Here is a 144179-nt window from a genome sequence, read left to right on the forward strand (position 1 = left end):
TCGTTTTGTAAAATCTTGCACTCTTCCGCCCTTTCTGATAACCTCTTGAGGAACTCTGAAGAAACGTTTATCCTTTTCATGATTTGAACGATTCGTACAGTTCAAAACAACGCAAGCATAGGGCATTTTTTGTTCGAGAAAGGCTAAATGGTGCCTAGTACCCATTGAGAAGAGAGTTAGCTTGACCACCACATATATTTAATGGACGGGAAGTGAGCCGGATGTGACGTCAATAAAATCCAAGCAATAGCGGGTAGCATTTGCTTGACTGACAGCGTCAAAAGCTAATTAAATTTGGGGTGGCACACAGGGGGGCAATCTAGAAGCTACGCCACTATAGGGTGGAAGTCCTCGAGGTGGCTGACCTCGAGGAACATTCTCCTAAAGCTTCGGCAGATGGCTCAGCTGATCTGTGGACAATAGATAGTGATCATGTGGGTTGTTGTGGGCAGGGAGTGATGTGGAACATCACAACATGCCAGAGGTCAACCTCATACGTTCTTAGAATAATTGGTACATCCATGTCTCAGCTATAGTCAAAATAAAGATGACAAAACAAAAATTACCGGTATTTTTACTCAGCCCACTGAGGGTTAAAAGGGTGAACCATCAATGATATGCAAGTTCCAAGGATGACCATAGTCGTAAACCAAGTCATAAATGCTAAAAATGACGAGCAGATGTTGAGCATATCAAATTATACAGTACGATTTCTGAGGATTTAGATGAGTGCAAAGACTGACAGTATAAGAAATGGGGCAACCACAAACAAAGAAGAATTGGGAATTCTTCCATCAGGTGCTTTGCTACAGGTGGGAATCAAAACCCAGTGTGTCCTACAGTCCCACATTCATAAACACTTGGATGGGGCAACCCCGAGAATACCCTTCCAACTTTCTCACTACGTTTACAGAAGTTGAAGTCTGACTAAAGTTCATAAACTTGGGTTTGGCTCAGGGACTAAAAGGAACCACAAACAAGAAGAGAGCAGACGTTTGGTTGCATAGTGCTGCACATACAGTACATGGCACCGAGACAAAGAAGCTTCTGTGAGTGAATATCAGGATCTAAATCTACATTTTACATACAGACAACAACATTCACATGGACCTGCAATGCATTCACGGCCAGTGGTTGGCGATGTACCATTGTAAAGAAACACTACATCAAGGCTCTCCTTCTGCCCGTCCTCAACCCAAATGATAATGAACATAGCACAACAGCCTCAATAGCACATATAACGTGATTAAGATTTGACATATGGAAGTAATGTGGCCACAGTAAATGTCGGCTTTGTGGTCCTCTATTGTTGTTTTGTACATTTAAACAGGCACATGTTGTCCATTTTCACAACTGGCATTTTTTGACATCTACAACCATATGTTTTTTAAAACTTCCACTTAAGGAGCTGTTTTTAAATGTGCCTCAGACTTGAAAATATAATTGTTGTGCAACAGCAACTGCCAAAATAACACAATTTCTATTGTACTGAGCGATGTAAACAGCCACCGAGTCCAAATAAATCATACAAGTACATTTCTGTGTCTTAGTTTCCCATCCATCCATCCATTTTCTACCGCTTTTTCCCTTCGGGGTCGCGGGGGGGCTGGAGCCTATCTCAGCTACAATCGGGCCAATTTTCAAAATCATTGAAAAATTGTTTAGCAACAGACCGGACAAATTTATAAATAAAAGTGGAACACTTGAGGACAACCAATACAGATACAGAACGAACATCCTAACATCGGTGGCATTAATAGAAATAACGGACCAATGCAATAGATAGTAAACAGGGTTCAGCAGCAACGTTTATGGATCCAAAAAAAGCATTTGACACAATTAATCATAATATCTTAATTAACAAATTAGAATGTTATGGCAACAGAGGGTTGGCTTTAAACTGGATAAGAAGCTTCTTAACCAACAGGAAGCTATATGTGAAGTTAGGCAAACACACATCAACAGCTCTAAATATAAGATAAGTTAGTATCATTGGCAAATGACATAACCTCATTCTGTTCAAGAGAGAACACACAGAAGCTAATACAAATAATAACAGAAGAAATTGATAAATTAAAGGGATAATTTGAGAAAAAACAGACTATCCTTCAATCTAAGTAAAACTAAAATAATGCTATTCGGCAACAGTAGGAAAGAAAGTCAAACACAAATTCAAATAGACGGAAGTATAAAAATATACAATATATAGGTGGCAAGAAAGACGTCAATATCGAATAAAGCTAAGTAAAGCGAGTCTTACCATATCAAAGTTTGTGTGTAAAAATATGGGGAAAAAACTACAAAAGTCAATTTCATTCACTAACCGCATTACAAAAAAGGTCAGTTAGAATAATACACAATGTAATGCAAATTTAAACCTTTAATTTATCAAATCAAAAATATTGAATTCAATGATTTAGTGCATTTGCAAACAGCTAAAATGATGTACAAAGCTAACTAAATCCTGCTACCCAAAAATATATAACAAATCTTCTCAAGAAGAGGAGAAATATAACCTGAGGGAAAAAATAAACCTAAAACATTTGTATGCCCGTACAACACTTAAAACATTTAGTATATCAATATGTGAAATGTAATTATGGAATAGATTAAGCAACGAAGTTAGAGTACTAATATGATCCAGTTTAAAGGGGCCCTATTATGCAAAACAATGATGGTATTTGGGAAGTCCTGAAAATTTTAAACCAAATCATAGAGGCATTGCAGATATTTATAAAACAATCTTGCCTCCTTCATGCTTGCGCCTCAGCTGTTTGTAATTTGCACAACCTGTGACGTTTTTCAGACTGTGACGTCTGTGGGTATTTACATACGTGGTAGAAAATGTACCCGAATCGCCATTTTAAGTTTATGTGAAGTGAATTTATATAGCACTTTTCTCTAGAGACTCAAAGTGCTTTACATAGTGAAACCCATTATCTTAAACCAGTGTGCCACCCACACTGGTTTAAATGTAACTTAGATATTGGGTTTCACTATGTGTGTATGTTATGTGTGTGTGTTTGTGTTTGGTATCTGTGTCCGTGCGTACGTATGTGATAATGGAGGATATGGGTCACTCTGTAAAGCACTTTGCGTTGCATTTCTTTTATGTATGAAAAGCGCTTTAAGAATAAAGATTTATTGATTGATTGATTACTTTGAACTTTTATGATTCGTGGCAGTATGCCTTCAACTGTGAGGAAGTCGCTCCGAGGTGACACAAATCAAAAACCTTCGCAAAAAGGTGGATTTTCCAAAAAACTACTTTTAATGACGGGCTCCCTGCTTACTATTTATGGCAATGGAGGAGACGGTGAGCCCGCTTGCTATATCATCTGGAATGTTGTGTTGTGGTGAACGTCACTCAAAACAGGTCAGAAAAAAAAAAACTAACTACAAAACATGGCTGCTGGGACGGGAACAAAGGTTTGCTTGTTCACTCATTATTTCGCAAGTGAAATACACAACTTATAAAACTATTTATTCATGATAATTGTACTGATTACAGTTTGTATGTATGTGTGTATGTATTTGTTTAATGTGCATTCAGATCAGGGGATAACTTTGTGGCTTGTGAAGCCCTTTGAGGCACTTGTGATTAAGGGTTAAATAAATAAATTGTGAATGATTGATTGATTGTTTATTTAGTTTTTGTTACAAACTGAGGAAAGCAAGTGAACAAAAAATGTATGGAAAAGGAGAGGAATTAAATGAGCTCTGCTTCTTCCTACACCTTTTCAGACATGACAAACTGTACACTTGTGGTGTACCATAGTGTAACTGAATGTATGTTCGAAAAAAAAACTAATAACATAGCTATAATTATACTAAAGGCAGCAATATACATTACTTGCTTTAAAACATGAGCTTGGCAATTGGCTGACATCACATCCAAACATGGAATGCATGGAATGTAAGCATAGCTTCTCTTGGAAACTTCCCAACATTTATCTTGTTGACATTAATTATATATGTTCTTTACACTGCCTACAGGCTCATATTGGATCTTACTAGTGCGCTTAGTGTCCTATACAGAATGCCATTTCAAATTCAGAATGAGTCTGAGAGTATACCAAACAGAAAAAGCGGGTCTTTCCAAAAGTACCAGCAACCTGAAACACAAAATAAACAAAAAGTGGTTGACTATTAGTTCTACGCCCACAGTGAGAAAGTTGTGAGATGCTGAGAAGATACCTTATAATAATGACAGGGACCAATAATGAAGGTGTTGAGCTCAACTCTACAGGCCCAAATTTAACAGGAACAATGCTATCCTGAAGGCAACCGTTTTAGTGCGACACACACTGACCAAAGGTAACCTTTGACCTCTTTCATCCATCCATCCATTTTCTACCGCTTGTCCCTTTTGGGGTCGCGGGGGTGCTGGAGCCTATCCCAGCTGCACATGGACAAGTCGCCACCTCATCGCAGGGCCAACACAGATAGACAGACAACATTCATGAGTCTTTAAAGGCGAACTGTACTTGATTTTGGAATTTTGCCTATAATTCACAATCCCTATGTTTTTATTAGGCCTGTCAATGTTAATGTATGTCCATCCATCCATTTTCTACCGCTTGTCCCGTTCGGGGTTGCGGGGGGAGCCTATCTCAGCTGCATTCGGGCGGAAGGTAGGTAACACCCTGGACAAGTCGCCACCTCATCGCAGGGCCAACACAGATAGACAGACAACATTCATGGGTCTTTAAAGGCTTGATTTTGGAATTTTGCCTATCATTCAATGTTAATGCGTTTACGCATGTGATTATTAAAAACAAATTATCGTGTTACCATAAATTAATGAAGATTAATCACAGTGTTTGTTTTAAACGCCGGAGGGTGGCCGCATTGCATAGGCAGAAATCAGGCAACACGCGAGTGTGAAGATAGTTAGAGCAATGTGCTCTGCGCCCTTCAAAAGAAACTCTGATGGAACTTTAAATAAAACTTAGTCAGTATTGCAGAAACAAGCTTTCTTGTCGTCGGCGCACACTTGACATTTCTCACGCATATATTTCCCCATCCACTACTCTATATATATTTTTTTTTTTTTCATGATAATAAACTTTGGCCCTTGCGGCTTGCCGTGACTGACTGAGCTGACCAATCTCATCAGTCTTTTCAGCCTGAATATAACCAACCATGAAAGGCACCACGCAAAACAAACCAATCAGAAGCACAGTAAGGCGGGTCTTGCCTGAGTGTTAGCCAGCTCTTTGTTGCGGAGAGGACCTCAACGGCGGTGGCGGCGCCTGTCAGTGCTATGATCCGTGAGCGTATCAACTAGAATCTTTTAGTTGTAAGGCGTGGGTTCCCTCCGGGTACTCCGGCTTCCTCCCACCTCCAAAGACATGCACCTGGGGATAGGTTGATTGGCAACACTAAATTGGCCCTAGTGTGTGGATGTGAGTGTGAATGTTGTCTGTCTATCTGTGTTGGCCCTGCGATGAGGTGGCGACTTGTCCAGGGTGTACCCCGCCTTCCGCCCGATTGTAGCTGAGATAGGCTCCAGCGCCCCCCGCGACCCCAAAAGGGAATAAGCGGTAGAAAATGGATGGATGGATGGCATATTCTGATTTATGACTTGATTGAGATGGAAGGGTATAGGGGCGTGATATAATAAAGTACAACTAAATTGCCAAAAAAAAGAAAAAGAAAAGATTAAGAGTTTTGGATGGATATTTGGAGATTTATAAAAAAAAATCTAACTGATAATATACCAATTCCTAGCATACCGCAGTAAATCGATGTACGACATCCCAGATGTGAATATGCAATCATTAAATAATCTAAGTTTATAGCATTATCAGATAGAAACATATATTGATGAAAAGTATTCATAATATGTAAAAATATATCTGATGCGTTCGAAAATGTGTTGGCCTATTTTAACGTTGATTCGTACCTTTAGACTGATGTCCTCACATCCAGCGTCTTTCACTTACTTACTTTTCATAATGTCTTTATCTCTATTATATACCCTACACTGTATGAATCCAGAAAATAAAATGCATCTAAAACCATACATAATAAAGCAAGAGCTTCAGCAGTTATTTCACAAAAAAACATAGTTTTGAATAAAATAATTATTGACAAGTTATCAGCTTTTACGGTGGAATTAATAGCAATTTACATGGAAATAAAGTAAATAAAGTTGTGTGCTCAGACTGTAGCAACGCATTTAATCAGCATAAAACAATATAGCTTCAGAATCAAGACAGAATTTAATAGATGAAATAGTTACGAAAATCTTTAGAATAAATCAAGCTGGAAGTGTGGTAAATGTGTGATAAAGTCAATAAAAAAATGGCAGGAAAATTGGAATAAGAAAGAAAAGGTAAGCACTGAGCAGTACTACAAAGTCCGGAGGAGTGTATGAGTAATAAGACAAGGGAATAGAACCAGCCAAGAGGAATATATCATTACTAGACTGAGGTTATGACATAAATATCTAAATAGCTCTTTGTAATTAATAGGGGAACATCACACAGAGCTGTGTGATTATTGTAATCAAATAGAAAATGTAGAGCATATATCAATACTTGCGGTGGAAATCTTTGGGCACCTCATGATTTGATTAGGAATACAATTCTGGAGCTAGGATTCTATTAAAAATCAATTATTGATGCATTTTTAATTTGTGTATATTGATGCAGTTTTACATTTCTTTTCGTTTCACTAAATAAGCATTCATCACTTGCAACTTTTAAAAACAGTGCATTCTTAATAAGAAACAGTTTAATTAATTGCCATTGCATTTATTAAATTACTGGAAATGTCTGCAAAGCTGGAAAATAAGTGCCCTAAAATGAAGGAGTTGGTCGGATCTCTTGGTGAGGTGGCTTGCTGCAGTCAGCCAAATTTAAAACTGTCTGCATTACTTTATTTACAGTAAATAAATAATCGATTGTTGATGTTTACCAATCAATTTTAGAATAGCCCATGTCCGAATTGCAATGCATCTAAAAATATATTATTTCTCCCACCTATGATTAATACATCCATCCATCCATTTTCTACTGCTTGTCCCTTTTGGGGTCACGGGGGGTGCTGGAAGCTATCTCAGCTGCATTCGGGTGGTAGGCGGAGTACACCCTGGACAAGTCGCCACCTCATCACAGGGCCAACACAGACAGACAGACAACATTCACACACTAGGTCCAAATTAGTGTTGCCAATCAACTTATCCCCAGATGCATGTCTTTGGAGGTGGGAGAAAGCCGTAGTACCCGGAAGGAATCCATGGCACACAGTCACGGGGAGAACATGCAAACTCCACACAGAAGGACCCCGAACCCGGGGATCAAACCCAGGACCTTTGTATTGTGAGGCACATGCACTAACCACTGTACAACCGTGCTGCCCAGGGTTAATACAGTGTAGGATATATAATAGAGATAGGGAAATAATGAAAAATAAGTTAGTGAAAGACGCTGGATGTGAGGACATCAGTCTAAAGGTACATATCGATGTAAAAATAGGCCGAATTGATGTTAACAAAGGCCAACAAATTTTCCAACGCATCATGACGCTAAAGTCGTACTCTTGTCATTTTCTGAAACTTGGCAGTCCTGAACGTGAGGATGTTGTCGCTAGCATGAATGCTACATGCACAGCAAACAGAGTACAACAAACTGTGCTGGCTGAGTTTATCTGTGTTTACTACAAATAAATGAATGGACAGCCATCGCACGTAGGACATTAACATCTGTGAAGACCAACTGCTGCAAAATGTCCTTAATGTCCCCAACTAACATTGTACAAACTAGTGATAGTTTGTACAAAAAAGAGATCAGTGCTGTCATCCAAAAATGTAAATAAGCTTGTTTGTGTAACTGAGGGTTTGTAATTCGATGAAGCCCAACAGAAAAGACCAACCATATTGAGGGAATTCAAGAGGCATGTTCTTTATTGACAACCGTCACTTCGCTCATCAACACACTGGCTTCTCATTAAGGCACCTTCTCTCACACACACACTCACACACATGCACACACACACACTTCCGGCTTCACAATAACAGCTCAACATGTCGTATTCGGTCCAACATTGCCAACAAAATGAAAAATGGCATAGATTTTTATAAATAACTAGTTAAACTAAGGAAGAGTGAATGCAAAATGATGCACTATGTAAAGTTGTTTATGGGTGTCTTTATTACATTATCTATTCATAAACTGTAGATCTGTATCTATTTTGCTATATTATTTCAAAATGTGCACTTAATTCTTACTATACTTACTGTCACCAAGTTTTGAGCAAATTAATGATTGCAGTTCACTAAAACATTTAAAAAACAATCCTGTATGACATTTTGACTACAAAATATTGGGGTATTTTTTTAAGTCCATTTTATTTAGCAAGCAAACAATTACCTTTGATTAATCACAATTCAAGAATGCGATTAATCAGATTTTTTTTTTTTTTTTTAAATCAACCACTTGACAGCCCTAGTTTTTAGACATTCGTAAAATATTGCAAGTACGAGGTGGCTAACAATGCAGCTAACGGGAGTGCACTATTCTGCCCATAGAGCCCTCTAAAAACATTCAAAAACCGGCAGCAATACTCCATGTACACCTTGTGACCTAAATATTAATCAAGTATTAGCAATATTGTTATTATAAGCGTTAACACAGACACACTATTTTTAGTGGCGCCAAGATCACAGAAAGCTAACTAGCTGCTATATGGACCTGATGAGCCGGTGAGTTGCTGCATTGCCTTTGAGTTGGTAAAAGTTCATTTTTGATTATAAATCATACTTCTCACCCGGATAGTAGAAGGTCGTGGCTATTAACCGAGAAGTTGGTAACATTCAACTTATACTTATAGATGTCGGGAAGGACACGAGAAGACGCCCGTTTGTGACCTTATTTTAATTCTTCGTGAGAATTATGATTAATTCTTCATCTAAACGGGAATATATAAACATTCCATCAGTCTTCATCCTAGTGGGAGCAGACATTGCACAGTAAGTGATTGTTTTTTATGTTCATAGTTTGTATATCTTGTTTTGCACTTAGCAATACTGCTACATGATGCTTAATGTTTCACTCAAGCTGGATCTGCTTATCACTAAGCTTCTAAAACTCGTAGCTCATCCTCTTTATATACAAGCTAAAAAATATAAGGTTTTACGCCATCATTTGTCCCAAAGTAGTCTCTTTTGTCTCTCATGAAGTCTGCCATGATTAGTAGTGTTGTTGTTGAAGGGGAAAGCGAACATTGTGATGCATCTGTGAAAATGTAATGCCTAACATTGTTCTCTGATTGAGTAATTCCACACTAGAAAACAATACAAGTATGTGTGATACTTGCTGTTATCATATCGGATCACTATTGGTATTGACCAATACTCAAGGCTCCAATATTGGTGTCGTATCCATCCATCCATCCATTTTCTACCGCTTGTCCCTTTTGGGGTCGCGGGGGGTCGCTGGAGCCTATCTCAGCTGCATTCGGGCGGTCGTATCAAAGGCGAAAAATTGTATCAGGATACATAGCATATTTATTGCCAGGTTAGTCTTTGTGAGAACTCTCGACCTTGTGGGCAATCTGACCGTGGCAGCACCAGTATGAAGACAAATATGAGTCAGAATGAGAAGTTATATACTCTGTGTCGTATTATACATTTTATAAATGCTCTATGAAGCAGTGAATAATCCCCATCAAAGCATTCCTCACATTTCCCACACAGCAAAGTTTTTTTTTGGTTTTTTTTACATCTTTTACAAGACCACAGCCTGTCGGTCTAGACAATCTGGCAGCGTAGGCCACCAACTCACAAGGTGGTGGCAAACACACAATTTAACAGCAATACAATGAGGACACAAGTGCAGTAGAGCCGCCCAATCCTAACTATGAAAAATGTGTATCCTCTCAACAGGATGATTTTTACCTCCACATCAAGCGCACCTAAAATAAAAGTAATTTATCTTCCTTCCTTCCATTCTGCATCCATCGTATTTTTGTGGACAACCTCAGCCAAACAGTGGTAGTCTGCAGCCGCAGGACTGGGCAAAAAGCGAGAGCTATTGGCTTGGCACAGTCTTTTCGACTTGATAGAGCCTTTTATAGCTGCTTGTGCTGACCACTGCTGGGTGTGCAACCTTAAAACTACACACATGCCAGTTATAAAAAATGCCAATTGACTTTCCAGAGCCTTTTTTCAATACACCAGTAGAGATTGTTGATGAAATGAAGTTTATTCATTTTGCTTTGTTATTTCACACCTCTACGTACGTGTACAGTATACCAATACATTTATCTGCATGTTACTGAGAAAGTTGAAAAACTCCCTTAGAATGTGCTGTAGGGATAAGATTGTTCTTTATTTAATGAACAAAGGGCTCAGTCGACTTCATTACAGGGCTACTAGATGACATGAAAGCAATCGCTTATGTTTGCAAACTACAGCATTTGTTTGCACATTAAATACACACATTGCTGTCATTTAAAAAGGTGGCCATTCAGATATTTGGAACATTCCATCCAAGGGCTTACATGTGTGTTGCAGCATTTTGTTTACTTTGAGATATGTCAAAATGGGACTTGCTTAAAGGGGAACTGCACTTTTTTGGGAATTGTTCCTATCATTTACAATCATATGTAAGACAGGCACACATATGGTTTTCTTTTTTATGCACTATAACTCGTTAATAAACGCTAGCAAAAGTTAGCTTATAATGGAGCCAAAGGGAGTCGCTCTTTTCGGCCTTTTATGTGCTCTAAAAACATCCAAAAGTCTCCATCATTGTTTTATAAACAGTACACTCTGTAAGTATATATGCAATGTAGTAACAGGCACGTATTTTGATAATTTTAAGCCTACGGCGGAATATAATTTCACGTTTTCTAGTGTGGAATGTATGATCAAGTGGAATTACTCAATCAGAGAACAATGTTAGGCATTAACAGGCATGTGATTTGACCACAATGAAAAAGACTGAAAAAATTTCCGGAGGTCTGGGGGACGAAGCGACGCCCCCCGAAGCTCCTGGTTTTTCACCAATTTAACATGCTAAAATTAACAAAGACAGCACCATTCGAAGAAAACATTTTAGTGTTTAAAGACATGAAAACATCATTAATAGAACATACCTTGCTTCAAGTTGTTTCATATGTTTTTGGCGTTTCGCATGTACTTCCAAAGCCTTGAAACCTCGTGATCCATAGTCAATATTATCATGACACCACGTGCACAAAACCTTTCCGGGACGATCGATTTTCCGAATAAAATCACCGAACAAAGTCGTAACTTCCTTTTTCCCAACAGTATCAGTGATTTCCCTTTCCATCCAGAGCCATCAAAACTTATTTTTGACATGTTTATCAATTTCTTTTACTCGTAAAGCGTCCTTTCTCTCGAGAACCGACATCGTTTACATATGGAAAATGGCGGTAATAACCATTATGAATGATGACGTTCTTAACGTCATCATTCATAACAGATGTCCTGATTGGTCACAAGGAACATATCGACCAATCAACTACGGCGTAATATAAACTACGTCTCGAATCTTGATTTAGGGTCGGGAAAAAAAACGGAAAAACGGGAGATAATTATTTTTTTCCCCCCGAGATTAAAAAAGACGGAATTCCGACTTTAGACGGAAAAATCACATGCCTGATTAAAAACACTAACATATTTATTAACTGTCTGCAATGAACTTATGCTGTCTTTAAGTTGATGTGGGGTGGTAATGTTTTTTTGGCGACACCGAGTGGCCACAATAATTCAGTTAAGTTCATGACGCAGTAAGTTGAATGATGCCGACATGTTTGTTAGTGGATACTTTCTAATACACTTCTGCCTTGGAAACTTTGTATGTTTAAGTAATATGCCATCCATCCATCCATCCATCCATCCATCGTCTTCCGGTTATCTAATCTCAGGTCACGGGGCAGCAGCCCAAGCAGAGATGCCCAGATATCCCTCTTTCCAGTCATTTTGTTCAGCTCCTCCCAGGGGATTCCGAGACATTCCCAGGCCAGCCTGGAGACATAGTCTCCCCATCGTGTCTTTGGACTTCCCCGTCAATGTGACCTAAACACCTCCCCAGGGAAGTGTCCAGGGGGGCATCTTGGCTAGATGCCCAAACCACCTCATATGGCTCCTCTCGATGTGGAGGAGCAGCGACTTTACTTTGAGCTCCTCCCAATTGACAGAGCTTCTTACCTTACCTCAAAGGGAGAGCCCCGCCACCCAACGGAGGAAAATCATTCCGGCTGCTTGTACCCGTGATTTTGTCCTTTCAGGCATGACCCAAAGCTCATGAACATAGGTGAGGATTGAGAGCTTTGCATTCCGGCTTAGCTCCTTCTTCACCACAATGGATCGATACAGTGTACGCATCACTGCAGACGCCGCACCAATCCGCCTGTCAATCTCACAATCCACTCTTCCCTCACTCGTGAACAAGACTCAGAAGTAATTGAACGCCTCAACTTGGGGAAAGATCTCCTCCTCAACCTGGAGATGACACTCCACCCTTTTCTGGGCGAGAACCATGGACTTGGACTTGGAGGTGCTGATTCTTATACCAGTCGCTTCACACTCAGTGTTGATGATCCTGACCAGATGAAGCCATCAGGACCACATCACCTTCAAAAATCAGAGACCTAATCCTGCAGCCACCAAACTGGATCCCCTTACCGCCCTGACAGCGCCTACAAAGTCCAACCCTCACTGAAAACAGGTCAGACTTTCTGCTGGCAATGCGGACCAAGCTCTGACACTGATGATACAGGGATCGAACCGCCACAATCAGATACTCCGATACCCAATACTCTCTGAGCACTCCCCACAGGACTTCCCAAGGGACATGATCCAATGCCTTCTTCAAGTCCACAAAGCACATGTAGACTGGTTGGGCAAACTCCCATGCACCCTCAAGGACCCTGCCGAGAGTATAGAGCTGGTCCACAGTTCCACAACCAGGATGAGAACCACACTGCTCCTCCTGAATCCGAGGTTCGACTATCCGGCATAGCCTCCTCTCCAGTGCACCTGAATAGACCTGGATAGACATTACCGGGAAGGCTGAGGAGTATGATCCCACGACAGTTGGAACAGACCCTCCGGTTCCCTTTCTTAAAGAGAGGAACCACCACCCCGGTCTGACAATCCAGAGGCACCGCCCTCACTGTCCACGCAATGTTGCGGAGTCTTGTCAACCAAGACAGCCCCACAGCATTTAAAGCCCTAAGAAACTCTGGGCGGATCTCATTCACCCCTGGGACCTTGCCACCAAGAAGCTTTTTAACTACCTTGGCAACCTCAGCCCCAGAAATAGAAGAGCCCACCACAGATTTCCCAGGCACTGCTTCCTCATAGGAAGACATGACATTGAAGAGGTCTTCGAAGTATTCCCTTCACCCGATCTACAACATCCTGAATCGAAGTCAGCAGTACACCATCCCCACCAGTGACCGTGCACTACTTCCCCCTCCTGAGGCGACAGATGATGGTCCAGAATCTTTTCGAAGTCGATTTCCATGGCTTCCCCGGACTCATCCATATCTGAGTTTTTGTCTCTGTGACCGCCGAAGCCGCACACCGCTTTGCCTGTCGGTACCTGTCCGCTGCCTCCGCAGTCCCATGAGCCAAAATTACTCTTTCTTCAGCTTGACGGCATCCCTCACCGCCGGTGTCCACCAGCAGGTTCTGCAATTACTGCCACGACAGGCACCAACCAACTTGCGGCCACAGCTCCGATCGGCCGCCTCGACAATCAAGGTATGAAGCATGGTCCACTCAGACTCAATGTCCAGCCCCTCCCTCGAGACATGTTCAAATTTCTTTTGGGGTGAGAATTGAAACTCTCTCTGACGGGAGACTCTGCCAGACACTCCCAGCAGACTCTCACAATGCGTTTGGTCCTGCCAGGTCTGACCAGCATCCTCACCTACCAGCGGAGCCAACTCACCATCCGTAGAAAGCTCCGCCCCTCTCTTCACCCGAGTGTCCAAAACATGAGACCACAAATCCGATGACACAAAGTTGATCATCGAACTGTGGCCTCGGGTGTCCTGGTGCCAAGTGCACATATGGACCCCCCTATGTTTGAACATGGTGTTTGTTATGGACAATGTGTGACGAGCACAAAAGTCCAATAACAAAATACCATTCAAGTTCAGATCCGGGCGGCTGTTCTTCCCAATCACCTGACGGAGTACTCTCCAGCATTCCCTCGAGGGAATCCAAAAATGCTGCTGTTCGGTGCATAAGCACTAACAGTCAGGACTGGTCCCCCACCCGTAGGAGGGGGGAAGCTACCCTCTCGTCTACTGGGTTAAACTCCAACGTACTGGCTTTGAGCCGGGGGGGAACAAGAATTGGAACCCTAGCCCGTCGCCTCTCGTTACATGCAACGCCAGAGTGGAAGAGAGTCCAGCCTCTCCTGAGAGGACTGGTTCCATAGCCCTTGCTGTGCGTCAAAGTGAGTGAGACTATATCTAGCCTGAACTTCTCCACCTCAACCTCACGCACCAGCTCAGGCTTCTTCCCCCCCAGCGAAGTGATGTTCCATGTTCCAAGAGCTAGCTTCTGTAGGATTGGACCGCCAAGGGCCCTGCCTCCGGCTGCCCTTACATAGTTTGCAATAGTATTGCAAACTATGTAAAACGGTATAGGCAATGTGTTAAGAAACATTTAACATCCATCCATCCATCCATTTTCTACCGCTTATTCCCTTTGGGGTCGCGGGGGGCGCTGGAGCCTATCTCAATTACAATCGGGCGGAAGGCGGGGTACACCCTGGACAAGTCGCCACCTCATCGCAGGGCCAACACAGATAGACAGACAACATTCACACTCACATCCACACACTAGGGCCAATTTAGTGTTGCCAATCAACATTTCTAACTTAACTACAAGTGGAAGAATAAGATTAAAACCATTTTAAAACACTCGGTGAGGTTTTTTTTTGACATTCTTACTTGTCAAGTGTAAAAAGAAGTTAACACATGAAAAGGTATAAACTCAGTCATCCTTACCTTTGAAAACGTTTGATAAGTCTTGCATGACATTACAAATGACAAGATATGCTTACCAGTTAAAAATGCAGTACTTTTCTAAAAGCCTAAGTCTCAGTTTTGTGTTACAATATAACAGAGGTGTGGACTCGAGTCACATGACTTGGACTCGAGTCAGACTCGAGTCATGAATTTGATGACTTTAGACTCGACTTGACAAAATGTAAAAAGACTTGCAACTCGACTTAGACTTTAACATCAATGACTTGTGACTTCACTTGGACTTGAGCCTTTTGAATTGACATGACTTGACATGACTTGCTACTTTCCCCAAAACCCAAAGATGAAAAAGTTATTCGGGAGCGCTCCGTATTTTTCATTGTGTACTTGTCTATCAGCGTTGCGTGTGTCAGCTGGTGTGGTCTCAGTACAACAGCCAATCAAATTAGATCTACTTTGTTTTCATCACACAGCATTCATCCAATCAAATTGCAGGACAACCAACGAAGAAGACATGTCCAAACCACACGCCAGTGAACAAAAAATGATACCTAAAATAATTTTGTTTGGGTATAAAAATTACGAGGTGGTCAACACAAAACGGTTTGCAGTATGCAACACATGCGGTTCCAAAATTACTGATGGAGAGGCAACAACTTCCAACTTCGTCCGGCATTTGAAGTTGCACAAAGAACGGTAAGTTTTGAATGTAAGATAACGTTTATTGGCTAAGTAACGTGACTTTTATTTGCTGTGTAGTTAAATCAGTGAGGCTGTAAACTCACTGCTAACGTTATAACGTTATTGCAAACACGGGAATCTGTTGCAGTTCACTACCTTATTCATACTTTTTGTTCAGTGATTTTTTTTAAGCAGGGTTACGTTAGTCAATATATCACACTTAACGTTAGACGGTGGTCAGCAGCACCGCGTATTTTAGCCACCTAAAAAAAGACAAAAATAGTAAAATAAAGGTCAGTTAAAATGTATACTATATTATGAATATGTGTACCGTTTTAGCTAGCTTTCTGACATACTGTTGGTTGTTTACCTCAGTGGTCCCCAACCACCGGGCCGCAGCCCGGTACTGGTCCGTGGATCGATTGGTATCGGGCCGCACAAGAATTTTTTTTTTTTCTTTTCTTTTTTTAATTAAATCAACATAAAAAACACAAGATACACTCACAAGTAGTGCACCAACCCAAAACAACTCTCTCCCCCCTTTTGTTCTGGGCATTGAACATGAAGACTCTTCCTTCACTGTTCCGAGTGGCCATGAGAGTCTTGGCAGTGCCTGCCTCCAGTGCTCCAGTGGAGCGAGTTTTCAGCCATGGTGGCATCATACTACGCCCCCATCGTGCACAAATGACTGACAGACTCTTGGCTAATTTGGTCTTTTGCAAATGCAATGCAGCATAGGGCCCTGACATATAAAAAGTACAACTTTTTTGTTATGTTCACGTATATGTCATGTTTTTTCAATGTTAACACTTTTGTACAAATAAGTACATTTGCACTTTATTTTTCAATGTGTTTGTTCTGTAAAGGAATGAGTTAATGTTTAAAATGACTGGTTAATAGTGCTATTATAAAGTGCAATGTCAGCACAATTTTCTTTCCTGCAATTTAAAATGCACTTGTTTTAATAAATAAATACAGCGTTTGAAAAGCATACACAATCTGTGTTAATATATTAGTCTGTGGTTAAAAGGACTTGAAAGGACTCGAAACTCAAAATGCAGGACTTAGGACTTGACTTGAGACTTTCCAGTCTTGACTTTGGACTTGACTCGGGGCTTGCCTGTCTTGACTCGGGACTTGACTCGGACTTGAGGGCAAAGACTTGAGACTTACTTGTGACTTGCAAAACAATGACTTGGTCCCACCTCTGCAATATAATACTTATCTGCAAACTTGCAACATTTCAACACATCGTAAACTTTTACGTTTGTATATTTCAGTTTGGCCCGAATCCTCCTTGTTCCATTTATTTTTCAAAAGAAAAAAAAACACAGGTCAATAAAAAACAAGACACATTTGGTTTAGGTCAATCTCACGTCTTAAAGTGGAACTGCACTTTTTTGGGGAATTTTGCCTATCGTTCACAATCATCATCAGAGACAAGAACACACGTTTTTTTTTTATTAGGATTTTAAAGATGATAAAAAACGCTTGGAAGATGCAGCTAATGGGAGTCACCGTTGTAGCCTTCAAAGCCTCTAAAACAACTTCAAAACCCTTCATCAAAGTTTTCTATACACACTGCAAGTCTATATATAATGTAGTAACAGAATATATAACATACAACATACATAACTGTATGTAATATGTTTAATATTTACTGTATTTTGATCATTTCCGGGACTGATTTCTTCCGCGCATTGATTTCCGTTTCCATAGCAACGCACGTCTGACAACGTTTGTTCCTACTTACGAATACAAAACGCTCGTGTGTGTTGTAATCAAGGCAAACTTGGTAACAAACAACAAAGACGACTATTTTTGGACAAATGAGAATTCCCCACCCTTATCTTTTTGAACCTGAATTAACAGAGGATGAACTACTGCTTCTAGAAGCCAGCACGAAGGAAGAGTGAGACTTTTGAGTAGGCGGAAGCTGAGAGAGTGAGGTGAATGTCACTTGAAGCTGCAAATGTGGAATTTGGAGACAAGCTATTTTGACATGAATGGTGTGTTTACCCCAAATAAACCAGAAAAACGTAAAAAAAAGCAAAAAAAGCTGGACCAAACAGGCAACTGCCCATCGAGTGAGTCACTTTAATATCGATAATGATAAACGCAGCACGTCATGCGTGTTATTACAACAACAGTACATACGCTGTCTGGCTAGCTGTGTACAAACAAAACATGAAATGTGGGCTAATACTTTACAGATGCAGTAACAGAATTGTTCATGTTTTTCAGTCAGTACAGATTAGTGTATTATCGCATTGTGTTGTGCATTACAAAACTCAAACGTGTTTCGTGCTAACGCAGAAGCTAGCTTATCTCTTGCCGTAGTTAGCTTTTACAGCTAATACCAAAGCACGCAATGTGTTACTATGATAGAAAAATACTTCCTCAGTCTTCACTCATACAATAACAATGTTGCTACAGTTTGGTTATCATGCAGGTTACGGGACGCAACCTGCATGATACCGCAATTGGTGACAGTTTCTGAATTCATTTTCAAAGTGATTCAGAGGTAGAATTGATTGCTCCCATACGAGTCGATTTTTACATGTTAGAATGCAAAAAAAAACAAAAAACCTTTTGTCTTCTTGTCTCTCATAATGATTGTGAACGACAGGCAAAATGTTTTAAAAAGTGCAGTTCCCTTTTAAGAGTGAATAATTGTGTAGACCTTTTAGAAATGTGTGTAATGTGATAACATAGCCTTTTTTAGCCTTCAGCTGCAAAGCTGTTCCTCCATGATCATATTCATCAAGTTGGCCAAAAATCTTCCCTCTTTTAAGAGTGTAATATATCACATACTGATGCATATTTGAGATTTCCCTTATAATTGATGGGGAACTGACTGTAATTCTGCCAACCCTGCAATGCTGGGGCTTTCCCTTCTGCTTCTGAAGGGTTTCATGCGTAATTATTGGACCGTCATCTTTTCCAACCGAGCACTCATCATAGTGAGCCCCATCTTCTAATAAACATGCTCATCTTGAGCTGTTATCATTACACGGTTTTACAAGTGGAAATGCTCTTCCAAATTCAGAATATTAGTGTGCAGTGTGCCTATGTCCACATTTCATTTCGCAACAGACTCATCCAGGCATCCCTTAAATGTGTGTTATTTTAAGCACAAGCTTGATTTTATTTTGTTTTTCTAAGCAGGGGAGGAGGAGTACAGTGATGAATACAAACAGACCTGACGAATGCACTTTTGCCCCCTCAGCCACATCTATTATTGATGTCTGTCAAGCATTTACTTCACGTTGTTAGTGCACTTATGCAATAAGAAATATATATATACTGCATTTTATGTTGGTATTTTACTTGTTCATGCATTTTGTTGATTCTATTATGTTTTCAGTTAAAATGTGATAAAATGGGCATATGCAAGGAGCATTTGCTTCTATTTATACACTGTTACCTTGGGTCAAAAGGAGGTATGTTTAGTCGTAAAGCTTCAAACATTTATAGGAAACATCTACCCACTCACAGACAGTCTGCATGTATGTTTGTGTGAGAGAAATTGGCACACTCCGAACTGGCTAGCTTTTTTTTAATAGTTTGTTTTCACTCCAGCAAGAAGAATAAAACAACTCCCAGACAAATGACGTGTGGCTTTCCTACGCACACGCACAAACACGCAAACACCCAAACATATGACAGATGTTCCAAAATACCACAACAACTACACACAGATGCCTCATGTGAGATCTTAATTGCCTCATATTTATAGGAGCTGAGCGCCAACATGCTACGCCAAGTGTTTTCTCAAGGACCGGACTGGGGGAAAGCAAAGAAAAGGTGGCTTGTAACTGAGCCGAGGGGGTGTTTTCTCATATGAAGTTGAGCAACAACATGGATATTTTTCACAGTTTAGGAAAATGAGGACGTACAAATGTACCAGAAACATGATGTGAGGTGTGTGAGCCTGAATAAATGGAGGGGATTAGTCTTTTTTCCAATAATTACAGTGCATTACAGCCTCATGTCATACTTATTCGACGACATAAAAGTCAGGTAGTCACTGCAGTATGACATTTTGTAGTCACAAACGCACAACCATGAATTTTGATAATGTACAAAAAAAATGACAACCAGTTCTATGCGCGGAGTAATACTTTGTCGCGGTCGCTGCACTGAGGAAGGACGTCACTTATATTCTTCGTACTGTAGTTTACTTTTTAAATTGAAACTTAAAGCAGGCTCTTCTGGGTGCAGTGTGCCAAAGTAAAGGAACGTGAAAAGTCAACTGAAAAACCCTCAGTGGACATAAACATTGGCTGCATGCCCAATCCAAGCCTCTTTAACGCCGCAAGCATCAAGGATAAGGATGGGATCTTTGAACATAGGAAGGACTGGAGTCCTTCATGTGTTTTGTACACAGCGTGAGGAACATAGATTTTAATTTAGGTGTAATTTAGGTATAAGTTCCAACTTACAATAAAGCTCCACATACATCGCGTGAGTAGGAACGGAACTGGTGGGTAGCCTGAGGACCACCTGTATAGGGACTACTCTTCAAATATACATGGTGTAATTAAAAGGTGGGACAGTAGTGTGAAGTTTAACACAGAAGACTCGATTCCCTCTTCCTGTTGTGTTAAAAGTGTTGGGATCGGCTACGTCGTGTTAGGACTCCAAAGCGGAAATGAAACAGTTTCCAAAAATTTACAATATTTAATAAGAAAAAAGGCACTCACAAGGAGTGGAAAAAATAACAAAAGACGCACTCAAAAGGAGTGGAGAACACAAAATGCACTCAGAAGGAGTAGGGCAATACAATGCACTCAGAAGGAGTAGAGAAATACACTGCACAACTATACTAGGACAAAGCCAATGGAAAGGTAGGTGTGAGTCAAACCAAGATGGGGAATGATGATCACAGCCTCAGGTAAGCGCTAAGCGAGAGAAAACATCCTTGGTGGTGAGTGAAGCAACGAAAATTAACTGGCAAAAATTGGACTGGCTGGGGAGCTTGGGTAGGCCAGTCCACAAATTGGCTGCAGGTGTGCTAGCGTGGCTTCACCCCAGAACCCATGTGCTGCAACAGAGAGCATAAAGGGGGCAGCAGAGCAGCCAAACACATAACAAAAAGTAGGGCTGTCAAAGTCAACGCGATGTTAACAAGTTACCAAAATGTTCTTTGAACACAATTTTTTTTACGTATATCCGTCCTTTGTGAACCTTGAAGCATACCGTAGTGTGGGAAAACATAATTGCATTTTCAGTTGATGTCAAGACTGGCATATTAGACCTAATGGCAAAGACTACTTCCTGGCTAAAGCAACACACAGAATACACTACGGTTGTACGGTATACCGATACTAGTATAGTACCGCGATACTAATGAATCATGTACCAAAAAGTATCGAAATACATTTTGGTACTGGTACCAAAATATTGGTATCGGGACAAAACTAGTATACACTATTATAAAATCTTGAAATTGCAACACAAAGTATACTATATAAAACAGTACAGCACACTACTGTACGGTATCAATTCCCAGGTACTAAGAATTGGTATGCAATTAAATGTGAAAGGTACCCACCCTTAAAATAAGTGTCTACAGCTTTAACCATGTGACCCAATAGTATTGTGGAGGAGGAGGGGATGCTAACATTTCGTCCAAGAACTTTGCTTACACGATTAGACATTCAGCTGAGCTAAAGACAAGAAGATGTTACACATTTTTTCGTAATGTGCTTTATGTAACTAAGGTGTTGCTGTAGCTTGTTTACTTCAGATGCAGTCAGGAGTCATTTGTTTAACCTATGTTATACTAGTGGTGTTCCTCAAGGTTCCATTTTAGGTCCTCTCTTTTTCATTATTCGGGCTACTCAACTGGTGGCACGCAAGTTCCAAATTGTGAGAGACTCACATTTTTGCATCAGTTCTTTGAAAACAGCTTCTGTAACTCCGACAAAATAAATAAACCAAAATCAAATGTCCACTGCGGTGGACGCCGGGTCTCCGTAATATACAAAATAGACTAATAGTGAAGGGAGAAGTTCGTAGCTTTCTGGAAATGTGGCCCCTAAAACAATGTAGTTGAAAATCAATCAATCAATCATCAATTAAACTTTATTTATATAGCCCTAAATCACGAGTGTCTCAAAGGGCTGCACAAGCCACAACGACATCCTCGGCTCAGATCCCACATCAGGGCAAGGAAAAACTCAACCCAATGGGCTACAATGAGAAACCTTGGAGGGGACGGCATATTACAGCATCTGTAAACCCCTGCTCTACACTATAATTATAAGCCATTACGCCTCTGATGCGACAATTTTTCAGCATCTCTGTGTACAAGAGGCTGTAGTGTATAATGTGTATGCAGTCACATGTGATTGCAAACTTTTGCAACAATTGCACTGACAAACATTAAAATATATAAAAACATGTCTTCATTCAGATCGACTGTGATAAAAAAGTGTCCACCCCCACTGTGGGATTGCGTATCATGCACCCACCCTGTTTGTTGACATACCTGCACACACACTCTCTCTCTCCCCCTCCCTCACTCTCTGTGAAGTCTCTCCCTCTCTCTTTCGCCCCAAGAGCATGTACACGCTCGCTGTCGTCTCACTCCTTCAGCTGCTGCAGCACAGATTGCACCAGCAGTGTCGGACTCCATGGCGATGCCTCGCACGTAACGTCAACTTGTAGTTCCTGCTTGGCCTTTTCCTTGTCCATCATGCGAAGAGATCGTCTCCTCTTGGCCGCATCACTCACCGTCATCTTCTCCGCTGACATCTACTTCATCCTCCTGCCAAAGCTACGGAGCACCGGAGAAGGATCGGGACGCTCGTGTTCATGTCAGCCCAGCAACTTCAGTCAGCTCTCGGACTGGACTTTGACTCCGCTCCAGGATATTACTCTTTCACAACCGGACAATGGCGGGTCCAAACTTGACAGGTTGTTTGCGCATCCTTTGTATAACATCCAGACTCCTGCGCTGGGACCTGAGGAGAGTCTGCTGCAGGTGGAGCAGCTGATGGACTACTACAGGAAGAAGGTGTCTCGCTGGGAAAGGTGAGCTTTTATCCTACAAAACAACTTAAGATGTCTGCCAGGACAGTGCAGTTTGTGGTGTTTTTAATAAATCTCACTGCAATCATGAGACCAGAAGGACAGATAGATGCTACAGATGTGGTGTGTTCAGCATAATATAGCGTAACAGGGTGTAGCAAACATGTAGCAATATAGGCCTGGAGTTCTTAACCTTTTTGACCTCGGGTCCCAACTTTTGCATTAGAGCGGGGCCTAGGGCCAACTCAAATATTAACATGAAATAAGTCATTTTACTCTTGATTTTAATCATATTCAGTAATTAATTTGATCTAACCTACTTACTGTTTAACAGGATACATCTTGTCAAATGGTATGAAAGCATGTGTTACTCAAAAATATTATTATCAAAGCTTAGGTCAGGCTGATTACAATAATAAATATACTGCAAAAGAAAAAAATGATTCTTAAAATAAACTGTTGATCAAATTAAAGTGCAAATGAAAAGTGTATTACAACTGAGTACCACTGTGGTCCAAACAGACAACAGCTGAAAAACAGATATTTTTTAAGGCCCCGGCCCTATGGTTAAGAAACACTGATGGAGGCGATCAACAAAAGTATGGCTACCCAGTAGAGAGAATTTTGGGGTGACGATTCGATTCAGAATGGATTTTCTATTCAAACCGATTCTCAATACCTCCTGACGCATGACGTATGTATATGTGCAGCGACTAAGCATGCTGATGGCCTAAAAAAAGTTTAATTTAAAACAAATATAAATATCTATATATTTAAATTTGATCTTTGAAAATTATAAATCGATTTAGAATCGGAATAAAAGAGAATCGCGATTTGGATGTGTATTGATTTTTTTGAGCACCCCTACTACCCAGCCTGCTCACTTCCTTCCATATGTGCACTGCTTTTATAATCACTTCTGTACGCACCTTTACACCTATGCTCACGTGACCTTTACCACACACGCGTGCACACACACGCACACACACACACACACACACACACACACGCATACTCACACAGTAATGATAGGCATACTAAACGATTAATGATGGTTGATTGATCACATTGTGAGTGCACTTCCCAGCTGTAACAAGCAGAAGTTGATTCGGTCTCAACTAGTTCGCGGTCTTAAGAAGAATAACATCAATAACAAGAATCTGTTTATTTCCCTTTTAGTATCAAAGCTTTTAACTGTTTGAAACATACAGGTAAAAGCCAGTAAATTAGAATGTTTTGAAAAACTTGATTTATTTCAGTAATTGCATTCAAAAGGTGTAACTTGTACATTATATTTATTCATTGCACACAGACTGATGCATTCAAATGTTTATTTCATTTAATTTTGATGATTTGAAGTGGCAACAAATGAAAATCCAAAATTCCGTGTGTCACAAAATTAGAATATTACTTAAGGCTAATACAAAAAAGGGATTTTTAGAAATGTTGGCCAACTGAAAAGTATGAAAATGAAAAATATGAGCATGTGCAATACTCAATACTTGGTTGGAGCTCCTTTTGCCTCAATTACTGCGTTAATGCGGCGTGGCATGGAGTCGATGAGTTTCTGGCACTGCTTAGGTGTTATGAGAGCCCAGGTTGCTCTGATAGTGGCCTTCAACTCTTCTGCGTTTTTGGGTCTGGCATTCTGCATCTTCCTTTTCACAATACCCCACAGATTTTCTATGGGGCTAAGGTCAGGGGAGTTGGCGGGCCAATTTAGAACAGAAATACCATGGTCCGTAAACCAGGCACGGGTAGATTTTGCACTGTGTGCAGGCGCCAAGTCCTGTTGGAACTTGAAATCTCCATCTCCATAGAGCAGGTCAGCAGCAGGAAGCATGAAGTGCTCTAAAACTTGCTGGTAGACGGCTGCGTTGACCCTGGATCTCAGGAAACAGAGTGGACCGACACCAGCAGATGACATGGCACCCTAAACCATCACCCAACCATGCAAATTTTGCATTTCCTTTGGAAATCGAGGTCCCAGAGTCTGGAGGAAGACAGGAGAGGCACAGGATCCACGTTGCCTGAAGTCTAGTGTAAAGTTTCCACCATCAGTGATGGTTTGGGGTGCCATGTCATCTGCTGGTGTCGGTCCACTCTGTTTCCTGAGATCCAGGGTCAACGCAGCTGTCTACCAGCAAGTTTTAGAGCACTTCATGCTTCCTGCTGCTGACCTGCTCTATGGAGATGGAGATTTCAAGTTCCAACAGGACTTGGCGCCTGCACACAGCGCAAAATCTACCCGTGCCTGGTTTACGGACCATGGTATTTCTGTTCTAAATTGGCCCGCCAACTCCCCTGACCTTAGCCCCATAGAAAATCTGTGGGGTATTGTGAAAAGGAAGATGCAGAATGCCAGACCCAAAAACGCAGAAGAGTTGAAGGCCACTATCAGAGCAACCTGGGCTCTCATAACACCTGAGCAGTGCCAGAAACTCATCGACTCCATGCCACGCCGCATTAACGCAGTAATTGAGGCAAAAGGAGCTCCAACCAAGTATTGAGTATTGTACATGCTCATATTTGTCATTTTCATACTTTTCAGTTGGCCAATATTTCTAAAAATCCCTTTTTTGTATTAGCCTTAAGTAATATTCTAATTTTGTGACACACGGAATTTTGGATTTTCATTTGTTGCCACTTCAAATCATCAAAATTAAATGAAATAAACATTTGAATGCATCAGTCTGTGTGCAATGAATAAATATAATGTACAAGTTACACCTTTTGAATGCAATTACTGAAATAAATCAAGTTTTTCAAAATATTCTAATTTACTGGCTTTTACCTGTATAATATATCTTTTACCTTCATTTACCCTGGTAAAGGTAAATGAAAGTGAGATTAAAGTGAGATTAAAAATCTCTTTGAAGGGACACAAGCCAAGCCAGACATTCATACACCAGTGGAGGTATTACTGGGAGAAAGGTGGGTGAGGTGTCTTGCCCAAGGACACAACAGGTGTGACAAGGATGGCGGCAGCTGGATTTGTACCAGAAACCCTCAAGTTTCTGGATGAACACTCTACTATTTAAGCCACGCTGTCCCACGTATATACAATACAAGAAAAGAATAAGCGGTAGAAAATGGATGGATGGATGGATGAAAAAAAAATCTATTTATTTATTTATTTAAAGAATAAAATATCTTTTTTTTAAAGTAATTTTTTATTTATTTTATCCATCGTTAGAGAGAAAATGTGGTATACAGTAGTACCTTAACTTACATGCTTAACTCAATGTCTACCATTGGAATTAATTCAAATCAATTAAATTGGTGCTTTACCCCCACCCCCCATCCCCAAAATCGCACAATTTTAACATGTAACATGCCTTTAGAAAATAACAAAACTAGCTTTTAGACCAGGGGTCCCCAAACTTTTTGACTCGGGGGCTGCATTGGGTTAAAAAAATTTGGCCGGGGGCCGGGCTGTATATATATATATATATATATATATATATATATATATATATATATATATATATATATATATATAAATACATATATATATATATATATATATATATATATATATATATATATATATATATATATGTATATATACATATATACATTGTCTTTATAATCCGTTTTGTCATTTAACATCAATTAACATTGATGTTCATCAACATTTAACATTGTCACGTTATCGATGGGAAAATTCATTTTTAGACAGTATGATTGGCCTGAGCGGCTAGGAGACACCGAGAGTAACAAGCGGTAGAAAATGGATTAGAAAGGAAAGATTAAAATTTAAAAAATTAAAAAAATTTAATTAAAAGAAGAAAAAAAAAATTCTTACTTGGGACTTCCCGTGGGCCGGATTTTGGATGCGGATCCAGCCCGCGGGCCGTAGTTTGGGGACCCCTGTTTTAGACAATACAAAAATTGTATTAAAAAAAATACAATAGAATGTAGTACTAACAACTACAACATATTTAACATGGAACTGCACTTCTTTTTTTTTGTATTTTGCCTATCGTTCTCCATAATTATGAAAGACATGATGACAGATGGATTTTTTTTCAATACATTCTTACAGCGGAGAGCCTCTATTTTGCCCATCATATCCAATAAATAAGCATTCAAAAAACGCCAACAATACTCCATTTACATTCCGTGATTTGAATATTAACCAAGTATTAGTGATATTGCTATTATAAGCTCTAACGCAGACAAACTATTTATAGCGGCGCCGTGATCACTAACGTGTGTCCCTATGTGTACGTCATCGAGTGGTCTGCTGTTTCCTCGCTTCCTTGCTCCCTGTAAATTAATCCGAGATCATAAATCATGCATCTCATCTGGACAGAAGAAGTCTGAGTGGGTATTCCGTCAAGTTGGTACACCTTGACAGCCATTTAGGGCCGAAAATGGCCAGAACGACACAAAAAAAGATTGGTCCCCCGTGCCCCCCACCCATTTCATTGTGAGGATTATGAGACATTCTTCATCTAAAATGGGAATATATGAACATCCCAGCAGTTGGCATCCTACTGACAGCAGACATTGTACAGTAAGTGATATTTTATTATGTTTGTTGCCTCACATTAAGTCTGCAGTGAGTGATAATCAGTGATGAAAAGAAAGCAAACGTCGTGATGCGTTTTCTAAATCAATGCACCGCATATGCTTAAAAAGAGCAAAATAAGTAAATGTTAAATGTTATTATAAATGTGCATGTTACTACATTACATACTGTATATTAGGGCTGCAACTAACAACTGATTTGTTAATCGATTAATCTGTCTATTATTACTTCGATTAGTCGATTAATAATCGGATAAAAGAGACAAACTACATTTCTATCCATTCCAGTATTTTATTGGAAAAAAACGGCATACTGGCACCATACTTATTTTGATTATTGTTTCTCAGCTGTTTGTAAATGTTGCAGTTTATAAATAAAGGTTTATAAAAAAAATAATTAAAATTTTTAAAAAAAAGTAGCCTCCGCGCATGCGCATAGCATAGATCCAACGAATCGATGACTAAATTAATCGCCAACTATTTTGATAGTCGATTTTAATCGATTTAATCGATTAGTTGTTGCAGCCCTACTGTATATACTTACATCATGTATATAAAACCTCAATGGAGGTGTCAATATGTTTTTTTAAGGGCTTTTTAGGCGGAATTGCTCCCATAAGCTCCATTGTAATAGCATTTATTTTAATATTTACAAAGCAAAAAAATAATAATAATAACATCCATCTTTCATAATGATTGTAGAGGATAGACAAAATTCTAAATAAAAAAGTGCAGTTCCCCTTTAAGACGTAACGTAATAATAATGTACATCATTTTCCTTCCAGCTACTTCACAGTCCAACACAACATAAGCAGCTTTTCCATATTTTCATAATAAACATTATTGCCTGGCATTAGACTCAATCTGCTTCAGTATGGTGCAGACTAGCAGTGATACGCTGCAACTGCTTCGCCAAATTGGCAACACGCTGTCTTGTTTTCAATGAATATCATTCACTTTTTCTCAGCACTGTCTTTCACACTCACTTCCTTCCTTCCCATGGTTGGAAAACAAGGTAATGTCGATCTCAAGCTACAAGCCAGTGCTAGCGAGTGAGACCAGATGTTTTGGGCAGCTCCTACTGGGTTCACTGTGGCATTTGCTACGCCAACTAACGGCGGGGATGCTTGGAAATGTGATTTTTAGCTTGCAACTTAAAGCATAACAATAAGCTGATAAACAGCTGCGATGAGGTGGCGACTTGTCCAGGGTGTACACCGCCTTCCGCCCGATTGTAGCTGAGATAGGCTCCAGCGCCCCCCGCGACCCCAAAGGGAATAAGCGGTAGAACATGGATGGATGATAAACAGCTCTTATCTCAAAACACTCTGAAGTTGGGGCACTCTTAAGTTGAGGTACCACTGTAGATGTTTATACCCAATGTGTGCCTGCTGCTTGGAGGTTTTGGCTGACTGAAATGAACTACCACACCTGTCACACATGTTTCTGTGAAAAAGAACATGTTTGGCCCAATCACCTCACCCTAAAAGCACGTATAAAAGGGCCTGGCTGTGGTCAAAGGGCAGAGTCACTGATTTTTATGACTGTTCAACTAACCGCACACACGCACACAAACACAAATCCCTTGAAAATAAATACTATTTTGCATCATAACAAATGCACACCCACTAGTGGTAAAATCACCCAGACAATCACAAGTGTTTGCTTTGGGGAAAAGTGATTAAGGCGACATTCAGAGAAAAATGCGTCACTGGAGTCCACACCACAAACATGTTATTCTGAGATTCCACGTCTGACACACTTAAAGTAAACTGTTTTTTTGTTTGTATGTTTTTTTAACACCCTGAACTTCCCCATCTGTTAAGACACAAAGCGGTCTTGGCTTGTGATACTGTCTGGTCTACTCTTTCAGAACGATAGAGACATTTTTGGGCTCTTGGGGTGGAAAAGGAGGAGAATTATGAGCACTTTTATGGCTATTTCCTACGCTTCTGCTGCCATTTAAAACAACAATATGTAGTTACTTTGTTTTAAAATAGGAGACCGACAATCAGTTTGAAGCTGTGCTGGAGAATTTGTCTCTGTGAGTGCCATAGTGACCCCAGACAACTTATTTTAGTGGATAGTATTGGTGCACAAGCCAGGACATGTATAACAACATGCTAGCACGGGGGTGGCTGCTAATGCTATTCAGAAATGTGTGCAGCTAGGGATAGGTAGCAAATTCGGTACCTTTGTTGCACGTGACGTCACATCCAACTGCAAACTTGGCATGGCTCAAACACTTGTCTGGGGGTCAATCACTCGGAGCGAACTTAGCCAGACTACCTTTAAGTATTTTTTAATTCAAAAGGCGCTCAAAAGTACAGTAAGGCACCGCTTTTCAAAATTTGCTAGCTTGATGCTAATTTACATTGAATTAGGCATAGCCATGCTAAAGATTAGCATTAACAATTTTACATGGCGATTTCAACACCACCAAACATGCATGCTAGAATCAAACAGCTGGTGTGTAACAAACACAATACTTACTGTAAGTATTGTGTTTGTACCAGAAACTCTCAAGTTTCTGGTACAAACACAATACTTACAGTTTAAACACTTTGAATGGCTCAACAAAAGAAAATACTTGATCATTTAACTTAATAGCAAAGACTACTTCCTGGCTAAGGCAACACACCAAAGTCTACACACTACTGCCATCTAACATCTTGGTATTGCAACTGCATGCAAAGTCTACTATACAGAGAAGTTCAGTACAGTAAATGAGTAACAGAAGTGTAAGAAAACCAGATAACTGGACAGCACAGCTCAGTGTTAAATGTGAAATACAAAAGAAAAAAAGATTTGTTTTTAAACAATTAACATTAATTAACATATTTGAACACAGACTAAGGTACCCAGAACTGATAGCGCATCGATTCATATGTAAAAGGTACCCACTCATCGCTATGTGCAGTCTGCAGTATCTGCAACCCTGTTTGCATGCACTGACAGAAACTAGTGTTTATTTTCAATGGTTTTGTGTTATCTTGTGTGTATGCAGCGAGTTGAAAAGTCGTAAAGTCAGTGACTCTGCCCCTTGACCACAGCCAGGCCCTTCACATGCACTTTCAGGGTGAGATGATTGGGACAAACATGTTCCTTTTCCACAGTGACACACAAGGTAGTGCATTGAAATCAGCCAAAACCTCCAAGCAGCTGCCACACATGGGGCATAAACAATTTTAGCCTGTGGCTGTAGGCAACCTTCAGATGTAGTTTTGTGCAACTTCACAAGATTGCAATAGCTGTATTTGAAGTTTCACGAGTGATCAGCATCCAACTTTATCTAACGTACTTTCTGGGCTATAGAGTGCACTGGTATTTAAGCCACACCCACCACATTTTAGAAAATGTTTTATATTTTTCCATATATTAGCCGTACCGGACCAAACGCCACAGATATATACCAGTACAATTTTTTTTTTTTATTTACATACGTTAATTGTTTCCAAACGGTGCCTGTCACACGGCAGTAAACAGCTGATCAAACAAAACAAAAGTCATCGTCATGGACCCACTAGTTGTGGAAGCTAGCTCTCTAATCAGCTAAACAGACTAAATAACTCCACAGTGACGTTTTGGTGGATTTACGAAACTTAAACAATACAAAAAGAATGCCATTCTAAGTTAATAATACTAGCACAGACTCTTGTAAACGTGTTAGCATATTCATAATGCTAATGACCCCAGGTTGATTATATTATGAAAGCACATACAAATATCCAATCCAATCCAATCCACTTTATTTATATAGCACATTTAAACAACAAAATGTTTCCAAAGTGCTGCACAACAATATTAAAAACAATATTCAAATATTATCCATAGCTCCACCAATGACTGAATAAAAAGAAAAAGTAAATACATATAAAACCAATATAAAATAAATATGATTAAAAACAATTTTAAAGGGTAAAACCAATTAAAACAGTAAATAGAAATCAAAATTTTAAAAACACAGAGGACAACAGAGGACCACACAACTCACGTAGTGTTAAAAGCCAGAGAATAAAAGTGGGTCTTAAGACGAGACTTAAAACACTCCACTGTGGGAGCAGTTCGAACATGGAGGGGCAGAGTGTTCCAGAGCTTAGGGCCGACCACAGAGATGGCCCTGTCTCCCCTGGTTGTAAGTCTGGTCTTGGGCACCACGAGCTGGAGCTGGCTCTCGGACCTCAGAGCACGCGCAGGATTGTAAATTTGGATGAGGTCCGAGATATACTGAGGTGCCAGTCCATGTAAAGCTTTAAAAACAAACAGCAAGGTTTTAAAATCAATTCTAAGATGAACAGGGAGCCAGTGCAAAGTCTCAAGAATTGGGGTTATATAGTCTGCATATGCATGAAAACACTTCTACAGATATCACACAGGACGGTTTAGTTAGATTGAATGGTTTTATTATATTGTAAAACTGACAAACGTTGCTTGGAGTGATGAATGAAGAATCATTTGGAGCAGAAATGCTACGGACAATTGTACTTCCGGTTCAAGGCACAAAACAGGAAGTACATTTTCAACCTACAGCACCGGCAGTGGGCGAACTTGTCCAAGAAATGGCGCCATAGCAGAAACATTACCACACCTTTTCAGTGTCTCTGTCTGTGTTGAAAACTATTTGTTGAAGCGAAGAAAATTCCATAAATTAGCCGCACCGTTATTACATGTGTAACACCGTTAGGGTTGAAAGCCTAGCAAATAAAGTAGCGGCTTATAGTTCGAAAAATATGGCACCTCTACATTAGGGATGTAACTTTATCAAAATCTCACAGTACGATACTATCATGATATTAAGCCCACGGTACAATATTATTGTGGCACATGTAAAAAAAAAAAAAAAACTTAAATATGTTATAGTGTGTCAAATTAAGTGGCAAGAATGTTTAGGATAAACCGTAATTGAACACAAACATAATGCTTAAATGTTCTTATCATATTATTACTACAAACAAGTATATAGAAATATACTTTTAAATAGACTGTGTCTTTAAAGTGACAATATAAACATCCAGTGTAACAAATGTAAAACAATAATATTCACGTTTGTGTCTTTTAACTTTTGACTTCAGGGCAACAGTGTCCTCTGTAGTGGACATCTTAAATCACGTTGGAAAACGCCGATTCTCAGAAAAGTTAGCTGATAATTTAATGTTTTATAATGTAAACACCTCACAAACTGATGTTTGGCCTCGCTGGCATCTAATATATTTGTCGGGTGATGTTCTATCAAGTAGCTTCTCATATTATTTGTGCCACGTAACAAAACTTTTTTTGTCTGCGCCGGCGCATTTCCTACTTAAAACATAAATAACAGATCCATTTAAACCAAGCGTTGATTCAATATTCTTGACAAAAAGGTGGGTTAAAACATCACAACTTCTGACCGGCTTTATGTGTCGTCCTGGCAACGCTCCAAACAAAGGCAGCGGCTTTGTCTTACAGTACACAGATCTTAGAGGTTGCGTTTTCACCAGGGGTTGTTTGTCTGTCTGTTAGCAACATAACTCAAAAAGTTATGGATAGAGTTTGATGAAAAAAACAATCCTTTCTCCCTCCTTTACGACTTCGCACACTCGCGCTACGCAGGGAATTTTTGGAGATGTAGTTTACTTCCAGGCCCGCCAATTTAAATGTGCCAGAAAAAAACTACACTGACCAAGTTTTAGATACCGTGACACGTCACTGCATTATTGTGATGATTTTGATACCGAAATACCGTTGTCTTTAAAACACCGTTACACCCCTACACTTCATGCCATTTTAACTGTTCAAGTACTGTTGTTTGCGATGAATCCTGCTGTGTTGTGCTATATACTTGTTAATAAGACAGCTCCATTTCTCTTCCCACTTTCTCACGCAATCCGAATCATAGTCAAAGTTGTTGTATGTAATGAGTTTTCCTATTTCTGAAATAACAGCTAATGTTGAAAATAAGCCATCTAACATTGCTGTGTTCACTCCTCAGACACATGAAGTTATACAATGAAGCGGCGTTTGCCTCCAACATCACCGTAATGGAGCATGAAGTGGCCTTTGACCCTGACGCCAGCTGGATCAAGTTCCACCTGGGAATAAGTCGCTATGCTCTCTACTCCCGCCAGGACCCCGCTATTACACAGCTGCTCTGGGACATGCGAGACATGACCGTGGTCAACGCAGGTAACGGATGGATGGACTAAATCCAATTTATCATCCCCAGCATTATTGTAGCTATTCTTGTGATGAATTATTCATTTCGTACATCATCCTCTTACAGATTACACCCAGGATGGCAAGTCTTTAAAAGGAGCATGTGACTGCAGCCAAGGTAAGGTCAGTTCACTTTTAAATTTGATGTAAGCTTATGCAAAACACACGACTCAAGGATGAGGGGGGGAGATTCATATTTATTGCAGTGTTCATTTCAATGACATCTTAGTTATATTCAACAACTTATTTTCCCCTGACTAAAATAAGACTTTTACTAATTAAAACAAAGGCACGTTGACTAAGACAATGATGAAATTAACTGACATTTTAGTCTGCGAATAAAAAACGATATTCAGAAATGCTATCCAATCATATTCGATTTCTCCTTGTAAAATGGGCTGGACAAGATGGGAATATAACCAATCACTGCTATCAAGTTTGCACATGTTTTAGTACACTCAAATCTTTAGTAAATCAGGCCCTTAGTGTACACTTGGGAGAAAGAGAAGAAGACTTAAAGGGGAGCTGAATTTTTTTTTTTTTTTTTTGGGCTATCGCTCGCAATCATTATGAGAGACAAGACGACGGATGTATATTTTTTTTTAATGCATTCCAACTTGTAAATAAACATAAATAAATGTCCGCTTATAACGAAGTCAGTGGGAGGTCCTCCATTCCGCCCATAAAATCCCTTTAAAAATACATCCAAAAATGTATATTTCGTGACTTGAATGTTAGCATTATTGTTATTATAAGCGTTAATGCAGACAAACTATTTTTAGTGGCGCCGTGATCAGAGGGAGCAAACAACTTGTGCTGCTGTATTGACATCAGTGGCTGCTCATGCCTCGGACTCCCAGCTGGATAGTAGAAGGATGAAGACGAGCTGGTCAACTTTGGCATTCAATTTAGACCCAGCAATGTCTAGAAAGAAACTCAGGAGACGCTAGGTCTACGCTTGGTTCCACTCCCATTTTTTTTCATGAGGATTATGAGTCATTCTTCACCTAAATGGGAATATATGAACATCCTCGCAGTTGGCAACCTAAGGACAGCTGACATTGTACAGTAAATTATGTTGTATTATGCTTGTTGACTCTCATGAAGTCTGCATGTTGTCGAAAAAAATGATCAAAATACCTAAACTTAAAATGTTATTATAAATGTGCCTGTTACTACATTACATATATACTTACATCATGTATATAAAACCTTAATGAAGGTGTTTGGATGTTTTTAAGGGCTTTATAGGTGGAATAGAGCGACTACCATAGGCTCCATTGTAAGCGGACTTTGGCTAACATTTATTCAATATTTAGAGTGCATTAAAAAAAAGAAAAACATACGCGTTCCTGTCTTACATAAGGATTGTGAATAATAGAAAACATTTAAAAAAATAAGTGCAGTTCCTCTTTAAGTTAACTAAATTTACAGTAATTTTAGTTTACTAATATCTTGTAAAATTGAGTCAACTAGAACTAGACTAAAAATAAATTAGATGACTATAATATGACTAAAACTTTTTTTTTTTCATCAAAAGACTATGACTAAAAACAGCTGTCAAAATTAACTCGGATTTATTGGTACTCGAGTGCAACGAAAGGGGGCCTCGCCCAGGGCGCCACTTTTTTCATGTAATGTTAGTATTTTTTTATTAGTTAATGGGAAGTGTGCATAATATTTTTCACACGGAAGCGATGGGTGCGATCCTTAATCTGACACCACCGGACATACAATAAAAAACACAACAGCTAAAAACAATCAAATAACAGCTTTTAAAACATATTTATATATTCACAAAGGAAACAGTACGCGACAAAGCAGCAAAAGCAACACACACCACGCATCACAATCCCTGTTATTCAAAAGGAGACTTATACAACTGTACATTAATAAAATGATTATGCTGGAAAGTATACGTTATAAAGTGCCTGTGTAAAGAGGTATATAATTCACAAAAATACCCAAGATACAATGCATAAATTACAAAATTACACATACATTAAAATTATTTCAGAAGACACCACAATACACAGCTACGATGTAGTGTATGGTATATACAGGTAAAAGCCAGCAAATTTGAATATTTTGAAAAACTTGATTTATTTCAGTAATTGCATTCAAAAGGTGTAACTTGTACATTATATTTATTCATTGCACACAGACTGATGCATTCAAATGTTTATTTCATTTAATTTTGATGATTTGAAGTGGCAACAAATGAAAATCCAAAATTCCGTGTGTCACAAAATTAGAATATTACTTAAGGCTAATACAAAAAAGAGATTTTTAGAAATGTTGGCCAACTGAAAAGTATGAAAATGAAAAATATGAGCATGTACAATACTCAATACTTGGTTGGAGCTCCTTTTGCCTCAATTACTGCGTTAATGCGGCGTGGCATGGAGTCGATGAGTTTCTGGCACTGCTCAGGTGTTATGAGAGCCCAGGTTGCTCTGATAGTGGCCTTCAACTCTTCTGCGTTTTTGGGTCTGGCATTCTGCATCTTCCTTTTCACAATACCCCACAGATTTTCTATGGGGCTAAGGTCAGGGGAGTTGGCGGGCCAATTTAGAACAGAAATACCATGGTCCGTAAACCAGGCACGGGTAGATTTTGCGCTGTGTGCAGGCGCCAAGTCCTGTTGGAACTTGAAATCTCCATCTCCATAGAGCAGGTCAGCAGCAGGAAGCATGAAGAACTCTAAAACTTGCTGGTAGACGGCTGCGTTGACCCTGGATCTCAGGAAACAGAGTGGACCGACACCAGCAGATGACATGGCACCCCAAACCATCACCAAACCATGCAAAGTTTGCATTTCCTTTGGAAATCGAGGTCCCAGAGTCTGGAGGAAGACAGGATCCACGTTGCCTGAAGTCTAGTGTAAAGTTTCCACCATCAGTGATGGTTTGGGGTGCCATGTCATCTGCTGGTGTCGGTCCACTCTGTTTCCTGAGATCCAGGGTCAACGCAGCCGTCTACCAGCAAGTTTTAGAGCACTTCATGCTTCCTGCTGCTGACCTGCTCTATGGAGATGGAGATTTCAAGTTCCAACAGGACTTGGCGCCTGCACACAGCGCAAAATCTACCCGTGCCTGGTTTACGGACCATGGTATTTCTGTTCTAAATTGGCCCGCCAACTCCCCTGACCTTAGCCCCATAGAAAATCTGTGGGGTATTGTGAAAAGGAAGATGCAGAATGCCAGACCCAAAAACGCAGAAGAGTTGAAGGCCACTATCAGAGCAACCTGGGCTCTCATAACACCTGAGCAGTGCCAGAAACTCATCGACTCCATGCCACGCCGCATTAACGCAGTAATTGAGGCAAAAGGAGCTCCAACCAAGTATTGAGTATTGTACATGCTCATATTTTTCATTTTCATACTTTTCAGTTGGCCAACATTTCTAAAAATCCCTTTTTTGTATTAGCCTTAAGTAATATACTAATTTTGTGACACACGGAATTTTGGATTTTCATTTGTTGCCACTTCAAATCATCAAAATTAAATGAAATAAACATTTGAATGCATCAGTCTGTGTGCAATGAATAAATATAATGTACAAGTTACACCTTTTGAATGCAATTACTGAAATAAATTAAGTTTTTCAAAATATTCTAATTTACTGGCTTTTACCTGTATAAAGCCTGCTCAAAACCTTTATTCTACACAGTGACTAAATGAATGCATAAGTTTAAAGTTTAGTTTAATCAAAGAGCACTGAAGCTAGAACCGCCACTGCCGGTTAATTATTAATACAAAGTCAAGGCAGAATAGAAGACACTGTAATAAGTGGACACAACGGCCAACTACTCCATGTTGTCACAAATATCCTACAGCTCTAACGCTTGTGTATTCTGTTTGATGACTAATAAGGTTTTTAAAAGCAGCATAATGCAATGGAACATTTCATTTTGTCTTTGATGCAGTGGTGAAGCCCAGTGGACACCATCTGAAACTAGCTCTAAAAATGCAGAACTTTGCCAAGGCCATGTTCAAGCCAATGAGGTGAGCTCACACCTATAGAGCCCACTTTACTACCTCATTTAACACCCTACTTAATGAGTTGTATGTGTGTGTCAGACAGCAGAGGGAGGACGAGACTCCAGAAGACGTCTTCTATTTTGTCGATGTCCAGAGACACAACGCGGAGATTGCTGCCTTTCACCTGGACAGGTGAAGTTCCCCCCTTTCACATCACTATCAGTCACCATATTTGGTTTGAACAAACTACTTTACAATTACACTACAGTCGTACCTCAACTTAAGACTCTTGGTTAATTGTCCTACTCTAAGTTACGAGCATCGCCGCCATTAGTTGGCGTAGAAAATGTCACCGACCCAAACATCTGGTCTTCCTCACCAGCATTAGCTTATAGCTAGAGATGCACATAACTTTGTTTGCCAACAATGGGAAAGGAAGGAAGTGAGTGTGAAGGATAGTTGCTGAGATAAAGAAGAGGATGATATTCATTGAATTAAAAAAATAAATCATCAAATACGCGTGTCGCCAACTGGGCAAAGTAATTGAAGCGCATCACTGCTAGCCTGCATCATACTGAAGCAGAGTGAGGGGTGTCAAACTCATTTTAGATCGGGGGCCACAAGGAGAAAAATCTACTCCCAAGTGGGCCGGACTGGTAAAATCCTGGCACGATAACTTAAAAATAAAGACAACTTCAGATCTTTGTTTAAAAATAGAACAAGCACATTCTGAGAATGTACAAATCATAATGTTGTTGGGGTTTTTATTTACACTTACATGTTGCGGTTAATAGTATTCTATCTTTATTTGTCGTTATTTATATTTTCTGAATAAATCATGTGATAATGTTCATCAGTCAACTCATTGGTGTTAATTTTCAACCTATCAAGATAAATTACAGTATGTTATTTATGTAGTTTGATCATTTTCCTCGACTGATGTACTAACATCATGTGGTTTATTTTGTACATATGTAGCATCATCTACAAAGATACAAAGAATTGCTATTGTGACATCCTGTAGACACATTTAGAACAGCTGTTTCTTTCATTCAAAAATTTCAGGTCAATTTTTATATTTGGCGAACTCCTCCCGCGGGCCGGATAAAACCTGTTGGCGGCCCTAATCCGGCCCTCGGTCCATATGTTTGACAGCCCTGGTCTAACGCCAGCCAAGTTTGTTAAAAATATATATAAACGGCAGACATTTATCCATGAAAATATGGAAACCTGCTGATGCTGTTTTTGATGGAGAAGAAGATGCTGTCCACTCTCCAAGGTAAATACTGTACACCAGGGTTCCCCAAACTACGGCCCGCAGGCCGGATACGGCCCAACAGCGTCCAAAATCCGGCCTGCGGGAAGTCCCAAGTTAAAAAAAAAATAAGATTATTTTTCTAAGTCTGTCCTTTTTAATCAATTTTCTAGGGCTTGTTACTCTTGAAGTCTCCTAGCCGTTTAGGCAAATCATATTGTCTAAACATGCATATTCCCATCGATAATGCTGTACACCAATTGCATTACCGTATTTTTCGGAGTATAAATCGCACCGGAGTATAAATCGCACCTGCCGAAAATGCATACTAAAGAAGGAAAAAAAACCAATATGCAACTTTCATAAACTATGAAAAAAACTGCGACTTAATAGTCCGAAAAATACGGTACTTCAAAAAACTAAAGTTAAAAATTAAAGTACCAATGATTGTCACACACACTAGGTGTGGTGAGATTATCCTCTGCATTTGACCCATCACCCTCACCCCCTGGGAGGTGAGGGGAGCAGTGAGCAGCAGAGGTGGCCGCGCCCGGGAATCATTTTGGTGATTTAACCCCCAAATGCAACCCTTGATGCATTTTTTGGGGGGCCAAACACCAATTACCGTATTTTCCGCACTATAAGGCGCATCTAAAAACCACAAATTTTCTCAAAAGCTGACAGTGCGCCTTATAACCCGGTGCGCTTTATATATGGATAAATATTAAGATTCATTTTCATAAAGTTTAGGTCTCGCAACTACGGTAAACAGCCGCCATCTTTTTTCCCCGTAGAAGAAGCGCGCGGTGCATGCTGGGATATGTGACGTTTCATTTCCATTTGTGTGTTTATGTAAAGACCCCAAAATGGCTCCTATTAAGTGTGTTGTCTGTCTAATTATAAATAATGCAGACGAGGCGTGTTAACTGAGTTCTCAACGTTTACTCGCAGCGTGCTAACTGCCAGCATACAACGCTTCTCAGGGCTACCGCGCATGCTCGTAACTATCGTTGCATGCTGGGTAGTGTAGTTGTTATATTTGCTAGCTCATAACAGCACATTGAGAGACACGCTTACGCGCTTAATTCAATACTCGCCGTCATTCCGGGTGGATTGACAAAAGACCTCCAGCCGCTAGATATTGGTGTCAACAGGGCATTCGAAGCTAGACTGCTAACTGCGTGGGAACAATGGATGACAGAAGGCGAACACACCTTCACTAAGACGAGGAGGCAGCGCCAGACGACGCCAACATCTGCCAGTGGATCGTAAATTTGCCCAACTTTTCACTTCGGACACCGAAGACGAAGGATTTACGAATGAAGAATAACTTCAGAAAGTGAGCGCTATGTTTATTTTGTGTGTTGTGACATTAACGTTCGAGCAACATTATGTTGCTATTGCTCTGCACTATTTTGAATTTTACTATGTTTGTGATTGCACATTTGCGTACATTTTGGGAGTGAACAGAGTTGTTAGAACGCTGGTTTTTAATATATTATTAAAGTTTGACTGACCTATCTGACTGTTTTTTTGACATTCCCTTTAGCGCAGCGTAGGCGCGGCTTATAGTCCGGGGCGGCTTATTGGTGGACAAAGTTATGAAATATGCCATTCATTGAAGGTGCGGCTAATAATCCGGTGCGCCTTGTAGTGCGGAAAATACGGTAAATTGATTTAAACTCATTTCAATGGGAGACGTTTATTTGCGACACACATTTTTTGAGTTAAGAACGTGTGTCACGTAACCAATCAAGCATGTAAACTTGGAAATGTCTGTACTTTTACGTTATTACAATCACTATTAAATTAACTAACGACGGCATTCACTGTGGAACGGATCGTGCTCCTTTGCAGATGCCATGGTAGAATATAGAATGATAGAATTTCCCAGCTGAGTAAGCAAGCATATTATAAGTCATGTGGTGTACTGGACAGTATCATTAAAGCATGATTGTGTAAAATCACCCAATCTCCACTAGACAACGAAGACATAGCACAAACGTTGACTGTTCATGGCTATAATTTCACCCAGACTGTTATTAGTGTATGCTGCCTCTTTCCCCACAACCCTTTTTTTTCTTCCATTTATTGCATTTCTGTTTTGCCTGAGGCCTTTCTCATTACTGCTCAATAATCTCTTTCATACTTTCAGCTTCACACTCCAATTGTTTAATCAATGGCTAAAATGTGGCCTGTGGGCAGCGAAGAGATCTTTATATGGATACAAATGCAATGCAATGTGATTTGCTTTCACACTGAAGTTACTGTGCAAAAAAAAAAAAGATTTTAATTATGAAAAGTAGCATCACAGTTTCTACACAGATGCAGCTCACAACCACTAGGGGGCGTACTTGCATGATCTCTATGAATTTGCTGTTGCCCTAGCCTTCATTTCTTTGGTTAGAAATTTCTCAGCAGTTTTTACTTACTGATAAAATAAAATTAACACAAAAAAAAAAGAAGATAAACGATAGCACTTAATTAAAGTGTAGATGGATGGATGTGTGTGTTTACCTGGGTAACATTGTGACTCCCTTTTTGTCTTTTAGGATTCTCGACTTCCGCAGAGTTCCACCGGTGGCTGGCAGGTGGTTGAACCTCACCGGAGAAGTGCTCCAAATGACCCGAAATGACGAACTACGAGCGGTTTTCTTCACCTCACCCGGTAAAGGGACTTCGTTTAAAAGAGGATTAGGCCGCTACAACGCCATTATACATGCTTATTGTTCATTTTTAGTTTGTATTACCGACGCTCTCTCTCTTCTTCACCTTTGCTGGGTTGTTCAGTTGTGAATTAGCACCATCTGGTGGACAAAACATAGTAATACAGTTGTGGTACTCTGAATAGATGGGATGATAGAAACATGGATTTATATTTATGAATTAATTAATATTTTAATCATGTGAGAACAATTAAGGCTTAAATGAACAATTGCCTGTTTCGATTATGATGGATCATTCAGTGGTAAATTAGCGTCACCTTGTAGTCAAATACAGAAATGCATCTGTATCACTTGGACAGACATTATCTCTTATACTTTACTATAATTATGACTTATGTGATGCAAAAAAATATCCTTTGTAAAAAAAAAAAAAAAGATAACTGCGAAATATTTTACAATTTTAAATTTCTTAGTGTGTTTTGGTTATAATGTGTTTGTTATAATGAACAGGGGGAAAAAAATAATGAACAGGAAAAAAATATATACAATGCAAAAAAGTTACACTTTGCAAAAAAAGATTTTTACATTATTTCAATGCATTTTTGTTGGCAGAAAGTATGTATGATGACAGGAAAAACAGCAACATTATTATGCAAAGAACATTTTAAAAAGGTTAAAAAAGATAGGTACAAGATAATTATTTTTTTGTTTACATTATATTAATGTGTTTTGGTTGGCAGAAAAATGTTACAATATACAGAACAAAATTATAAAACTCAAAAAATATATACTTAATAAAAAAGATAGATAGTTTCTACATTATTTTAATGCATTTTTGTTGGCAGAAAACATGTACGATGACAGGAAAAACTGCAATATTATTATGCAAAAAACATTTTAAAAAGGTTAAAGAAGATAAGTACGAGATAATTATTTATTTATTTTTACATTATATTAATGCGTTTTGGTTAGCAGAAAAATGTTATAATACACAGAAAAAATTATAAACTCAAAGAAAATATACTTAACAAAAAAGACGGATAGTTTTTACATTATTTTAATGCATTTTTGTTGGCAGAAAACATGTATGATGACAGGAAAAACAGAAACATATGCAAAAACAAACAAAAAACATCTTAAAAAGGTTAAAAAAGATAGGTACCAGATAATTGTTTTTTTACATTATATTATTGTGTTTTGGTTGGCAGAAAAATGTTATAAAACGCCAAAAAATGTATACTTAAAAAATATTTAATGCATTTTTGTTGGCAGAAAAAATTTACAAAATGACAAACATTTATTATCCATCCATTTTCTACCGCTTGTCTCTTTCAGGGTAGCGGGGGGGTGCTGGAGCCTATCTCAGCTGCATTCTTATTATCCAAAAATGATTTTAAAAAGTAAACAAAATATAGGTGCAATATGATTTAATTTTTTACTTTATAGTAATGCATTTTGGTTGGCAGAAAGTATGTATGATGACAGGAAAAACAGCAACATTATTATGCAAAGAACATTTTAAAAAGGTTAAAAAAGATAGGTACAAGATAATAATTTTTTTGTTTGCATTATATTAATGTGTTTTGGTTGGCAGAAAAATGTTACAATATACAGAACAAAATTATAAAACTCAAAAAATATATACTTAATAAAAAAGATAGATAGTTTCTACATTATTTTAATGCATTTTTGTTGGCAGAAAACATGTACGATGACAGGAAAAACTGCAATATTATTATGCAAAAAACATTTTAAAAAGGTTAAAGAAGATAAGTACGAGATAATTATTTATTTATTTTTACATTATATTAATGCGTTTTGGTTAGCAGAAAAATGTTATAATACACAGAAAAAATTATAAACTCAAAGAAAATATACTTAACAAAAAAGACGGATAGTTTTTACATTATTTTAATGCATTTTTGTTGGCAGAAAACATGTATGATGACAGGAAAAACAGAAACATATGCAAAAAAAAAAAAAAAAAAACATCTTAAAAAGGTTAAAAAAGATAGGTACCAGATAATTGTTTTTTTACATTATATTATTGTGTTTTGGTTGGCAGAAAAATGTTATAAAACGCCAAAAAATGTATACTTAAAAAATATTTAATGCATTTTTGTTGGCAGAAAAAATTTACAAAATGACAAACATTTATTATCCATCCATTTTCTATCAATCAATCAATCAATCAATCTTTATTTATATAGCCCTAAATCACAAGTGTCTCAAAGGGCTGCACAAGCCACAACGACATCCTCGGTACAAAGCCCACATACGGGCAAGGAAAAACTCACCCCAGTGGGACGTCGATGTGAATGACTATGAGAAACCTTGGAGAGGACCGCATATGTGGGTAACCCCCCCCCTCTAGGGGAGACCGAAAGCAATGGATGTCGAGTGGGTCTGACATAATATTGTGAGAGTCCAGTCCATAGTGGATCCAACATACGGTAATAGTAAGAGTCCAGTCCATAGTGGGGCCAGCAGGACACCATCCCGAACGGAGACGGGTCAGCAGCGCAGAGATGTTCCCAGCCGATGCACAGGCGAGCGGTCCACCCCGAGTCCCGACTCTGGACAGCCAGCACTTCATCCATGGCCACCGGACCTGTGCCCCCCCCTCAAGGAAAAGGGGAGCAGAGGAGAAAAGAAAAGAAACGGCAGATCAACTGGTCTAACAGGGGGGCTATTTAAAGGCTAGAGTATACAAATGAGTTTTAAGACATTTTCTACCGCTTGTCTCTTTCAGGGTAGCGGGGGGGGGGGGGTGCTGGAGCCTATCTCAGCTGCATTCTTATTATGCAAAAATGATTTTAAAAAGTAAACAAAATATAGGTGCAATATGATTTAATTTTTTACTTTATAGTAATGCATTTTGGTTGGCAGAAAACATGTTATAATACACAGAAATAAGGTATACTTTGCAAAAAAATAAAGACACATTTTTTTTTTTACATTATTTTAATGCGTTTTTGTTAGCAGAAAAAAATGTAATATGATCACCAAAAAACAAACATTTTACTGTGCAAAAAAAATATTTTAAAAGTAAAGTAAGTAAAAGATAATTAAAATGTTGACACTACATAAATACAGAGTATTTAAATAATACATTAACATTGTTTGATAGTGTTATTGTTGAATGATTAATGCATGTGCAAATTTGCTAAGGATACACATCTTTAAATATTTCTAAATAAGAAACTAAATAATCTTTTTTTTCTCTCTCCAAACAGCAAACAACACATGTTTTTTTGCCAAATGCCTGTACATGTGTAAGACGGAATATGCAGTATGCGGAACCCCCGACCTGCTGGAGGGCTCCCTGTCTGCCTACCTGCCAGGCCTCAGCATCGCCCCCCGCATCTCCATCCCCAACCCCTGGATACGCTCCTACTCCTTCACCAGGCAGGAAGAGTAAGACTCATCATAAAACATCATGATAGGTACACAAATCTTGCATATTTATTGGTGTTGGTCTTAAAGATGGGAGGTGAATCCGCTCTACTGTGACACCATAAAGAAGCTTTACCCTTACAACTCAGGCAACCGCCTCCTCAACATCATCGACATGTCCATCTTTGACTTCCTGATGGGTAATAATTATCAACCCCACATTCTCACTGCGTTGGTTCAACACGTCTTTGTCATGCAGGCAACATGGACCGGCACCACTATGAGATCTTCACCAAATTTGGCGACGAAGGTTTTCTTCTCCACTTGGACAATGCCAGAGGGTGAGAAAGCGGAACACAATATGCTCCAAAATGCTCTAATGATCATACGTTTATGTGATGGTAGATTTGGGAAGCACAGCCAAGATGAGATCTCTATCCTGGCTCCACTGTCTCAGTGCTGCATGTAAGTATGATGCCACGGTGCAGGGACATCTTCATTTTCATGCATTAAGACAGACGTGTCAAACATATGACCCGAGGGCCCGCGAACAGGTTTTATCCGGCCCGCGGGATGAGTTTTTGAATAAGAAAAACAGCTGTTCTAAATGTGTCCACTGGATGTCGCAATAGCAATTCTTTGTATCTTTGTAGATGATGCTACATATGTACAAAATAAACCACATGATGTTGGTACATCAGTCGAGGAAAATGATCAAACTACATAAATAACATCCTGTAATTTGATTTTGATATACTTTTTTTCATCTTGATAGATTGAAAATGAACACCAATGAGTTGACTAAAGAACATTATCACATAATTTATTCAGAAAATATAAATAACGACAAATAAAGTATATATACTAGAGATGCGCGGATAGGCAATTATTTCATCCGCAACCGCGTCAGAAAGTCGTCAACCATCCGCCATCCACCCGATGTAACGTTTGAGCAGAACTGCACCCGCCCACCATCCGCCCGTTGTTATATATCTAATATTAATAAAACATTTAAAAAAAAGGGTGAAAACTACGCGAATTGCACCTTGTGCAGACAAGATTTTTCGATCGGACACGGAGGAATTAGCGATGTAAAAGACCACGTTGGGACAAAAAAACAAGTCTAATGCCGTTGCTAGCGATACAAGTGGAAAACTTTCAACGTTTTTCGTCGCCCAAACAGATTCTTTGGATGTGATAAATGCCGAAGTTTTATTTACGGAGGCAATAATTGAGCATGGACTTCCAATCGCACTGGCTGATCACATGGGACAGTTAATAATGTAATGCAACCTTTAAAAATCATTACGCGGTGATCGCGATCCCAAAAATAAACTTTTCTTGCATGATAATGTCCAGAAAAATTCGCTTTATATTACTATAGAGTCCTTTTAACGAATGAGTTTGATGGTTTATCACAAACCTTAAATGAAAGAAGTCCTTTGTTCTCCTGCACCATGCATGCGCAAGCCTGTCGGCTGTATTTCACAGCACGACATACTGTAAAAAGTGTTTATACTATTTATACTTTCAATTAACAAATTGAAGTCTTGTGAAAGGTTGACAGGATAACTGGCATTAACTGTCAAAATAATTTCAAACTATTGAAGTTAGCGTACAGAATAAACATGTCAATCAACCCAAAAGATTTTTGCTGTAATATTTTTGTTTTGAAAAGTCACTGTGACTGATAGAAAAGTGATGGTTTTAGCAACATTTTAACCTGTCTGAATGCTAATAGTCATTTTGCGTCGGGGGGCGAAGCCCTGAACCCTCCACCAGGACTTTGTCCTGGACCTACCGGGGCCTGCGGCCCTTGGACCCTGGCTACTAGGTTTTTCTGATTTAAAAGTTGGCAGGTATGGTGAGGTTATAAAGCTTTTGCCTGTTAAAGAAAGGAGACTGATCCAATGCACAGACATTCGCGTGCCACGCTGTCACGACCCAGACGCACACCAGTGCGCAATCATATGGGAGCCGCGCTGAGCGCACCTCCAAGCGCGTCTCGCTGCCGGCGACGGCCAGATATGGGCCCACGCTCCAGCGCCATCCATTTTCAGGGCTAGTTGATTCGGCAGGTGGGTTGTTACACACTCCTTAGCGGGTTCCAACTTCCATGGCCACCGTCCTGCTCTCTATATCAACCAGGGTGAGCCCCACCCCTTTCATGAGCGCACTACGCGCGGAGTGACCCCTGTTACGCGCCCCCGGCAACAGGGGTGGCAAGCAGGTAAGCTGCGCGGGCGGAGCGCGCGGAGTGACCCATGTTACGAGCCCCCGGCCACGGGGGTGGCGGGCAGGTAAGCTGCTTACCTGCTGCGCGTGACGCCGGCCGCGGCGAAAGCGGACGAGGCGGGGTGTCGGTGCGGTGGGCGCGGTAGTGACCCTGGACGTGCGTCGGGCCCTTCTCGCGGATCGCCTCAGCTACGGCTCCCGGTGGGGCCCTCTCGGGGGAAGGGGCCTCGGTCCCGGACCCCGGCGAGGCGTCCCTTCTCCGCTCCGTAAAAGTGTCCATCTCTTTTCTTTTTTTTTCTTCTGTTGTGGCATATGCAGCAGGTGCCTGCTCGTTTTTCGTATGTGGTTAACAACATTTAACTATGTATATATATTTCCGAATTGGTTTAACTGCCACCCGCAAAAAAAAAAAATAAAAAAAAAATTAATCCGCCCGACCCGACCCGCGAGCGGATAAAATCTTAGTTTTTTTAATTTCATCCGCCCGATCCGCGGATAATCCGCGGACTCCGCGGTTGTGTCCGCAAACCGCGCATCTCTAATGTATACTATTAACCACAACAGGTAATTGTAAAAAAAACAAAAAAAAAACAACAACAACATTATGATTTGTACAATTTCAGAATGTGCTTGTTCTATTTTTAAACAAAAAGAAAACAATCTGAAGTTGTCTTTATTTTTAAGTCATCGTGCCGTGATTTTACCAGTCCGGCCCACTCGGGAGTAGATTTGTCTCCATGTGGCGCCCCGTCTAAAATTAGTTTGACACCCCTGCATTATACAATGTAAACACCATATGGAAGGAAAACATTCGACAATCACTCATTAATTCAACTTGCGCAACCTTTGAGCATCTGTGTGAGTGAAAGGAAGAAAAACTCTGAAACACGTGGGGAGAAAGCTTTTGGCAACACCTTTTGGTTTTCATGTATACACACTGTGAAAATTGACCAAGATGTCATAGCATGTAACTGTTATTACACAGTGAAATACGGATATTTAGATTTACTGTAACATTGCAACAAAATGAGTGTAAAAATGACGATGGCCTTATATTTCAGTGTTTAAATGCTATTTCACAGTAAAATACTGATATTAAGTTAGGGTAACATTGCAACAAAATGACTGTAAAAATTATGATACCCTTGTATTTCAGTGTTTAACCGTTCATTCACAGTAAAATACTGATATTAAGTTACGGTAACATTGCAACAAAATGACTGTAAAAATTATGGTACCCTTATATTTCAGCGTTTAAATGCTATTTCAGAGTAAAATACTGATATTAAGTTACAGTAACATTGCAATAAAATGACTATAAAAATTACAATGCTCTTTTAATCAGTGTTTATCTGCTATTTCACAGTAAAATACTGATATTAAGTTACGGTAACATTGCAACAAAATGACTATAAAAATTACAATGCTCTTTTAATCAGTGTTTATCTGCTATTTCACAGTAAAATACTAATATTAACTTATGGTAACATTGCAACAAAATGACTGTAAAAATTATGATACCTTTATATTTCAGTGTTTAACCATTTTTTCACAGTAAAATACTGATATTAAGTTACGGTAACATTGCAACAAATTACTGTAAAAATTATGATACTCTTATATTTCAGTGTTTAACCGTTCTTTCACAGTAAAATACTGATATTAAGTTACGGTAACATTGCAATAAAATGACTATAAAAATTACAATGCTCTTTTATTTCAGTGTTTAACTGCTATTTCACAGTAAAATACTGATATTAAGTTACGGTATCATTGCAACAAAATGACTGTAAAAATTATGATACCCTTATATTTCAGTGTTTAACTGTTCTTTCACAGTAAAATACTGATATTAAGTTACAGTAACATTGCAACAAAATGACTGTAAAAATTATGATACCCTTATATTTCAGTGTTTATCTGCTATTTCACAGTAAAATACTGATATTAAGTTACGGTAACATTGCAACAAATTACTGTAAAAATTATGATACCCTTATATTTCAGTGTTTAACCGTTCTTTCACAGTAAAATACTGATATTAAGTTACGGTAACATTGCAACAAAATGACTGTAAAAATTATGGTACCCTTATATTTCAGCGTTTAAATGCTATTTCAGAATAAAATACTGATATTAAGTTACAGTAACATTGCAATAAAATGACTATAAAAATTACAATGCTCTTTTAATCAGTGTTTATCTGCTATTTCACAGTAAAATACTGATATTAAGTTACGGTAACATTGCAACAAAATGACTATAAAAATTACAATGCTGTTTTATTTCAGTGTTTAACTGCTATTTCACAGTAAAATACTGATATTAACTTATGGTAACATTGCAACAAAATGACTGTAAAAATTATGATACCTTTATATTTCAGTGTTTAACCATTTTTTCACAGTAAAATACTGATATTAAGTTACGGTAACATTGCAACAAATTACTGTAAAAATTATGATACCCTTATATTTCAGTGTTTAACCGTTCTTTCACAGTAAAATACTGATATTAAGTTACGGTAACATTGCAATAAAATGACTATAAAAATTACAATGCTCTTTTATTTCAGTGTTTAACTGCTATTTCACAGTAAAATACTGATATTAAGTTACGGTATCATTGCAACAAAATGACTGTAAAAATTATGATACCCTTATATTTCAGTGTTTAACCGTTCTTTCACAGTAAAATACTGATATTAAGTTACAGTAACATTGCAACAAAATGACTGTAAAAATTATGATACCCTTATATTTCAGTGTTTATCTGCTATTTCACAGTAAAATACTGATATTAAGTTACGGTAACATTGCAACAAATTACTGTAAAAATTATGATACCCTTATATTTCAGTGTTTAACCGTTCTTTCACAGTAAAATACTGATATTAAGTTACGGTAACATTGCAACAAAATGACTGTAAAAATTATGGTACCCTTATATTTCAGCGTTTAAATGCTATTTCAGAATAAAATACTGATATTAAGTTACAGTAACATTGCAATAAAATGACTATAAAAATTACAATGCTCTTTTAATCAGTGTTTATCTGCTATTTCACAGTAAAATACTGATATTAAGTTACGGTAACATTGCAACAAAATGACTATAAAAATTACAATGCTGTTTTATTTCAGTGTTTAACTGCTATTTCACAGTAAAATACTGATATTAACTTATGGTAACATTGCAACAAAATGACTGTAAAAATTATGATACCTTTATATTTCAGTGTTTAACCATTTTTTCACAGTAAAATACTGATATTAAGTTACGGTAACATTGCAACAAATTACTGTAAAAATTATGATACCCTTATATTTCAGTGTTTAACCGTTCTTTCACAGTAAAATACTGATATTAAGTTACGGTAACATTGCAATAAAATGACTATAAAAATTACAATGCTCTTTTATTTCAGTGTTTAACTGCTATTTCACAGTAAAATACTGATATTAAGTTACGGTATCATTGCAACAAAATGACTGTAAAAATTATGATACCCTTATATTTCAGTGTTTAACCGTTCTTTCACAGTAAAATACTGATATTAAGTTACAGTAACATTGCAACAAAATGACTGTAAAAATTATGGTACCTTTATATTTCAGTGTTTAACTGCTATTTCACAGTAAAATACTGATATTAAATTACAGTAACATTGCAACAAAATGACTGTAAAAAATTATGATACCCTTATATTTCAGTGTTTAAACGTTCTTTCAAAGTAAAATACTGATATTAAGTTACGGTAACATTGCAATAAAATGACTATAAAAATTACAATGCTCTTTTATTTCAGTGTTTAACTGCTATTTCACAGTAAAATACTGATATTAAGTTACGGTAACATTGCAACAAAATGACTGTAAAAATTATGATACCCTTATATTTCAGTGTTAAACCGTTCTTTCACAGTAAAATACTGATATTAAGTTACGGTAACATTGCAACAAAATGACTGTAAAAATTCTGATACCTTTATATTTCAGTGTTTAACCGTTTTTTCACAGCAAAATACTGATATTAAGTTATGGTAACATTGCAATAAAATGACTATAAAAATTACAATGCTCTTTTATTTCAGTGTTTAACTGCTATTTCACAGTAAAATACTGATATTAACTTACGGTAACATTGCAACAAAATGACTGTAAAAATTATGGTACCTTTATATTTCAGTGTTTAACCGTTCTTTCACAGTGAAATACTGATATTAAGTTACGGTAACATTGCAATAAAATGACTATAAAAATTACAATGCTCTTTTATTTCAGTGTTTAACTGCTATTTCACAGTAAAATACTGATATTAAGTTACGGTAACATTGCAACAAATTACTGTAAAAATTATGATACCCTTATATTTCAGTGTTTAACTGCTATTTCACAGTAAAATACTGATATTAAGTTACGGTAACATTGCAACAAAATGACTGTAAAAATTATGATACCCTTATATTTCAGTGTTTAACCGTTCTTTCACAGTAAAATACTGATATTAAGTTACGGTAACATTGCAATAAAATGACTGTAAAAATTATGATACCCTTATATTTCAGTGTTTAACCGTTCTTTCACAGTAAAATACTGATATTAAGTTACGGTAACATTGCAATAAAATGACTATAAAAATTACAATGCTCTTTTATTTCAGTGTTTAACTGCTATTTCACAGTAAAATACTGATATTAAGTTACGGTATCATTGCAACAAAATGACTGTAAAAATTATGATACCCTTATATTTCAGTATTTAACCGTTCTTTCACAGTAAAATACTGATATTAAGTTACAGTAACATTGCAACAAAATGACTGTAAAAATTATGATACCCTTATACTTCAGTGTTTAACCGTTATTTCACAGTAAAATACTGATATTAAGTCACGGTAACATTGCAACAAATTACTGTAAAAAATGTTGATACCCTAGGGACGGCGTGGCGCAGTGGGAGAGTGGCCGTGCGCAACCCGAGGGTCCCTGGTTCAATCCCCACCTAGTACCAACCTCGTCATGTCCGTTGTGTCCTGAGCAAGACACTTCACCCTTGCTCCTGATGGGTGCTGGTTAGCGCCTTGCATGGCAGCTCCCTCCATCAGTGTGTGAATGTGTGTGTGAATGGGTAAATGTGGAAGTAGTGTCAAAAGCGCTTTGAGTACCTTGAAGGTAGAAAAGCGCTATACAAGTACAACCCATTTATTTATTTATTTATATTTCAGTGTTTAACCGTTCTTTCACAGTAAAATACTGATATTAAGTTACGGTAACATTGCAACAAAATGACTGTAAAAATTATGGTACCCTTATATTTCAGCGTTTAAATGCTATTTCAGAGTAAAATACTGATATTAAGTTACAGTAACATTGCAATAAAATGACTATAAAAATTACAATGCTCTTTTAATCAGTGTTTATCTGCTATTTCACAGTAAAATACTGATATTAAGTTACGGTAACATTGCAACAAAATGACTGTAAAAATTATGATACCCTTATATTTCAGTGTTTAACCGTTCTTTCACAGTAAAATACTGATATTAAGTTACGGTAACATTGCAATAAAATGACTATAAAAATTACAATGCTCTTTTATTTCAGTGTTTAACTGCTATTTCACAGTAAAATACTGATATTAAGTTACGGTATCATTGCAACAAAATGACTGTAAAAATTATGATACCCTTATATTTCAGTGTTTAACCGTTCTTTCACAGTAAAATACTGATATTAAGCTACAGTAACATTGCAACAAAATGACTGTAAAAATTATGGTACCTTTATATTTCAGTGTTTAAATGCTATTTCACAGTAAAATACTGATATTAAATTACAGTAACATTGCAACAAAATGACTGTAAAAAATTATGATACCCTTATATTTCAGTGTTAAACCGTTCTTTCACAGTAAAATACTGATATTAAGTTATGGTAACATTGCAATAAAATGACTATAAAAATTACAATGCTCTTTTATTTCAGTGTTTAACTGCTATTTCACAGTAAAATACTGATATTAACTTACGGTAACATTGCAACAAAATGACTGTAAAAATTATGATACCCTTATATTTCAGTGTTTAACCGTTCTTTCACAGTAAAATACTGATATTAAGTTACAGTAACATTGCAACAAAATGACTGTAAAAATTATGGTACCCTTATATTTCAGTGTTTAAATGCTATTTCACAGTAAAATACTGATATTAAATTACAGTAACATTGCAACAAAATGACTGTAAAAAATTATGATACCCTTATATTTCAGTGTTTAACCGTTCTTTCAAAGTAAAATACTGATATTAAGTTACGGTAACATTGCAACAAAATGACTGTAAAAATTATGATACCCTTATATTTCAGTGTTTAACCGTTCTTTCACAGTAAAATACTGATATTAAGTTACGGTAACATTGCAATAAAATGACTATAAAAATTACAATGCTCTTTTATTTCAGTGTTTAACTGCTATTTCACAGTAAAATACTGATATTAAGTTACGGTAACATTGCAACAAAATGACTGTAAAAATTATGATACCCTTATATTTCAGTGTTAAACCGTTCTTTCACAGTAAAATACTGATATTAAGTTACGGTAACATTGCAACAAAATGACTGTAAAAATTCTGATACCTTTATATTTCAGTGTTTAACCGTTTTTTCACAGCAAAATACTGATATTAAGTTATGGTAACATTGCAATAAAATGACTATAAAAATTACAATGCTCTTTTATTTCAGTGTTTAACTGCTATTTCACAGTAAAATACTGATATTAACTTACGGTAACATTGCAACAAAATGACTGTAAAAATTATGGTACCTTTATATTTCAGTGTTTAACCGTTCTTTCACAGTAAAATACTGATATTAAGTTACGGTAACATTGCAACAAATTACTGTAAAAATTATGATACCCTTATATTTCAGTGTTTAACTGCTATTTCACAGTAAAATACTGATATTAAGTTACGGTAACATTGCAACAAATTACTGTAAAAATTATGATACCCTTATATTTCAGTGTTTAACTGCTATTTCACAGTAAAATACTGATATTAAGTTACGGTAACTGCAACAAAATGACTGTAAAAATTATGATACCCTTATATTTCAGTGTTTAACCGTTATTTCACAGTAAAATACTGATATTAAGTCCCGGTAACATTGCAACAAATTACTGTAAAAAATTTTGATACCCTTATATTTCAGTGTTTAACCGTTCTTTCAAAGTACTGATATTAAGTTACGGTAACATTGCAATAAAATGACTATAAAAATTACAATGCTCTTATATTTCAAAATACTGATATTAAATTACAGTAACATTGCAACAAAATGACTGTAAAAAATTATGATACCCTTATATTTCAGTGTTTAACCGTTCTTTCAAAGTAAAATACTGATATTAAGTTACGGTAACATTACAACAAAATGACTGTAAAAATTATGATACCCTTATATTTCAGTGTTTAACCGTTCTTTCACAGTAAAATACTGATATTAAGTTACGGTAACATTGCAATAAAATGACTATAAAAATTACAATGCTCTTTTATTTCAGTGTTTAACTGCTATTTCACAGTAAAATACTGATATTAACTTACGGTAACATTGCAACAAAATGACTGTAAAAATTATGATACCCTTATATTTCAGTGTTTAACCGTTCTTTCACAGTAAAATACTGATATTAAGTTATGGTAACATTGCAATAAAATGACTATAAAAATTACAATGCTCTTTTATTTCAGTGTTTAACTGCTATTTCACAGTACCGTAAAATACTGATATTAAGTTACGGTAACATTGCAACAAAATGACTGTAAAAATTATGATACCCTTATATTTCAGTGTTTAACCGTTCTTTCACAGTAAAATACTGATATTAAGTTACGGTAACATTGCAATAAAATGACTGTAAAAATTATGATACCCTTATATTTCAGTGTTTAACCATTCTTTCACAGTGAAATACTGATATTAAGTTACGGTAACATTGCAATAAAATGACTATAAAAATTACAATGCTCTTTTATTTCAGTGTTTAACTGCTATTTCACAGTAAAATACTGATATTAAGTTACGGTAACATTGCAACAAATTACTGTAAAAATTATGATACCCTTATATTTCAGTGTTTAACTGCTATTTCACAGTAAAATACTGATATTAAGTTACGGTAACTGCAACAAAATGACTGTAAAAATTATGATACCCTTATATTTCAGTGTTTAACCGTTATTTCACAGTAAAATACTGATATTAAGTCACGGTAACATTGCAACAAATTACTGTAAAAAATTTTGATACCCTTATATTTCAGTGTTTAACCGTTCTTTCAAAGTAAAATACTGATATTAAGTTACGGTAACATTGCAATAAAATGACTATAAAAATTACAATGCTCTTATATTTCAGTGTTTAACTGCTATTTCACAGTAAAATACTGATATTAAGTTACGGTAACATTGCAACAAAATGACTGTAAAAATTATGATACCCTTATATTTCAGTGTTTAAATGCTATTTCACAGTAAAATACTGATATTAAGTTACGGTAACATTGCAACAAAATGACTGTAAAAATTATGATACCCTTATATTTCAGTGTTTAACCGTTATTTCACAGTAAAATACTGATATTAAGTCACGGTAACATTGCAACAAATTACTGTAAAAAATTTTGATACCCTTATATTTCAGTGTTTAACCGTTCTTTCAAAGTAAAATACTGATATTAAGTTACGGTAACATTGCAATAAAATGACTATAAAAATTACAATGCTCTTATATTTCAGTGTTTAACTGCTATTTCACAGTAAAATACTGATATTAAGTTACGGTAACATTGCAACAAAATGACTGTAAAAATTATGATACCCTTATATTTCAGTGTTTAAATGCTATTTCACAGTAAAATACTGATATTAAGTTACGGTAACATTGCAACAAAATGACTGTAAAAATTATGATACCCTTATATTTCAGTATTTAACCGTTCTTTCACAGTAAAATACTGATATTAAGTTACGGTAACATTGCAATAAAATGACTATAAAAATTACAATGCTCTTATATTTCAGTGTTTAACTGTTATTTCACAGTAAAATACTGATATTAAGTTACGGTAACATTGCAACAAAATGACTGTAAAAATTATGATACCTTTATATTTCAGTGTTTAACTGATATTTCACAGTAAAATACTGATATTAAGTTACGGTAACATTGCAACAAAATGACTGTAAAAATTGCGATGCCCTTATAATTCAGTGTTTAACTGTTATTTCATGGTAGAATACCGAAATCAAAATTTACTGCAACATTGTAAAAAAATATGATACCCTTATATTTCAATGTTTAACTGTTATTTCACAGTAAAATACAATTTACTGTAACATTACAAAAAATGACTGTAGAAATTGCATTACCCTTATATTTCACAGCAATTAACTCCTATTTCACAGAAAAATGTTGTAATTAATAAGGCCCGTAGTTTACTGTAAATGTACAATGAAAATGTTTACAGTCTTTTTTCTTGGAGGACAAAATATTGTGTAATATTCGGGTCATTACGAGATACCATGCAAGTATGCGTCGTGGCTGTGAGTAGAATAGAGCTTTCATCATAGCTTTAAGAACCAATTGTTCAGTTATAACCTACAAAATAAAACCTCAAACATCCAACTTTGCACCCTTTCATCTTACACCCCGCCACTTTCCTGCCACAGGATAAAGCGTTCCACTCTATTGAGGCTCCAGCTGCTGGCCCAGGCACATTTCCGGCTGAGTGACGTGATGAGGGAGTCTCTGCAAAAAGACCCTTTGCAGCCCATCCTAGCCGAAGCACACCTGTCAGCCCTGGACCGCAGGTTACACAAGCTCCTGAAGGTGGTCCAGCGCTGCGTCCGAAGGCTGGGCAAAGACCAAGTCATCACCAATGACTTTAAACCTCGTGCCGAGGCTCTGAGCAAAAAGAGCAGGTAGCAGAGCGTGAAAGTCACTCTGCTTCTTTTAAGACTTCATGATGAAGTGCAGTCGTTTCGATTTTAATGGAACAAGCCATGGATAGGCTTTGACTCTCATAATATATGGGGAATAATAATGTGGAAGGACTCTGTAATTGGAGATCCATAGAGATAAAGCTCGAGAAGGTCAATGCTAGTCCACAAATATCTATAGATTGATTAATAACTGGTTGACTAACATACTCTGTGAGACAGTGGTGCACTGGATGGGCGTTTTTGCTTGTGAACATTTGAACATAGATCATTTTTGTTCGAAGGCGTTTTGAAGTCCCAAGTGGTTTGTGTGTCTGAACTGTGGCGGTCATAGTTTTTGCAGCAAAAGGTTTTTTTTAACTTGATAAATAGAATACCGTATTTTACAGACTATAAGGCGCACTTAAAATACTTTCATTTTCTCAAAAATCGAAAGTGCGGCTTATAACCCGGTGCGCCTAATGTATGGAATAATCCTGGCTGTGCTTACCGACCTCGAAGCTACACTATATTGCCAAAAGTATTTGGCCACCTGCTTTGACTTACATATGAACTCGAAGTGCCATCCCATTCCTAACCCATAGGGTTCATGATGTCGGTCCACCTTTTGCAGCTATTACAGCTGCAACTCTTCTGGGAAGGCTGTCCACAAGGTTGCGGAGTGTGTTTATAGGGATTTTCTCTGTCCAGGCCAGTCAAGTTCATCCACACCAGACTCTGTCATCCATGTCTTTATGGACCTTGCTTGTTGGAAGAGGAAGGGGCCCGCTCCAAACTGTTCCCACAAGGTTGGGAGCATGGAATTGTCCAAAATGTTTTGGTATCCTGGAGCATTCAAAGTTCCTTTCACTGGAACTAAGGGGCCAAGCCCAACTCCTAAAAAACAACCCCACACCATAATTCCTCCTCCACCAAATTTCACACTCGGCACAATGCAGTCCGAAATGTAGCGTTCTCCTGGCAACCTCCAAACCCAGACTCGTCCATCAGATTGCCAGATGGAAAAGCGTGATTCATCACTCCAGAGAACTGCTCTAGAGTCCAGTGGCGAAGTGCTTTACACCACTGCATCCCGCACTTTGCATTGGACCATGGAAACCCATTCCATGAAGCTCTCTGCGCACAGTACGTGGGCTAATTGGAAGGTCACATGAAGTTTGAAGCTCTGTAGCAACTGACTGTGCAGAAAGTCTTTGCAGTATGCGCTTCAGCATCCGCTGACCCCTCTGTCAGTTTACATGGCCTACCACTTGGTGGCTGAGTTGCTGTTGTTCCCAAACTCTTCCATTTTCTTATAATAAAGCCGACAGTTGAGTTTGGAATATTTAGGAGCGAGGAAATTTCACGAGTGGATTTGTTGCACATCCTATGACAGTTCCACGCTGGAAATCACTGAGCTCCTGAGCGCGGCCCATTCTTTCACAAATGTTTGCAGAAACAGTCTCCATGCCTAAGTGCTTGATTTTGTACACCTGTGGCCGGGCCAAGTGATTAGGACACCTGATTCTCATTATTTGGATGGGTGGCCAAACACTTTTGGCAATATAGTGTATTTTATTTGGTACAAGGTGTAATGATCAGTGTGACAAGTAGATGGCAGTCACACATAAGCGATACGTATTGACTGCAAGATGACGCCAGTAAAAACCACCAAACTTTAAATGTTCCTTTGAGAATATAGAACATTACACACGGCGGTCAAAAAACTGTCAACATGTTTTAGTACGACTTTGGTAAGCTATGAAGCGCCGCTTGATGGATTGACTAGTAGATGTACTCGTAGTACGTCTGACTAGTCGTCAACATACGAGTATTATTATGGTGTGTGTATAAGGAAAAATGGCACCTATTAGCAGACATATTACCTGGCGTTTTGTTTCGCAATATTGGGAAAAACCTACTTTTCTTATTTTCTGGAACCTGCTGATGTGTATTGGGATCTGCATAAGTCCTGAAAATTTGCACGCGTCCGCCATTGTAGTTCGTGCCGATGCCTTAGTCGATAAGCTTCTTCCTTTTCTCTATCTTCTTGTTATGTGGCATTCATCCTCCGCTGTTGCCGTTTCTAATATAAAGTCATGTACAGTTCTAACTTATATCTGTCAGTAGACTCGCTATGGAAGTGCTAAAAACTACCGGTGTAGTGGGTTTACATTATTCACCCACGGAACTTTAGTTATTAGAGAATTCCGGTCAGACGGTTTTTCACGGGACACATTTCCGGCGTTGTTGTTGCGACTAGTGAGTCACGGATGAGGAGCTGCTGCTCCGTTATTGATTTAAGTAAAGTCTGAATGTCATCAAAACAGTTAGCTCCAACTTTTGACACTTCAAATACTTTAGTGAATAGAATTCCAATTTGAGCACTGTCTCCATCTAAAAGCCGATGTTGGTAACTAATGGGATATACACCACTCACCCGATTTAAAAATTATTTTTATAGTGTAAACTGACATCTGGAACAATCTATACCAAAAAAGGATAAGCATTATTACGACACCATTATAAATGCTTATCGTTCCCTTTTATTTATTTTACTGATTGTCCGCCTATTCTTTGCCTTTGCTGGATTGTTCAGTTCAGAATTACCACCTTCTACTGGACAGAATATAGTAATACAGTTGTACTGAGGATTTATTTTATGAATTCATTAATCTATTAACTGAGAAAAATTACGGTTTAAATGTTGTTTTGTTAAAGGCCTGTTTTGATTATGATGCATTAAGCAGCGGGGAAGCTCATCAATACATCTGTATTACTTGGACTGACAGACACTAGCTCTTATTACTAGTAATTCAAAATTGTATAATGCAAAAAATATATACATTGTAAAATAAAAAAAATAAGTACAATAGACTTTTCTTCTTTTTTTTTTTTTACATTATATGACTACGTTTTGGTTGGCAGAAATATTTGAAAACAGACAAAACGTGTTTGTAAAAAAAAGTAAGTACAGGATTTGTTTTGTTTTTATATTATGCCAATGTGTTTTGGTTGGAATAAATATTTCATAATAAACAAAAAATAAATATAATGCAAAAAATTATACTTTGTAAAAAAAAAAAAAAAAAAAAAAAAAAAAAAGGTAAGTACAACATTTTTTGTTTTTATGTGATATCAATGTGTTTTGGTTTGCAGAATATTTTATAGTGAACAAACAATTAGAGTGCAAAAAAGTATAATTTGTCAAAAAAAAAAAAAAAAAAAAGTTCAATACAAGACATTTGTTTTTATATTATATCAATATGTTTTGGATGGCAGAAAATTTTTAAAATACACAAATTATACAGTGCAAAAAATTATACTTCATAAAAAAGATCAGATATTTTTATATTGTGTTTGGATTGAAATAAATATTTCATAATGGACAAAAACTATACAATGCAAAACAGTTACTTTTGTTGAAAAAAAAAAGGCATGTACAAGATATTCTTTGTTTTTATAGTTTATCAATGTGTTTTGGAGGGCAGAATAATGTTATGATGAACAAATATGGTGCAAAAAAACATACTTCATAAAAATATAAGATATGTTTTATATTATATTATTGTGTTTTGGTTGACAAATATTTTATAATGAACAAAAAAGTATATAATGCACAAAAAAAAGTATACTCTGTAAAAAAAAAAAGGCAAGTACAAGATTTATTTTATTTAATAGTGTTTTGGTTGACATAAATACTTTATAATGAATAGACAAATATATAATGCAAAAAAATATACTTAGAATAAAAATACAAGTACAAGATATTTTAAAATATGAATGCATTGTTATATTGTTTTATAATGAACAGGACAAAAAATCTAGGATGCAAAAAATCTGTAAAAAAAAATTAAGAACAATATAATTATTTTTTTGTGCATTATATGAATGTGTTTTGGTTGGCAGAAATAATTTATAATTAATAGTAAAAAAAAAAAAAAAAAGATTATACTTTATAAAAAAGATAAGTAAAAGATATTTTTAATTTTGACATTGTTTTTGGTTGGAAGAAAGGTTCCTTATATAATAGACAAATCAAATGTATCCACCATGTGGTTAAAGTACAAATTATACACACCCACACACATTTATAAATAAAAAAGAACACTCACAACAACTCTTTTTACTTTTTTATTGCTTAAACTGCCATCTGGAACAATCTATACCAAAAAAGAATAAACATATTTGCACATATAGAAGGTCAAACTGAATACAGGGTTAAGTATAGAAAAAGAATGGTCCTCTGATCACCTTGCAGTTCAGCGCACTGCAGGCCCAAAAACCAACCCGCTTGAAGGTCGGGAACCGGCAGGAGTGACTGACAACTACTGTAAGCCCAGGGAAGGTCAGCTAAGGCAAACCGGGACGATTGCAGCGTGGCTAAAACATTTAAAACCGATGCTGATGTTGCAGCTATTTACATTAGTCTGACGTACACCTTTGTCTCTATCAAATGGATGTTTCCTGTGGAGTGAGTTGAACAGGAAGTGACAAAATCCACAAGGATCGCCTGAAGGGGAGGGCAACATGTGAAGATAATCAGCTAAAGAAAACAATCATGTCCAACCAAGATGACAACGCTGCAATCCGAATAAACTCTAACCTTTTCAGAAACAGCACTGATTGGAAACAGACAGACAATGAAGTGGGAGCGACGGTTGATAGGCCATCTAAATAGTCATGGGGTCATAAATCAAATTTCCACGCTTCTGCACAAAGCTGCAGGGGGCCAGTTGCACAGTATTTTGTACACACACTGCTGATCATTGTATTGTGGATGTCAAACAACATCATGCTTAAAAAATTGAAATAAAAAAAGCGCAGAGAAAAATCACAAGCTGATCCAGTTGGCAAAAAAGCTAAATTTTAAATAAATATCCGCACCAGCAACATGTCTGATGTCCTGAAATATGTTTCTATACATTTTATCTACTTGGGAAGGGGAGAGGGGGAGGTTGGAACCCATTTTTACACAATACAATTACATACTGCTGTGTCAATCAATCAACAAGAAGCATTTATTTACTTTGTGGCACTGGACACCTAAAATAGAATTTATGGAAAAATAAGTGTTTACAAAAGACAGAGTTTTTAAAGATCACCATCACGCCAAACCATAAGTTTAATCATAATAATCATTGCGCTGATGATCATTAACTAGATTACAAACCAGAGCATAAGAGTGACCAAGTTATTTGGTGTGTACTAAAAAAAAACCAATACTGAAATACACAATACTTTTGAGTTTGTTTCCCCCACTTTTTTTTTGAAGATATTTCTCCTCAAGGCAGTTCTTGTAGAGTTGTTCTATTGATTAGGACAAAAAGAGTTAAAAAAAAAAAAAAAAAAAAAAAAAAAAAAAGACTTCCTGTTTTAGGCGCCAAATAATAGGTAACATTTTCCACCTTGTTATAAACATTTGGCACCAGCCTGCGAGCTGCACACTAAAACCCGACTTTTTGAAATCCTCAATCTGGCTATCATCTCGTCCTACCGACCACAAGTTTCAACATTTGGTCTTCTACGGTCACGCCTGCTGTGTGTGTCTGTGATGGGACGGGCGGAACAAATTAGTCATGTGAGGTTTTTGATTGTCCTGTCTTTTGAGAGCCCACATCGAACATCCTAGCCATCTTTGCTCTGCGTTGCTTCGAACAAAGCGGGACCAGCAGCTATATGACATAGGGAGCGGGATGCAACTGTGCCTACACGGTAACGTTACAGCAGCTGGTACAAGCGCTGGTGAACGGCTAAAAAGTCACCCTGGCGTGACAGGTGGTAACCATGAAAGAAAAGAGGGGTGAGAAGTGGGGGGCAAGGGGGAGGGCTAGGGGAGGAAGACAGTGGCGGAAAGCAAATTGCATTTGGTGGATCCTGGGTCTAAAAGGAGCAGAGAGGAAGGAAGGATTGGGGGGGGGGGGAATAGGGCGGCGGAGGCGAGCGAGCACCTTCAGACCGACAGCGAGACGAAGCTGTTGTACTGTTGGATGTTGCGTTTGAGGATGTCTGAACATGGCCCCAGGACGCGCTCGAAGCGAGGCCGGTCCAGCTTGACGCACTTCAGGGGCCCGCGGGCGACCACGGTGGCGGCACGCGGGCGGTTCATCAGCAGAGCGATCTCACCTGTACGACAAACAAAAACACATATGCAACTTTAAAAAACTTTTTTTTTTTTTAACAAGATTTTTGGATTCGTCACAGTAACCACGTTTACTTGACCGGGGAAACCAGGTAACTTTTCTTTAAAATAAAGTAACAAGTTCAGATAAATTGCAGGATGCTGAACAATGTGCAGCATACTGGGATTCTGTCTTAACCGACTTTGTTCGGATTCTAGGAACCACCATCAGTATGGTTTCCTGAGAACGCAGAGCATTACTTTTCAGCTGATGTCTGCTGGTATGACAATGAAGGTCCTTGAATACTGTTGCTAGCTTGTATGCATGTATGTGTAAAGAACAAAGAGCCATGTTTGGTCAATTATGTTGAATAGGGATCTTTCTGTGTGGAGTTTGCTTGTTGTCCCGTGACTGCGTGGGCTTCCTCCCACCTCCAAAGACATGCACCTGGGGATAGGTTGATTGGCAACACTAAATTGGCCCTAGTGTGTGAATGTGAGTGTGAATGTTGTCCATCTGTGTTGGCCCTGCAATGAAGTGGCGACTTGTCCAGGGTGTACCCCGCCTTCCGCCCAAATGCAGCTGAGATAGGCTCCAGCACCCCTCGCGATCCCAAAAGGGACAAGCGGTAGAAAATGGATGGAGACACCTTAACCCTCACTATGAGGCAGTACATCTATGTTATTACTACCATAGTGACCTGAATATAGGACACTGTTTTCCCCCTAAAGTAGTGATTCTCACTATGCGTACACATTAGAGATGCGCGGTTTGCGGACACAACCGCGGAGTCCGCGGATTATCCGCGGATCGGGCGGATGAAATTTAAAAAAATAAGATTTTATCCGCTCGCGGGTCGGGTCGGGCGGATTAATTAGATATTTTTTTTATTTTTATTTTTTTTTTTTTTTTTGCGGGTGGCAGTTAAACCAATTGGGAAATATATATACATAGTTAAATGTTGTTACCCACATACGAAAAACGAGCAGGCACCTGCTGCATATGCCACAACAGAAGAAAAAAAAAAAAAGAGATGGACACTTTTACGGAGCGGAGAAGGCCCCCGACGCCTCGCCGGGGTCCGGGACCGAGGCCCCTTCCCCCGAGAGGGCCCCACCGGGAGCCGTAGCTGAGGCGATCCGCGAGAAGGGCCTGACGCACGTCCAGGGTCACTACCGCGCCCACCGCACCGACACCCCGCCTCGTCCGCTTTCGACGCGGCCGGCGTCACGCGCAGCAGGTAAGCAGCTTACCTGCCCGCCACCCCCGTGGCCGGGGGCTCGTAACATGGGTCACTCCGCGCGCTCCGCCCGCGCAGCTTACCTGCTTGCCACCCCTGTTGCCGGGGGCGCGTAAAAGGGGTCACTCCGCGCTCAGTGCGCTCACGAAAGGGGTGGGGCTCACCCTGGTTGATATAGAGAGCAGGACAGTGGCCATGGAATTTCATTTAAGGTTTGTGATAAACCATCAAACTCATTCGTTAAAAGGACTCTATAGTAATATAAAGCGAATTTTTCTGGACATTATCATGCAAGAAAAGTTTATTTTTGGGATCGCGATCACCGCGTAATGATTTTTAAAGGTTGCATTACATTATTAACTGTCCCATGTGATCAGCCAGTGCAATTGGAAGTCCATGCTCAATTATTGCCTCCGTAAATAAAACTTCGGCATTTATCACATCCAAAGAATCTGTTTGGGCGACGAAAAACGTTGAAAGTTTTCCACTTGTATCGCTAGCAACGGCATTAGACTTGTGTTTTTTTGTCCCAACGTGGTCTTTTACATCGCTAATTCCTCCGTGTCCGATCGAAAAATCTTGTCTGCACAAGGTGCAATTCGCGTAGTTTTCACCCTTTTTTTTATTTTTATTAATATTAGATATATAACAACGGGCGGATGGCGGGCGGATGCAGTTCTGATCAAACGTTACATCGGGTGGATGGCGGATGGTTGACGACTTTCTGACGCGGTTGCGGATGAGATAAATTGCCTATCCGCGCATCTCTAGTACACATCTAGTGGTAAGCCAAAGATTTGTTTCATAATTTAAGTACAGTGTTTTATTCTCCTGTATTCAAACTTCTGTTCAAACTGTGTGCCGTGTTGCAGTGGCAAAACAATAAATACTTGTTAAAACATACGCTGTTATGATCCGCTGCCCGGATCATATTTTTTGTTTACGTTTTCAAGATACTTGTGTTTTTTGTTAGTTTTGGACTCCTTGAGTGCCTGTTTTGTACACCTGAGTTTGTTGCCATGGCTGCTTATTATTTTCACCTGCCGCGTTTGTTCCCGACGTGCACCTGATTGTCATCACTGACATTATTATTTAAGCCTGCCTTTCCTGTCATTCTGTCTTGCTTCGTAGTTTGTTTTCACACAACTGATGACGACTTTTGTTTCCTTGCTCTGAACCTGCTATCTTCCACGCTAGACTCCTTTTTACCTTCTAGCTCCCACGCTAGCTCCTTTAGTTTTTGCCTTCCGTGCTATGAGCACGTTTTTGTTTATGCCAGTATAATTTATTCCGTAAATAAATCATTTATTTTACCTTCACGCTGTGTCCGAAGTCCGTTGCATCCTGGGAGAACGAAACCCCGCATCACCATGCGCCCCGGTCGTCACAGTACGAAGCAAGCAAAAAGTTCTCTCGCATCGGGCCTGACGGAGGTGGATGAAGAAGGTGCGTGGATGGTCCTCCGAGCGATGGAGGCAGAGACGCTTCGCTGCAATCCAGATGAGGAGATGATATGGGGACCTGGAGCTGTACTGGTCCCGATCTACTCCATCTGGCCCGGGGAGGTCCGCTCTCAGCCCGCTCGCACGCGTCAGCGAAGGCGGAAGTCGCACAAGACGGCTTCAGCTCGCGACATAGACGCGCCATCCCCGCAATTCTTCCCTCCGGAACACAGCCAAGCAGCCCAGGATTCCCCTCCGCCGATGTTTGGTAATCCCATCACTCACTTTGCCAAACAGATCACCGATTGGGCTGTCAGTCAGCTGGAGACCCGCGCGGATGACGTCATCCCGTCCACTGGAGATGACGTCATAGACGAAGACATTTTTTTAAATTCAGTCAACTCTTTCTGTCTGCCGCCTCCAAATTACTTTAATTCAACAATTAAGCATTATCAGGACATTTTTTTTTAAATATAGGTCTAGTCAGTCCCAGTCACATTCTGGTTTTCAAGCTCCGCCCCCAATTACTTTGGCCCCAACCCCTATGGCTCAAGCTCCACCCACTCCTCTGTTTTGTCCCTCCTGGTCGTCCTTACAGTCCACTATTGAAGAGCAGAATAGACAATTTGGACAATCAAAAGGGGAGGAGCCTACCCACCTCCTCACCTCCTCCCTCCCACCCCTAAAGACTGTTCCAGACTGCACAAGACGCGTCTGGGATCCGTTTCTTGAGGGGGGGGCTAGTACTGGGTGCTTTGCTAGTGGGCGGGCACAGCTGCGCCCAGCCAAGCCCAAACCTCCATGCCGGCCTCCGCCACCAGACCTTCGGCATGCTAAGCCGCAACCCCCGGCCAGGCCACCTCCGCCAAAGTCACGCCCAGCACCTGCTCCAAGGCTGGTTCCCGCACCAGCACCGACTCCAAGTCTGGTTCCCGCACCAACACCGACTCCAAGTCTGGTTCCCACACCAGCACCGACTCCAAGTCTGGTTCTCACACCAGCACCGACTCCAAGTCTGGTTCCCACACCAGCACCGACTCCAAGTCTGGTTCCCACACCAGCACCGACTCCAAGTCTGGTTCCCACACCAGCACCGACTCCAAGTCTGGTTCCCACACCAGCACCGACTCCAAGTCTGGTTCCCACACCAGCACCGACTCCAAGTCTGGTTCCCACACCAGCACCGACTCCAAGTCTGGTTCCCACACCAGCACCGACTCAAAGTCTGGTTTCCGCACCAGCACCTGTTTCCACGGCAACGACAACGACAGCCCGGACGCCTGCCACTCTGATGCCACCATCAACCCTGGTGGTCCTGCAAACGTCATCCTCTCCACCTCCTGCTCCAGCGCTGCAAAGCACACGAGAGCCCGCAGAGACCGACCCAGTAAAAAGGGCATTGCACCAACAGGCCAAACAACTTGGACAACAAGAGGAACAGTTTGGCGTTCTTGGGGCTTGCATCAACGCCATAGCGGAACGCCAAGACGCCCGCCTTGGTGCTTTGGAGAGACAGCTGGGAAGTATACTCTCCGCGCTGCAGGTGATAATTCCCCCTACGGCCAACCCAGCAGTCCAGCTGAGATATCCACCACCCACAGAGACTCCGTTGCCTGATTCGCCTCTGGCTCCGCCCACGCCGACAAACGAGCCGCCTGCTCCGCCTCTGGTTCCGCCCACGCCGACAGACGAGCCGCCTGCTCCGCCTCTGGCTCCGCCCACGGCGACGACGCCTCCTGCTTCCACGGCGACGACGCCTCCTGCTTCCACGGCGACGACGACTCCTCCTGCTTCCACGGCGACGTCGACTCCTCCTGCTTCCACGGCGACGTCTGCTCTCTCCTCGTCTCCGGTGGACCTTTCCAGGGCGCCGCCACCTTCCTCGCCCTCATCGTTGTCTCAGCGACCTCGAGTGGTCTGGCTGCGCAAGCGGCGCTCTCGGAGGTTAGTGTGTGGACGCCAGTGGCGCAAACAGCAGCGACACCCGAGACGTAGTCGTAGAACTCTCCGGCTGCTGAACTTCTGGCGCCACTCACGCCCACCTTCTCGGAGGCCACGAATGTGGCCTTTCCGTGGTCGCCCGCCTTGCCTCCGGCAGCGGCGTTCCATTCGCCGCCGCCACCTGACTCGTCCCCGGTGGATTCGGGGACACGTGGCCTGGCGACCCTCCGCCAAAGCCTCCCTCCACCCTCCCTTGACTCTTGAACTTTGTTATAGTTGGGGGGGGTTTTAGTTTTTCCAGGGGACATCTGGAATCTGTCCCTAAAGGGGGGGGGGTACTGTTATGATCCGCTGCCCGGATCATATTTTTTGTTTACGTTTTCAAGATACTTGTGTTTTTTGTTAGTTTTGGACTCGAGTGCCTGTTTTGTACACCTGAGTTTGTTGCCATGGCTGCTTATTATTTTCACCTGCCGCGTTTGTTCCCGACGTGCACCTGTTTGTCATCACTGACATTATTATTTAAGCCTGCCTTTCCTGTCATTCTGTCTTGCTTCGTAGTTTGTTTTCACACAACTGATGACGACTTTTGTTTCCTTGCTCTGAACCTGCTATCTTCCACGCTAGACTCCTTTTTATCTTCTAGCTCCCACGCTAGCTCCTTTAGTTTTTGCCTTCCGTGCTATGAGCACGTTTTTGTTTATGCCAGTATAATTTATTCCGTAAATAAATCATTTATTTTACCTTCACGCTGTGTCTGAAGTCCGTTGCATCCTGGGAGAACGAAACCCCGCATCACCATGCGCCCCGGTCGTCACATACGCCTTGTTTTTATTGAATACTTAGGTCTACTACGCTACTGTTTTTTATTGTGTGGGACGGTGTGGCGCGGTTGGGAGAGTGGCCGTGCCAGCAACCTGAGGGTTCCTGGTTTGATCCCCAGCTTCTACCAACCTAGTCACGTCTGTTGTGTCCTTGAGCAAGACACTTCACCCTTGCTCCTGATGGGTCGTGGTTAGCGCCTTGCATGACAGCTCCCACCATCAGTGTGAATGTGTGTGAATATGTGTGTGTGTAAAGGTGTGTGTGAATGGGTGAATGTGGAAATAGTGTCAAAGCGCTTTGAGTACCTTGAAGGTAGAAAAGCGCTATACAAGTATTACCCATTTACCATTTACCATTATTGTTGGTCACCTTAGTGTCAAAGCGCTTTGAGTACCTTGAAGGTAGAAAAGCGCTATACAAGTATTACCCATTTACCATTTACCATTATTGTTGGTCATCAAGGTGGTACTTGGAGAGCCAAGTGTTTTTTCAGGTGGTACTTGGGTTTGAAAACGACTGCCCTCGAGAATTATACACGAAAACCAACCACACAACTTTTTGCCTAGTGGCCTAGTGGTTAGAGTGTCCGCCCTGAGATCGGTAGGTTGTGAGTTCAAATCCCGGCCGAGTCATACCAAAGACTATAAAAATGGGACCCATTACCTCCCTGCTTGGGACTCAGCATCAAGGGTTGGAATTGGGGGTTAAATCACCAAAAATGATTCCCGGGCGCGGCCACCGCTGCTGCCCACTGCTCCCCTCACCTCCCAGGGGGTGATCAAGGGTGATGGGTCAAATGCAGAGAATAATCTCGCCACACCTAGTGTGTGTGTGACAATCATTGGTACTTTAACTTTAACTTTAACTTAGCTTTTCTTTCTGTCACTCAGACACACCAACACCTGCCACCCTTAGTAAGCACCTTTTTGGCATCCGATCCTGATCCGATTCTTTGGCTTCCTTTTTGGCATCCGATCCTGATCCGATTCTTTGGCTTCCGATCGGATCGGATTTCGAGTCCCGACTTTGACAATACCAAATAGAACTGTTTTATAGCAAGTAACTAAAGTAAACAAGGTTATCTTCTTAAATTTAGAATTTGTTAGTATTGTTGTAAATCAGTTGATGTACTGAATCTGTGCTATTTTTTTTCTACAAAATAAAGTGGTTAGTACACAATAGATGACTAAACAAAAGCAAAAACTACTATTGGCTCCAATTTAAATGATTTGGGTTTTGCCCTCAATGCTTTCCTGTATCCAGAGCCTTAACTCCCTGAATTCGTAAACAATAACAAAAACGACCAAAAAAAGGATTTTGTATTAAGAAAAAGAAAAAAAAAAACACTGTAATTACTTTAATATCGTTTATACATCCATCCATCCATCCACCTTCTTCCGCTTATCCGAGGTCGGGTCGCGGGGGCAGCAGCCTAAGCAGGGAAGCCCAGACTTTCCTCTCCCCAGCTACTTTGCCCAGCTCTTCCCGGGGGATCCCGAGGCGTTCCCAGGCCAGCCGGGAGAGATAGTCTTCCCAACGTGTCCTGGGTCTTCCCCGTGGCCTCCTACCGGTTGGACGTGCCCTAAACACCTCCCTAGGGAGGCGTTCGGGTGGCATCCTGACCAGGTGCCCGAACCACCTCATCTGGCTCCTCTCGATGTGGAGGAGCAGCGGCTTTACTTTGAACTCCCCCCGGATGACAGAGCTTCTCACCCTATCTCTAAGGGAGAGCCCCACCACCCGGCGGAGGAAACTAATTTCGGCCGCTTGTACCCGTGATCTTGTCCTTTCAGTCATAACCCAAAGCTCATGACCATAGGTGAGGATGGGAACGTAGATCGACCGGTAAATTGAGAGCTTTGCCTTCCGGCTCAGCTCCTTCTTCACCACAACGGATCGATACAGCGTCCGCATTACTGAAGACGCCGCACCGATCCGCCTGTCGATCTCACGATCCACTCTTCCCTCACTCGTGAACAAGACTCCGAGGTACTTGAACTCCTCCACTTGGGGCAGGGTCTCCTCTCCAACCCGAAGATGGCATTCCACCCTTTTCCGGGCGAGAACCATGGACTCGGACTTGGAGGTGCTGATTCTCATCCCAGTCGCTTCACACTCGGCTGCGAACCGATCCAGTGAGGGCTGAAGATCCTGGCCGGGTGAAGCCATCAGGATCACATCATCTGCAAAAAGCAGAGACCCAATCCTGCAGCCACCAAACCGGATCCCCTCAACACCTTGACTGCGCCTAGAAATTCTGTCCATAAAAGTTATAAACAGAATCGGTGACAAAGGGCAGCCTTGGCGAGTCCAACCCTCACTGGAAACGTGTCCGACTTACTGCCGGCAATGCGGACCAAGCTCTGACACTGATCGTACAGGGAGCGGACCGCCACAATCAGACAGTCCGTTACCCCATACTCTCTGAGCACTCTCCACAGGACTTCCCGAGGGACACGGTCGAATGCCTTCTCCAAGTCCACAAAGCACATGCATACTGGTTGGGCAAACTCCCATGCACCCTCAAGGACCCTGCCGAGAGTATAGAGCTGGTCCACAGTTCCACGACCAGGACGAAAACCACACTGTTCTTCCTGAATCCGAGGTTCGACTATCCGGCGTAGCCTCCTCTCCTGTACACCTGAATATACCTTACCGGGAAGGCTGAGGAGTGTGATCCCAAGACTCAATTACTTTAATGTCGTTTATATACTGATACTAAATTAGGTGTCGATAGTATCAACATCTGAATTGATCACCCCTCTGGTTAGCTTCTTATGTTTTGCTCGGTGTCTGTGAGTGTGTGTCTGTGTGTGTAGCTTCATGCTTAGAAAAACATTTTCCCCTAGTCCTCCAATGATAACAGTATTTGGAAGAAACTTTTTTTCCGCCATGGTGGTGAGGATTAGTATCTTAGTGGCTTTACACTGTGAATAGACGACACGCTCTCAAATTCAAGCCAGTGTTCTGGCAAGACACGCGCACCCTCCTAGAATCCATACAACTCCTGCATGTGTGTAACAAGGAATATGGAAATGTAATCGTGTCTCCTTGAGCGTGGATCCCTTTTGAAGGAATCTTTCACATGAATAGAATCTTTAGCATGTAAACACTGGGACAAAGCTGTGGTAAAGATTGTCTGGGCTCAGCCGCTCATCAGCCGATCAGTTTAAAAAGGCAAATATCAGCCCCATTATAATATAATTTATATATGAGGACTGTCCTTATTATAAAATATTCATAACACCTAAAAATGTAATCTAAAATAATTGTCTTTACAGTGAAATAAATATATAATTTATGTTGATATAATAACAGTTGAAAAATAGGTTTAAAAAATGGAGAATGCAAGACACCGGGTAGCATCTGATTAAATAAACAAAATAGAAAGATTATAGTATTGATTTACCAAAGTAGTCAGATGGTCCTAATCTCCCCACTTCAACAAATTCTTCGTTCTCTGAGCGACGCTGCAACACTGCAGCAGACCCCTAAAACACACAAATACACATGTTTCAATTGAATATGACACTAAGCACATGCCTTGGTGTGAATAATCTTTTGTGTGTGGTCCTCCTGTGCATTAAAAAAGAAGGATAGGAATCATGCATTCACCTCTAGGATGATGAAGAACTCATCTCCAGGCTCCCCCTGCACAACAATCTTCTGTCCGTCCTCAAACTGGACGGGCTCCAGGGCGTCGGCGACGGTCAGGCGCTCCCACTTGTCGAGAGACTCTGAGGGAAGGCAGGCACGACAGAACATATTTAACCTGCAACTTGTTTTGAGAGATATTTTTATTATTCTTGGAAAAAAAAAATTCTTTCAGATCTCAGCATCAAACACATTAAGTGAGACTTTGTTGCAATTAATTAACCAAATAAAAATAAACTGAGGATAACACAACCCACCCAAAATGGACACTTTCCTGAGGAATTCCTCGTACATCTTCCTCTTTCTCAAAGTGCTTCCCTACAAAACAATCAAAAAAGCATAGTTCTGTTAAAAGGTCCCTCATTATGCAAAACAGACTTTGAAATGATGTTATAACAGTAACATGTGTCTGTAGAGTCTGTGTATTATCACCAAATGTCATCATCCACTTTTGAGAAGAGACCATTTAATTTTTTTCAGTTTCAGCTTTTCTAAGCATCTTTCCGAATGGACATACCACCTTTAACACACCTTTCCCTAAATGAGCATGTCTCGTGCATTCGCATACCACTTCACGGATTACAGCTTTGGAAAAGAAAAAAAAAAAGTAAACTTTGCGACACATCTTAAAATTTGTTCTGGAGCGCTGATAACCATCCGTCAGTCAGTTACAGCTATAACTGTAAGTTTGGTCATTTATTTTTAGTATTTTAGCAAGTAGGCTAACCTAGCATGTTGCTGTTAAAATGTGAGTGTAATTTTAGCCCTGTAGCTCACATAGCTAGGCTAGCGTTTATGTCCTCCTGTCCAACTCCTTAATGTTACGTTGCTGTATGTGATATATGGCATCTATGTTGGTGCACAGTAGCGTTTCTCAGAGCCACACAGTCTGTTGGACAAACGACTCATTAGCATTAAAGCTACCACAAAATGGCGTTTCTGGCACTTTGAAAAATAACATAGTATGGGACAATTAACATTCAATGGCACCAGCTGCTATCGTCTCCTCACCATGAGTATTCTCCTGTAGCTGTCTCTGTCGATGCCCCACAGCTTGACGTTGGTCTTGGCTCGGACAGTCGCGGCCCTCGGGGTGCCGTAGATCAGTGCCAGCTCGCCGAAGCTGCCGCCTTCACCGATGCTTGTCACCCATTCGTTGTTCACGTAGACCTGTCAGATGGTGGAGGACGCATGGAGGATTATGGGAGGCCTACACCCAAACTAACACCTTTCTCTTAATTCTTCAGGTCACTTTTCGTACTCACATCCATCTCCCCTTGGTCGATAACATAAAAATTGTCCCCCTCGTCACCTGCAAGTTAACAATAAAAATGAACAATGCACACATTTAAGGGGAACTGCACTTTTTATGAAATTTTGTCTATCGTTCACAATCATTATGAGAGACAAGACAGAAGTTGTTGTTTTTTTCTTCTTCCGCTTTCTAACATAAACATCGTCTCGTCTTTGGTGGCTAGCAATGCAGTGAATCAATTCTACCTCTAAATCACTTTAAAAATGCATTCAAAAACCGTCACCGATACTTCATTTATGCTCCGTAACCTGTATAATAACCAAGCTGTGTCGACATTGTTATTGTATGAGCGAACACTGAGAAAACTCCTTTTCTAGCGTAGTAACACATCGGCATGCTACTGTTTTAGCCGTAGAAGCTAACTATGGCAAGAGATAAGCTAGTTTCTACGTCATCGCGTAACGCGTTACAGTTTGTAATGCACAACACTGCGATAGGACACTAACCTGTACTGACTGAAAAACATGAACAATCATATTACAGTATCTGTAAAGTATTAGCCCACATTTCATGTTTTATTTGTAAACAGCTAACCAGACAGCATATGCTGTGTTGTTGTGATACACGCATGATGTGCTGCATGTATCATGATCAATATAAAGTGTGACTCACTCGATGGACAGTTGTCTGTTTGGTTCAGCCGGCGAGAGACGTTTTTTACGATTAATTATGGGTAAGTACACCATTGATGTCAAAGTAGATTGGCTTCAAGCTCCAAATTTTGCTGCTTTGATTCACTTTTCACCTTATTGGCTAATGGCTTCTATCTCCAACATCTCACTTTTCCATTGTGCTCGCTTCTAGAAGCATTATTTCATCCTCCGTATATTCAGCTTAAAAAAAATAAGGTTGTGAATCCTCATTTGTCCAAAATTAATTGTCTTCGTTGTTTGTTACCAAATCTGCCATGATTAGAACACACAAGCGTTTTGTATCCAGAAGTAGGAACACACATTGTCGGACATGCGTTGCTATGGAAACCGAAATCAATGTGCCGAAGAATTAGTTCCGGCATTTATTAAAATGATCAAAATACGGTAAATATTGTACATGTTACATATTGTTATGAACCTGTCTGTTACTACAGCATATATAGTCTTGCATTGTGTATAGAAAACGGAGGGTTTTGAAGTTGTTTAAGAGGGCTTTGAAGGCTACAAATGTGACTCCCATTAGCCACATCTTTCAAGCCTTTTTTAATCATCTTTCACCCCCCCGAAAAAAGATGTGCGTGTTCTTGTTTCTCGTAATGATTGTGAACGATAGGCAAAATTCCAAAAAATAATGCAGTTCCCCCGTTAAGACATATGCATTCATTACATTTTTCATAGAGGAAGAGTTAAGGCAACCCTACCCTGCAAAATAACGGTTTCTCCGGCTATGTAGGTGACTGAAAACATGGCATCAAATATGTCACTGTGGGAAAAAAAATGTGAGTGTCAAATACTATTTATCAAAGCTTTATAACACAAATAAAGTTAAAGTCAGAAACCTCCTCTCATTGTCATCCAGGTGGGAGAAGAGAACGTTCTTTTCAATAGCTTTGGCTAAAGCTGCCATTGTCTTGTAGTCCTTCGGAATGACCTGAAAGAAACACCACAAAGAATAAAGCAACCATTTCAATCACACGGATGTCAAAAGCAAAGATGTCAGTGTGTCGACTACCTTTCTGACATAGGAGGCTGCGTCCTCCTCTGTGTAAACCTCAGCACTGAAAGCTCCCCTCCGCCTGCGACCCTTCACCACAGGGTTCATGGGCGGAGACACCTCCTCATCACGGGAGTCTGAGCGCGAACTGCTGGCTTTCTGCTGGTTCTGAATCTGCTTGGCCTCCTCCTGGTGAGGGAGGACAAATGCACAAGTCAAGCTTCATGAAGGAATTAGGGATCAACCGATTATTGAAATTGATATATGGCATTTTAACGTATATGAATATTGGCCTTCTTGCAACGATATCGGACGATTTTTATAAATGTAAATATAAATGTATTTTGAGCACACTAAAAGTGTTTGCTTGTTTACTATTATCCATATTAAAACTCAATAAATAGTGCTGTTACTGAGTTCGATCCCCGGGCTCTGGGTCTTTCTGTGTGGAGTTTGCATGTTCTCCCCGTGACTGCGTGGGTTCCCTCTGGGTATTCCGGTTTCCTCCCACCTCCAAAGACATGCACCTGGGGATAGGCTGACTGGCAACACTAAAAATTGGCCCTAGTGTGTGAATGTGAGTGTGAATATTGTCTGTCTATCTGTGTTGGCCCTGCGATGAAGTGGCGACTTGTCCAGGGTGAACCCTGCCTACTGCCCGAATGCAGCTGAGATAGGCTCCAGCACCCTCCGCGACCCCAAAAGGGACAAGCAGTAGAAAAGAGATGGATGGATGGAATTAGTGCTGTCTGCAGACGGATGCTTTCTCTCACAACCCCACTCTTTCGCTCTCTCGACCTCACCCTTCTGCGCATTCAACTTTTTTTTCTGCTCTGCGCTCGCACAAGTTTAGACACACAGAGTTATACTTGTGTCAAAAAGACCAGACCAGAGAACTAGACAAATGTACTCTGATTGGCTGGTTTGTCTCTAATGAGATCGCACTGAAAAACTATTTTCAACATGGCGACGCTGTCTGTATGGAACGGAAAGAGAGACTTTAAATCGTAAGTATGGCTTTATTTATTCATCCATCCATATTCTACTGCTTTTTCCTTTCGGATTTAAAACATATAAAAGCAGAAATGTAAACCTGGGGTGACAGTAGTGATATTAATATGTGATAAAATACGAGACCTCGACTATCAGAATGTCGAGTGACCTCCGTGCTTTTGGATCCTTTTTGCCCCGAAAGAGACACTCGCATTCGGCCATTGCAGACAGCTTCGTGCCTGGAGCTTTTTTCAACGTTTAGAAGTAAAAGCCTTAAATCTTTTTCTTTTGATTTTTATATATAAATAGCTTGATGTATGTCTTATTACGTATATGCCTTAATAATGTGTGACTAATAGTTGAGTGATCTTTTTGAACTAGGTTAACAATTTAAATCATATTAGTTGTTCGTAGACGCTACGTATATTTTTATTTCACAGGAAAATGTTAACATTTATGTATTTAAACCACAGTTATTGTGAGCTTGTGTTTAGGACAATCAAGGAGGAAATTAACTCAAGACAATTTACAGGACAACACAGCAACAAAAAAATGGATGGAACGTGCAGGTTTGGCTGATCATCTGAAAAAAAAAATTCCAATATAAATAAACAAAGTGCTGAGACTACTGCTCTTGTGGTACATTTCTTGCATTAATTGCAAGTATTCCAAAGTAGGGGAATATATTCAGTTATTGTAAATATTAAGTGGAATTTCATTTGTAAGTACAGCTGAAAGTACAAACTTTTACAACAGGATTAAAAAAAATCAACTTCTATATTGTAGAGCCATATTTAAAACTACTTAAAACTAACAGTCTGGTCTTTTGCAGAATACATTTATATTCCCTATTATTTTAGAACATCCACGCATCCATTTTTTACTGTTCGTCCCTCTTGGGGTCGCGGGGGTGGCTGGAGCCTATCCCAGCTGCATTCGGGCAGAAGGCTCGGTTCACTCTGGGCAAGTCGCCACCTCATCACAGGGGCAACACAGACTACATTCACATTCACACACTAGGGCCAATGTTGGTTGTTTAAACAATATCTGAGTAGTACTGTGTGATGTTACTGTACAGATTCCAACAAGAAAGACCAACAAGACTTCGCTGTTTGGAACATCATCTGGATTGTCTTCATTTTGAGGGTACACATATGTCCAACTACCTCAAGTGAGTTTGCTTAGCTGATTGTTATCTAAAAACAAACTAATCAAGCAATCATATATTTATCCATAATCTACCTCAATAACTATTTGCTTTATTATGAGAATCATGGTGCCTCGATCCAGTTGATAAAAATGAATTAATGCATAAATAATACAAAATGTAATGCATAACATGTAAATATCCTAAAAGCCTCTTATTGCTATCAGTAAGAGTAATCTTAGTGCTCTGTACAATTTAGGTTACAGTATTAAAGTAGCCCACTATGTTTAAGAAATGAAATAATTCTCTCTCAGCAGGATGTAAATCCATCGACCGCAACACACATACACCAGATCAATTAAAACAATTTTTCCTTCATAATTTAATATTTTGTTAGGTTTCTTTCTCTGCTTTTCTTCACTTTGTGGACCTGACCGGAAGCCGGTGAACATGTGACACAACCAGGAAGTGTTGCGATTTGCGAAAGCTAGTCCGTCCCAAATAAAAGTGCTCCAGCTGCGATTGGAGGACTCTCTCCATGACCCACACTCCCTCAACTGCATGGACTGGGTCCTTGGAAAGATGCATTCCCCGAATTGGTACACGACAATTGACTCCATCAGGCGCGAACTAATGCTTCCGGGATAACATAACAAGCGATCTCATTGGAGGCCAAATAGCCAATCAGAGTGCATTTGTCCAGTTCTCTGATGGGTTGCCTTATTGACACAAATATAACACTGTGTGTCTAAACTTGTGCGAGCGCAGAGCTGAAATCCGAGCGAGTGCAGAAAAAAAAGTTGAATGCACAGAAGGGTAAGGTTGAGAGAGCGGAAGAGGGGGGGCGCCAGAGAGCACATCCGTCTGACTGCAGACAGCACTAATTATTAAGTGTAAATATGTATAATAGCAAACAAGAAAACACTTTTTCTTGTGCACAAAATACGTTTATATCCACACAAAAAAATGTTTCGCGTGAGTTTAATTTTTTTTCTAAAGTTAATATCTGTGCTTGTAAAACAAATTTTTCTGTCCTCAAATTCTGCCTTTGCGACCTCAACATTAAGACACAAATAGAATGCCTTATATACGATAGCAGAATTTAGTATTTTTTTTAAAATTGTGATAAGTATAGAGTAAGTTAGTAATAGTGAGCAGTGCTTCTTTCAGCTAACTGTGTTGCCGTGCTCAGACAGACACCCTCCACCCCAGCTCCCCTTCGCACACACCCTCCCTCTCTTTCTGTCCTTGAGTGCTGATCGGCACACACAATTTCCATGTTTTGCTGGGAATTCCAGTTTTTGTCCTTCTTTCCTGGCGGTGCTTTTTCCTTCTTTCAACCGTTTTGTGTGTTTTCACGACTGCGTCGATCGCAGAACGAGCTATCGCAGCGTGCATGGGTTCATTAAAGACCGCAGCAAGTTTTTATGTTCTGTGATTTAATCAAATAATACAACACAGATGGATGGACATGAAGATGACAGAAAATATAAACAATCCACCCTTTGCGTGAATTGACAAATGAGTGACATATATAATATGTGAAGAAGAGAAGGCAGCAACACATTTCTGACACGAAGAAAGAAATTGTCAGCCAGCTTGAAAAACGTCTTACTTTTAAGGTACATGAAGGATCCCAGAATTAGTTTTATTAAATGCTTGCCATATTTAGAAATCATATATTTCATATCAATCATAACATTTAGTAAAAAATTTATGTAAATTGTGTTATAAATTGAGAACAGGAAGTAAACACATGTTTTAGTAATTGCTATGAAGTAAAAAAAAGGTAGGATAAAATACGCTTTGCTTCTTCCTACTCCTTTTCGGACATGTTGCAAATAGAAATGAAAATATGTGATGCATCATATACATGTTCGAAATAAACTTCAACCTACCAACCAATATTTCAGACTTTCTTACGAGGAAACCTTACAAAGTATTAAAATCCATAAACTGCTATGAAATTGATTGGCTTGCAAATTGTACAAAAATTTACAAAAATCCCATATTTTTTTTTACCATTTTCAGAAGACTCGCCATATTTTGAAATGCAGATGTTGATGCTCCTCTTAGACACACGTAATAGAGGTGTTTGTGGTATCCCCTGTTGTTTTTTGGTGCTAAATTACCACAACATTGGCACCGCATAAAACATTATGTTGCTACTCGACCAAAGTTTTCTAAAAAAAAAAAATAAGGTTGATTGGAAACACTAAATTGGCCCTAGTGTGTGGATGTGAGTGTGAATGTTGTCTGTCTATCTGTGTTGGCCCTGCGATGAGGTGGCGACTTGTCCAGGGTGTACCCCGCCTTCCGCCCGATTGTAGCTGAGATAGGCTCCAGCGCCCCCCGCGACCCCAAAAGGGAATAAGCGGTAGAAAATGGATGGATGGATGGAATGTTAAAAAACAACAACTTACTCTACAATTTTGTTTTGGTGTCAGTGAAGGTAAAAATAAAAAAAATGTGACAGTGACAATAGTACTATAGAGTATAGTGATGTAGTTCTAGCATAGTGATGATAGCTATGTCTGTTCTGACAGCTCAGTACAAATATACATAATACAATAATTAACAAGTGTATCTTTTTATGTACTTAATTTTAGAGTGGTATATTTAAGTTTTTACATGACAGTTAAAAATGTTTTTTTGTTTGTTTTTTAATAGCAAAAGTTTACTTCTGATGAAGAATATTATTTCTAAATGTGAATATTAAGTTGAACACATTGGTACCCCAAAACATATTTTCTTGGAATTTACAAGTTTTATGTTTATTTGTCCTAGTTGTCTTGCTATGCAATTGCCATGTACACTTGCAGTGGGTATTTATTTTTTTAAACATTCACTAGAATAACGTCTATCTGTGTTGGCCCTGCGATGAGGTGGCGACTTGTCCGGGGTGTACCCCGCCTTCCGCCCGATTTTGGCTGAGATAGGCTCCAGCACCCCCCGCAACCCCAAAGGGAATAAGCGGTAGAAAATGGATGGATGGATGGAATAATGCCTGCAATGTATCTGTTTTGCAAAGGACCAATGAGGATTTCCCTCTTTTCTGACTTACAAATGTTGTCACAATGTTGGTTACTTGTTTTACACTATGCCAAAGTGTCAAATCATAAGATTCATGCATTTGGGCGTGAGTTTGCACAAAGTTTTGGATGCCTGAGGCTGTGAACGCTTCTTCTTAACAGTGGGCCATTTGTGAAGTCACAGACTGACAGACGGACTTATCTGCAAGCCTCCTCCCCTTCTGCATAGATGAGACTGTTGCCTGCAGTCTCCTGTCAGTCCATCTCATTTCATAACCTCCCGCCTGCTCTGATGTCTCAAAAATAAATACTTTGTTAGTCCACGACATTTTACAAGGCACTGTTTTGTCAACATGGCCCAGTATAAAATCGGATTAGTCGCTAAATTCTGGCAAAGACGCTATGCTATCAAAGTACCAGTAGAATGGGAAAAAGAAGTTGCCTCTATATTAAAACCATTATCATATATATATATATATATATATATATATATATATATATATATATGATTTATAACACCAAAAGACATAAATATGATCAAAATAGTATCACTGTGATTCCAGAGTAATTTTGAGAGATAATGAGCAAGCCAGTCAATCACGTGATCGTGACGTAGATGTGGGAACCACATATTACTTCCCCATCAATTACAATGCTAGTTATGCAGACTTTGTGAGAGCAACAATGATTACTTTGGGAAAAATTGAGATCCAGAACCTTACATATTTTTGCTTCAAATTAGGAGGATGAGCTACAAGTTTTAGAATCCGTGTGCAAAACAGATCCAGCTTTGGTGAAACACTATAGCAACATGTAGCAGTATTGTCAAGTCCTAAACACAAATACAAACTACAAACATAATAAAACGATCACTTACTGTAAAAGAAATTCTGCTCTCACTGCAATTGAGGACTGATGGGATGTTCATATCTTCCCTTTTAGATGAAGATTTAATCATAATCCAAGGGTTAAAAGGAAAAGTTGCTGGCTGCAGAAACCGTCTTTGGTTGTAAAAATTGGTATAAATTGAATGTCACAGATGAACAACTTCTAGATTCATGGCTAATTTTTTAGAATCTACAATAACTTTTAAGAGCCAGGACGCGATGCAGGAGCAGCAGCATAAGCTAGTTACCTCCCTGTTATCATAGTGCTGCTAAAAAATTGTTTGTTTGCATTAGCGCTTATAAAAACAATATCGCCAATATTTGGTTAATATTCAGGTCACAATATGTAAATAGAGTATTGTTGGCGGTTTTGGAATGGTTATTTAGAGGGCTTTGTGGGCCGAATAGAGAGCCCTCATTGACTCAACTGTTAGCAGATTTCATCTATTTATTTACAACTTAGAATGCATAAAAGAAGAAAAACATCTGTATTTATTAGAAGTGGTAATCTTTGGCCACCTCACGATTCGATTACGATTACAATTCAGGAGCTACGATTCGACTAAAAATTGATGCATCTTTAATTCAGGTGTATTGATGCAGTTTTACATTTATTTTTGTTTCACTTGCAACTTTTAAAAATCGTGCATTTGTAATAAGAAAGTTAAATTAATTCCCATTACATTTATTAAATTATTAGAAATGTGTCCAAAACTAGAACATGTGCCCTATATTAAAAGTAGCTGGTTGAATCTCTCTGTGAGGTGGCTCGCTGCAGTCAGCCACATTTTAGAACGGTCTGCATAACTTTATTTACAATAAATACATCGATTATTGACGTTTACAAATCGATTTAAAAATCGTCCATGTCCGAATTACAATGCATCTAAAAATCTATTATTTCCCCCACATCTCTTTCTATTTTCTGAATGTTTCAGTATGACTGATCTGCTGATATGGTCAGAGTGCAAAAGCGTTCTGATCGTGATGTCATCCCACCCAGAATCCACGGAAATTGCCGAAGACATTTGGAGAGGAATATTCCAAATGGCTGTCTGAATTTGTGGCATTTTGTGATGTTTATACAGTATTGTCACATACTTTGCAGATTGGAAATACAATTGGATATAGTTTAATGGATACAATGAAAAAACAATTAAACAAAAAAAAGTCATCTTGTTTTTTTCTATTCTACTGGTACAATAATACCAACGAGAGGATGTATGATAAAGTATTATTTTCATCTACCGGTAATCGTGGAATGCGCACAATTTCATTTCATTCATTTTGTTTATTTATTTATTTCAGGCAATGACATAAAAAAGTACAAAGTTGACAACACATAATAATATAAATTAATATAGTGTAAAAGGTAGTAATGTATCGTATGTAATGCATGATTGTCCAGTTATGCCTGAAAGGGACTGGGAAGAAGATAATTTATTTAATCCCACCCCCAGTTCTCCATTCAGTGGTTATTCACATGAGTTTCACTCTTACTTTGTTCAAGGATTATAATACAGATGTTGTATCATAGTGGCATTACCACAGGTAACAATAATTATTACACTGTAACAATAATTTGTATCAACAATGTAGGAATAATGAATATACCAACAATAGTAATAGACAACATAGCAATAATGGTAAGAGACAACATAGCAATAATGGTAGGAAACATTGAGCACATGTTAACACTTTGAAACAGTACAGCAGCAGGTCAAATTAAAGACCCTCATCTCTATATTTGAACCAGACCCCATGTTTGTACAATAGTTTAAATTGATTAATAGTTTGGCGTTGCTTGTGCTCTAAGTCCAGTTTGTTCCATAGTTTTACTCCGCATACAGACACACAAAAACGTTTACGAGTGGTTTGAGCTCTCGGCAATAAAAAATATCCAAAGCCTCTCAGGTTATGAGCCTGCACTCGTCTTATAAAAATACGTTGTAGATTGGGCGGCAATAATTTGTTAAATGCTTTATATAAGATTATTAATGTATTATATTTAACAAGGTCATCAAATCTGAGCAACTTTGATTTATAAACAGATTATGAGTATGTTCTAAATAACCAACGTTGTGAATGATCCGCAATAACACCGATGTGCAACATGCAGTGAGATAAATTCTGGTAAATTCAGCTTTTGATACAGCACAAAGTGTACCCAATGTTTTGACCGATTAATCGATATATGGTACTGTTTATGAAGTTTATTTTAGATTGTCTGGAAAAAAAATAAATGTGGTAATGTTTGTCTTCAAGATATATATTTCAGGGATGTGAGCACCCTTTGAGAAAAAATAGGGGATGGCTACAATGCAAACCCAGAAAAAACATTTTGAAAATCCAGACTACATTTCCTGCAATACCTTTAGATGTATTCTCATCTACCAACCTCTTTTGGCTGTCTTTTTGACACATACATGTCCCATGTAATGTACCACATAATTTTTTTGTGTTTTTTAGTATACAATTTACTAAACATAATTATCATTGCCAATGTAAAGTAAAAGTCTATTGCATGCATGCAAAAAACTCAAAAAAGCGTTTCCTATTTGGTAACTATATCCTGTAGCCACAAACTCTTGGGTAACATACTTCCGGTGTTGTGTCTTTTGTTGACAATCCATCACGTCAAAAATATAGCTTCTTACTGGCTACTAATAAATACTCTAGAACAGGGGTGTCAAACTAATTTTAGCTCAGGGGGCGCATGGAGGAAAATCTACTCCCACTCAGGCCGGACTGATAAAATCAGGGCATTAAAACCTTAAAAATATAAGACAATTTCAGATTGGTTTTTTTGTCTTACTTTGGCCAAAAATAAAACAAGCATATACTGAAAATGTACATATTACAAATAATCCTCTTGGCAAAACACTGAAAATTCTATGGAAAAAATTGGTGCAGTTTCAAAAACACCATGAAGAACTTAGACTTTGTCTCAGTGTTTTACAAAGCCATTAAACTTTAAGCACGCCCTGTTCATGTTTGCAGTTCATTACAAAAGTTCCGAAAAGCAATCAAGTGTTTCCTCAAACCGCCGCATTGGTGAATTCCGCATACTTCCACAACACATTTATCATCATTCAAATATTACAATTATAATATAAACAAAACAGTTATCAAAATGACACCATAGCCGAAATCAAGGTAACATAACTACAAACTTAACTACTGGTAATGTGAACATGGTAGATTTAAGTTTGAAATAAAATAGAACCAACCCGACCAATGTAGAAACACTAAGGGTGTAACGGTACACAAAAATTTTGGTTCGGTACGTAACTCGGTTTAGAGGTCACGGTTCGGTTCATTTTCGGTGCAGTAAGAAAAAATCAAAATATACATTTTCTGGTTATTTATTTACCAAAATTTGTAAACAATGGCTTTTAATAACAATAACATACATATACACACAGGGTCGATTGCCTTGGTAAATGCAGTCAACGTATATAAAATAAAAACTAAATAAGATAAGGCTCAGAATTGGTTTCTTAACAAAACCTTTCTACATATAAAGTGCAACATTTCCACATATAAGTGCAACATTAAACTTCTTCAAGTTGTTGCTCGGATTAAATAAAATGACAAAACTTTTCTTCTACATTCTAACAGTGCAACATTAAACAGTTTCAAGTCAACTCAGCCTCAGATTAACTTTTATTTTCCCCCCCAGCCTTTAACCCTGGTGACTTTCACTCAATTTTCATGTTTTTTGCTAGAAAAATCAGTTTATCCACATTGTCTGCAGAAAGAACAGACCTGCTTGCAGTTAAAATGTCTCCAGCTGTGGAAAATACCCTTTGGCTTGGCACGGAGGTTGCAGGTATGGCGAGGTAGTGCCTGGCTAACTTGGCAGTAAGAGGACATATGGGCTCATTGTTCTTCCACGATAGAAGTGGGTCAAAATCTAGTTTTAAATGCAATATGGTCTTAAATCTGCTGCTATAAAAACAGCAACGGCATTTGTTATTGCTTTAGCCCTGCCTGACTCGCCAAGGAGAGGCTGCTTGAATGCGATGGGAGCTGTGTTTGTTCGTCTTTCTCTTCGTTGAAGCGATGTTATCCATTGTTGTATCGCACCGTGAAACCGAAATGTTCCCAAACGGGAGATCTTAACGAGGCAGGAGGGTCTTCTAGCTCTGTCTTTAGCATGTTGTAGTAGCCCGGTCGCTGCTAGCATGCCGTGTGTTGTGCCTCAGTGTGCATTGTTTACACAACGTGCGGTACGCTACTTGATATGGCCGTGTGGAAACTCGTTCGGTACACCTCTGAACCGAACCGAATCCCCCGTACCGAAACGGTACAATACAAATACACGTACCGTTACACCCTTAAGAAACACACATTTTAACAAAGGAGTTCTGGGCACTGGCATCGTGTATTTCAACCAATTGCAATTGCAAAGATAATGGTCAAGCTGACTTAAGTCTTTGCATCTTACCGTTTTGGTATTTTATCCTTTGAGTGGATCATTTACAATGAAAGAAGGTATTGTCCGTCTATACCGCGGCCCACAACAGGAGCAGCTGATTGCTTGCACCTGCGCTAATTGGAGTAGCGGCAGCCAATCCAGAGGGCGCTCAAAGTCAGCTGACCTGTCATCATTGTCAAGTGTGACATAGGTTACACTTGAATTGCTATTGCGACATCCAGTGGACACATATAAAATAGCAGTTTCTTTCATTTAAAAAAATGGAGCTAATTTTTATATTTAGCAACCTGATCGTGGGGGCTGCAGGCCGGATTAAACCTGGGCCGTACGTTTAACACCACTGCTCTAGAACTACAACTGGATCGAAACTAACAGTGTTTGGATTGTAATCATCCAAATATGATTAGCAGCAAAGTAGGCAGCAGTCAACGTTGTGGCTCCGAGACAACAGAGGCAACAACAAGTAAGCTAGCTAGATGGTTAGCTAACTAGCGAGCTTGTTTCGGTGCTCCTAAACATCTCCCCAATGTGCAACTCAAGAGGAACAGCGAGTACCTGCAGCTGCAGTGAGTGTTCAACAAATGTTCTTTAGATCATATTTTTATTGATATTTCATTGAAAAAAACGTGGTAGTAATATTTTCACGCGAAAATGAATGTTTAAAAACGTGGGTTTTCGCAGAAATCTCACATGCCTGACATTTAAACAGTGAACATTTTCAAAAGATCATTTCTGACTTTTTGGAGAGGGTGGTGTGTGGAGGGTTTTATTTGCAATCTTAAGGACACAGACATACTCAAAAAGTAGGTAATAAATGTGACTGTGGACCAAAATTTTGCAGAAAATTCCCACCAGGGCGTATTGAATACAGATTATCTAGAACAGTGTTTCTTAGCCGGAGGGCCCGTTGTTGGGCCATGAGCGTATGGAACCAAAACTCTGCCAGTAAGATTTTATATCGGGAAAAGATGACATCGTAGAAAAAGTTGTATTGCCACCAAAACAAGTTTTGGCAATAAATTAATTCAAACATTGAAAAAATACAGGATTTGGGGTGAATATTTTTTTAATCATGATATGTTATGTTTTCGAGGCCAATATTTATATTTGTGTACACTTCTATTGTGTTTGTGTGTTTCAAAAGTTTTGATATTCACCTTTTTTTTCCACATTCGCTTCTCTTTTTTACGATTTCATTTCTTTTTTTCGGTTTCGCTTCTTTTTTTACGATTTCAAACAAATGGCAGAGATTTGACGTGGGGGGCAGGCTTAAATAGGTTGACTCATGTCTTATTTAATGCCTTATTGTATTGTATTGTCTAGAATTATTTTGACTTGTATAACTGAATAAACAATGTACTGAAACTATCGTTGTTGTGATTCATTTCCTGCCTTAACTGCAAATTATACAACATAGGGACATACGTTCACCTATCCTAAATGATATTCCGCATATTATTTACATGTACATTTGAAAGTACAACCATTTACAACAGACATTAAAAATAAATCATCAACTGTTATATTGTAGAGCTGAGGATGTATTTACAGTTAATTAAAAAAATACGCTGGACTTTTAGAGAAGACATTTCTTTTCACAATTACATTAAAACATCTGAGTAGTATTTTGTGACGTTACTGTATATAATTCAACAAGAAAGACAAAGAAGAACTCTTGTTTTTCTGAAACATCCTCTGGATTATCTCCAGCGTGTTTCTAAAGGGACAGCCAACTACAGAACATCATCGTAAAGTGAGCAAAGCTAATAGTTGACTGCCCTATTACATTTTATTTTTAAAAAATGAACTAATAAAACAATCATAATAAAGCCTCCATAAAATGTGTCATAACTAAGAAATAGGGATATTTGCTTTAAAGTCATTTTACTTTCTTTGTAAAGGGTATCATGGTCCTCCCATGTTAAGAATAACAATGGATGAATGCATAATAATAATTAAACATTTAATAAATAACAAAGATATCCTAACAACCTCTTCGTGTTGAAATCTACTTCATATATGAAACCAATTTTGAAAGTAACAAAGTTGACCGGAGTGCTTAACGAATTGGGTAAGTAGTCCAAAAGTAATACAAGTACAGTAGTTCACTATATCATGTTTAAAATGACAATATTTCAATCTGCCAACAACAACACACAAGATTATTAAAAAAAACAAAAAACTTTTTCTTTATAATTTCATTTTTTGAAGCATTTTAAAACTTGATTTAGACGCCCTTGGTCCTACCGTCTTCTTCTAAGGTGTTTTACCTGCAAGCCCAAGTCTAGTAAAACTGCTTTCGGGTAAACTTGTTGTAAGCCCTGTCCACAGGCCCTCACACTTCCCCACTCCCCATCCACCCACGTCAAATTACTGCCATTAATTTGAAACGGTAAAAAAAGAAGCGAAACCGAGAAAAAAAAGAAGCAAAAGTTTGTTTTTTTAAAACATAAAAACTTTTGAAACACACAATAAAAGTGCACAAAAATATGAGTATTGCCATTGAAAACATGTCATTATTCAAAAAAATATCTACCAAAAATATTGTATTTTTCAACGTTTGTATTTATTTGTATAAGTAAAATATGATCTTTATCAGACTACAGCATTGGGGCTTGTGGGCACTGCATGCCCACAAGCCCCAATGTGGCCTTGACGTCACTTGCATACGCAATTCAAAAAGTGAAATGAAGGAAGTTAACCGGATTCTGTAAATGAACAAGGAAATCGCTGCTACAAGAGAAAATATGGTCGCCACCAATCAGTGTGTTAGTGAGTTTGTGCGGTCGTGGCTGTTGTGTCGAGGAAGTAGGCAGATGATGAAAACAACTCTCAGGAGGAAGTAAAGAATTGCAAATTGTAATACTGCACACACAAATAACTTAGCTCGACCAAAGTCGACATAGAAGTCGCTAACAGGCCGCATTGCAGTTTAGGATGCAATCATATTTGAAAAGATCAGATTCCAAACAGATTCAGACTCCCTCTTGATGTGGCCCAAATCTGATGCGAAAATATCCAATTTGAAGCATTTTGGAGCGATTAGACACTTGGTCAAAAAAATCATATTTGGAGTCCAGTGAAAACGGAGTCCAAAATGTGTTAAATGTAGGTTAGAATCATCATAGGTCCACTTTACTATCTAACATAAAATGATAAGTTGACCAAAGTATTTACTTGCAATCAAGAAGTAGTATAGTAGTCATCTTCAGCATTTTCTGCTTCCGCAGACGTCAAATTAAATAGATCTATTTTCAAGGTGTGGCGGCTTTTATTTTGCCGTGGCGAAACGCCACGATCGATTATATGTAGGGAAAACCTGGCTCCAGGCTTTTTGTGGCCTCTAATAGGGTTTAATTTTAAAAGTTGTTTTTCAATTTGAACCCTTCATGTGTCACAAGTTATTTAAAATATAAGCAGTCTGTATCTAAATTGGCTTGAACATGGCCAGAGTCTTTCTGATCATGTGCCCCCACCCCCAGCGGTTGTGGCCCTAAACAACTGCATGGAGTGTTTTATTGCAGGAACCTTCCCAGGCTGTACATACAGTACAATTTACAGGTTAAAATAAGGTCAGTTTGGAAAAAGCTGCCAATTGTCCTTTGAAATAAAAATAAGTGAGGAAAAAAACACTCACAACTTTACCAAAATAAAAGAGATGCAAAAGATGACAAAAATACACAATTTGAATTTGATCCAAATAAAACTGACAGCAGCGGAACACTATAAATCAATTTTCCCCCCTGTGGTTCTCCCGGTAAGATCAAATATATATTGCCTGGCAAGCAAAAACTCTACGATACATCATTCTATCATGCCATAACAAAAAACAAATATTATATCTACATGTCCAGCAGCTAGACGTACCTTCTCCAGCCTTTCGAAGTACTCCCTGAGGAAGGCCATAGGCCTTTCGGGCCTGGAGGTGCACAGCTGGACAATGCAGTCCTTCAGCAGCTGTTGGATGTTGTGTTTTTGCACATACTGCTCACACTCCCTCAGGCTTCGCTCCTCTTCACTGCTCGTGCTTCCAGAAGCCATGACGACAACCGCAACTTGTTCTATGACCTCTAACCCTGGGTGCGGGACAGAGCCAAGAGGAAAAGAAGACCAACAAAACGAGATGTTGACACATTCACTGTTCAACATTGGGGGTTATGGAATGAAAAAACGAGCAATATGATGGGGCTACTGGATAACAGGAATGTGAGAGAAATAGAGGCAGAGTGCAAAGGCAAAGAGACGCTCTCTGTTTGACTGAATGTAGTCATATGAAGTCTGACCACAACATTTTTCATGAAAGCATTTCATACACAAGGCCTTATTTTAGCTTGATCGCACAAATATGAGGCAACACTAAATTGGCCCTAATGTGTGAATGTGAGTGTGAATGTTGTCTGTCTATCTGTGTTGGCCCTGTGATGAGATGGCGACTTGTCCAGGGTGTACCCCGCCTTCCGCCCGAATGCTGCTGAGATAGGCTCCAGCATGCCCCGCGACCCCGAAAGGGACAAGGGGTAGAAAATGGATGGATGGATATTCGTGTATGAAGTGTGTTTTTATTTATTTATTTAACAACAAACATACATCTGCAATTCACACAAAAGTGATGGCAAAAGCTCTTGTTTGAGGTTTAAAAATAAACAGAATGGTGCTTCTCATAAAAACTGGCATGGATAACATGATTAACATCTGTGTTGCAAGTTATCTTTATATTCTCATGCATTGCTCAAAGGGTGGTTGGCCTTTCTGAAACAGGAAGGCCTTTTGAATGTGTTTAACTGAGGAAACCACAACTTATCCTGTGAATGTGCATCAAGTTATCACTTAAAAAACAAGCCAGCACAGAATAAATGCAGACAAGCTCAGCTATTAATTTAAGAAAATACATTGTTTTAAGGACCTTAGATGCAGAACTAAGGTGCTACACCAATAGTTGCATTTATTGTCCACTGCACAATCAAATGAAGCTGTCATTTATACGAGATAAATCATCACGGTTCTCGATGACCTTGCTAAAGAATGGGTTATTGTATGTGTTTTATAAAGAAAGATTCATGCCCACAAATTAAATATGCCTTACATATTTACATCAAGCTATCACTGAGTACAGTGTGTAATAGCGTCTAGGTCAGGGGGGCTAAAAAGGAGGCTAACAATAGCAACTAACAATAAGCAGACTATGTGACAAACATCACATATAATACAGTACAAAAAAACAAAAACCACCGATATAACAGTTTTACTTGTCTGCCAAGTGTAAATGCCGAGCTAAACGAGTGCAGTTTGGTGTTTAGCCTGCTAGCTCCGTGCAAAGGCAAAGCCCTCTTGCAGCGACGCCATCTTGGGTTCTATCATAAACAAACGCGAACCAGCGAAAACAAATTTCACCTATGCCGAGGTCATGCGTGCGTTCAAGTAAAAGAGTAGGAATACTCACTAGATACAGAAAAATCCGACCGAGCCCTTCGACGGTGACTCGGGACGCTCGGTATTTGTCGAAGAGTACCGTTACCAGATTCTGCTCCCTTCGATCTTTTTTCCCGAGCCCTGGACCGCTGCCCCACCGGATACTGCTCAGAGCCAATCAGCAGCCTTTACTGACGTCAATTCTCCTCGTTCTGACATGTGAGCCCGTAACCCATAGCAACCTTAAAGGGGCAGCGTCGAAACCCTGACGTCAAGGAACTCGGCCCTGACTGGGGGCGGGGGGCATCACAGGTCAGCAAAAGTGTTCTATTTGGACGCTTTGTACAACACATTGTGGCAATAATTACCTTTGTTTCAATGTTTAGTATTGTAGAAGCAGTTTGCAGAGAATCTAGGGCTGAGATCATTATTCATGCGTTCGTTACGTCTCGTCTCGATTACTGTAACGTATTATTTTCGGGTCTCCCTATGTCTAGCATTAAAAGATTACAGTTGGTACAAAATGCGGCTGCTAGACTTTTGACAAGAACAAGAAAGTTTGATCATATTACGCCTATACTGGCTCACCTGCACTGGCTTCCTGTGCACTTAAGATGCGATTTTAAGGTTTTACTACTTACGTATAAAATACTACACGGTCTAGCTCCAGCCTATCTTGCCGATTGTATTGTACCATATGTCCCGGCAAGAAATCTGCGTTCAAAGAACTCCGGCTTATTAGTGATTCCCAGAGCCCAAAAAAAGTCTGCGGGCTGTAGAGCGTTTTCTATTCGGGCTCCAGTACTATGGAATGCCCTCCCGGTAACAGTTAGAGATGCTACCTCAGTAGAAACATTCAAGTCCCATCTCAAAACTCATTTGTATACTCTAGCCTTTGAATAGCCCCCCTTTTTTTTAGACCAGTTGATCTGCCGTTTCTTTTCTTTTCTCCTCTGCTCCCCCCTATCCCTTGTGGAAGGGGAGACACACAGATCCGGTGGCCATGGATGGGGTGCTGGCTGTCCGGGGTCGGGACCCGGGGTGGACCGCTCGCCTGTATATCGGTTGGGAACATCTCTGCGCTGCTGACCCGTCTCCGCTCGGGATGGTTTCCTGCTGACCCCACTGTGGACTGGACTCTTACTGTTATGCTGGATCCACTATGGACTGGACTCTCACAATATTATGTTAGACCCACTCGACATCCATTGCATTCGGTCTCCCTAGAGGGGGGGGGGGGGGGGTTACCCACATATGCGGTCCTCTCCAAGGTTTCTCATAGTCATTCACATCGACGTCCCACTGGGGTGAGTTTTTCCTTGCCCTTATGTGGGCTATACCGAGGATGTCGTTGTGGCTTGTGCAGCCCTTTGAGACACTTGTGATTTAGGGCTATATAAATACTGAGATAGGCTCCAGCGCCCCCCGCGACCCCAAAGGGAATAAGCGGTAGGAAATGGATGGATGGATGGATTGATTGATTGAATTCCAAGTGCTATGACTAATTTCTAGGTGGCACAATGACATGATACTTTTACGTTGAACATAATGTATACACCAAATGTAGCAAGAAAACTCAAAACCAATAGGGTACTTTTATTTTTATTAATATTTATTATTGTAGGAGAATTGCACTGCAATACTGGGAACTTTGAGCAATGCAAGTACTCCATGATCACTTGAACGAGCACGATAACATTATCATTTAATATTATGTAAAAAAAAAAAATAAAGCGAAAAAAACAAATCACCCTGAATTAAGACGACGCATAGGTTGATTGGCAACACTAAATTGGCCCTAATGTGTGAATGTGAATGTGAATGTTGTCTGTCTATCTGTGTTAGCCCTGTGATGAAGTGGCGACTTGTCCAGGGTGTACACCACCTTCCGCCCGAATGCTGCTGAGATAGGCTCCAGCGCCCCCCGCCACCCCGAAGGGAGTAAGCGGTAGAAAATGGATGGATGGATACTGGGAACTTTGAGCAATGCAAGTACTCCATGATCACTCGAACGAGCACAATAACATTATCATTTAATATTATGTGGAAAAAAAAATAAGGGGAAAGAACAAATCACCCTGAATTAAGACGGCGGATAGGTTGATTGGCAACACTAAATTGGCCCTAATGTGTGACTGTGAGTGTGAATGTTGTCTGTCTATCTGTGTTAGCCCTGTGATGAGGTGGTGACTTGTCCAGGGTGTACACCGCCTTCCACCCGAATGCTGCTGAGATAGGCTCCAGCATGCCCCGCGACCCCGAAGGGAATAAGCGGTAGCAAATGGATGGATGGATACTGGGAACTTTGAGCAATGCAAGTACTCCATGATCACTTGAACGAGCATGATAACATTATCATTTAATATTATGTAAAAAAAAAAAAATAAAGCGAAAAAAACTATCCATCCATCCATTTTCTACCGCTTATTCCGTTCGGGGTCGCGGGGGGTGCTGGAGCCTATCTCAAGCTACAATCGGGCGGAAGGCCTGGTTCACCCTGGACAAGTCGTCACCTCATCACAGGGCCAACACAGATAGACAGACAACATTCACACTCACATTCACACACTAGGGCCAATTTAGTGTTGCCAATCAACCTATCCCCTACACGGAGGGAACCCACACAGTCACAGGGAGAACATGCAAACTCCACACAGAAAGAGGGATTGAACCCAAGACTACTCAGGACCTTTGTATTGTGAGGCAGATGCACTAACCCCTCTGCCACAAAAACTAATCACCCTGAATTAAGACGACGCATAGGTTGATTGGCAACACTAAATTGGCCCTAATGTGTGAATGTGAATGTGAATGTTGTCTGTCTATCTGTGTTAGCCCTGTGAGGAGGTGGCGACTTGTCCAGGGTGTACGCCGCCTTCCGCCCGAATGCTGCTGCTCCAGCATGCCCCGCGACCCCGAAAGGGACAAGCGGTAGAAAATGGATGGATGGATATTCGTGTATGAAGTGTGTTTTTATTTATTTATTTTTTATTGAACAACAAACATACATCTGCAATTCACACAAAAGTCAAGGCACTTCCAACATCAAGGAAAGAAAACAAAAGCAAACACAGACAGAGTAACAATACCAAAAAATATGAAAAAAAAAAAAAAAAAAGACAAAAAGGGCTACCTAAATCAATTTAAATGTTTTTAACAAATATATCAATTTAAGGACTTTCGTACTCTTTATCATTCTCCAAGATTGGATTGATAATTGTAACCCATTAAGCCAATTAGAAAATGTAGGCCTTACTTTCATAAATCGACATTTATGTAGAAAAATGTTTACCTGGAGCATAATAATGTTGACAAACATTTCTATGTTGAAGTGTGGTTGTGTCTTGTGACTGCAAGGCGATCAAAACCAGAGTAAACTGATTGATAGGCCATTTAGCCAATGAAATCGTCAAAGCATTTCCTCGTGACAAGACTGAGCGTCCAATTGACCAATCAGCGGTTTGCCATGACGTAGACGAGTGACAGCCAATTCGACGAATCAGGGACAGACTTCAAACAACTTTTCCCCTGTAAAAACAAAAAAGGCGGGTCTTTTAGGTGCTCTCCGCCAATTGGAGCGCACATTCGAGTGACACTTCCTCCCATCAGCTGTTATTGTTTTGCTGTATGAACAGTGGACGTTAATGTCATAATAGCAGTAACGGTGTTGTTTGGCGAACGTGAACCCACTTGGTGGACGGTTCTTATCGTCGATTTCGTCATTTAGGCCCCGTTCGCTCGCTCCCGCCTTTGCGTATCACCCGGGTTCGTCAGTCCGGACATTCCTCTCCCTGAGCACTGTGAGCGTGGCGTTTGGAGTCGGGGCAGCGGGAGGAGGGGAAGCGGGGCCCGGCGGGGATCGACCCGAGCCCAAGGCCTCTGAGGTCGGCCAGCGAGAGGACAGGAAACTGGCGGCCCAGATGGATTCCCAGGGCGAAGTGGACGGCGCCCCTGAGATGCTGCGAGGCTTCATTTGTGCCTCGTTCAACCAGGACACCACGTAAGCAACCTGAGGGCCTTCCTTGCCTTGCATGAACCCAATCTGTATGATTACTTTGAGGTGTCCATTTTATTTGGGCTTACAGTTCAAGTAGCTAAACAGTCTTGATGCGGACTCCTTAAATTCTCTGTTTTCACACTAGACCATGTAGATTGCTTTGAACACCTACTGCTTCTACTAGAATTGAGGTTCCAAGTGCTCCTCTTTAAATAAACACATTGCTTTCTGGCAGTGGTTGTAAAACCAAGCAGACCAGCTTTAGCCATTTTGGCTTGTCCTCATTAAGGCCATGCTGGAGCCTATCCCAGCTGACTTCAGGAGAAGCGGGGTATACCATGGACTTAAGATTCCAATGATCCTGACATGCATGTTTTTGGGATGTTCCTTACACAACTAAATGGTACAAAATGAACCACCTCTTACCTGGAAACATGCATCTGGTCCACTCAGCCGAGTCTAAAAATGTGTGTGTGTTTAGTTCCCTGTCAGTGGGCACCAAGACTGGCTACCGTCTCTTCTCCGTCACCGCTGTGGACAAACTGGACTGCATCCACGAAGGAGGTGAGAACAGCATCCCCCATCCATCTAAAATGACGTAACCCGCCTGGTTCAGTACCTGCTTCCAGTCCGCCCAGGACACAAATCTGGGTCCTCTGGCATAAGAGACCATAGGCACTGAGAATCCAGAACTTATGAAGGGACCGATAATGCAAAACCAACTTGCTTTACCTATTGGTACCTGTTTTTGTATATTTGGGCTCTGCAGAAGTCCCAACATTTGACATCAAACCATAGAGGCATGGCAGAGATATTGTGTAAAACATAATCCATTGCAAAATTTTGACCCAAGAACCACCGTTACATGTTATGTTAGAACAATTTCCCTTGTGGATCAATAAAGTTTGTCTAAGTCTAATGTAGACCACAAGGAAGTGTTTGAAATGTAGAACCAAATATAGTATGACCCTTTAAGGTTGTCAGGGAGTGAGGTCCTTACCACCCTAAACCTCAATCTTGTCCGAGCACGACACCACTGTAACCCGCATGGTTCAGTTCCTGCTTCAGGTGCGCCCGGGAGTCAAACCTGGGTCCTTCGGCATAAGAGACCATAGGCACTGAGTGTCCAGCACTTATGAAGGGGACGGATTATGGAAAACCAACTTGCCTTACTTATTGGTACCTGTTTTTGTATGTTTGGGCTCTGCAGAAGTCCCAACATTTGACATCAAACCATGGAGGCATGGCGGAGATATTTATAAAACAATCTTGCCTTCCTTCATACTTCCTTTGTATGTGCCGTTTGGAATTTGCCCCAATTGTGACGTCTTCCCAAGTGTGACGTCATATCTCCATAGATAGAAGAAATTTACCCCAAAAGCTTTGCGCGAGTCCGCCATTGTAATCTGACTTTGTAGTCACTAAGCTTCTTCTTTTTCTCTGGGGCAGACTGACTCGTACATACACATGCATCGTCCGCTGTTACTCGCTATAGAAGTGCTAAAAACTACAATATGGCTGACTGGGAGAAAACTCAGTCGAAGTGGAGGAACGTAAATAAGACCGCCCACAAAACGGTGTATCCTGAAGACACGGTCAAAAAACGGCTTGAAGATGGTCTGTAAAACATAATCCATTGCAAAATTTTGACCCAAGAACCACCATTACATGTTATGTTAGAACAATTTCCCTTGTGGATCAATAAAGTTTGTCTAAGTCTAATGTAGACCACCACGAAGTGTTTTAAATGTAGAACCAAACATAATATGACCCTTTAAGGTTGTCAGGGAGTGAGGTCCTTACCACCCTAAACCTCAATCTCGTCGGGTCACGACACCACTGTAATCCGCATGGTTCAGTCCCTGCTTCCGGTGCGCCCGGGACTCAAACCTGGGTCCTTCGGCATAAGAGACCATAGGCACTGAGTGTCCAGCACTTATGAAGGGGACGGATTATGGAAAACCAACTTGCCTTACTTATTGGTACCTGATTTTGTATGTTTGGGCTCTGCAGAAGTCCCAACATTTGACATCAAACCATGGAGGCATGGCGGAGATATTTATAAAACAATCTTGCCTTCCTTCATACTTCCTTTGTATGTGCCGTTTGCAATTTGCCCCAATTGTGACGTCTTCCCAAGTGTGACGTCATATCTCCATAGATAGAAGAAATTTACCCCAAAAGCTTTGCGCGAGTCCGCCATTGTAATCTGACTTTGTAGTCACTAAGCTTCTTCTTTTTCTCTGGGGCAGACTGACTCGTACATACACATGCATCGTCCGCTGTTACTCGCTATAGAAGTGCTAAAAACTACAATATGGCTGACTGGGAGAAGACTCAGTCGAAGTGGAGGAACGTAAATAAGACCGCCCACAAAACGGTGTATCCTGAAGACACGGTCAAAAAACGGCTTGAAGATGGTCTGTAAAACATAATCCATTGCAAAATTTTGACCCAAGAACCACCATTACATGTTATGTTAGAACAATTTCCCTTGTGGATCAATAAAGTTTGTCTAAGTCTAATGTAGACCACAAGGAAGTGTTTGAAATGTAGAACCAAACATAATATGACCCTTTAAGGTTGTCAGGGAGTGAGGTCCTTACCACCCTAAACCTCAATCTCGTCCGGGTCACGACACCACTGTAACCCGCATGGTTCAGTCCCTGCTTCCGGTGCGCCCCGGACTCAAACCTGGGTCCTTCGGCATAAGAGACCATAGGCACTGAGTGTCCAGCACTTATGAAGGGGACGGATTATGGAAAACCAACTTGCTTTACCTATTGGTACCTGTTTTTGTATATTTGGGCTCTGCAGAAGTCCCAACATTTGACATCAAACCATGGAGGCAAGGCGGAGATATTTATAAAACAATCTTGCCTTCCTTCATACTTCCTTTGTATGTGCCGTTTGCAATTTGCCCCAATTGTGACGTTTTCCCAAGTGTGACGTCATATCTCCATAGACAGAAAAAATTTACCCCAAAAGCTTTGCGCGAGTCCGCCATTGTAATCCGACTTTGTAGTCAATAAGCTTCTTCTTTTTCTCTGGGGCAGACTGGCTCGTACATACACATGCATCGTCCGCTGTTACTCGCTATAGAAGTGCTAAAAACTACAATATGGCTGACTGGGAGAAGACGCAGTCGAAATGGAGGAACGTAAATAAGACCGCCCACAAAAGGGTGCATCCTGAAGACACGGTCAGAAAACGGCTTGAAGATGGTCTGTAAAACATAATCCATTGCAAAATTTTGACCCAAGAACCACCATTACATGTTATGTTAGAACAATTTCCCTTGTGGATCAATAAAGTTTGTCTAAGTCTAATGTAGACCACAAGGAAGTGCTTGAAATGTAGAACCAAACATAATATGACCCTTTAAGGTTGTCAGGGAGTGAGGTCCTTACCACCCTAAACCTCAATCTCGTCCGGGTCACGACACCACTGTAACCCGCATGGTTCAGTCCCTGCTTCCGGTGCGCCCCGGACTCAAACCTGGGTCCTTCGGCATAAGAGACCATAGGCACTGAGTGTCCAGCACTTATGAAGGGGACGGATTATGGAAAACCAACTTGCCTTACTTATTGGTACCTGATTTTGTATGTTTGGGCTCTGCAGAAGTCCCAACATTTGACATCAAACCATGGAGGCATGGCGGAGATATTTATAAAACAATCTCTCCGAATGTGCCGTTTGGAATTTGCCCCAATTGTGGCGTTTTCCCAAGTGTGACGTCATATCTCCATAGATAGAAGAAATTTACCCAAAAAGCTTTGCACGAATCCGCCATTGTAATCCGACTTTGTAGTCAATAAGCTCCTTCTTTTTCTCTGGGGCAGACTGGTTCGTACATACACATGCATCGTCCGCTGTTAACATTTCTGATACAAATTAGTGCATAGTTCGAACCTCACACCTAGTGTGTGTGTGACAATCATTGGTACTTTAACTTTAAATCTGACCGTCTACTCTCTATAGAAGTGTTAAAAACTACAATATGGCTGACTGGGAGAAGACGCAGTCGAAGTGGAGGCACGTAAATAAGACCACCCACAAAACGGTGCATCCTGAAGACACGGTCAGAAAACGGCTTGAAGATGGTCTGTAAAACATAATCCATTTCAAAATGTTGACCCAAGAACCACCATTACATGTTATGTAGACCACAAGGAAGTGTTTTAAATGTAGAACCAAACATATTATGACCCCTTTAAGGTTGTCAGGAAGTGAGGTCCTTACCACCCTAAACCTCAATCTTGTCCGGGTCACCACACCACTGTAACCCGCATGGTTCGGTCCTTGCTTCTGGTGCGCCCGGGACTCAAACCTGGGTCCTCCCGAGATGAGCTAAAACACTGTCAACACTGGCTGGCCTCCGTTTCACACGCAAACAATTTATAGCCTACTGAGACAGTTTTTCTCTTGTTTCCTACCCAGTGGAGTGTCCCGACGTGTGCATAGTGGAGCGGCTGTTCTCCAGCAGCCTGGTGGTGGTGGTGAGCCAATCCATGCCGCGGCGAATGAACGTCTATCACTTTAAGAAAGGTACTGAGATTTGCAACTACAGCTATACCAACAACATCCTCTCCGTCAGGCTCAATCGACAGGTAAGAACAAAATATATTTGTGTGGATTTAGGGATGTTGATCATTCGCTGCGGTGCAAGCTTTTTGGCAACAACAATTCTAAGAATGGGAATTTCTTGTCCTCAATGTTTTCTTTTTGTGCGTGTTTACTTCCTTTTATGTCAGCGGCTGGTGGTGTGTTTGGAGGAGTCCATTTACATCCACAACATCAAAGACATGAAGCTACTCAAGACCTTGCTCAACACCCCCACCAACCCTTCAGGTACTGTACACGCAAAGCCCCGCCTTAAAGGATCCATAACGTCCAGACAGTGGTGTGCCATCAGGGCCAACAAGGCCTTCTCTGCTGGCCTAACATAACCAGAAATCATGATCATAATTAAAAATAAAATAATTGTATATGTGTGAAAGTGAGTGTGAATGTTGTCTGTCTATCTGTGTTGGCCCTGCGTTGAGGTGGCGACTTGTCTAGGGCAGTGGTTCTCAAATGGGGGTACGCGTACCCCTGGGGGTACTTGAAGGTATGCCAAGGAGTACGTGAGATTTTTTTTAAATGTCTGTCAAAAAGAACTGTGAAAAGAAATGCAACAATGCAATATTCAGTGTTGACAGCTAGATTTTTTTGTGGACATGTTCCATAAATATTGAGGTTAAAGATTTATTTTTTTGTGAAGAAATGTTTAGAATTAAGTTAATGAATCCAGATGGATCTCTATTACAATCCCCAAAGAGGGCACTTTAAGTTGATGATTACGTCTATGTGTAGAAATCTTTATTTATAATTGAATCACTTGTTTATTTTTCAACAAGTTTTTAGTTATTTCTATACCTTTTTTTCCAAATAGTTCAAAAAAACACCACAACAAATGAGCAATATTTTGCACTGTTATACAATTTAATAAATCAGAAACTGATGACATAGTGCTGTATTTTACTTCTTTATCTCTTTTTTTCAACCAAAAATGCTTTGCTCTGATTACGGGGTACTTGAATTAAAAAAATGTTCACAGGGGGTACATCACTAAAAAAAAAATTGAGAACCACTGGTCTAGGGTGTACCCCACCTTCCGCCCGAATGGAGCTGAGATAGGCTCCAGCACCCCCCGAAACCCCAAAAGGGACAAGCAGTAGAAAATGGGTTGATTGGAATTTACTTTCCCTAAATATCTAAAAGTATTCATATTCTCTTCATGTCATATTATGCTCGTTCCAATGCTGTTGTTTTTAGTTTTAGTTTGTATCCAATCAGAATTCAGCGAGCTTCTGTTGCCAAGCTGTACGAAATCTGCCCGAGGCCTTCAGAATCAACAATGTGGGCGTCCGTGCACTGTAAGTGAACGGGGACATACAGTGATAGACCGTTGCGATAGCCAATCAGATCACGAGTTGTTGTCAGTAAGGCCTTCCAGATGGCCTCACGTTGAATGTGATGTTTACGCGTCCTGTGATTGGATACTCATCAGGACCGTTAGCGGATGAATTTGAGAATACATAAAGTTGAGAGACAGTTGCGATAGCCAATCAGATCACAAGTTGTTGACAGTAGCCTATCAAAGTAGGCTGATGTTAACGAGACTGTGAATGGATACTCACTTGTCATTCCAAAGTGAGAATCCATTCACAGTTTTCAATTTAGCAGGAGGCAGGAAGTGTAGCAATACTGGGATAGCAGAGAAGTAGAACAAAATGTTGATTGGGTGGCAGATATATATTTGCAAGGCCATTTTCAAGAAAGATATTTAAAGAGAAACTACATCTTGTGAGACGATGTCGGCCAACCCCGGAAGCTAGCTCAGCTGTTCTGGCGATGAAATGGACAAATGCCCGCCATTTCCACTCGAATAACCCGACAACGGTATATATTGGTATGTATATATATATTGGGGCGGTATAGCTCGGTTGGTAGAGCGGCCGTGCCAGCAACTTGAGGGTTGCAGGTTCGATCCCCGCTTCCGCCATCCTAGTCACTGCCGTTGTGTCCTTGGGCAAGACACTTTACCCATGTGCTCCCAGTGCCACCCACACTGGTTTAAATGTAACTTAGATATTGGGTTTCACTATGTAAAGCGCTTTGAGTCACTTGAGAAAAAGTGCTATATAAATGTAATTCACTTTACAATTCACTTCACAACGAGGGGTACCACTGGCTTATACGGCGTCGAATAGGTGCTGCAAATTGTGAGTTCAAATATTTATTTTTTCACTTTTAATATGTTTTTTGCAATTTTAATTTTGACAGTAGCACACAAGATATGTTTTAATTGCTGATGCGTTTTAATTGATTTTTAAATGTGCCAGACAATAACCCGTTTTGTACACTGTTGAGGTGATCCAATGCGTAGTACGGCGTAAATATGTTGCTGTATAGTATTTCTCCAGCAACGGACATGTGACATCAATTATGGTATTTTGAGAGGTAATCTTTGAAGTCGGACATCACTGAAGGCCTAGGTGGGAAACGCCCGGCCTTCCACTGCGTCCAGATGACCAAAATTTTATTAACAAATTCTGTATTTTTTGCTCCTGAAAAAGATTCTTGCTGTCATTACTAACTCTAAATGGAACGCCTCCTTTCCATCGCCAGACTTGATATGTTGCACCCTCTTGGTGTGACATCCTCTACAGAACTGGAGCCACTAAAATCTTAAATACGATTTTGAAAGGTCTTAAAAATCTATTAACGTGACTTTTATTTAAAACATGCATTAACTTCAGTCTTGCTTTTAAATATTTCAATGTTTGAGGACACTATAACGTAACTTCAAATTACAACCTAAGTAGGCTACCTGTGCTGTCCCGATCAGAATTTATCGCACATCATTAGCTAGTGTGTTGTGCGCGTGCAGCCGCAGCGGTGTGTTGTTACAGCTTAGCACACCAGCGGAGAAAATTAAACAAAAGCCCACAGCAAAGCCAAATTATTTGCATAAGATGAGTATGTGCAAGTTCAATGATCTGTGGCTCCAGAACGATCAGTTTAATGCATGCTTGAAGCCGGGGGAGGGAAACGTTTTAAGTGTTTAAGACCTAGATGTGGAGCCATCGAGATGTGAAGTGTTTGTAAACATTGCGATGAAAGTGAATAGAATGAGTCCAGGATAAGTCTGTGTCAAAAGCTGCTGAAAGGCCACAAACACTTGCACAACTATACAAGAATTAACTTAACCCCCCTAAAGAGTGTTATGTCGGTATAGTGATGCCAATTGCCAAAGAAGATCAATATTAGATGTTTATTAGTGAAATAATACTATTACATACAGTAAGCACACACACATGTATCTGTGGTAGTAGTGTACTCACAGCAGTAAAACTATAAAAAATCCCTAAATTCTCATATTATTTTTATTATTTATTCTAATATTTTCAGGTCAGCTTCTCATGCCTAATCTTTTTTCCAAGTTTATACAGCACATGCCATTAAAAGCTACAAAGGTTGTCTGTTTAGTGTTTAGTGGTGGGATGAGGAACGCAAGGAAGATTTGCATTTGTAATTTTATGATGCTTAAATAAAAACTCGTCCTTGTTTATTCCATCCATCCATCCATTTTCTACCGCTTATTCCCTTCGGGGTTGCGGGGGGGGCGCTGGAGCCTATCTCAGCTACAATCGGGCGGAAGGCGGGGTACACCCTGGACAAGTCGCCACCTCATCGCAGGTCCTTGTTTATTTGCAATATGTTTTCAAAAAAGTCACAAAAACAGGTACTGGTATTTTTCGGAGTATAAGTCGCACCGGAGTATAAGTCGCACCTGCCAAAAATGCATAATAAAAAAGGAAAAAAACATACATAAGTCGCACTGGAGCCCGGCCAAACTATGAAAAAAACTGCGACTTATAGCCCGAAAAATACAGTACACATGTATACATACAAAATGAGCTGAGCAAATTTGAATGTCATCCACATGCAAGCCATAATCTTACGCCTTTTGATTTTTTTTAGACAATCGCTCTGCCTGTACTCTGTTTTTTCACAACTTTGTGCAGATACGGTAGTAGTACTGTAGATGTTTTTATCTGTTTGCTTAATTCTTATAACCACAAAAACACTGCAAAAATTAACCATTTAGCTTTAACAGCGATGCTAACGGTCCCTTTCACAGACAATATATTGTTGTGCTTTCCTCTACCATTGCATGAAAACACTTGCACCTTTTGCAAGAAAACGCTTCTATGGCAACTCTGAAAAATGGCTGTTTTGATGTTCGATAATATTTATCTCAATGAGTTTACAATATAGTCTTATGGCGTATTTAGTTAGTTTAAAGGTGCCATATGTGTCATCCAACTGACAGGGCAAAATATATTTTCGACAAATAAAACCTATGTGGATATGGGTAGTGTCGGTGCCTATTTCGTTCTCAGTTTGCAGATATGCTGAGGAAATGGGTTCCAACATTAGCACGGCTAATTGCGGTTTCTGGTACTGTATGTGTATCAAACACATACGAGTGGCATTTGCTTGGCACAATATAATGCATTACATGTAATGATTGTTTACTTTGTGTATTGACATGGTAGTAGGCTATATGATTTATGCGTATCGTGGGTTGGCTCATAGAATCGCACTCTGCACTGAAAGATGGTGATTGATTGATTGAGTTTATTTCGAACATGAACACACTTACAGTATAATATATCACACACAATTTCATATAATTTCTCTTTACATCATGTCCGAAAAGGAGTAGGAAGAAGCAAAGCTTATTTAATCCTATCCCTTTCCCACTTCAGAGCGTTTACAAATACATATGTTCATTTACTCTGTGATGAGTTGGTGACTTGTCCAGGGTGTACCCCGCCTTCCGCCCGAATGCAGCTAAGATAGGCTCCCCCGTGACCCCGAAAGGGACAAGCGGTAGAAAATGGATGGATGGATGTTCATTTACTGACTTCTTTTTGTAACACAATTACATCAGTGAGTGATTAATACAGTAGTTCTTGTAATAGATAATTAAGTCAGTCATGATAAACATACTGAGATGAAGAATATCCCGTTTTCATAAATGTTGAAGGTATTTCTGATAATTCTTCTTCCTTGTACTTTTAAGCACTATTACTTTGAACAACAGCTTAAACTGCATCATATAAGTACATTGTTGAACTTCTTTGCTTAATTTATTCCATAATTAAATTCCACATACTGATATGCTAACGGTCTTAAATTCTGTACGTGCATACAAATGTTTTCAGTTAGTTTTTCCTCTAAGGTTATATTTCTCCTCTTTAGTTGAGAATAATTATTGTACATTCTTGGTTAGCAGGTTATGGTTTGCTTTGTACATGGTTTTAGCTGTTTGCAATTTTACCAAATTGTTGAATTTCAATATTTTTGATTCAATAAATAAAGTGTTTGTATGTTCTCTGTATCCAACATTATGTATCAGTCTAACTGCTCTTTTTTGTAACGCGTTTAGTGAATGAAGTGCACATTTGTAGTTATTTCCCCATATTTCTGCACAAGAACTCAGATATGGTAACAATAGCGAGCAGTAGATCTAGTTTCTTTTACCCTTTCAATGTCTACTCCCGTCTATTTGTGTATGATACTCTTTTGATGTGCGTAAATGGAAAAGAATGCAGTGTGTCAGGTTGGATGCAACAAAATGTGGCGGTAGTTTTACTGTTGGCCCTGGCTTGCCATCAAAGTAGGCCTGTGCGATATATAATATATATTATTATTTATAATTATTTCGATGGTGGTCCGTGCGGTCAAACTAGACATTTCAGCAGGGTAATGCCAACAATCTGTCCTGACTCCCGTCTAAAATATTGCTGCGTAACTTTACAAATACATTTGGCTAATCGACATTAGTAAAATGTGGCATAATTACTTCGTAAACCATCTTGCGAGAAGCATAAACAAGAGAAACCTACAGCGTAGGACTCGTCAATTGCCATTTGAAGTTCCTTGGAGTAGGATTCGGATTCGGCTGCGTATCTGGCAACCTCAGTCAGGGAGAGTGGGGGGAACTACAGAATTTTGACCGTGATTACAGTACCATTTCTGGCCACATTACTACATATGGCACCTTTAATCATTATATTTTCCAATGTGAAAGCGCAGTGAATAAAATCATATACTTAAAATTCATTCTGGCCCTCTGATTCTCCTTTGTCTTTGTACTTTTTTGTCCGAATAGATGTGAAATGGTGTTAATATTTTCAATATCCATCCATCCATTTTCTACCGCTTGTCCCTTTTGGGGTCGCAGGGGCTGCTGGAGCCTATCTCAGCTGCATTCGGGCGGAAGGCGGGGTACACCCTGGACAAGTCGCCACCTCATCGCAGGGTCAACACAGATAGACAGACAACATTCACACACTAGGGCCAATTTAATATGGACTTTAAAAAGTCCTAAATTTCACTTGTTGAAACCTGCACAGACTGTGCATCTTTCCTCATGCTCTTCTAGCATTTCCTCAGGCAGCTTGAGGAAAACATCAGTAGAACAGGAGGCACAATAGAATACTAGCGGCTTACCTTCTTTTTGTCTCGTTTTTGAGAGCCAGGTCTGCTCTTGTCCGTCTTTTATTGAGTATGAGTCGTTTTTCCATCCAAACTCTGATCAAAACCCTTCCACTTTAAAGTCAGAATCATTAAAATGCCATCCATCCATCCATCTTCTTCCGCTTATTCGAGGTCGGGTCGCGGGGGCAGCAGCCTAAGCAGGGAAGCCCAGACTTTCCTCTCCCCAGCCACTTCGTCCAGCTCCACCCGGGGGATCCCGAGGCGTTCCCAGGCCAGCCGGGAGACATAGTCTTCCCAACGTGTCTTGGGTCTTCCCCGTGGCCTCCTACCGGTTGGACGTGCCCTAAACACCTCCTTAGGGAGGCGTTCGGGTGGCATCCTGACCAGATGCCCGAACCGCCTCATCTGGCTCCTCTCGATGTGGAGGAGCAGCGGCTTTACTTTGAGCTCCCCCCGGATGACAGAGCTTCTCACCCTATCTCTAAGGGAGAGCCCCGCCACCCGGCGGAGGAAACTCATTTCGGCCGCTTGTACCCGTGATCTTGTCCTTTCGGTCATAACCCAAAGCTCATGACCATAGGTGAGGATGGGAACGTAGATCGACCGGTAAATTGAGAGCTTTGCCTTACGGCTCAGCTCCTTCTTCACCACAACGGATCGATACAGCGTCCGCATTACTGAAGATGCCGCACCGATCCGCCTGTCGATCTCACGATCCACTCTTCCCCCACTCGTGAACAAGACTCCTAGGTACTTGAACTCCTCCACTTGGGGCAGGGTCTCCTCCCCAACCCGGAGATGGCACTCCACCCTTTTTCCGGGCGAGAACCATGGACTCGGACTTGGAGGTGCTGATTCTCATCCCAGTCGCTTCACACTCGGCTGCGAACCGATCCAGCGACAGCTGAAGATCCTGGCCAGATGAAGCCATCAGGACCACATCATCCGCAAAAAGCAGAGACCTAATCCTGCAGCCACCAAACCGGATCCCCTCAACGCCTTGACTGCGCCTAGAAATTCTGTCCATAAAAGTTATGAACAGAATCGGTGACAAAGGGCAGCCTTGGCGGAGTCCAACCCTCACTGGAAACGTGTCCGACCTACTGCCGGCAATGCGGACCAAACTCTGACACTGATCGTACAGGGAGCGGACCGCCACAATCAGACAGTCCGATACCCCATACTCTCTGAGCACTCCCCACAGGACCTCCCGAGGGACACGGTCGAATGCCTTCTCCAAGTCCACAAAGCACATGTAGACTGGTTGGGCAAACTCCCATGCACCCTCAAGGACCCTGCCGAGAGTATAGAGCTGGTCCACAGTTGCACGACCAGGACGAAAACCACACTGTTCCTCTTGTATCCGAGGTTCGACTATCCGGCGTAGCCTCCTCTCCAGTACACCTGAATAAACCTTACCGGGAAGGCTGAGGAGTGTGATCCCACGATAGTTGGAACACACCCTCCGGTTGCAGCCATCATTAAAATGATAGCTGCAAATTACACTCTCGCTTGGCCCGTCCCATTTTGCATGAGTCTATTTGACTGGAGAGGTCCCTACTTTCCTCACATTCCCATCATTTGGAAATGGATGCAGGCTGACCCCTTCTGTATTTGTCCATCCATCCATTTGCTTGTCCCTTTCGGAGTCGCGGGGGGCGCTGGAGCCTATCCCAGCTGCAATGTGGCGGAAGGCGGAATACACTCTGGACAAGTTGCCACCTCATCGCAGGCCAAGAGTATTGCTACAAAATGCATCTGGGAGACATATTTGATCATTCCTTTAAATTCTGTGAGAACATATTATGATTTAGGATGAAGATGAAACCAACACACAACTACGCAATATTGTTTCGCCTTCAGCCTTCTGTAGGTGACGACCTGCCCACATTTTGAAGCTCAAAGTGGGCGTTCCAAAATGGGCTCAAACTCATTAGAAAACAAGCCTAAAACCACTACTGTGTCTATTTTGGGGGCAAATTTACCTGTAGACATAATTTTTAGGTCAAAAACTATGAAATAAGTGTCAATGTTGTCAGCATTAGAGAGGCTATAACCATATTGATGCATTATATTATATTATGTTATTCTTTGACTTTCACAGGTCTCTGTGCCCTGTCTGTCAACCATGGTAACTCCTATTTGGCATACCCTGGCAGTGCCACCATTGGAGAGATTACTGTGTATGACGCAAACAACCTGGTGAGGGTCTTAGCGGGACATTTTCAGCTTCAGTATTGGTGGTTTAGTGCTGATGTGGTTGTTTTTTTTAGAGCACTGTGACGCTGATCCAGGCCCATGCCAGTCCCCTGGCGGCCCTCACATTCAACGGCTCCGGCACCAAACTGGCCAGCGCTTCAGAGAAGGTGAGTCCTTCTTCCTAATAGCAGCTTCTTTGCACAACAACCTGTACTACCAATGTGGTTTTTTCTTTCTACAGGGAACTGTTATTAGGGTGTTCAGCATTCCTGAAGGACTGAGGATGTTCGAATTCCGGCGAGGCATGAAGAGGTTAGCAATCGTATGGGTTAAACTGTGACTGCACAAGCGACTGAAATACAGTGGCTCCTTAGTTTTTGTACGCACACTGTTTGTACGCCCAGGTTTTCGAGGAACATTTTCACAAAAATGTTGCCCTGCGCGTAACAAACCAGTCTCCCACTATTCCGAGAAATCGAATGACACACCCGAAGCTTTTTGTGGTCCTAAACAAAATGTTGTTTGTGGCCTCATTTAGATCTTTAATATAACTTATGTATTATTATTATTATCATGTTTATTATTATTATCAAACCAAAGCAGGTCCCCCAACTCATCGTAAACCTAACACCACCGCCCCACATACATGCACTAAAAATCAAATTAACGACTGAATTCACGTTTGAAAACATTAATAAGGCTTTTGCATGCAGCTTGTAATGTCTCGAAGATTTTGTAATCAAGTTTTTGACTTTCTAAAGATGGGATCTAGATGATGTGATTATAAACCAGTTGCCTTTTGGAAGTATACACTTCCATCGATTGATCATTGTATCTGGTGTTTGACGCATGTGCCAGTCTTCCCAAACTGATAACCCAGAAGCACAGTAGCTTACGCAATTCATGATAAGAAAGCCCAGAATGTTTACATCAGAAGTGTCCAAACTACAGCCCACTGTTGGAAAACATTACAAATTGAACAAGAATCCTGGTCTGCGGAGTGTATTAACCTAAATTAATCGCGACCCCGAAGGGATTAAGCGGTAGAAAATGGATGGATGGATGGAATCCACTGTGATTTGAATTGTAGTGATTTTGCTGCCCTCTTGTGGTCAAAGATAGAATTGATGGTCATGATCATGGGTTTCATTTGAAAGGGACATCAGCACTGCATCATTATATATGACCCAACCCAAACAACTTTTCTCACTTATGGTGTAAATGAACTATAATGAACAAATAAAGTCAACATAACACAGCGTATGCTCATTGAACTTTGTGGACATTATAAAACAAGTTCAAGCACTTTATATATAATTCATTCGCATTTTAGCTGCTTTATCTTTTTGATTGATTACAAAACTTTAAGGAGGTCGTCAGGAAGTAAACAAGGCCGGAGTCGAACATTCACATACTCTTAATATTTAATGTTTTATCGTTTATACTTCATATTGTATTGTCGTCAGGGTCTGATGTGGGGGAATTGTTAAAGTTCAAGTAGTTGAAATTACATGTTGTTGTTCAGTCTGTTCTAGCTTACTTTAGACCAGTGTTTTTCAACCACTGTGCCGCGGCACACTAGTGTGCCGTGAGATACAGTCTGGTGTGCCGTGGGAGATTATCTAATTTCACTTATTTGGGTTAAAAATATTTTTTGCAAACCAGTAATTATAGTCTGCAAATAATGTGTTGTTGTTGAGTGTCGGTGCTGTCTAGAGCTCGGCAGAGTAACCGTGTAATACTCTTCCATATCAGTAGGTGGCGGACAGTAGCTAATTGCTTTGTAGATGTCAGAAACAGCGGGAGGCAGCATGCAGGTAAAAAGGTGTCGAATGCTTAAACCAAAAATAAACAAAAGGTGAGTGCCCCTAAGAAAAGGCATTAAAGCGTAGGGAAGGCTATGCACTGAACTGGCTGAATGCTAGACGACAGCAAAGACTTACTGTGAAGCAAAGGCAATGTACATCCGAACATGACATGACAATCAACAATGTCCCCACAAAGACGGATACAAACAACTGTAATATTCTTGATTGCTAAAACAAAGTAGATGCGGGAAATATCGCTTAAAGGCAGACATGAAACTGCTACAGGAAAATACCAAAAAAAAAGAAGAGAAAAAGCCACCAAAATAGGAGCGCAAGACAAGAACTAAAACACTACACACAGGAAAACAGCAAAAAAACTCTAAATAAGTCATGTCGTTACAGTACACCTACTTTGAGACAAGAGCTATATTGATGCATGGTTGGTTATGCTTTAAATTCATATCCAACAATTGCAACAACGACTTTTTACTGTCAACTGAGTTTTGTTTTTTAATGATTTCTGCTGGTCGTGTGCCTCCGGATTTTTTCAACACTAAAAATGTGCCTTGGCTCAAAAAAGGTTGAAAAACACTGCTTTAAACAATGCAAACTGAAGTGTTGTTTTGGTACAAAAGATTGTTGTTACGTCACAATCAGCACTCTGCTGTGTGGCGAAAAAAAGCGTCATAATGTGTGTATTTGTGTATGCGTGTCTGTGTGTGTGTGTGTGCGCGCGCGCGCGCGAGTGTCCATATAACAGCGTATTGGCGATTACCCTCGAAAATATGGCTTTACTGCATGATGTACTGTGCTCTTACATGTTTGGCAAACATCCCTCCAAAATTTGGTATGAAATCAATATGCAGACTTAAAGCACTGTGATGACAGATTACGTGTAAAAACAGCTGTCTAAATGTGATCACAGATCACTCTGAGACAGCACACAGTTGTAATAAATAATTTTAAATTAAATTTTAAAAAAATAACACCTGAATTTAGTGTATTGATTTTGATACCAAATGTATTTAATGTCTATTTACATTACACACATATTTAATATCTATATAAGTACACTAACTTCAGAACTGTATAAATATGTATATTGTATATACAATGTGTGTATGTGAAAATATATTTATTTATACATACTACTTATATATTATAAATATATAGTCAAGGTTACTGTGGTTTATCCGGTATAAAGTGCTCAATACTGGTGTAGAGGTTTTTATTCCCCTGAAGAGCAGGGAAACCTGCGAAACAGGCTTTTAGGGATGAAATAGCCTCAGTGTTCTTTCCTGACCATCCATCCATCCATCTTCTTCCGCTTATCCGAGGTCGGGTCGCGGGGGCAGCAGCCTAAGCAGGGAAGCCCAGACTTCCCTCTCCCCAGCCACTTCGTCCAGCTCTTCCTGTGGGACCCCGAGGCGTTCCCAGGCCAGCCGGGAGACATAGTCTTCCCAACGTGTCCTGGGTCTTCCCCGCGGCCTCCTACCGGTCGGACGTGCCCTAAACACCTCCCTAGGGAGGCGTTCGGGTGGCATCCTGACCAGATGCCCGAACCACCTCATCTGGCTCCTCTCGATGTGGAGGAGCAGCGGCTTTACTTTGAGCTCCCCCCGGATGGCAGAGCTTCTCACCCTATCTCTAAGGGAGAGCCCCGCCACCCGGCGGAGGAAACTCATTTCGGCCGCTTGTACCCGTGATCTTGTCCTTTCGGTCATAACCCAAAGCTCATGACCAGAGGTGAGGATGGGAACGTAGATCGACCGGTAAATTGAGAGCTTTGCCTTCCGGCTCAGCTCCTTCTTCACCACAACGGATCGATACAGCGTCCGCATTACTGAAGACGCCGCACCGATCCGCCTGTCGATCTCACGATCCACTCTTCCCCCACTCGTGAACAAGACTCCGAGGTACTTGAACTCCTCCACTTGGGGCAAGATCTCCTCCCCAACCCGGAGATGGCACTCCACCCTTTTCCGGGCGAGAACCTCTTTCCTGACCTAACGTGTATATTATATACGTATGTATATGGATGTATGTATAAATATATATATATATATATACACACACACATGTATGTATGTATGTATATGTATGTACAGTATGTGTGTGTGTGTGTATATATATATGTGTGTATATGTGTATATATATATATATATATATATATATATATGAGTTTTAATAATCAAACAACCTGTCATGATTTATTTAAATATGATTATAAATATGTCATGTCAAGTTTCTTTTTACTTCACATAGTGTAAGATGGAAATTAGCTGATTCATTAGTGGATAATCCTAATTATAATTGTTAGTGCATCTACTGACGGTTAAGCCTTCCCTGTCTTTAAAAACTACTGACGCCTCTGTTTTGAACTTCAATCACGGTTCTTTTAACACACCGCCAATTATGTGCTATGAAATGAAAAAGTGAAACTTAAACATACATTTTTCCGATGCTGCCACAAATAGATGTATCATGCCCCCGCGACCCGACCTCGGATAAGCGGAAGAAGATGGATGGATGGATATTTGTATCTTTCTTCTATCCCCTCATCCTGGTTACTAAATGTTGGAGTTGTGAAGTGTTTCATGCTGGGTTTGCCGTTACCAGAAGAACTGAACCATTTTGCAAAACGTTTATAACGGACCGATTGTAAAATAAAAATAAAAAAATATTTTAATGTAAAATAAAAAAATAAAAAATATTTTAATGTAAAATTAAAATACAAAAATATTTTAAGTGTAACAAAAGCCCAGGCCGTGATCATGTGGCCCCCCTAGTGGTTGGGGCGCTAAACAACCGCATAGATTGTGTATGCGACAGACCAGCTGTGGCCCAAACAAAAACATGTTTTATTAGGTAGGACTTCAAAACAAGCCATCAAACGACCAAAGAAAGTTGCAAGGGCGGCACTTTGATAAAGAAGGTGAGAAACATTATTGAATTCAATAAATTACTGCAAAGTGGCATCCGTGTGGCTCTCCCCTCATCCTCCCATCTTACTTCTACCAACAAAAATTAAAGTGATGTTAAATGTTTATTTTTGATTATATGAATTTCACATTGTTTTCTTCAATCATTCTCTAGAAAATGTGTTTTTTTTGTGGTCTGAAACAGATTTATTGGATTTGTATTATTTCTTGTGGGAATTATGTTTTCTTACAAGGCATCACTATCACTGTAGAGAGAGCTTGTGCACAGTTTTTGATATTTTAGCTACTTCATTTAGCTATATGTGAAGTGCAACATGTAAATAAAAAAACACTTGTTATTAGGATGTGATATATACCATAATTGGACCTCATTACTTGTGTCTGGTGTCAAATGTAGTACACCAAATAAAATGGACATGAGAGCGCTTTACAGTGTTGGCGATATAAAGGTCAGCATGACTATAACATTTAGTGGTGAGTTGAGAAGACGACTCGAGGGCAGATACTTAGCAGTCATTGGTGGATGGAAGGGGCGGGACATCCTCTTGCGTTACATCAATATCAACATTCTGAAGCCAACTCACATTAGGGAGCAAGATGAATAGATTGGATATTGACTGATATTTTTTCACTGCCCATTAAAAATGAATAACACGTCATTTGTCTCTGTTGTGCGTGTGTCAGATATGTCAGCATTAGTTCGCTGTCCTTCAGCGCTGATGCCCAGTTCCTGTGTGCCTCCAGCAACACTGAGACGGTTCATATCTTCAAACTGGAGCAGCACAGCCCGAGGTAAACGAAAAACACACAGAAAAAAAGAAAATTGTGTTGTGTTCATAGTTGCTACTTATTTTCCACTTAACCTTTCATCAAAATGGGTCTATTTTCAATCTACAATGTATCGAATAAACGGGACAAAAGCGAGGAAAGAACCAATGTATTACCTTTCTCAAAGGATGATAGCATTGAAATAAAGTGTGAATATACTGTACTTTGGAGTAGTCAATGTACAGCTTGTGTAGCAGACAGTTTAGACAATTTCAAGAGCGCCTGCCTGACTGACAGGGGGTCACAAAAAAGCAACAAAAGCTGCCCGACGCTGGGCTCAACGTGTTTTTTTTCCTAGCAGTGCCCCCTGCCTGCAGATAGCGCCATCAAACCACTTTTTATTTAGGTTACCATAAAAATTAATTATTTATCATTTAAAGCGGAGAAAAGAAATACGTGAATGTGTATGGGCGAGAATCTATTGAGCACATCCTGAATAAATCACCATAACCGCACTGGCAGTGTGGCTCGGTTTTGGAAATGAGGTGTTCATGGAAAAAAATTCTGTTTCTTTAAATAACCGCATCTCATGCAGTGCCAGACTATGACGTCATACTTGAATGTAGGCAACTATTTAGTCAGTAATAGCCACGTATTGAGTCATTTTTGATGGATAGGAAATCTATACTGATATATAAGCTGCACGCTGACTACTGGGGCGGTATAGCTCGGTTGGTAGAGTGGCTGTGCCAGTAACTTGAGGGTTCCAGGTTCGATCCCCGCTTCTGCCATGCTAGTCACTGCCGTTGTGTCCTTGGGCAAGACACTTTACCCACCTGCTCCCAGTGCCACACACACTGGTTTAAAAATGTAACTTAGATATTGGGTTTCACAATGTAAAGTGCTTTGAGTCACTAGAGAAAAGCGCTATATAAATATACTTCACTACTCTAAAGTATATTCACACTTCTTTCCTTAAGCAGATTGTGTACTGTAATAAACATTGTTGCTCACTTTTGTTGATACTGTATTGAAAAACACCTCACCTGTGCACCTTTCCATTAAACGGCACACATGCGTGTCTTCTAGTCAAGAGGAGGAGTCTCCCACATGGTCTGCATATGTCGGAAAAATGTTCACAGCTGCCAGCACCTACTTGCCGGCTCAGGTGTCCGACATGATGCATCAGGACAGAGCCTTCGCCACCGTGCGGCTTAACATGTTCGGCCTGAAGAACATCTGTGCCCTGGCCACGTAAGGCAGGAGGGCTGAGGGGAGGCAAAGCCTCGCATTTGTGCATTCACGCCAATTTTTGTTTTGTTGCTGGTCAGGATTCAGAAGCTGCCTCGCCTGCTGGTGGCGTCATCCGACGGGTATCTTTACATCTATAATGTGGATCCACAGGATGGAGGCGAATGTGTGCTGGTCCAAAAACACAGGTGTGTTTAAAATTGCTTGAAATTTGAAATTGCTGCGCTTCGGTCTGTTAAAAAAATACTGTAGCAATAATTTATCTGTTTTGTTTTTTTCCTTAAACGATTGTTAAGTATAATCGTGAAAAACATACATGATTTTAACAAATGTTTATGGACGTGTGTGCAGCATCGCCCTCCTGTGGGTAGTGCCCCCGTTTTGCACGAAGAAGCGCATGTAAAATATCAACTAATGAATAACAGGGGACGTCTAATGAAGTTTTACAACAAACGTATTCCGATGCACTTCCTGCACTGTCACCGATAAGAATTAGTGATGTGCGGATCGATTCTGAAATAGCGATATCGCCGATACCAGATCTTTCTGCTCTAATATCGACTCTCAAATCAAAACATCGATACTTTTAATACTTAAGTTATTTGAGATAATGTGTATTATTAACAGGAGCACAGTGTAACTGAAATTGTGACTTACGTTTTATTCTAATAGTAGTTATTTTTAATGTATTTTAATGCTTTTATTATGTTACTTATGGTTTGAAAAACATTTTTGTTTATGATTTTGTCCTGTGTTTTTTCTGTTGTATTGGCTATATTGTTATTTACACCACTCCCTCAATACACTTCAGAGTTTGAAATAAATAATAATAATAATAAAAAATATATAATAAGTAAAATAATAAATACATGATGATAATAATCTCCTCTCTGAGCTGCCACCTTACCGTGGTAGAGGAGTTTGCGTGTCCCAATGATCCTAGGAGCTATGTTGTCCGGGGGCTTTCATGCCCCCTGGTAGGGTCTCCCAAGACAAACAGGTCCTAGGTGAGGGATCAGACAAAGAGCAGCTCGAAGACTTCTATGGGAATGAAACAGCAAGGATTCAGATTTCCCTCGCCCGGACGCGGGTCACCGGGGCCCCCCTCTGGAGCCAGGCCCGGAGTTGGGGCACGATGGCGAGCGCCTGGTGGCCGGGCCTGTCCCCATGGGGCCCGGCCGGGCACAGCCCGAAGAGGCAACGTGGGTCCCCCCTCCAATGGGCTCACCACTCATGGGAGGGGCCATAGAGGTCGGGTGCAGTGTGAGCTGGGCGGCAGCCGAAGGCAGGACACTTGGCGGTCCGATCCTCGGCTACATAAGCTAGCTCTTGGGACGTGGAACGTCACCTCGCTGGGGGGGAAGGAGCCTGAGCTAGTGCGCGAGGTAGAGAAGTTCCGGCTGGATATAGTCGGACTCACCTCGACGCACAGCAAGGGCTCTGGAACCAGTTCTCTCGAGAGGGGCTGGACTCTCTTCCACACTGGCGTTGCACGCAGTGAGAGGCGACGAGCTGGGGAAGCAATTCTTGTTGCCCCCCCCGGCTCAAAGCCTGCACGTTGGAGTTCAACCCAGTGGACGAGAGGGTAGCCTCCCTCCGCCTTCAGGTGGGGGGACGGGTCCTGACTGTTGTTTGTGCTTACGCACCAAACAGCAGTTCAGAGTACCCACCCTTTTTGGATACACTCGAGGGAGTACTGGAAAGTGCTCCCCCGGGTGATTCCCTTGTCCTACTGGGTGACTTCAACGCTCATGTTGGCAACGACAGTGAAACCTGGAGAGGCGTGATTGGGAAGAATGGCCGCCCGGATCTGAACCCGAGTGGTGTTTTGTTATTGGACTTTTGTGCTCGTCACAGATTGTCCATAACAAACACCATGTTCAAGCATAAGGGTGTCCATATGTGCACTTGGCACCAGGACACCCTAGGCCGCAGTTCCATGATCGACTTTGTAGTTGTGTCATCGGATTTGCGGCCTCATGTTTTGGACACTCGGGTGAAGAGAGGGGCGGAGCTTTCTACCGATCACCACCTGGTGGTGAGTTGGCTGCGATGGTGGGGGGGGATGCCGGACAGACCTGGCAGGCCCAAACGCATTGTGAGGGTCTGCTGGGAACGTCTGGCAGAGTCTCCTGTCAGAGAGAGTTTCAATTCCCACCTCCGGAAGAACTTTGAACATGTCACGAGGGAGGTGCTGGACATTGAGTCCGAGTGGACCATGTTCCGCGCCTCTATTGTCGAGGCGGCTGATTGGAGCTGTGGCCGCAATGTGGTTGGTGCCTGTCGTGGCGGTAATCCTAGAACCCGTTGGTGGACACCGGCGGTGAGGGATGCCGTCAAGCTGAAGAAGGAGTCCTATCGGGTTCTTTTGGCTCATGGGACTCCGGAGGCAGCGGACAGGTACCGACAGGCCAAGCGGTGTGCGGCTTCAGCGGTCGCGGAGGCAAAAACTCGGACATGGGAGGAGTTCAGCGAGGCCATGGAAAACGACTTCCGGACGGCTTCGAAGCGATTCTGGACCACCATCCGCCGCCTCAGGAAGGGGAAGCAGTGCACTGTCAACACCGTGTATGGTGCGGATGGTGTTCTGCTGACCTCGACTACAGATGTTGTGGATCGGTGGAGGGAATACTTCGAAGACCTCCTCAATCCCACCGACACGTCTTCCTATGAGGAAGCAGTGCCTGGGGAATCTGTGGTGGGCTCTTCTATTTCTGGGGCTGAGGTTGCTGAGGTAGTTAAAAAGCTCCTCGGTGGCAAGGCCCCGGGGGTGGATGAGAACCGCCCGGAGTTCTTTAAGGCTCTGGATGCTGTGGGGCTGTCTTGGTTGACAAGACTCTGCAGCATCGCGTGGACATCGGGGGCGGTACCTCTGGATTGGCAGACCGGGGTGGTGGTTCCTCTCTTTAAGAAGGGGAACCGGAGGGTGTGTTCCAACTATCGTGGGATCACACTCCTCAGCCTTCCCGGTAAAGTCTATTCAGGTGTACTGGAGAGGAGGCTACGCCGGATAGTCGAACCTCGGATTCAGGAGGAACAGTGTGGTTTTCGTCCTGGTCGTGGAACTGTGGACCAGCTCTATACTCTCGGCAGGGTCCTTGAGGGTGCATGGGAGTTTGCCCAACCAGTCTACATGTGCTTTGTGGACTTGGAGAAGGCATTCGACCGTGTCCCTCGGGAGGTCCTGTGGGGAGTGCTCAGAGAGTATGGGGTATCGGACTGTCTGATTGTGGCTGTCCGCTCCCTGTACGATCAGTGTCAGAGCTTGGTCCGCATTGCCGGCAGTAAGTCGGACACGTTTCCAGTGAGGGTTGGACTCCGCCAAGGCTGCCCTTTGTCACCGATTCTGTTCATAACTTTTATGGACAGAATTTCTAGGCGCAGTCAAGACGTTGAGGGGATCCGGTTTGGTGGCTGCAGGATGAGGTCTCTGCTTTTTGCAGATGATGTGGTCTTGATGGCTTCCTCTGGCCAGGATCTTCAGCTCTCACTGGATCGGTTCGCAGCCGAGTGTGAAGCGACTGGGATGAGAATCAGCACCTCCAAGTCCGAGTCCATGGTTCTCGCCCGGAAAAGGGTGGAGTGCCATCTCCGGGTTGGGGAGGAGACCCTGCCCCAAGTGGAGGAGTTCAAGTACCTCGGAGTCTTGTTCACGAGTGAGGGAAAAGTGGATCGTGAGATCGACAGGCGGATCGGTGCGGCATCTTCAGTAATGCGGACGCTGTATCGATCCGTTGTGGTGAAGAAGGAGCTGAGCCGGAAGGCAAAGCTCTCAATTTACCGGTCGATCTACGTTCCCATCCTCACCTATGGTCATGAGCTTTGGGTTATGACTGAAAGGACAAGATCACGGGTACAGGCAGCCGAAATGAGTTTCCTCCGCCGGGTGGCGGGGCTCTCCCTTAGAGATAGGGTGAGAAGCTCTGTCATCCGGGGGGAGCTCAAAGTAAAGCCACTGCTCCTCCACATCGAGAGGAGCCAGATGAGGTGGTTCGGGCATCTAGTCAGGATGCCACCCGAACGCCTCCCTCGGGAGGTGTTTAGGGCACGTCCAACCGGTAGGAGGCCACGGGGAAGACCCAGGACACGTTGGGAAGACTATGTCTCCCGGCTGGCCTGGGAACGCCTCGGGATCCCCCGGGAGGAGCTGGACGAAGTGGCTGGGGAGAGGGAAGTCTGGGCTTCCCTGCTTAGGCTGCTGCCCCCGCGACCCGACCTCGGATAAGCGGAAGAAGATGGATGGATGGATGGATGATAATAATATAATATAATATAATGACTAATATATTATTTATGTTATTTGAAATACACAACTTTAAAAATTTTAGCAGACACATTAGGTACATTTGCACAAAGTAGCGGTATCGGATCGGAATTGCCGATACCAGCCTGAATTTTACTCTGTATCGGATCGGAAAGAAAATCAGTGGTATCGCACATCACTAAATAAGAATATAATGGCAGATTTCCCAAAATAACGTTCAAATTAGGCATATGCAGAAAATGGGTGTCTCTAAAGATGTACCACGTGATGGTGGATCTTAATTATTTTAGAAAAATACCTGTAACCGTTTTCTTGGCTCCCGCAGGTTGTTTGATGACAGCGAGGAGCAGGTGGGAGAGACGGAGGAGGAGACGTCAGGGGAGGTTTCCAACCAACCGGTCAGCCAATCATACGCTGCCACCGTTGCGCTCCCATCAAGCCCGCCCACCTCAACCACACTCGTGGGTGAGTTTTCCTGGAATTGAAACCTTGCAAGATTTTTAATGTGGCAGCAAAAATGGATAAGGGGTAAGTATTCTCTTCAACTACTCATAGGATACTCCGAGGATGGTGGAGCCCAGAAGGGGGAGGTCATCCCCGAGCATGAGTTTGCAGAAGGCCCCGTGTGTCTGGATGATGAAAATGAATTCCCCCCAGTCAGCAACTAAATTAACTGTCAAAGCCCCACCTGTCTCCTTGTGAATGGACAAAAGTCCCTTCTCCCCGCTGCCCACACATACCCCTGCAGGTCGAGGGTCATATCCTTCCGGAATGTTACACTCTGGTCTTTCTGGATTTTGTGTAGCTCAATAAATACACGACCTGAGAGTGCAAAGTTCACTCAATAGGAACATCTCAAGATGAAAAATCCCCTACACTGATAGAACAATAGTGAAGGGGATGTTACTTCATTGATTCACAAGAGCGAACCAGCATTTGTCGGTTTGCGAGGGTCACTTTTCAGCCTGGTACATCGCCATGGTAACTTGTTTTGTTGACTTAACCGGGTACATTTGAGATAACCAATCAAAGATGACACGAGCAATGCGTATTGACTAGATCAACATTCCCAAAAGAACCTATTGACTTTTTATGTCACTGTTTGTGCTGATGTACTGAGTATTAGGGTCACACCGAACAATACATGCAAGAGTAATTTACTTACAACCATAAAGTAGAATAAATATTTTAGCAGAAAGTATGGTTTAGTAGTTAATTAAGTTCCAATACTGAGGACAATGGTCATCATTTTAGAAAGAAAAAAGTCGTAATATCTGGAGAATAGTCTTAATTTTCACACAAAAAAGGTTTACGATTGCAAAAATAGTCATAATTTTAAGTGGAAAAAGTAGTCATTTTACAAGTAAAAATTTAATAATTTCAAAAGAAAAGTATGAAAACAAAGCCATAATTTTACTAGAAAAAAAGTATTAAATTGACAGAAATAAAGTAATAATATGATTTTTCGACAGCAGTTACGTATTGTGAGGACAAAGTTGAAATTTTATCAGGAAAAAAGTAATCATTTTGTGAGAATAAAGTCCTAATATTGTGAAAGGAAAAGTAATAGTGTGGCCAAAATGTTTTGTATATATATATATATATATATATATATATATATATATATATATATATATATATATATATATATATATATATAATGAAAATATTTCAAGAATAAACTCGGATTTTTAAGTGGAAAAAGTAGTCATTTTACAAGAAAAATAAGAATAAGTTTAGAAAAACTGTGAGAACAGAGACATCATTGTATTAGAAAAACAAGTATTTGATTGGAATAAAGTTGTAATATTAAGAGAATGCAATGATTTTCTGACAGCAATTACATATTGTGAGGACAGAGTTGTAATTTCATCAGGAAAAAGTAATAATTGTGAGAATAAAGTCCTAACATTGTGAGAGGAAAGTAATATTTTGACCAGAATTTTTTTTTCTGTTATGAAAATATTGCAAGAATAAAGCCGACATTTTAAGTGGAAAAAGTAGTCATTTAACAAAAACAAAAAAAAAGAATAATTTTAGAAAAATGTGAAAACAAAGCATGAATTTACTAGAAAAAAAGTATTACTTTCATTATAGTCGTAATATTAAGACATTATGATTTTCTGACAGCGATGACGAACGTATTGTGAAGAAAAAGTTAGAATTGTATTAATAAAATTAACTTGTGAAAATAGTCATATTGTGAGTAAAATAATATTTTGACCAGATTTTATATTATGAAATATTGCAAGAATAAAGTCGTAATTTTACGCAAAAAAAGTGCTAATTAATGACGATATTGCAAGACTAAAGTTGGCTTTTACAAAGTCACGAGAATGAGGTTGTACACCTTATCTTGCATCAAATTCTAGTACAGTGAGTTATATGTTCCCATAAATATTCTAATTACCATTGTTTTTCTTTCCGTGTGGCCTTAATACTCCTGTAATTATGAGTAGACTTGCAGTATTTTCAAAATAAGAAGTAGTACTAAACGGTGAAACAGCTCCTACTTGAAATGTAAACGTCATAGTTGTAGCTTCTTGAAGTCTATGACGTCATACAGTAGACATACTTTTCTAAAGCGCATATCTTGACCAATGCTAGTTAATTAGCAGGCCTATTCTGTACATTACAGCACAATCGTTGGGGAAATGAGCTTTTTGTGTAATCCTGATGAAAACAAACCAAAGGGAGTGGGTGAAAAACCTCCTCAGTGGTGGTTATTCATCTCAAACTAAGATGTCTTGTTTTTTTTATATTTCTGCGCAGAAGGCTCCTTGCAAAGAGTGCAGTTCAAATATACCGTGCGGGCATTTAAAAAAATTCTATTTAAATTAACAGAACTGTGTATGTTTTAGTCGCCATCACCTCAAAAAATGAGTATTCCACACAGGAGAGCATTTAAATCCAACACGTTTGAAGTATGAGGATGCAGCTGTGCTACTAATTGTATTAACTTAGATATCATGATGTGAGACGAGTGAAGGAGCCAGTGGATAAATGGGAATCTGATGAAGCGATAAGTCCTTGAATTTCAGACTATTCACGACACGATGCTGAATATGCTAAGTCATGTTTATTTTTACTACGTGGGTAAAAGTATTAAACGCAAACTGACAGTGCATAGCTATATTTTAAAGATTTTTTTTTTTTACTATGTGTAAAATGTGTATATAACATATGTAACACCATAATTATGCCAAAAGGTGGCGCTCTTAGGACACCTTACACTACATTGTACCATACTGACAATAAAGAAGAGGGAAAAAAAGTTGATTCAGAATTCATTCCCAGGTTGCCCTGAATATTTTTTATAAGTATTATGTATGATACTCTTGTGTGAGTCACTAATGAGATTGCTCAAATTGCTAAACAAATATTTTCCTCTTTGTCTTATTGATCAACTGTCGCTCTCTGACCTTCTGTTTGCGTGTACGTTGGACATTGTACCTGACAAACAGCACATGTCAAACCGCACTTATTTTGTTTCCCTTCCCACCGTCAGCCCTGTGTCGGGCAACGGCAGACAGGTCGTACCAAGTCGCAGCAAGGTACCGCCGCGTCATCGCTTGAGTAGTCGGCTGCAGACACCGATTGGTCGGTGGCGACGTCCCACAGTAACTCCTCCCTCCAGACGGCGACCCGTTTGGTTACCTCCTGGTGTTCACGCGTGTCGACTTTTAAGGGTGTTGCCTCTCCCTCGTCATGCTCCAGATCAAATATTAATGGTGGGTTGTGGAGCTCCCGTGTTCCCATGTCGCCGCCACATGCTTCAGCTGCGCCTGCAGTGTACACAGGTGTATTGGTTTATAGTTCATCTCGACAACATTTAAGCTGAAAATAAGGCAAACGATGCACATGTCACAGAACTCTTTATACAGCAGTTTTTTTCAACCTTTTTTGAGCCAAGGCACATTTTTTGCGTTGAAAAAATCCGGAGGCACACCACCAGCAGAAATCATTAAAAAACTAAACTCAGTTGACAGTAAAAAGTTGTCGTAATTGTTGGATATGACTTTAAACCATAACCAAGCATGCATCAATATAGCTCCTGTCTCAAAGTAGGTGCACTGTCAAGACCTGTCACATCACGCCCTGACTTATTTTGAGTTTGTTGCTGTTTTCCTGTGTGTAGTGTTTTAGTTCTTGTCTTGCATTCCTATTTTGGTGGCTTCATCTCTTTTTTGGGTATTTTCCTGTAGCAGTTTCATATCTTCCTTTGAGCGATATTTCCCGCATCTACTTTGTTTTAGCAATCAAGAATATTTCAGTTGTTTTTATCCTTCTTTGTGGGGACATTGTTGATTGTCATGTCATGTTTGGGTGTACATTGTGGACGCCGTCTTTGCTCCACAGTAAGTCTTTGCTGTCGTCCAGCGTTCTGTTTTGTTTACTTTGTAGCCAGTTCAGTTTTAGTTTCGTTCTGCATAGCCTTCCCTAAGCTCCAATACCTTTTCTTAGAGACACTCACCTTTTGTTTATATTTGGTTCAAGCATTAGACACCTCTTTACCTGCACACTGCCTCCCGCTGTTTCAGACAACAACACATAATTTGCAGACTATAATTACTGGTTTGCAAAAAATATTTTTAACCCAAATAGGTGACTCCAGATCTCACGGCACAATGGTTGAAAAACACTGTTATACAGTATTCACAGTGTTTCACTTTTTCCACATTTTATGGTACAGCCTTATTCCAAAATGGAATAAATTCATTTTTGTCCTCAAAATTCTACACACAATACCCTATAATGACAATGTGAAAATGTATATATTTTCTTATTTAGCAAACGTATTAAAAATAAAAAGTATTTACTCTATACTTTGTACTTTGGCAGCCTCAAGTCGTCTTGAATACAATGCCACAAGCTTGGCACACCTATCTGTGGGCAGTTTCACCCATTCCTTTTTGCCCAATACTCTTTGCAGCACCTCTCAAGCTCCATCAGATTGCATTGGATGAGTCTGTACATGTAGAATTTTGAAAATAAAAATGTGTTTTCCCATTTTGGAATAAGGCTGTAACATAAAAAGTGGAGCACTGCCAATACTCTCCAAATGCACAGTACGTCTGCTTGCAGATAAAAAAAAATAAAAACAAAGCTGTCATTCTGGTTCTATCCTAATCTGGGCAGGACGCAAGTTCAGCAAGTATTCTCCTGTTGACTAACTGAAATGTTGTCGTGCAACATACCTGTCATGTAGAAAGCTTTGTATTTCCCAGCCCGCACTGCCTGCAAGTCGCCAAAACGCCCAGCAGCACCACTGTTTGGGTGGAAGAGGGCCTATTTAAAAACACAAAAAATATCAACAAACAAACACATAAAAATGTAAATATCCCTTGTGAAGTGAATTACATTTATATAGCGCTTTTTCTCAAGTGACTCAAAGCGCTTTACATTGTGAAACCCATTATCCAAGTTACATTTAAACCAGTGTGGGTGCCACTGGGAGCAGGTGGGTAAAGTGTCTTGCCCAAGGACACAACGGCAGTAACTAGGATGGCGGAAGCGGGGATCGAACCTGCAACCCTCAAGTTGCTGGCACGGCCGCTCTACCAACCGAGCTATACCGCCCCTTGTAGTTGTGACACAGCATTGGGCAAACGGCGTGGCGCAGTGGTAGAGTGGCCGTGCGCAACCCAAGGGTCCCTGGTTCAATCCCCACCTAGTACCAACCTCGTCATGTCCGTTGTGTCCTGAGCAAGACACTTCACCCTTGCTCCTGATGGCTGCTGGTTAGCGCCTTGCATGGCAGCTCCCTCCATCGGTGTGTGAATGTGTGTGTGAATGGGTAAATGTGGAAGTAGTGTCAAAGCGCTTTGAGTACCTTGAAGGTAGAAAAGTGCTAAAGCGCTATACAAGTACAACCCAAACTGTAGTCCAAGTAACAATAACATGATGGCACTAGCCAAGTCATTCGACACAGACAACTGCCAAGGACTTTAATGCTGCATCGTACATCACAGCATGTCATGGCAGTTATATCCGCCTTATTGATCTTCTGGCAAGGATAGAAATTTTCTAACTACTGAATCATAAATTTGTGTCGAGTAAAAACAAAAACATTGGCATTAACAGCTGTGGCTGTAGGGAACCTCCTAATTTTCCGTCACAGGACCAATGAAGTATCACGAGTGGTGCGCATCCAGCAGCCATATCTACCCAGTGGCGGGCCGTGCGTTTCTCACCTAGGCCTTCAGTGATGTTCGACTTCAATGATTACCTCTCAAAATACCATCATTTATGTCACCACATGACCATTGCTGGAGAAATACTATACAGAAACACATTTACGCACTACTGGTCATTGAATCACATCAACAGTACCGTATTTTCCGCACTATAAGGCGCACCTAAAAACCACAAATTTTCTCAAAAGCTAACAGTGCGCCTTATAACCCGGTGCGCTTTATTACGATTAATTTTCATAAAGTTTCGATCTCGCAACTTCGGTAAACAGCCGCCATCTTTTTTCCCGGTAGAACAGGAAGCGCTTCTTCTTCTACGCAAGCAACCGCCAAGGAAAGCACCCGCCCCCATAGAACAGGAAGCGCTTCACCCGCCCCCGGAAGAAGAAGAAAAAACGCGCGGATATCACCGTACGTTTCATTTCCTGTTTACATCTGTAAAGACCACAAAATGGCTCCTACTACGCGACAAGGATCCGGATCATAAAAAGACGCAATCTCTCCATCCGCACACGGATTACTACCGTATTTCACAGCAACTGATATTCCTGTGAACTGCACTGTGGAACGGGAGCACGTACGGTGAATATTCGCACCACAGGGAATGAGGAGTCATCCTTCACTGTGGTTCTAGCTTGCCATGCTAACTTCCACCCATCCAAAAGAGACCTTTCCAGCCGGCGTCATCATAAAAGCTAACTCGAAGGGATGGATGGATGAAGAAAAGATGAGCGAGTGGTTAAGGGAAGTTTACGCGAAGAGGCCGGGTGGCTTTTTTCACACAGCTCCGAAGGCAAACACACCTTCACTAAGACGGGCAGATAGCGCCGGTCGACATACGCCAACATCTGCCAGTGGATCGTAAATGCCTGGGCAGATAGTTTCGGTCACAACTGTGGTCCGAGCTTTCCGGAAGGCAGGATTCACAGAACTGCTGCACAACAACAGCGACACTGAATCCGATGACTTCGACGAGGCGGAGCCGGCCATTTTTGGATCCCACGCTTGCGCAACTTTTCAATTCGGACACCGAAGACGAAGAATTCGAAGGATTTACGAATGAAGAATAACTTCAGAAGGTGAGCGCTATGTTTATTTTGTGTGTTGTGACATTAACGTTCGAGCAACATTATGTTGCTATTTATTGCTCTACACCATTTTGAATTTTACTATGTTTGTGATTGCACATTTGCGTACATTTTGGGACAGAGTTGTTAGAACGCTGGTTTTCAATATATTATTAAAGTTTGACTGAACTATCTGACTGTTTTTTTGACATTCACTTTAGCGCAGCGTTTTTTTTGACATTCACTTTAGCGCAGCGTAGGCGCGGCTTATAGTCCGGGGCGGCTTATTGGTGGACAAAATTATGAAATATGTAATTCATAGAAGGTGCGGCTAATAATCCGGTGCGCCTTATAGTGCGGAAAATACGGTATATGAAACGGGTTATTTTCTGACGCATTTAAAAATAATTTAAAACATATCTTACGTGTACTGTCAAAATTAAAATTTGCAAAAAATATATTAAAAGTGACAAAATTAAATGAGGTGGCGACTTGTCCATTGTAGCTGAGATAGGCTCCAGCGCCCCCCGCGACCCCAAAGGGAATAAGCGGTAGGAAATGGATGGATGGATTGAAAATTAAATATTTGAACTCGCTATTAGACGCCGTATAAGCCAGTGGTACCCCTGGTCGCCGGCTGATTAGAGTGGAAATGGCAAGCATTTCCCCATTTCATCACCAGAACAGCTGAGCTAGCTTTCGAGGTTGGCCGACCTCGTCTCACAAGATGTAGTTTCTCTTTAAATATCCTTCTTGAAAATGGCCTTGCAATTATATATCTGCCACCTAATCAACATTTTATTCTCCTTCTATGCTATCCTGGTACGGCTACGGCGCAACACATCCCACTTCCTGCTAAATTGAAACTTGTGAATGGATACTCACTTTGGAATGACAAGTGAGTATCCATTCACAGTCTCATTAACATCAGGCTAAGGTTATCCAGGGTAAATCTCACCTAACCGTATCCTTGTCCACACACACACACACACACACAAAGGTCGTTTAAGATCCCCGCCGGCGCAACGCAACCTAGTACGCATGCGCGGAAAATGCGCACGTCATAGTCACCTCCAGTGTTGCTTTGTGTGCAAGTTCTTAAATGTAACTTATCTGAACAATATCCAGTGTTGTGGTATTTCAATTAACTGGAATCCAGTGTGCTGTGGGACCCTATTGTAGTGAATCACACCTGAGACATCATAAATTAATCCAATCTTTAATGGACATGTGAAAGTAAACAATGTGATAATGAACATTTTACATTAAATCAAACTAGGGATCTAGATATCTGGTCATGACACTCCTCACTCTTTTAACTTCACTTTCATTGTCCATTCGTATTTGGTGACTTTATATACTCTGGACCTAGACGTTGAGTCTGCGACATACATGGCGGACAATAACTGATACAGTCTGCTTTGCCAGTCCAAAAGCATTCGCCATTTTCCGTAGTCTTCACTCGACGGCCAGGTAATACAAAGCTCACACTACCTTTTTGTTATCACATCCACGGGAGCCTACATTCTTGTTGTCTCTCTTTCGACAAATGGACAAAGTTTTTCTGTAAGTAGAATCTCGCTCGCTGGCTCCTCTTCTTATTAGAAGATAGGGGTCCATCGTCTCTAAGAATGATGTACTCTGTAGTGACTGTACAAGCCAATACTGTCATGTCTGTGTGATCATGTTTTGTTTTAGTAATGTTCGGTTTAAATTTTGGACTTTTTGTGCACTTTTGTTTTGTTTTGTCACCATAGCAACCATTAGTTTCACCTGTCACGTCACGCACCTGTTCCACGTTTGGACTCATTGTGCACTCTTGTCACCATAGCAACCATTAGTTTTCACCTGTCACGTCACGCACCTGTTTCACGTTTCGAGTCACGCACCTGCTTTCACTAATCATGTCCATAGTATTTAAGTTCATTCATTTTCTGTTGTTCGTCCTGACGACATCACCACATTTATGCTCCTGCACACTCTCCACACCCTGATGACCCTTGCTACTCTTTTTTTTCATGCCGGTTCCATGCCAAGTAAGTTTTTGTTCGTTAAGCCACAGTTAGTGTTTTGTTTAATTGTTCATAGTTTCTGCCAATGTGCAAGTTTTGTGTTTAAAGTCTAGTTTTATTCTCCGCCACTGTGCGCGCTTTTTGTTTATTCCTTTTTTGATAGTTTAAAATAAATCATGTACCCACCTTCAAGCCTTGACCAGTCCAGTTCATTTGCACCACGGGAGAACAAACCAAGCCAAAGTCCAAGTCTTGACAAATACGAGCTTTGAAATTTCTGCCGCATATAGGACGGATCAGACTAGGTGGTAATATACATTTTGGCATGACTCTTCTTTTCAGTCTCCTCCTCCTTTTTTCAAGTATCATAGATGTTCTTTTCTCCTCATACTTTGTCACTCTTTCACTGACTGCAGCTCTCCATGTTATTCGGTCTTTTGCTAGGTCTTCCCAGCATGTAGTATTTATTTCACATTGTTTCAATGTCTTTTTTGAGCAATCCTTGTAACGTTTTCTCTGCCCGCCAACATTTATTTTCCCTTCATTTAGCTGACAGTACAACATCTGTTTTGGCAGTCTTTCGTCATTCATCCGTACAACATGCCCTGTCCGTCGTAGTTGTTTTTTTTTAACAATTGTACTCCCCCACACTGGGAAGCATGGCCTGTTCAAGTACACTGATGTTTGTTCTCATATCTTGCCACTTATTATTCATCATCTATGCGTAGACATCGCTGTTGAAACCTTTCAAGTGCTGTGATATGTCTTTGATATGCGGTCCATGCCTCTGAACCATATAGCAAAGTTGTTATAACAATTGCTCTGAACACTTTGATTTTTGTATCTAGTCTGATGTCATGATTTTGGAACGCTCAAGTCTTAAGCTTTCCAAAGGCTGCAGCAGCTTGCCTGGTTCTGTGATTGACTTCTGCATCAATGTTAGCATTTGAAGACATTATACTACCAAGGTATGTGAAGCTTTCTACATGTTCAAGAGCCACTTCTTCTATCTTTATTGCAAGTGGTTGCAGAATGATGTCCTTAGGCGATAATTGGTAGAGTGCTTGTGTTTTCTTTGCATTTATTCTAAGTCCAAGTTGTGTGTACGCATACCGTATTTTTCGGACTATAAGTCGCACCGGCCGAAAATGCATAATAAAGAAGGAAAAAAACATATAAGTCGCACTGGAGTATAAGTCGCATTTTTGGGGGAAATGTATTTGATAAAACCCAACACCAAGAATAGACATTTGAAAGGCAATTTAAAATAAATAAAGAATAGTGAACAACAGGCTGAATAAGTGTACGTTATATGACGCATAAATAACCATGTTAACGTAACATATTATGGTAAGAGTCATTCAAATAACTATAACATATAGAACATGCTATACGTTTACCAAACAATCTGTCACTCCTAATCGCTAAATCCCATGAAATCTTATACGTCTAGTCTCTTACGTGAATGAGCTAAATAATAATATTGATATTTTACGGTAATGTGTTAATCATTTCACACATAAGTCGCTCCTGAGTATAAGTCGCACCCCCGGCCAAACTATGAAAAAAACTGTGACTTATAGTCCGAAAAATACGGTAGTTAAATGCATCAAGTATTACTTGCAAATCTTCTGCTCTCTGGGCTGCTATTGCATTATCATATTGGAATTCCACCAATTCATCATCTAAAACCAGTGTGGTTTTCGTCCTGGTCGTGGAACTGTGGACCAGCTCTATACTCTCGGCAGGGTCCTTGAGGGTGCATGGGAGTTTGCCCAACCAGTCTACATGTGCTTTGTGGACTTGGAGAAGGCATTCGACCGTGTCCCTCGGGAAGTCCTGTGGGGAGTGCTCAGAGAGTATGGGGTTTCGGACTGTCTGATTGTGGCGGTCCGCTCCCTGTATGATCAGTGTCAGAGCTTGGTTCGCATTGCCGGCAGTAAGTCGGACACGTTTCCGGTGAGGGTTGGACTCCGCCAAGGCTGCCCTTTGTCACCGATTCTGTTCATAACTTTTATGGACAGAATTTCTAGGCGCAGTCAAGGCGTTGAGGGGATCCGGTTTGGTGGCTGCAGGATTAGGTCTCTGCTTTTTGCAGATGATTTGGTCCTGATGGCTTCATCTGGCCAGGATCTTCAGCTCTCACTGGATCGGTTCGCAGCTGAGTGTGAAGCGACTGGGATGAGAATCAGCACCTCCAAGTCCGAGTCCATGGTTCTCGCCCGGAAAAGGGTGGAGTGCCATCTCCGGGTTGGGGAGGAGATCTTGCCCCAAGTGGAGGAGTTCAAGTACCTTGGAGTCTTGTTCACGAGTGAGGGAAGAGTGGATCGTGAGATCGACAGGCGGATCGGTGCGGCGTCTTCAGTAATGCGGACGCTGTATCGATCCGTTGTGGTGAAGAAGGAGCTGAGCCGGAAGGCAAAGCTCTCAATTTACCGGTCGATCTACGTTCCCATCCTCACCTATGGTCATGAGCTTTGGGTTATGACCGAAAGGACAAGATCACGGGTACAAGCGGCCGAAATGAGTTTCCTCCGCCGGGTGGCGGGGCTCTCCCTTAGAGATAGGGTGAGAAGCTCTGTCATCCGGGGGGAGCTCAAAGTAAAGCCGCTGCTCCTCCACATCGAGAGGAGCCAGATGAGGTGGTTCGGGCATCTGGTCAGGATGCCACCCGAGCGCCTCCCTAAGGAGGTGTTTAGGGCATGTCCGACCGGTGGGAGGCCACGAGGAAGACCCAGGACACGTTGGGAAGACTATGTCTCCCGGCTGGCCTGGGAACGCCTCGGGATCCCCCGGGAGGAGCTGGACGAAGTGGCTGGGGAGAGGGAAGTCTGGGCTTCCCTGCTTAGGCTGCTGCCCCCGCGACCCGACCTCGGATAAGCGGAAGAAGATGGATGGATGGATGGATGGATGGAATTCCACCACTGTGGACCTTGAAACTTTTGTTCTGGCTTGCAGCTTCCTCAGGTTGAACAGTTTTCTATCTAGCCGAAATGCAATTTGAAATAGCTCAGCGGGTTTTCGTGAATATGCAATGTGGATCACAACAGAGATACAGACTGAGAACACTTTCAGGCATCCCTGTTTTACTCCAGTTTTTACTTCAAAAAGGAGCAGAATCGTCGCCATTCCCAAGTACTGTAGCTGTCATATTGTCATGTATCAATCAGACTATACTTATGAATTTTGGAGGACATCCTGATCTCGCCAGTAGCTCCCAAAGTAGTTCCCTTGAGACAGTGTCAAATGCTTCTGTGAGGTCAATAAACGGCATATAGAGGGGTTTATTTTGTTCAATGCATTTTCCTTGGAGTTGTCTCACCGATAATATCATGTCAGTTGTTCCTCTGTTTGGTCTAAAGCCTGATTGAGATTCTGGGAGTATGTCCTCGGCAATGGTCTCAGGTCATGTGTTGAGGATTCCTGACAGGATCTTATCGGCAGTACTGAGTAGTGATATTCCTCTGTAATTGCCACATTCTGCTCTATCACCCTTTTTTTTTTTTGTATATCTTCACAATGTTGGCATTCTTTACTCTTGTGGTATTTCTTCCTCGCTTCAAATTTTGAGTATAATTTGATATAGATTTTCTTGTAATTTGTTTCCACCATGCTTACATATTTCAATTGGAATTCTGTCTGGGCCTGCCGCTTTGCCAGCTTTCATTCGTGAGATGGATTTCTTCATGTCTTCCAGGGTTTGTAAGTCTCCTAGGTCCATTTTGATGGTCTGTTGGGGTATGGCATTGACGACATCCCTCTTATAGACAGTTCATTGGTTCAGTAGTTCTTCAAAATGCTCTCTCCACCGCTCATTGACTTCTTTGTAGGTCTTCAGAATGGTACCCCCGTCTTTGCTCTTGAGGGGCATCTGCCATTGTATAGTTGGTCCATCTATCTCTTTTGTTGCTGTAAAGAATGCCTTGCAATTGTTATCAGCTAAGAGTTGTATTTCTTCAGCCTTTGCCTGCCACCATTTATTTTTCATGCCTCGCACCGTTTGTTGTACATCGCTTTTGATTTCTTGATACTGTTTGTTCTTTAAAATGGAGTTAGTGTCATTCTTAAGTTGTATGAAAGCTTCCCTTTTTCTATTCGTGAGCTGTTGCAGTTCTGTGTTGTTTTGATCAAACCAGTCCTGATATTTCCTGGATTTGTACCCAACTGAGTTATCACATGCTTTTCTGATTGCTACCTTTAATTGCTCCCAGTGTTCTGTGATGTTTGTAGGGGATTTTTTGGGTATTTTTTCTTCCAGGTTTCTTTCTAGTTCCATGCCATGCTCATCTTCCTTTAGACATTCAACATTGGATTTTTTGCTGTGTGGTTTGTTGTGACATTTTCTTCAAGCCTTTAGTTTTAGCCTCATAACTGATGCAATCAATCTGTGATCTGACCAGCACTCATCTGCACAAGTTACAGCTCTGGTATGAAGTACATCTTGTTGGTCCCTTTTTTTCCACTATAACATAGTCATCAAGTGCCAGTGCTTTGACCTTGGGTGTTGCCAGGACACTTTGACGGAATTCCTTTGTCTAAAGATGGTGTTGGTGATTATCAAACTGTGCTCCGCACATTTGGTCAGAAGTAAGTAAGGCCCCATTTGCATTGGTTTTACCTACACCATTATGTCCAATTACACCCTCCCATATATTGTGATCTTTTCCAACTCTTGCATTGAAATCACCAAGAATAATAAGTTTATCGTGTTGTAGAGATGAGCTCATCTAACTCCGCATAGAAAGCCTCCTTAGTTTCTTCTTCAGCAACTAGAGTTGGGGCATATGTACTTATGAGAGTAGCATGTTGGTTGTGTTTTACGGCCAAATACGTTGAGTCCTCGACATACATGGCGGACAATAACTGATACAGTCTGCTTTGCCAGTCCAAAAGCATTCGCTGTTTTCTGTAGTCTTCCCTCGACGGCCGGGTAATACAAAGCACGCGCTACCTTTTTTTAATCACATCCACGGGAGCTCGCATTCTCGTTGTCTCTCTTTTGACAAATGGACAAAGTTTTTCGGTAAGTAGAATCACAGCTGACCTGGACATTCGAAAGTTCTCTTGCCGTCTGAGAAAGGTTGTACTGTATATTATTATTACATAATTTCGGAATAGTTGTTTACTACATTCTATTGTATTGTTTTTGTACTCTATTTTAATCTAAAAGTTAGTTTTCCTTTTAAAAAGGCTTATGACATGTTAAAATTGTGCTGTTTTGGCGGGCCGGGCACCAATTACATTTCAATGGGAGACATTGATTCAAGATACAAATGCTTTGAGTTAAGCGCTGCGTCACAGAACCAGTGAAGCTTGTAAGTCGAGGTCCTACTGTGTTTGATGTTAACGCTGACTATGCAGTTTAATCCTCAGTGGCATTACATAGGTTCTACTGCTGCTGTGCAATGCACTTATTAACACATGACCATGTGGTCAAGCAGAGCGCCCATGCAAAAAGAACGGCAAGCTTTGTTACCTTGTGACCAATCTGTTCGCCATGCAGGAGGACTCTTGAGGCATCAATCCCATCGTAACGCCTATCTGAGGGGGGCGTCACCTCCGCCAGGGATAAAAGAGTTGGGAAGATGTCCATACCACTGGGAGAAAGTACGATTTTTTTCAATTATGGGATCAATTATGTTCCATTAACAGCGAGGGTGTATGCATGGAAAGTAAATACACTAAGTATCAATGTCCAAACACAACAAGCAGGGCATCTCCAAGTATCAATATAGTACCAGAAAAATAACCATAAGGCAACAAACCTAAGCAGGACAGAGCTGGTGGAGTTTGCTGGGATCACACCAGGCCAGTAGGCCACCGTTGGGACCCTGTGGCCTCCTTCCCACGTGGTCCTCTTAGCTGAACCCCCACCTCACATGAAATCAAGAGATGTTCCAAAGTCACCTTTCGAACTACGTGTAACACTTTAGTTCACCAGCGCTACAAAATAATTTCCATTATTATTTCATACTTGGTTCATTTGAATGATTTTTTTTCATATTAGGTAAATTAGAGTATTTTTCTTTTCCTTTGGGCAATAAGGCTGCCAAGCAACAGGTGCCATAACCACGGGAATTAGGATTCTTTTTTTTTAAAACGTTGTTTTTTTGCTATGTAGTCTATCTTGGTGTGCTACCCGTTTTATTCATATAAAAATGTATCCATCATGGAATGCTGACAAAAAAGTAGTACCGTATATGTTTTTTTACCTTCATAACAAACATAAAAAACCTTGTGTACTACTAGAAAGTGGGATTTTATCGTAAAACATTATACCTCTTTTTGTCTGCCACGTCCCTTTGAATGGACCGGGACTTCCTGCATACTGGCACTTCTGCTCCCAAGGGCCATTATCGCCTAAAAATGTGCATATCATGGCAACACTCCGGATGTAAACACAGACGTAATCAGTCAGCGTAGGAGACCTACCAGTGAACCAGATAAACGTATCGCCAGCGTGTGAAGCACTTTTGATGGCCCCTACAAGGTCATCCATTTCTCTCAGGCTCGCGGCGTACACTTGGCGGTCAGGTGGGGGATGCCCTGTGCTGGTTTCAGGAGGAACAGATTGTGGTGCCAAGGGTACATGCATGTGAGCTAGTGCAATGTACAGGAAGTAGGGCTGTCCTCGCTCTCTGCAGGTACACAAAAAAATACATTTTGTTTGAGGTCTACTGAGACGCTCCCATTAAATGCATTAGGTCGGGGGTCAGCAACCCGCGGCTCTCGAGCCACCTGAGGCTCTTTTGCGCCGCACTAGTGGCTCCCTGGAAATTTTTTAATAAAGGATTGAAAATGGGAAAAGATGGGGGCAAAATATTTTTTTTGTTTTAGTATGGACAAACATGACACAAACCTTCCCAATCTTTAGAAAGCCCACTGTTTAATATGTTTGTGTGTATGCTTCACTGATGAGAGTATTTGGTGAACATCTTTTTGTCCTACTAATTTCGGCGGTTCTTGAACTCATCATAGTGTAGACTGTGACGTTTGTTTACATGTAAAACCTTCCACTCCTTTGTCTCATTTTGTCCACCAAAACTTTCATGCTGTGTGTGAATGCACAAACTTCTTTGTCTCATTTTGTCCACCAAAACGTTCATGCTGTGCGTGAATGCACAAACGTGAGCTTTGTTGATGTTATTGACTTGTTGGAGTGCTAATCAGGCTAGTTAGCCTAGCTGTATGTACATATTGCATCATTATGCAATATGTACATATATATTTGAGCTCATTTAATTTCCTTTACTTTTATCCTCTTTGTATTTAATTTAGTTTTGCATGTCTCATGACACATTATCTGTAGGTAATATTGGCTGCATTTCAGATAGTTGTTTGTGTGCCATGTTGTTCCAGACCACAGCAAACGTTACCTAGCTTGCCAAAGATTGTAATAAATCCATTAAAAGAAGACGGAATGCGTTTCCTTTAACTCGGACACACACATCCATACCTTTTGGAGTTCTCACATTCTAAGTAGCCTCTGATTTACTAATGGTTTCTAATGTTGTAAAAATGTGTACAATAAATATTAAATTTCAACATTTCTGTCAACGAAGGTTTGCTTCAGCCTGCGACACAGTCATTTTGATAGTAGGCTATTATAGCCAATATAGACACTTACGTCATGTGTTGCCTTCATTCTAAGACGGCTTTTCATTTTTTGCGGCTCCAGACAGATTTTTTATTTTTGGTCCAATATTGCTCTTTCAACGTTTTGGGTTACCGACCTCTGCATTAGGTAAACACATTAGACAGACGCTTCATTAAGTACACGTTCAACACAAGAGCCGCCGAAATTCCTGATTACGGACAAAAAATATATCTGTTTTGATTGTATTCGTAGTATTTACACTGAGAGGTGCCAGTCACTCATGAAGGACCAAAATATTAGAGACACCTTTAAATATGATGTAATGCAGTTCTACCCTACTGCAAACACTGTTAAAAAAATAAATGCAAAGCAATAGACTAGCAAAAATTTTCCTTTTAGTAGATGGCAGTCAAACATAAGAGATACGTGTAGACTGCACTATGACTCAAGTAAACAACACCAAAATTGTATATGTTTCCATTGAAAATATAGAACATTACACACGGCGCTCAAAAACCTATCAAAATGTTTTAGTACGACTTTGGTAAGCTATGAAGCCGCACCGCTTGATGTGCTTAAACATACGAGTATTATTATGGTGTGTGTATAAAGTAAGACATTATCTGGTGTTTTGTTTCACAATATTATGCAAAAGCAACTTTTCTTACCTTATGGTACCTGCTGATTTGTATTTGGGATCTGCATAAATCCTGAAAAATTGTGCGCATCCGCCTTTGTAGTCGATAAGCTTCTGCTTTTTCTCTATCTTCCTGTTATGGGACATTCATCCTCCGCTGTTGCCATTTCTAAAACAAAGTAGTGTAAAGTTCTTACTTATATCTGTCAGTAAACTCGCCATGAAAGCGCTAAAACATACCGGTGTAGTGACTTTACACTATTCACCCAAGGAGCTTTATTTAGTTATTAGAAAGTTTCGGTCGGACGGTTTTTCACGGGACACACGTTTCCGGTGTGGTTGTTTCCGGATGAGAAGATGCTGCTCCGTTATTGATTTAAGTAAAGTACAAACACTGTTGAAAAAAAGAAATGCAAAGCAATAGACCAGCACAAGGTATCCTTTTAGGCAGCTTCTAGATTCGTCTCATGATTTCCAGTGCAAAAATTATCTCGTTTGACGTGTACATGCTGCTAAGTGTCTGCTCGCCACTGCTGACATACCGCAATACAATTTGTTGGTTATTTAATAGTCCCTTTTAAAGTTGTGTCCTGTAGCATGATGATGAATGTTGGCTCTCTGGAAGCCTGCACATGTGTGGGCTAGTCAGCACATGACTTGATTGATAGTCAGCCGCTACTCCTTCACATGACCCTCAACTATAGCATGTTTTCTCTCACACAGCTGCAAACAGCAGGGTTCACCCTCCTACGCAACCCCTCTACACACAGTACACTTTACTCTCAACTTTAGCAAAACACAGTATGTACAGTATGTGTTGCTCAAGTTGAGGACACTTATTACAGTCGCGGACATGGAGGATTATAGCAGTTTTGCTCAGCCTCATGATCATTTCCACACCTACATTGTACCTCACGTTGTGCATAATCCTGAGTGCAGCAGACTGGTACTGTTCAGTAAGCGTCCATAAGTTGAGGGGCTGCTCCACGATGCTGCGGTTTTCAATCAAAGGAAGACCCACTTTGGAATAACAGCCAGATCTACAACATGCAGGATACTGTAAATAACACCTTCTAGGATCTACTGTATGCAAACCATGATTACAAACATTAACAACTGTGGCTGTGGGCAAGTTGGAAGTACCTGCATTTTAAGCATCATGAATAGTTAGCGTCCATGTACCGGTAAATGAGAATCCCTTAGAATCCTAGGAAAAGTTCCATATTTTGAAATTGCTATTACAGCATCGGTTATGTTGCTGCTGTGTTGTGTAATATGCTTTTTCATAAATGATCATGGAAAAAAAAAAAGAGCTATGTTTTCCTTTCCACTTTCTCATGCACTCCGAACCATTAGTAAAGTTGAAAAAATAAGAGGTAATAAGATGTTATGTTGTAAAAGCTTTTTGTTTCCAAAATGGAAAAAAAAAACAAAAAAAAAAACATATACTGTACAACAGTGGTTCTCAACCTTTTTTCAGTGATGTACCCCCTGTGAACATTTTTTTTAATTCAAGTACCCCCTAATCAGAGCAAAGCATTTTTTGTTGAAAAAAAGAGATAAAGAAGCACTATGTCATCAGTTTCTGATTTATCAAATTGTATAACAGTGCAAAAATATTGCTCATTTGTAGTGGTCTTTCTTGAACTATTTGGAAAAAAAGATGTACAAATAACTAAAAACTTGTTGAAAAATAAACAAGTGATTCAATTATAAATAAAGATTTCTACACATAGAAGTAATCATCAACTTAAAGTGCCCTCTTTGGGGATTGTAATAGAGATCCATCTGGATTCATGAACTTATTTCTAAACATTTCTTCACAAAAAAATTAATCTTTAACATCAATATTTATGGAACATGTCCACAAAAAATCTAGCTGTCAACACTGAATATTGCATTGTTGCATTTCTTTTCACTGTTCTTTTTGACAGACATTTTAGTGAGAAGCCTGAGCTTGTGCTTCACTGAGTTTATGAACATACATTCATATTTTGCTGAAGTATTTTTCAATAAATATATTTATAAAGGATTTTTGAATTGTTGCTATTTTTAGAATATTTAAAAAAAAATCTCACGTACCCCTTTGCATACCTTCAAGTAACCCCAGGGGTACGCGTACCCCCATTTGAGAACCACTGCTGTACAACAGCATAAAGTTAAGTTAAAGTTAAAGTACCAATGATTGTCACACACACACTAGGTGCGGCGAAATTATTCTCTGCATTTGACCCATCACCCTTGATCACCCCCTGGGAGGTGAGGGGAGCAGTGGGCAGCAGCGGTGGCCACGCCCCGGAATCATCTTTGGTGATTTAACCCCCAATTCCAACCCTTGATGCTGGGTGCCAAGCAGGGAGGTAATGGGTCCCATTTTTATAGTGTTACCTCAACTTAAGAGTGCCCCACCTTAAAAACAGGGCCGGCCCGTGGCATAGGCCGTATAGGCAAATGCTAAGGGCGCCGTCCATCAGGGGGCGCCACGCCAGTGCCACAAATGTTGGAGGAAAAAAAAAAAAAGTTGGTACTATTATTTCTAAATACAAAAAATAATCCTACGTTAATTAAAATGCAAAGTAAAGCCTATTTAATAGAAATATTATTTGTTACAACATTACGCCCCCCCCCCCCCCCCCCCTCCCCCCGCACGGTGCGCCCCCTCCCTTCCCGTATCATGACTCTTTTTGGACGTCACCACATCAAAAAATCAACACAAGATGTCAAAACGGCCAAAACTGTCAGGTGCCCAGGGAAGAAAAAAGAGAAAAGAAGAGGAGGAGAAACGAGAAAAGACAGAGGTAGCAGGTAGGTAACGTTAGCCTACATTAAATTATTTGTCTGTTACAGAATGTGATGGTAACCTGGCTTTTTAGCATTAAGCTAATGTTACATGATTCGGCAATTGCTAATCAAATAGCTAGTTTTGTTTTAACGTCGGGTTAATATTGTTGGAGGGGGCTAAATTGTTATGGAAAATAATAATGTAACGTTAGGTAATTACAGTACTCCCACCTTACATTCCTCAGGGACATTTGTATTAGATCTTTTAAGCAGGTGTTTTTTGTTTACATTGTTTTTGCCTTCTGGTTAGCTAATGTTTGCCCTGCAGGTAATAGTCACTTTTCCACCCCTTTATATATTAGGTATAGTTGTAAGTAAAAAAAAAAAAAAGGTCAAAGACAAAGCTATTCAGTTTCTTGTGAGTATATACACTTCACTGCCGATGTGGGGGGGCGCCACCTAAAATCTTGCCTCGGGCGCCAGATTGGTTGTGTTGGGAGATAAAAGCTGTCTCTGGCCTAATTAGTATGCTTTAAGTTACAAGTAAAAAACTGAGACAATGGCATAGCTAATGTCACAATGCCCAAAACATACTGTCTTACTCGCTTGCATTAGCATATATAGCTGGAGATCGACTTAACTTGGTTTTCCAACCAAGGGAAGGAAGAAAGTCCGTGTGAAGGACAGTGCCGAGAAGAAGAAGTGGATAATATTCACTGAATTTAAGAAATACATCATCAAAGAAATGGCCGAAGTAGTTGGAGCGTATCACTGCTAGTCTGCACCATACTGAAGCAAAATGAGTCGATAAAGCCAACTAAGACTGTTAAAATAATATCTAAACGGCAAAGATTTATCAATGAAAACAAAGAAAAGCTGTCGACGGTGTATGATGGAGAAGCAGATGGAAGGAGATACCGTAGAAGTCCACTCTCCAAAGTAAATGCTGTACATTATTACATTTCTTCATAAACGACTGTAGTATTTAGTAGTACATTCTATTGTATTGTTTTTATACAATATCTATCATCAAAAAATGTGGTTATACTTTTAAAAGGCATGTTAAAATGTGTGCTGTTTTGGGGCGCCAAGCACCAATTAAACTGATTTCAATTCATTTCAATGGGTGACGTTGAACCAATAAGGCGTGTAAGTTGTGTTACTACTCTATTTTTAATTATTTCCTGCTTCCAAATAACGCCCCGTCTTCTTGGCAGTTCAGACAAATAAACGCCCTGGCTACAAATAGAGCACAGTCACATGCAAGCATCACAATATGTTAAGTTAAAGACACAACAACGGTGCAGTAAAACTGGCTTTTTACAACAATGAAGTCACATTTTGACAGGAAAATTAAGTCAGTCAAAAAGTACACAGGTTTACTATCAATTCAACTGGGTTGAAATGCATGTTGCTTGTGATACACACTTGCATGTGGAAGTTACATTTCGGGTTTTATAAATAGGATGCATGTCTAAAATAAGCAAAAACAATTAAAATCCCGTCATATGAGCAAAAAGGTTGAATAATTAATAGAAATCTAGCCCCACCCACCTTAAAATGTGCGATCCAGACGAGTCACAGGGGGGACACTGAGGAAGATTATAACCAGGTACATCTGTACAACCCATGTCGTTGCTGTATGGGACCCCCAGGTAATAGTCAAAACCTGTCCAAGAGACAATAAAAGAACAAATCTGAATTTTTCTTAAAGGAACCATGCACTTCATTTGTTTGTCTTTCGTGCGTAATGAAATAAAATGCATCCATCAGAATATTACCATTTTAAAATCCTCAAATAATTTCTTACTTTGACATCAGCTCGTACCAAATTAAAAAGTATTCTAGTTTGTACTAGTTTAGCTCATCAATATACGTCTGTTGTTGGTTGATTTCTCATTTGAAAGTACTTACTTAGACCTTAATGGTTTATTAATAAGGGGTTTATATTCTACTCCAAGGCAGAGACACTGCAAACACAGCATGGATTTAAAAAGAGTAGCAGCAGGGTGGTGGACTGAGTGGACAGTGGGTGAGAAGTCAAAAGATACACTGCCAGAAGGACCCAATGACGTCAGAACCCTAAACCGGTGGAAAATTCTGTACAATTGTTTTAATCTCGGGGTGACTGCTATGTTTTCTTGTTATTGATGCTCTATATCAGGAGTATCAAACTCGTTTTTTGCTGAGGGCCACATTGCAGTCATAGCTGCCCTTAGAGGGCCGCTTGTAACATCTAAGCTATGAATATGAATGTAAAAGGATTCGCTTAAGGGTGCTCACACTTTTTCTGCAGGCGAGCTACTTTTCAATTGATCAAGTCGTGGGGATCTACCTCATTCATATATATAATTTATATTTACTTATTTATGAAATATATGTTTTTGTTAACAAGTTAAAGGTGTTTAATGATAATGCAAGCATGTTTAACACATATAGTTAATATTGTTAATACATTAAAGGTGTTTAATGATAATACAAGTATGTTTAATACATATAGTTAATATTGTTAACAAGTTAAAGGTGTTTAAAGATAATGCAAGTATGTTTAACACATATAGTTAATATTGTTAACAAGTTAAAGGTGGTTAAAAATAATACAAGCATGTTTAACACAAATAGTTAATATTGTTAACAACTTAAAGGTGGTTAAAGATAAAACAAGCATGTTTAACACATATAGTTAATATTGTTAATACATTAAAGGTGTTTAATGATAATACAAGTATGTTTAATACATATAGTTAATATTGTTAACAAGTTAAAGGTGTTTAAAGATAATGCAAGTATGTTTAACACATATAGTTAATATTGTTAACAAGTTAAAGGTGGTTAAAGATAATACAAGCATGTTTAACACATATAGTTAATATTGTTAACAAGTTAAAGGTGGTTAAAGATAATACAAGCATGTTTAACACAAATAGTTAATATTGTTAACAACTTAAAGGTGGTTAAAGATAAAACAAGCATGTTTAACACATATAGTTAATATTGTTAACAACTTAAAGGTGGTTAAAGATAATACAAGCATGTTTAACACATATAGTTAATATTGTTAACAAGTTAAAGGTGGTTAAAGATAATACAAGCATGTTTAACACATATAGTTAATATTGTTAATAAGTTAAAAGTGTTTAAAGATAATACAAGCATGTTTAACACATATAGATTCCTTTCTTTCATGAAGACAAGAATATAAGTTGGTGTATTACCTGATTGTGATGACTTGCATTGATTGGAATCAGACAGTGGTGATGATAGCGTCCGCATTTTCGAATGGAGGAGAAAAAAAGTCCTCCTTTCTGTCCAATACCACATGAAAGTGGTTGGTTTTTGGCATCTTATTTGTCCAGCTTCCGTACTCCTTTGTATACACTTTACAAGAAATACATTGTCGGCAAACTCCGTAGCTTGCTAGCTTGTGCACGCCAGCTTTCTGAGACTCTTATTTTGGTAGCGCAGGCAGGATGAAGCAGAGCTTTTATTGTGCAACTGTGCAGTCGGTCTTTGGAGTTTTGACGACAGGTACGGCGCCAGAGTCTGTTGAAATAAAGTGTTTCTCGCCTTCCAGTTGGTAATTTTAATGAGCTGGCAGCAGCCAGCGTCATCTCAGAAGACCCTCGGGTGCCGTGAATGTCAATCAAGTGACGAAAGTGACGTCATAGTGAAGATTTATGATCGCTCATTTTTAGGACTATTTTTTTAATGCCTGGCTGGTGATCGACTGACACACCCTCCGAGATCGACCGGTAGATCGCGATCGACGTAATGAGCACCCCTGGCTTAAGGATAGTACATCATTGCCCATGCATTTGATTATTTGATATATTTTTTTTACGTACGCTGTGAAAGAAATCTTTAGATTTTACAGTAAAACACAAAAAACAGGCAGCTTAGTCGCCAGAATTTTACCCAAAAAAATGGTGGTGTTTTTTTTTCCCCACAGCATTTTAATGTAAGTGGAATGAAAAAAAAGGTACTACTAGTCCATGGTTTTATTTATTTTTAGCTATTTACAGACAGACATAATTTTGTATTACATTATTGTTTATTTTGTTAATATCAGAGTCCGTTCTGCAAAAAGGTTATCCCTAGAAGCACACATTTTATGGTTGTTTTTATACTGTATTATTGCAAATGGAAAAGCGGTACCAAAGTTGATTTAATAGTAAAAAACTTGGCAGTTCAGTTGCCACAAATCTGTTGTGATTTTTAGTTTACAATTATTTAACTTGTTTTGAAATCAGAGGTCAATCAGATGTTTATGGGATTTATATATATATATATAAATAATCTTTATTTTCATTTTGCCCTGCGATGAGGTGGTGACTTATCCAGGGTTTACTCCGCCTTCCGCACAAATGCAGCTGGGATAGGCTCCAGCTGCCCCCGTCACCCCGAGAGGGACAAGCGGTAGAAAATGGATGGCTGGATTATCTTCATTTTAACCAAAAAAATGTTTTGGAACACATGATAATATTAACGTTTAAGATATACACTTGCATGCAGCACATGGATTTCTTTTTTTAATGAAAAGAACAACTACATTGTTC

At 40.3% G+C, this 144179-nt stretch overlaps 4 protein-coding genes across 4 annotated transcripts in view; 2 read left to right on the plus strand and 2 right to left on the minus strand.

The window, feature by feature from the left end:
• The first annotated feature begins 22231 nt into the window (after positions 1–22231).
• On the plus strand, positions 22232–59894 carry fam20a (FAM20A golgi associated secretory pathway pseudokinase). Its single transcript, XM_061967502.1, has 11 exons — positions 22232–22704; positions 33206–33399; positions 33497–33547; positions 37358–37436; positions 37512–37604; positions 41220–41335; positions 44570–44750; positions 44820–44929; positions 44989–45070; positions 45135–45194; positions 56705–59894. The coding sequence occupies exons 1-11, from the start codon at positions 22367–22369 to the stop codon at positions 56958–56960; spliced, it is 1560 nt and encodes a 519-aa protein (XP_061823486.1). The 5' UTR covers positions 22232–22366; the 3' UTR covers positions 56961–59894.
• A 1180-nt stretch (positions 59895–61074) lies between these two features.
• Positions 61075–91245, minus strand: LOC133610834 (cAMP-dependent protein kinase type I-alpha regulatory subunit). The gene is made up of 11 exons (XM_061967501.1): positions 91080–91245; positions 89507–89715; positions 75158–75328; positions 74985–75076; positions 74847–74908; positions 73443–73489; positions 73189–73347; positions 72435–72495; positions 72139–72260; positions 71933–72014; positions 61075–63079 (listed from the first exon to the last, which is right to left on the minus strand). Exons 2-11 carry the CDS (start codon positions 89678–89680, stop codon positions 62907–62909), a joined length of 1143 nt encoding a protein of 380 aa, XP_061823485.1. The 5' UTR covers positions 89681–89715; positions 91080–91245; the 3' UTR covers positions 61075–62906.
• A 3381-nt stretch (positions 91246–94626) lies between these two features.
• wipi1 (WD repeat domain, phosphoinositide interacting 1) lies at positions 94627–120962 on the plus strand. The gene is made up of 12 exons (XM_061967499.2): positions 94627–95048; positions 95527–95609; positions 99486–99655; positions 99800–99896; positions 108208–108305; positions 108377–108469; positions 108544–108614; positions 113737–113844; positions 114910–115074; positions 115152–115259; positions 119661–119800; positions 119891–120962. Exons 1-12 carry the CDS (start codon positions 94969–94971, stop codon positions 120001–120003), a joined length of 1326 nt encoding a protein of 441 aa, XP_061823483.1. The 5' UTR covers positions 94627–94968; the 3' UTR covers positions 120004–120962.
• Positions 120963–121806: 844 nt separating this feature from the next.
• Positions 121807–144179, minus strand: part of arsg (arylsulfatase G) — a 66602-nt gene continuing 44229 nt past the window's right edge. The window contains exons 8-15 of the mRNA XM_061967495.1: positions 141178–141292; positions 137754–137882; positions 135041–135246; positions 134888–134968; positions 134374–134482; positions 134085–134205; positions 124534–124624; positions 121807–123120 (exon numbers count right to left, since the gene is read on the minus strand). Of these exons, the coding sequence (XP_061823479.1) occupies positions 122840–123120; positions 124534–124624; positions 134085–134205; positions 134374–134482; positions 134888–134968; positions 135041–135246; positions 137754–137882; positions 141178–141292 (1133 nt within the window). The 3' untranslated portion in view covers positions 121807–122839. The remainder of the gene's footprint in view (positions 123121–124533; positions 124625–134084; positions 134206–134373; positions 134483–134887; positions 134969–135040; positions 135247–137753; positions 137883–141177; positions 141293–144179) is intronic.

The sequence above is a fragment of the Nerophis lumbriciformis genome, linkage group LG11 (assembly GCF_033978685.3).
Source record: "Nerophis lumbriciformis linkage group LG11, RoL_Nlum_v2.1, whole genome shotgun sequence".
Classification (NCBI taxonomy): Eukaryota; Metazoa; Chordata; class Actinopteri; order Syngnathiformes; family Syngnathidae; genus Nerophis; species Nerophis lumbriciformis.

Excerpts from the sequence above, each read along its gene's own strand:
- fam20a (XM_061967502.1), top strand. The coding sequence starts at position 22,367 with ATGCGAAGAGATCGTCTCCTCTTGGCCGCATCACTCACCGTCATCTTC. Across the intron at positions 37,605-41,219 it reads GCTGCCTTTCACCTGGACAG|GATTCTCGACTTCCGCAGAG; the intron begins GTGAAGTTCCCC and ends TTTGTCTTTTAG. Across the intron at positions 45,195-56,704 it reads CCACTGTCTCAGTGCTGCAT|GATAAAGCGTTCCACTCTAT; the intron begins GTAAGTATGATG and ends TTCCTGCCACAG.
- LOC133610834 (XM_061967501.1), bottom strand. The coding sequence starts at position 89,680 with ATGGCTTCTGGAAGCACGAGCAGTGAAGAGGAGCGAAGCCTGAGGGAG. Across the intron at positions 73,348-73,442 it reads TCGACCAAGGGGAGATGGAT|GTCTACGTGAACAACGAATG; the intron begins GTGAGTACGAAA and ends ACCATCTGACAG. Across the intron at positions 72,496-73,188 it reads GCTACAGGAGAATACTCATG|GGAAGCACTTTGAGAAAGAG; the intron begins GTGAGGAGACGA and ends ATTGTTTTGTAG.
- wipi1 (XM_061967499.2), top strand. The coding sequence starts at position 94,969 with ATGGATTCCCAGGGCGAAGTGGACGGCGCCCCTGAGATGCTGCGAGGC. Across the intron at positions 99,897-108,207 it reads CACCCCCACCAACCCTTCAG|GTCTCTGTGCCCTGTCTGTC; the intron begins GTACTGTACACG and ends TGACTTTCACAG. Across the intron at positions 119,801-119,890 it reads CACCTCAACCACACTCGTGG|GATACTCCGAGGATGGTGGA; the intron begins GTGAGTTTTCCT and ends AACTACTCATAG.